General features: G+C 41.9%; 2 protein-coding genes and 1 long non-coding RNA gene across 3 annotated transcripts; 1 reads left to right on the top strand and 2 right to left on the bottom strand.

Annotated features, from left to right (window-relative positions):
- Positions 1–38,673: 38,673 nt before the first annotated feature.
- GALNT8 (polypeptide N-acetylgalactosaminyltransferase 8) lies at positions 38,674–60,033 on the bottom strand. The gene is made up of 11 exons (XM_061357859.1): positions 59,376–60,033; positions 56,053–56,341; positions 53,397–53,563; positions 52,581–52,764; positions 49,411–49,608; positions 46,320–46,434; positions 44,259–44,444; positions 42,700–42,837; positions 41,849–41,944; positions 41,091–41,258; positions 38,674–38,949 (listed from the first exon to the last, which is right to left on the bottom strand). Exons 1-11 carry the CDS (start codon positions 59,569–59,571, stop codon positions 38,797–38,799), a joined length of 1,890 nt encoding a protein of 629 aa, XP_061213843.1. The 5' UTR covers positions 59,572–60,033; the 3' UTR covers positions 38,674–38,796.
- Positions 60,034–71,176: 11,143 nt separating this feature from the next.
- NDUFA9 (NADH:ubiquinone oxidoreductase subunit A9) lies at positions 71,177–89,193 on the bottom strand. Its single transcript, XM_061357921.1, has 11 exons — positions 89,039–89,193; positions 84,693–84,863; positions 83,850–83,947; positions 83,567–83,658; positions 80,501–80,642; positions 79,318–79,420; positions 78,577–78,644; positions 78,345–78,421; positions 75,512–75,607; positions 73,456–73,522; positions 71,177–71,455 (listed from the first exon to the last, which is right to left on the bottom strand). Exons 1-11 carry the CDS (start codon positions 89,094–89,096, stop codon positions 71,285–71,287), a joined length of 1,143 nt encoding a protein of 380 aa, XP_061213905.1. The 5' UTR covers positions 89,097–89,193; the 3' UTR covers positions 71,177–71,284.
- Positions 89,096–98,678, top strand: LOC133214736 (uncharacterized). The gene is made up of 3 exons (XR_009726214.1): positions 89,096–89,233; positions 93,882–93,995; positions 97,640–98,678. It is a non-coding gene; the product is annotated as an uncharacterized LOC133214736 (long non-coding RNA).
- Positions 98,679–144,179: the final 45,501 nt, after the last annotated feature.

The raw sequence follows: 144,179 nt of genomic DNA, 5'->3' as shown, positions 1-144,179 counted from the left end.
CTTCTGGGGGGACTGGGGCAAAAGAGGAGGGAAGAGATGAGTGATGAGTGATGAGTGGGAGGCTTAGTATCTGGAGCAGGACCAGGGGTCACAGCCTATGTGCCAGGTGGTGGTGGGAGAGCACTTGGGTCTTCCCCAGCATGGGCTGTGCAGGCTGAGCGTGTGCAGCTCCAAGCTGCAGTAGACAGGGAGTATGAGGCCCTGGGGCTGGGCAGGGGATTAGGTGCACACAGGGGACCTGCTCGTATTTGGATGGAGATCCATAACTGTGGGGTTCCTGTGAGATGAATGTCTGATTGCTGGCAAGCACTGAGCTGGACCCCTTGGAGCTGCTGGAGATGGTGGCCACTTACAGTGACTGTAGTGACAGGACAAGAGGTAATGGGTTTAAACTTAAACAGGGGAAGTTCAGGTTAGATATAAGGAAGAAGTTATTTACTGTGAGGATGGTGAGGCACTGGAATGGGTTGCCCAAAGAAATGGTAAATGCTCCCTTGGCAAATGGTCCCTGGCAAAAAATCCCTGGCAGTGCTCGAGACCAGGTTGGACAGAGCTTTGTGCAACATGGTCTAGTGTGTGGTGTCCCCGCCCATGGCAGGGGCATTGGAACTACATGATCTTAAGGTCCTTTCCAACCCAAACCATTCTACAATTCTATGATTCTATAGGTTCCCTTAACACCTATCCCTGAAAGCCTGGAGTCAGCAAATGGAACTTCCTCTGAGGTCATCTCTACAGACACATGTACATACTGACAGTTTAAACATTATTTAAAAAAAACAGTCAACTAAAAAAAAAAACCCCCAGAAACAGCCCCCCAAAAACCTGTGGCAACTTGTTATGTTGGAATTTGTTACTTCTTGTAAGTTGCAACAGGTCAACAGATGTTGCCTGTATTGTAATGTCACCTCCTTTATTTTATGCCACCACTGCATGTCACTAAGGAGTGAGAATGATAAAGAAAGGTTTCAGTGAGATTTGTATAGTTCTGATGTGAACTCACTATCCCTAAGGTATGCCTCCATACCATATCCCACACACACAGATACACATACATAGGGCTGTAAGGAAAATCCTCTCTGCACAAAGATCTTCTCCCCGAATATGGTTCCATGCAACTCATTTGTCCCCCAAGTAGCATGTCTGTCTGTCCTCATCCTTCTGTACATGTAAATGCCATGTCTCTGAGCCCCACATCTGCCCTGACTTGTAAGGCATCTTCACTATCCTGTCTTTGATTGAAAGTCTGCATAAAGGTTGTCTTCCCATTTTTCTCACTAGGCAATGTTAGGGTGAGTGGAGGCAGTAGACTATTGCACACCTGATGAAAACCTGACAGTTGCACACAAGAGGGAAAGCAGAAGGGAATAATGCTCCCTGGAGCTACACAGCTCTTTTTGCTTGCTCACCCTGTCCACCGAAATCCCACCTGCAAAGAGGAGGGAAAGAATGTGGCCTTTCTGTAACTTCTAACTGCCTTTTCACAGGGATTTCTGTTCACCCCTGTAATGGAAATGATGAGACTTCCAGAGCTCATCTGGCCAGAAAGGGGTCATGGTTACTACCCATGAAGCTGGCAGCCTTTCATTCCTCCTCTCAGCTCAGGCTGCCTCTCCTTTCATCCCACTCCACCCACATCTATACCTCACGCACACACACTTTCCCACTTCCCTGTTGTCTTGCCTGCTGGCATGGAAAGCACTGGAGTAGCATCTCTCAAGTCTGCTCCCTGTTATCCCATCCATCCCACACAGAGAGGAGCAGCAAGGTCTTGATTACCGAGTACAATCCCTCCCACTGCCTTGGAAACATCTGGTCTTCTTGATGTGAAGAAATCCTCTAGGATTTTGGTAGTAAATCTCTGACAAGCCTCTAAGGAAATATATGTTAAAGAAATGAATTAAGCAAATTTCTTCAAGCATGGCAAAAAGCACATCATGACATCAGAACAGCCTCCCTGCCAAATTTTCTGTCTCTGCTCAAAAAGTAGTAGAGCTTTGCAGCAAAGTGAGTGTAATAATTTTTGACAGGCAAAGCAAAACATTTTCCACCAACTTCATTTCAGAGGAAGCCAAGTATCTTTTTTCCTTTTTCTGTTTTAGCAGCAGCTTTCAAAATCTAAACAAACAAGAAAATTAGCCCCGAGGTAGACAACCAACATAAAAAAAATGTTATTTGAACAGTCTTAAAATCAACAAGAAACCTAGCTGGAGTGGAGAGGGTTTTACCAGATGCTTCTAAAATAACAGTAGTATGATCATTGTGCTTAGTGACAGTATTTTGGGATTGCTTTCACTAAGTATACACCAAGTAGACACAAAACTCAATTAAAACCCAGCAGAAGAACCTGATGTGCAAAAACCAGTAACCAATACACAGACTAATTCCATTCACACACTCCTTCCATCTTAATTGCTATAAAGAACAGAAATAAATTCTTCTCTTCTTGACCACTGGAACAATAAGATGATCTTCGAATATGAAACAATAAGAAACAGATGTAGGCATCAGCCTTGTAAGATGAGCTGTCTCTTCCCCTGGATGAAAACTGCTGAAACTCAGTGGGGCATTGCAGAGAAGTTGATTAAAAACTGCAAGGACCACTGATAATGAGAGGATGAGACGTCTGGTAGGAATTACCCATGTAAAATCATCTGTTCACTTCTGGGCTTTCTGGACATCACTAGGGTACCACAAGCTTTCAGTCTGAATCAGATTTCAGGGCAATGGGAATGGGCTTCACAAGTGAAGAGGCAGAAAGAGAAGGCTAATAGATAAATGATCCCATCGCTCAGTGAGGCAGGGGAGGTGGGAGCAAAGGACAAAAAAAAGACTGAGGTATTCATTGCTTCAGGTTTTTTGCATCAGTTGTTACCAGAGAAGGTGGACTTCAGGCCTCTGAGGACACTGACCCTAATAGCAGAGTATGTAGGAGTGAAGCATTATCCACAGCAGAGGAAGATGAAGTTAGGGAGCACTTAAGCCAACTGGATATACACAATTCTATGGGATCAGTCAGGATGCTTTTTATGGTGCTGATGGAGCCTGCCAATGTCATTCAAAGGCCAGTTTCTATTATGTTCAAAAGTCATGGTGACCTGGGAGTGGTTCCTGTTTTCTGAAAGGCAAATCCAAACTCCATTTCCAAGGAGGGGGATTCAGGTAGCTTCAGGCCAGTCAGCTTCACTTGCAAAGGTTCCAGGGCAAATCCTGTTTGAAGCCATTTCCAGCCACATGAAGGGTGAGAAGGTGACTGGGAGAAGCCAGCATGAATTTATCAAAGGCAAATCATGTCTGACCAACTTTATTTCTTTTTATGATGAAAAAACTGGTTCACTGTAGGAGGAGAAAGCAGTGGATGGTGCCTACCTTGTTTTATCAGCAATACTGTATTCCTTTGTGTCTAAGATGCACATGGTATAGGAAACAACAGCCATTACCCTTTCCTTACTATATATACCACCACTCTGCTACAATTTAGTGAATCCTGAAAAATGTGTTAAACAGCAATGAAATAGAGACCTATACTGCAGATCTGTCTATATGAGTCCTCCTACTTCAGGATTTTTCAATACTTGGAGCTTGGCAGAATCACAACTTTAAGATAAAGATCAGATAATTCTTTTATAAAACTTCCTGGAGAGTAGGGAGTTCCAACGAAAGGGTATATTCTCCAAGCTTCAGCTGCTCCTTGCAGAACATGTCTACAACACTGTTTATCTAACTGGAATGTGATTTAACTGGAGACATTCAGGAAAGGCCTCTCAAAAGGGGAGGAAGAGTTTCAGGATCAGCAAGAGCAAAGGAAAAAAGCAATCTCTCCTAGTCCTGGTGTCAAACTATAGATATGTAGTTTGGCACCTCACACCAAATTAAACCAAGTATTTTGAGTTCTGTGCACAGCTCAAAGCAATGAATCACACTCTTTCCATGACATCTCTGCTATTAGAGCTGTCTCATCCACTTATATCCAACAGTTTCCTAATGACTGCCAAACCAAGCCTCAGCTCTTGTGAGGAGAAATAATAGCAGCACCACTCTTCTTTTAAAAACCACTGAACACAGCACAAGCTGCCTGCAAAATAAAAGAGGGACCTTCCTGAATCACCCATCAGAGTTTAATGAGATGGAGATACAGTTAACCTTGTATATCCTTGCTGGGTCAAGGCTTGCTGTGAAGATGTCAACACCTAATGCATTATGATTGTCACAAATATTGCAATCTTCTACTCGTGAGAAGCCTTATATAGTAACTTAGGTACAACTGTAGGCACACACATAAGAGCAACTTTCCTTAGCTAGTGGTACCCTGCTAACCTCTTTGGGATCACGCACAGGAAGCCCAGCATGTCAGTGTTCATGGAGATAGGATTTAACTTTGCTGAGGGTTTTTCTGATGAGCAGTGTTGTAAAATGCTGTCCCATCACAGGGGATGTGTGCTTATGAAGGTGTCATAATTATAATGTTGATGCTTGCTTCTTTAGAAGACAGGGGACAGAAAGGACGTAGAACATGTTCTTAGAGCCTCTGTTCTCTCTCCCAAAACTGAGTAGATTATAATTTTTTACTCTAATAACCAGAACTATGAAAGTCTTTTTCCTCTCAAAATATCGAACATCTTTTTAATAACTTGTAATGAAGAGGATGTGGTTAAATAACGCAGTTCTTTTTCCCCAGTTCTGATACTTCTTTTTTTTTTAGTGCTCATCTAAATCACTAAAAGGAATTAATATTTTATTGCTTTCTATGAAAAATGCATAATGCCTCTCCCATCGCTTTTCAGCAAAGTTTCAAACTCTGGTCGCTGCAGTTCAGAAAGGAATTTCTGATTTTGCTCCCACTGGAGTCAATTACCCTCTGTGGGAAAATCACTGAATTATTTGTTAAGAAATTAAGAGGGGCCTTAAATTCATCGTCTAAACTGTTTTTGAACTTGCACAGTTAGGCTACTGTCATGTTTCAGTTTCACAGCCCTGAAAAAAACAGAAGTTTCAGTTTCTGATCATACACATCACAGCATACTGACCCTTTCTAGAACTCTGCATTGAGTACCCTCTGATTTTTAGGAAGAAGGCTTTCTTTACAAAAATATGAACTTCTAACTCTTTTCCATTGTATCCTGTCAGTGCAATAAGCCAGCCAAACCCTGAGAAGAATTTGCAAATGAGACTTCATTAGGCTATCACTGTCAATTATGAAAACATAACCAAACTGACAGGTCCACGTAATTGAAACTACCATTGACATCTTGACGTTGGATGAAAAATAAGCAACACCACTTGATTGTAATAATTTAAGCATCCCTAAAGCAGCCCGATTCATTGCCAGACATCTAAAAATAAATGAAGTATTCTAGGCTTTTAAAAACAAACAACCCCCCTTTTGTATCCGGTAGGTTCTCAGGAGCAGATTCTCTAAGATTTTTCCCAAGGGAAACATTTCACAGAATGGTAGTGATTCCAGTCCTACAGGTTTTTACCCAGTTGAGAAATGTTCCTTTAGCATATATAGCATTAACATGAAGAATGGTTTGATTATTATTAAATACTCAGTAAATGTGGAATTCTGGACATTAGACCGTTTATAGAGATGTTGCTATTAATATTTAAGAATAATAAAAAACCCTCCCCTAGATTAGCTCAGGACAGAAATAGCACTAACTGTATTTCATTTTGAGCTGTCATCAGAGCCAGCTATTGGAATGAAGCCTTAAGGATCCAATCTATTTTTGTGAGCCCAAAGTGACCAATAATTCTTCAACTGCTGTGTAGTTCTGCAAATGCTGAGGTATCTGCAACACCTGATGCCCAGGCTGCAGGGACCATTGTAGCCCAGTAAAATGCTCAGTGTGTGCTACCCAAACAATGTGCAAGGAAGGTTAAAGAAGAAAAATATTTCCTAAGACTTCTGAGGAGGGCTCTTGCACAGATTTGTGCTCTTTACCAGTGCTCTCTCCCAAGCAGGAGTACCCACAACACATGTGGCTATTGTAAGGATCATATTGCTTTCCACTCCAGTGGGCCTCCTTGGCAGATGTGTCTGCAAGGTAATGCAAGTATATGCTCTGAAGCAGAACTGATCTTCCTCCAGTCTCCTTGACATATTTTATGGGCAACAGTTACCTGAGATTCATTCCTCTGCCTGTTTTATTAGGAAGACATCAGTGCTACTGAAAACGCTTCCAGTGTTCCTTCAATTACATGTAAGCTTATCCAGCTTACACTGTTAGATTCAGAGATATCAGTGGCCATGCTATATACTGCTATGAAGAGATGTCTCATCTGCTGTTCATATCTGAGTTATGTGGAAAATTGCAGATGCATCTGAGACAGAACTTTGTAGCAACAAAGCAGTATCAAGCTGCACAGACTGATTTTGCCTCACGTCAGATGAATTCACCTGACCTCTTACACCCAAATAGATGATAACCTGAAGGAACACTCTGTGCCTGTCTTCTGCTTTTTCTTAGTTCTCTGCATTAGAAATACACTAGTGGAAATTGTAACTTACTAGATGCATGAAATGAAGGCATTCAGTGCCTTATCTATACACTTAGGTTTTCCCCTATTTTCGTCGGATGCTTCTATGGAGAATGACAGTTTCAGAGTAGTTCTTTATAGGAACTATAAGGCTGAGCAACCAAGCCCTGTGCCTTTCTGTTTCTTCCCTTTCCTGGTGCCTGACTGACAGGGGTGCCACTGAGTGGGGCAGGCAGGGAGGGGGTTGCTGTGCATCCCCACATGAGAACTGCTCCAGAGTTTCCCTGTTCCTCTGAAGCCGGAACCTTACCAACAGACAACCAAGGATCCCTGCCTCCAATCATCCCAGGGGAGAGAGGGGAAAATAAAAAGTTTTCTCACTCTAAAATCTTGGTGTCAGATAACACGCATTTTCCATTTGAAAATAGTTCTCACAGAAGATTCCCTGTCGACTGTTGGTAAAATGTAACCTACAAATCCTTGTGTAAGGACTACCATCTTCATTGTTTGAAAGAAAGAATGCCTGATCCCCATTTTTTGGTTCACAGGAACACAAGTGAAGGAGTAAAAAATTGCTCATTTTCTGAGCCCAGAGTGTTATCGATTATCCCTGGGTAAATATGCAGAAATCTGACTGCAGCCATCAGGATTACTGCAAGTCAACATTAGTGTCACTGAGGTCCAAGAGACCCACAGAGCACTGGAGAAGACTGCACAGTCCCTGGATGATAACCATGTGCAGTATTTGACCCTAGATCAGAAGTGAAAATGAATGGAGTAGGACCTTCTGTCAGACTCAGATTTAAATTAGAAATATAAACTAGGTATTTATTTAGAGCCTTGCAGAGGGCTTTCTCTAGAGCCCAGCCATCATAGATCTTCTTTTCAAAGGTACTGTAGAATTTGAGGTAAGGTTACTGAAAACATTAAGGCTTCTAAGAGTCAGCATTTGTGTGCACCAAAATCATAGCGGCAGGTGTACTGCACATAAAATCAGAGGCACAGACCAATATCACAGTTCAGATAAATGGATGAGGAACAAAAAGTAGGGATCATCATGAAATGGATTTCTTTCTCTGCTGTTCTCAAGCAATCACCATTAACTGCGAAAGCAGAAACACACCAGGGAATTCCATAAGGATTTCTGAGCACCACAGATTGCCAAAACATCTTATTGATTTTTCAGGAAGCATACTGATGTCTCCACAGGGGAAAGGGGGAAGGAAAAAAAACCAGCAAACAAAAGCAGAGACTTACTTTTTTCCTTCTATGCTTATTACAGAGGCACTACACTTGGTCTCAAGTCCAAATTCCTACCCCAGGCACAAAGAATATTGCTTCCAGAGAAGATTGAACTTATGCATGAGCCCATCAGTACATTTCCACAAGCAGCTCTTGCATTTGTGTGTTCTTGGTACATGCGAAAGAAAGGAAGTCTGATTTTCAAGACAGGTTCTTACCACTTGTCAGGATCACACTCTTCAAGTTACTTGAATTTAGGCATTCAAAATAAATGCATTTCTGAATCATTAGTCCTTTCTTAAAAAAAAAACAACAAATGAGATGCACAAATCATCCCAACCTGACTGGCATTAAAGGGAACATTCTGCCAAGCAAACAAAGATCTTCTGATCAAGTTATAAAGGGGATAAAACACTGTATCTGTAAAGTGACAGGAGGTTAATACCTCAGGCTTTATGTAAAACAAAAGATGCATTGAGTCTGAATGCATCAGATGAAAGAATTCTTTCATTCTGGGGTAACTCAGGTACAAATTAAGTGAGTAGGCTCTTTCTGAGAACATAACTGTCTTTTCTCTCTCTGTTATATTCAGTCAGGTCAGAGTCTCTATTGAAAGTTTGCTGGAACTGTCAGCAAGTCCCTATTTTTAAAGGGACTTTTCAGAAATAATTATTCCATGTTTCAGTAATGCCTTCCACAGAAACTCTTTCACTCACCTTTAGAATTGCTGTTGGATTCACCTTTGCTCTGTCCAGACACATAGGTAGTTACTAAAGTCAAATAACTGTAGGGTTTGTACAATCTTTAGGTGTATGTGGGCATGTTTATATGCATATGTTTGCTTGCAGGGCTGTGCTCATTTACAGAGCTCATCACCGGTTGTAGAAATATGTATCCTTGTAAATGTATGCATGAAAATGTTTTTTCATAGTTTAGGGAGTTTTTGCACAATGCACCTAAGAATGTATGTTGCATTCTTAGTGTTGCATTCACTATACACTCTTCATTCTTTCTTGAGGAAAGTGATCACTTTCTTGCTTTAGTTTCAAACACTGGAAGAGTAAAGGACCAATACACAGCAAGAACAGTGATGGGTAGAAAATTACCTTAAAGTAAGCAGTTCAGAATAACTGCAGAATACATGACTTCACATCTGCTTTTCACTGCAATGTTTCAAATATTTGTTTCAAGAGAAATAAGGAGAGAATGGCTCCAGAACCTGAGGTATATTTGTTCCATAATATAACTGTTTTCCACAGAAAACAGTTCACAAAGGTTTAATTCTAGGCTTTAGAAGATGAGCAGCCATATTTTTGGTGCAGGGAAACTCATCACTCTCTGTAAGTTAACCCCATTGGAACCTTCTCCAACTAAACTACCAAACCCCAGAAGTTTCCTTAAAAATCATACGGCTTTGGAACAGGCCAGCCTTAGTGATGGGCCCCTTTTTGTAGACTGGGGAAAGACCTAGCAAGCTGAGGGAAGACCCAAGGACACAAAGCACATCAGTGGGAGAGTGAGCCCTAGAGCCGAGGTTATCTTTGCCTCAGTCCAATGCTCTAATAAACCCATATCCATGTGTGGCAATGTGCCATCACTGTGTTGTCACATAAAGCACATCTCAGCTGGCCATTCTTGGATTCATCCAGCTCAGGGACCTCTAGCTAGAGGGTTGGAGGCAGATAGAGATCTGTATCTTCAAATTGGTTTTGTTTCGGAGAAGAGCTTATCCCAAAAAGGCTATCCCAAATCATCTCACCACCATCCCAGATGGCCCAACCTCCTTCTGGAGATCTCAAATTTGCATGTGTCTTTCAGGCAGGGAGAAAGATAAAATACTATAAAACTAAGAGATCTTTCCCATCCATTAATACAAGCTGAGGGAAAGGCAAGAAATCAGGTATTAGAAGCAAGGTCCTGCCTTCGAGCCAGAGAAAGATGTTTTTCTTGTCTGAGAGATGACACCTACTCACATTTATACCAGCATCAGTCAGAAGTAATTCACCTGCAATGATAAGAGCAGGATAAGTGCTGAACACACTGAAAACAGGATCAGGCCCACAGGCTCTTTAGAGGACAAAAGGCAATAATATATTTTGAGATTCGGCTCCCATTTCACCATAGCCGGATGGAAAGAAAGCGAAGCCTCCAAGTCTGCCACACTTCTCGGAGCTTCAGAGACACTAAAGAGAGTGTGAGAGCACCAAGTATAGGTTTGTAATTTAATTTATGTTTATTTTGGTCCAAGGTTGAGGTCAATGCACAATGAGGAGGTTATCAGATGACTCATATTAGCCCAAGCGCTGTGCTGGGATAAAGTTAGTACTGTGCCTGCTGGGAAGATGTAAGATTGTCAGATGGCCAGGGTGCAGCCTTATATAATTCATTTCTATTCCTGAAGTCATTTTCTTGACCAAGCCTGAAAAGGGAAGGAACATTCTTTTGTAGTGGTGTGTGTGGGAGAAGTTTGGATTTTATACATATGTGCTCTGTTGGATTGACAGGAAAGCTAATTCCGTTGCATTATTAATATAAATGACTTGTTTAACACTTACCATGATGATAAGACATATTCGGAGATATCCAGGTTGTTTTCATACCTGACAAAACACAAATGTGCATTTCTAAGCAGCCCTTCCTTACTGTTTTGCTTAGTTAATAACACAAGCATCAGGAGTAGGACAAAATGTTAAAAAATGTATCCTGGGGGAGCTTCGTTTAATTCCAAGGCAAAACCTCTGTGTTTTCGCCATGGAAACAGAATACAACTCCTTGGTGTCATGGGGGAAGACACAAAAACTGAAAAGATGACCCAGACAGGATGTCAACGAATTGTGAAATAGGTGCTGTGCTCAGATATTTGAATATAGGCCTATAGGAAATCCAGTCAAAATGTTTTAGCCATCATTATCCATCCTTTTAGATGAAACATAAAGAACTCCTAAAGCATAAACAGTTATTTCAGGGAATCATTTAAAAATAGATTAATGTTCATCAGGAAACAGTACCTGTGGAAGTATTTTTATCAATTGCCCAGAAGATGTGTTGTTCTGCTGCAGCGCAGATAGGATCATCCTGCTACGCAGACTGTATTTTTGCTAACAGGTATTATGCCAGGCTCACAGTAGCAAGAGACTGAAGTCCACAACATGGATTTGTCCTGCATAATCAATCTGAAACTCCCCAGGTGGAGCTGCTCCTCAGAACCAGAAAAGGGACAGATACGAGATCTCTGTGAGGAGCTGCCCTCTCCAAAATTCTCTGACTAGACCATCCTGGTTTCAACTGGGATAGAGTCATTTTCTTCCTAGTAGCTGGTTCAGTGCTGTGTTTTAGCTTTAGTCTGAGAAGAATGCTGATAACACGCTAATGTTTTAGTTGTTGCTAAGTAGCACCTCCATCAAGGACCTTTCAGTCTCATGCTCTGCCAGTGAGGAGGGGCACAGGAATCTCGGAGGGATAAGACAATACACCTGACCCAAACTAGTCAAAGGGGTATTCCACACCATAGTGCATCATGCCCAGTATAGAAACTGGGGGGAGTTCCCCAGAAGTGACCCATCACTGCTCGGGTCAGGCTGGGTATCAGTCAGCAGGTGGTGAGCAGTTGTATTGCGCATCTCTTGTATTTATTGGGATTTATTCCTCTCTCCCTCTTTTTCCTTTCATTGCAATTACCATTATTATTACTATTAGTATTTACTTCAATGATTAAACTCTTCTTATCTCAGCCCATGAGATTTACCTGTTTCTGATTCTCCTTCTCATCCCAGGGACCTTTGCTGGATGTCACTGGGACCTTTGCTGGATGTCCTAGTGAACAACAGACTAAGCAGGAATCAGCAGTGCACCATAACCATGGGGAAGGTTAATGATATACTGCCTATGCTGTATTAATAGAAGCATAGTCAGTAGATAGAGGAAAATCATTATTTCCTTTAACAGATACTCATGAGACCTCTTTTTTTTCCACGTTTGAATCCTTCAGTACAAGAAAGATAGATATTGACAAACTGGAATGAGTTCAGTGGTGGGGCAGCAAGACTGTCTAGGGGCCAGAGAATTTGTCATGTGAGGAGAAACTGAGGGAATAGAGTTTGATTATACTGAAGGAGATAGATAAAGCTTTGGAGATACCTTAAAACCACCTTTGAATTCCTGACAGGCTGTTACTGAGAATAAGGAGACAAGGTCTTAGGTCCCCTTAACAGAAGAATAACAGATAATGGTCATAAACTGAAGCAAGCAAGGTTCTTACTAGATGTAAGGGTGGAGAAAAAATGCACAGCAATATAACAAAATATACCAACAGGTTGCCCAGAGAAACTGTGCCTCTATGCCCTTAAAGATTTTCAAGACCCAGCTTAGAGTTCTGCTCAACCTGGTCTGAGTCCATAGTCCTGCTTTGAGCAGCAAGTTGTTCTACTGACATCTAGAAATCCTTCTGAACTCAAATCATTCTATGATGGCTAAGCTATAACCCTGAATCATGACATAAAATGGAAGCTGCTTAGAGGCCTGTGCTGTAATTAACAGGTTTGTGTTTTGTACAAATATATGGAAACTAATAAAGAACAGTATATGGCTCCCTGGTTTCCAAGGCTTCCCAAAATAATCACCTGGAAACACAAAGGACACAATGAGAGACAAAGAACATGAGGCTTTTCCTTAAAGCAATGCATCCATAGTGGGATATTCACATTTTCAGGCAAACCAATTAGGTTTTAGGGCTTTCAAAAGACAGGAAAATGATCTGTGCCACTCAGTTTCTGAAACAATTAACTCCCATAACCCATCTGCATGTCCTGATCTCTATTTTGAGGCCTGATTATCGTAAGGATCAGTGGAATAAAAGCCTTTTAATCTTGTCTAGAAGTATAGGTGCCAAATATAGATCTGGCTTAAACTATTAAACTATAATATGCTAATTTATTCTAAAAGCCACAAACCAATTAATCTTTATTTCTGCAGCTCTAGGCACATTCTCTTCTTTAGTTGTGGATTCCTGCAAAGCGACTTCATGCTGCCTATTGTGGGATGACGAGTTAACACAGATGACAGAGTATGAGTTTCAAGGGCTCCTGTGTCACAGAAACTCCATCTTCAAAGGTCTTGAAGATTCAGACAGGAAAATACATGATTGTCCCTAGTGTTGGCTAGTAAGATGGGGAATTGAATCCGCATGGACAAGAAAAAATTCTGGAGTCAAGGACTGATATTTCCTCATTCAGTCTCTGTTAAGGAGTCAGAAAAATTGCTGTGCGTGTCAGCTTGCAAAAGGTCCTCTTTTTCCTGTTTCCTTGCCTTCAATAAAAAAAGGAAAAAAAAGAAAAAAAAGAAAAAAAAAGTGAAAAAAAAAGTGCTATTTGAAAAGTCTCCTGGGTGCATCTGTGTAAAACAGATATGCCTCTCTTTCATTAATTTCAGATCAAAGCTCTTCATTTTTTAAGTAGGGAGCCAAAGGAATCAGGTAGAGTAAATATCCTCTTCTCTCCAATTTCGTGTGCAAACAACTGAGTGTTCAGGCTGGGAAGACGTGATTTAGCAGTTTCACTGCAAAAGAAAAATCTGCATTTATATCCTGTTCTTCACATGGATGAATTTGTTCTTTCTCAGTGTTCTTTAGTGTGATGATTATATCTAAGTGGAGATAGCCTGGCTGACATTGTCACAGTCCTGGAGATCACTGCCAGGAACAGACTGAATAGGAGAGAAGGGAATAGGCTTGTACTGTTCAAGCAGGACTCACGTGATGCATTGTACTGGTCACTGCTAATGGAGGCATAAAGTCCCATCCTCGTATGTAGGACATACATACATCTTTTCCCCTTCCATGTAGTCATGTGAATAATGCCCCATTAATTACAAAGGCATTCTTGGTTCTTTTCTATCCATAGTTTGATATTTTTTCTTCAATTTTCTGTTCCATCTGCTCCATCAGTCCATCTTGTAGAAGGCAACCTGCTTTGTACATAGGACTTCATGGAGTTGATCAAATCAAGTAATGTTAGAGAGGTTAGGAAATGCACAGCCATTTTGTACTGGTAAGCTTTTATGGCCACCTCAAAGGAGGATATATTGTGCTGTATGGCAGTGTCCTAAAAACTGTTTCCTCATGCCTTGGGAGTCACAGCCTCTACCAGAGTTCTGCTGGGATACTGTGATTCCACAAGCGTTAGTACTCTAAGCTGTTTCTGTAATGACACTGTCGTCTTCCAAGTTCTTAGTACCTTCCTAAAGACTCAGATGTCCTAGAAAGATTTAGGTTAGAAAGGACTTCTAAAAGTCTTTATTGCAACACACTACTAATAGCAGGATCAATTTCAAAGCTAGGTCAGAGGATCCCACAGCATCTCTGGGCTACACTTGTACCTGTGTACCTGTTCCAGTGCTGCACAACTTCTGGGAAAGACAGACAGGTAGAAGGAGGGTCCTTCTGTCTGGTAAGAACTTCCTTTACTGCAGCTTGTGCCCAATGCTTCTTTTCCTTTCACTGTGCATGTCTGCAGAACCTGGATCTGTCTTCTCTGTAAGTCCCTTCCTTTCCATTTGGTAGAGAACTGCAACTAGATCTTCCACAAACCTTCCCTACTTGAGGCTGAACAAGCCCAGCACCCTCAGCATCTCATCATGTTCTCCAGCCCCCAACCCTCTTCATTGGCCTCACTACAGTTAGTCGATACTTCTCTTGCATGCGGAGGCTCCAAACCTGGCAATGCTAACTCACATTCAACTTGGTGTCCAGTAGGAATCACAGACTTTTCCCTGCAGAGCTGCCTGGCAGTCAGGGCACAGCTTGTACAGGCACATGGGGACATTCCATCCTAAGCTTCACATTTGTCTTTGTTGAAATTAACAAGGTTGTGGTTTAACCAATCTATCAGCTCATGAAAGTCTAAATTATATTAATGGTTCAGTAAATTCCTAGGCTTAATACAGGAATAACTAGAAGTGTCATATCCACCATCATTAAACATGTTAGACTAGATGTGCTGTTCTATGACATCTGTGAAAAGAGTAGGTACATCAAGCCCATGTAAAAACATTGCCCAATTGTCCTAAGCAGCGTACAGTCTATATTATTCTCCACTGCTGTACAAACACTGACAGATATTGTTTCTGTACAAACCAGTCATTCAGATTTAAATCCTATGCAGCTGAGGTATGTTATACTCCGATGTGGAAAGTTGTCTGCTGATGAGAAGTGCACAACCAGTCAAGTTTTGATCCTAACAGTTGTATCAAAAATAAAAAGTTTGATCATGAGATCAAATCAACCTTTTTTGTGCCTGCTGCCAACCCTGAAGGATCTAACCAAGGCAGAAAACCTGAAGGACAAAGGTTTATAATAAGAATTCTATTATGAAGTTTTACTCCACAAAAGCCTGGAGCTCTTCCCACCTACAAGAAGGGAACTAGACAAGTGCATGTTTGCAGACTCATAGCACTATCATTATGGAGCTCGATTTCTTACTTGGCATGGAAGAAAAATCCATTTCAGATATATTATCTGTTATCTGAGTATCTATTCCTCAACTTTTGGCTATTTTGATAATAATCTGCTAATGCAACGTGAAGGTTTTTTATGTTGGCTTCCGAAGTTGTTCAAAAACTATAATTTAATGCACAGATGTGTTCATGGCCTTCTACACAAAGTAACATACTCCACTGAGAGGCCTTCTGACTTATTTGGTAACTGAAACGTGGTAATCCTGGAAATTGTGCATCAAGACTGAAGTGAAGATGATCCAAGAAGCCACAGATACTTAAAGTTTATTCTAAATAGCATAGCTTTAGGAGAAGATAGGTTCAGCTTTCAATCTGCCATAACTTATGTCAGCATGAACTGTATTTTACAATAATTGACCTGTCTACGTTGACACTTTTAGACCAGACTCTCAAACTTAATAGGAGGATACATTACGTTGTTGAGTATCTAGGGACACCACTTATAGCCAAGCTCCAACAACTTTTTGTATCTGTGAGATGAGAGTGACTCCCCATAAGCACTGATACGCCTACACAGGATGCAAGAGGCTTTCAAAAGATGCTGAAAAGCATCTGAACAAAATCAGCCTTAGAAACTCATTCACTCACTTCCTGATGGCTCTCATGGCAGCATGTCTACAAACAGGTCATAAACCACGGCCTCAGAGCAGGAGCTGTGATAAAAATGTCCAGGAACTATGTTTTATTCAAGTGCCACCTGATTTCTGTCTGACCACATGGCTGGCCTTGTCTCTCTAGCAGCCATCACTGACACCACTATAAATCTCTGATATAGCAAGTTTCCACATTTTCCACAGAGGAGAGAAAACCTAAAAATTTCCCTTCTGAGGGAAAAATCTCAACAGTTATTAACATAGAAGAAACCTTACAGAATTCATCCTTGAATGCAGGCATAGGAAATAAGATTTGGTCAATCCCAGTGCTCATATTGCTCCTGATGTGTGTAGTGGGGTGTTTGCATATGTGTTCCTTAATAAAATGTAGAGTTTATAGTGGCCAGCAAGCATGAAAAGCACCACACAGAGCCTGCATTTTGATCTGTATTTAAGAAATTCAGCAACGTGTTTTCCTGCTGGATGGCCACATTTTAAGCTTGCTGTGAGTTTGTGTAAGTGCTTACTCTGATTATGTTTTTGAAAGCCAGGGAGACGCATATGGAGCTAAATCCCTGCCTGCCTATTCCACTGCATGTCCCTGGCTTTACTCAGTGGGTGAATATAGACAGAACTAGGGGTGAAGGAGATAGAACTCAACTATTTGGAAACCAGGACTTTTTTTTCTGATGAATTATATAATTTCCTGCATCATTTCCAAGAAGTACTTACAAGGAATGAGCAGGAATTGCATTTATCAACCTGAAAAGACCTAAGGCTTTGGGAAGACTGGATAAAAACCCTACACACAGAGACAGACGGCACTGATTTCAAAGCTGTAGGAATGATTCCTGAAGCACACGGATAACACTTGGGCAATTTAATTTTTATGTGGTACCCAGCTTATTTTTTCACCTAAAGGATTCTTTAAGGGGGGAGGGGGCGGGGAATAAATAAATAAATAAATAAATGCTTTATTTTTAAATTGTCCAAGTGAGATTTGAAAAGCTTAAACCAAAACAAAAAAACAAGCAAACACACAAATTCATGGAAAATAGAAAAGAAAAAAAAAAGGCACTTCTGCATGGAAAAAGAAAACAATGAAAGCAACCCTACTGTCAATAAATTGTGAAGTTCAGCTAAAATTTCTGGAGTACGTGTATCTCTTTGGTATCTACAGTAAGCCACAGTGGTGGAGCTAAGATTTGCCTGCATGCTCAGCCACATGCTCTGAACCACAGGGATAAAAAAGCACTTCAACACGGAACACTTCTAATACACAGCTGATCCCTCAGAAACCTGAAGATAAGCAGCAGCCGAGGTAGACCGGTCCCAAGGAGGGGTTTGAAGTGGTTAAACAGGAGCACGGGTAGCTAGGGAGAAAAGAGAACGAAAAGGACGGCTGGTGAGCCCCGCCGCAGAGCGCAGATCGCAGAGCGCAGAGAGCAGTGCCTGGCCTGGCCTCGGGGTGGCACAGCCGGTACGGGAAGCTTTGATTTTTTTCCCCCATTTCAGCTCTTTATAGACAGTTCAGTTTTAACTCCGCTGTGCTGCCCCTCTTAAAGAAGAGCACTGCACATGGCAGAGGTGCTTTGTCATCTGGTAGCAGCCTCCACTGGAAAGTCTATGACAAAAAATGGGTTCACAGATCCAGTTTTCTCTCCTCTTCCAGCATCACTGAAGAACTGTATTAGATCATACTCCAGTTTAAAGCCTGTACCACTTCTGCCCTCACTTGTTCAACCATCAGGCTGCCTCACAACTGCACACTGAAAACATGCAAAAGCTGTCTAAATTGTGGTCTAGAAGTATCTTTAGGCTCTGTTTAAACTGTTATCAGCTCTGGGTGACTACCATCTACTGCAGACACAGAGGTAGATGCCATTGTCTGGTACCTATCTCCTTGGTAGTCACAGTAACCACACAATCACTCAATGCATCACAGTGGTTTGATTCAAATTAAGCTTTTTCAAAGGAAGCAAGTAATCAGGGCTGTACCCTTCCTTCCTGTAAGAGCACACATTACAGGGCAGGTCACAACACAGTCAAGAGGGAGGCCTATGCAAGAGGAAAAGATTATACAATAAAATTGCTTAGTACTACTGTGGGAATTAAGATGGGGAAGGACTTCTGGAGGTCACCTAGGCCAGTTTCTTAGGCTGTAACTTCAAACTTGGATCAGCCCTCTCAAAACTTACCTAGTTTTGAAACCCCCCAATGACGGAGATTTTGCTGCCTCTCGGAGCTTTGCCAGCATTGAACCACACTCATGGTGAAAATGTTTTTCCTTACATCAGATTAGAGAAGATACAGGGGTCATCATTACAAATGGGAAATTGCAGGCTTAGAACTTACTTCTCAGACAGAAGATTTAGACTAGAGCTATGCACAGCAGCATACCTGAACAGAAATCTAAAATCAGTAATATCTTCTCTAGTTTCAAATCTACATTAAGACCCTCTGCTACTGCAAATGTCTAAAATACACAGACTTCTGCCTGAAGACAGCATATTAGGGTTTGTAAATAAAAATTAAACCCCCAAATAAACAAAATTTCCTGATCACTGTCCATAAAAGAGAAAGCGAATATCCACATGTAGTTTGCTGTCTACCTCTTAACATCCCATTCAGACCAAATAAAATCCTATCAGCTGTCCTTGGCCCTTTAGATAAACATGCTGCTTTACTTGTACTGTAATTTTATAGTCCTTGCTGGGAAATATTATCAGAATTGATACTTTTTTTTAAACTCCATATCATGCTGGCAATACTCTCAGGAGAAAAGGCTTTGCACATTTATGAGCAGGGAGCGTAAGTATTTACACAGTAAAGTTAGACTGCACAAAACTAGCCGTTTCCTTGTTGAGCCTTCACAACCAGACGGATAGATGTTCCTCTGACAAGACCAGAAAGGAAGATGCATCTGTAGTTTCAGCTGAATGTGAAGACAGCAACAAAGCCACCCACAGTCAGGTTTGCCTGACAGTATGTTAAATAACACTGGGGAGTGTGGTCAGTTGCCAAGGTGAATTGGGGGATAGGGTGGAATGGCGACAAGCTCCAGAGCACCAGGTGTGTCTCCTCTGTGAATCCCCCACCTTCCCAGGTGCCCTTGCACAGTAAGTATAAAGCTCTGCAAGTGGAACCAAACAGACCAGAAGATGGTTCACCTAGCTAGGAGGTTATGTTGACCCTGCATAGAAACTGGCTCCGTAAAGATAACAAGATGGGCCATTGTCATAGAAGACTTCTGAGTGGAACAGAAGGCCTGATACGCATTTCTTAAGGAACTCTGCCTCCTAGCTGGGATTTTACATCTTTAACAACCTCCCATTGTTAAAGATGTGAAGAAAAATCTTCCTATCCTGATACAGCCCTCAGATTATTACCCATTATTGGTTCTTCAGGTAGGCAGTGATAAAGTTCTCACAAGAAGTCTTAGGACAATCAATAGAGACTTCAGGTCCTTGAGATCAGGAATACAAGCAGCGTTCTCCTCTACCCTTTCAGTTGAAGGGAATGATGAGGAAAGAAACAGGAAGACTCAGGAGATCAATACCTGGCTCTGACACTGGTATCACTTGCAGAATTTGGGGGGGGGGTTGACGATGGATCAGTTTATACAACAGCAGGCCTGCTGATAACAGGGAGTCTTAAACGGGGGAAAGGATCTTTGCACTGGAGTTAGCAAAGCTCATTGAAAGAGCTTTGAATTAGACTTGAAGGGAGAAAGGGATAAAACCAGCTCACTAGAAATAAGCCTAGGGGAGGCATTCCAATATTTGAGGGATGATGCACTAGCAAAGCTCCTTGATCTGCCATTTCAGGAGAGGGAGGGGATAGGTACCCATGCAGCAGCAAAGATGCATGCAAGGGTGATTGATGTGCTAGATTGATGTGCTAGAAACTGGAAGCACAATGGTCATGTAGTCTTCATGGTAGACTTGGCAGTGCTAGGTTAACAGCTGGACTCGACTATCTTATATTTTTCCAACCTAAACAGTTCTATGATTCTATGACACTTCTAGTCTAAGCATAGTCACCAGCCATTTCTGTGTGTTGTTAGCACCAAAACATATATCAATATCATTTGTCTTAGTCCCATAAACCTGCAGAGTAGCTGCCTTACTCATTTTAAACTTGATTTTTAAAGATGCTTTTCATCTCTGCTAAGGCATGACTTACTTCCATACTGAAAAGTATCTGCACACTGCATCCTAATTGCTGACCTGTAAAAGCACTGAAGACTCCTGATGCACACAGATCCCTATCCCATCTTGTCTATTCCCTATCTGCCTGCACAGGCACTTCAGAGGGGCACCCTAGCATGTCATTTCCCCCAGAACGGTCTGTTTCCCTTACCCCCTGCTTCAATAGTGCCTGTGGAAACTTCTTTGTTTACATGCAAATGTTGGAGGTGACCTCACTTAAACCTTGATCTGTGTATTTTGCGTTCCATTTTGCACACATCACCCCAGCCCCTTTGCTCATCATCCCTCATGAACACTCTCTCACAGGACTGCTGTTAACCATCCCTCCCACATAATTCCTAATTTAAGACTTTCTTTCCAACTCAGCCCTTGTCCCACTTAGTGGGATGGATCCTGTCTTTCCCGAGTAGATGTTGATCCTCAAACAGGGTCTCATGGGCCAACATGGGCCAAACCAAAACCCTGTCGCTGACTCCAGCCCTGTAACTTGTTGACACACCGTACCCCCATGCTCCTTGTTATCTCTCTTTGTCATCCTTTCTGATGCCTCACAACCTGCTGATTTCCTCCTATCCCTCCTCCACTCGGTGACGCAGCTCTTCAACAACAGCAACACCTCCTGCAGTACAGAAGACTATCTCTTCCGGTCTCAGAGAAGCTGCAGGCACTCCCTGCGGCCTGGGGCTTGCAGAGCTGCATTCACCATCCAGACCTCCATCTCGGTAGAAGCCTCTGCCTTGGTAGGAGCAGCTGCTCCATCACCTGCGCCCTGTGGCACATCATCACCATACCTGAAAGTGTTAAAGCTGATCTGAACTCAGATGATGACTGCTTGCCATCTTTCAAAGCAGCTTGTCTGTTGGCTGTGCTCTAAACTGACTTTCATATAGGTCTCTCTCTCCCACCAGCTGAAAGGGTGCTCAACCCTCCCTGGTAAGGGCACAGCTACAAAACTTCAGGCAACCTTTGAAACTTCAGGCAAACTGTGAACCTTGTGTCAACCTTGTGAGCTAACTATATTCATTAGAAGCTGCTAGAACTTCTAACCAAACAGGTTGTGATTATGGGCCTGCAGAATATTTTTGATGAAATGAAATACATATTTTCTGTTGTTCTGTTAACACACGTCATCAGCCAAAGATGTTGTGGATCATAGACAGAATGTGCAACCTGAGAACTGCCTTTTGAACGGTTTTTATTTGCACTGTTTCATATGGCTGATAATATCAACTTTAAAGCTGCCAAGAACACAAGGGAACCATTCAAGGAAGAAAAAGACAAATCTCCAGGTTACCCAAGAGTTTAGGCAATGCAAAACTGCCATAGATGCAAAGCATCAAGGCCTCCGTTATCTGAATATTTCCTTAAGTCTTGCAAATATTTAAGTGTTTTGCTTTTGTTAACTCCACCTGCACTTGGCCAACCTGTCTGAACAGGTGCCTGACATTCACTTTAACTTACAGTGACCTCCTAACATTTATGTCCCTTTTGGCAACTTGACACGTCACTCTATCCCTACTTGTGGTACCTGTTAGTGCTAAGGAATAGATTTACCTTCTTTTTCCATGGGATCTTTCACCACTGAGAGCTGGCTCGAGGATGGTCACTCAGCTGTGCAGCATCCATCTGAGAGAACACAGGTCTTTACCGTTTCCCTCCAATGGCAATGTTAGCTGACCCTGTAGCAAGGAGGAGTGGATGGCAGCGGCACCAATTATGGAAGTTGTGTCAATAACGGAAGAAATAAGGGAGAGCTTTTTAAAAGACATGCTAAGTGAAGTCTCTAGGGAGCAGATTTCTTCACTGCAGTTTTTCACAACCCAAAATCCTCCATCTGGGAAATGTTGATGTTTTGTGTGGAATTTTTAATTTTAAAATTAAATATTTCAGTGAATCCTGAGCTTTAGCCACCTCTGAAGTGCCTCATATGCTGGAACACAGCACAGATTTTTGGTACCATGAAGAACTGATCCAAAACCTTCTAGGGGTCAAGCTGTGGAGAGTTGCCAGTAAGTAATGAGGAAACCCTCCACCTTTTCCTTTAAGATAGGCCATAAAATTTGCCATAGAGCCATGGGCTGTAGCACTCAGAGAACCCCAAGCCTTGGGACTGAGTAGAATTGAGGCCAACTTCTGCTCATGTTTTTGCAGAAGTTTTCTGAAGCTCTATGCCATCAGGTGCTGTATTTTCAAAGCCAATATTTTCCTGTGAAAACATGGTTCCTTGGAAAATAATAAAGCAGCTTTCTTGCTGTTTCTTCTATAAAGGTCAACCTTCCATCCCTCAAGAAACTCTAGCTACACTGGCACAGGACTGACTGACAGGAATGCTGCAGGCTCAAGTGTTTACATAGGTAAAATCTAATATTGCAAAAATCAATAATTCCTTCTACAGTTTCTCAGCCCTATCAACAATCAATTGTGATGTCCTTGCCTGTTGACTCAATAGGCATTTCATTCAACCTCGTGGAAACAAAGTCTCCTTATATTCCAAAACTGGCACAGGTAGATTTGTACATTCTCTCACTTTCCTGCCCCATAACCTTATTTTCAAAGTTGATGACCACCCAATATTCCCATTTCAAACAAAGCCAAGCTTTTTCCTGCCCTTTTTCTTCTTTAAGCACTGAACGTACCTTTTCAGCTTTTTTACAGACAATGTCTTGGGTAAAACTTTGTTTCTTTAGGTGAAGAGGACAAACGGATCTGGTTGCTTTATGCTGCATGTTTTTTTTCTCATTGCCAAAAAAAAATCTGGAGTTGAAAGCAGAAACTGTCACTTATAGAAGGACTGCTTGTTTGGCTGTGATAATGAAGAGCCACATTAGTTCATTAAACAGGCTTCTTCAGAAAGATTTGGAAATCGATAGAAAAATTGTGTGAACTGGAGGACTAGAATTATAGAAATGAAATTAAATAAATTTTTAGATATAACAGCATATATTTAGAGATCAGTGAGAATTTGCCCTCTCTACTATGTCTATGGACAGGAAAAGAATTAAGATAAAGACTCCACATACTGCTTAATTACAGGATGATTATGAGGTATCAATAAGACAAGACTATGAAAGCAGTTAAGAAAGTCTGAAAATATGTCAAGAAAGGTATTTCCAGCAACTAGTAAAATGCAAGTTACTTTGCACTAGGTATTGACGAGTCTTCCTTTGCAACAGTGTGTATATCAATCTAATCCCAGGGTTTGAGGAGGATATGTTATAACTGCAACAGATGCAAACACAAGTAGGATGATCCAGGAAGGAGATCATATGAAAAGAAACTTTAAATAAATTCTTCCTTTATTTATTTAGCCTAAAAAAAAATGAAGTTGAAAATCGAATATGATTGCTTCTTTATTTTCCCATGAGAGAAAATACAAAGGAGGAGGAACTTCTAAGCTAAAAGACAATGTTAGCAGAAGAGCATATGGTCTGTTTATTTATACTCCCCAAAGAAGGATGTAGGCTGAAAACCTGGGAGAAGTTTGTAACAATCAGAACTATGAAGTTCTGGAACAGCCTTCCAGGAGTGCAGGTCAAAGGACCTATTTTTGATACAGAGCTTGTCTGGTTCTTCAATTGCAGTATTTAAGAGACCTCTTGCAATACTGGGGATACAGATATGATGATTAAAGGAGCTAAACAAAGGTAAGCCAGGCCCTTTACCAGAACTGCTGCATTTTTACTGAAAACATACTAGGAAGCAAGTGAAGTCATTATTCAATCTAAATGTAGATTAACATAGTTCTCCTTAATAAGCAAATATTTAGCATGCGTGTGACATTTAGTTAGCATTCTACATAGTATGGTACTTTGAACATGAAAAGCAAGAAATTTTGTACACTACCACTGTCTCAATTGACCAAGAATGTGTACACATAATGTAAACACATAGAAGCACCTGCAGCTAGACACATCCCAGGTCAGCATAATATTGATGTTATATTACCTGTGCAAGTGTGTTGAGTGTGGAATATCAGAAAGGCAGCATAAATATAACAGGATATTACTTCCAGAAGCAGGTTTTCTGTGGACTTGAACAATTATTCCTTTGACTAGAGAACCCAAAGGCTACTCTTCACATCAAGTTAAAGGACTGAGAAACAGCAACATTCAAGAAGCAAGAGGAGTTCCTGAGAAGGAGCTAAAACCCTGCTTATTGTAGAGAGGCTGCCAAGGCTTGTCCAATCTTCAGGCTATTAACCCCCTTGCCATCCATGTGAGCACCAATGATGCTGAGGGAGACCTGAAACTTATCAAGTCTGACTACATGGCTCGAAGGAAAGGATCAAGGTCATCGGGGCCCAAGTCTTGTCTCCCTTGATCCTGCCAGTGAGATGGAAGGGCTTGAGGGGGAGTAAATGGATCCTGCAGGTCAACAACTATTTGCACAGCTGGTGTTGGCAACAAGGTGCTGACTTCTATAATCATGGGATGCTCTCTTGAAGACTGATGATATTTGGAAAGGACAAGATCTGCGTGACCAAGTAGGGGAAAATATCTTTGCCAACAGACTGTCCAACCTGATGAGATTTAAAATAAGAATGATGAAGGAGGGAGAGAATGACCAGCAATCAAGTGAAGTGGTGGATAGGGTTAGCAAGCAGAGTCTGGGATGTGAACAGAAGGGATCTGGTAACCAATAAAACAGGGCTGAAGTAGGGGCACTTCAGGCATACACAGATAAATAAGGAAATGTCTATGGAACAGCATTATGTGGAAAGCTCCCATACCTTTTCTGGGAAACCAGCATGCCAGGGTACCTCTCTGATGTGCCAGTACACCAATGAACACACCACAGGACACAGAAGGAGAAATTAGAACTCTGTGTACAGTTACTGGGCTACAGTCTTATCACAGAGGCATGGGATAGCTCACACAACTAAAGTGCTGCAAAAGGAGAACCCAGACTCTTTTGGAAGGACAGGCCAGGGACATGAGGAGGTGGTGCCTTTTATGTGAGAACACCATGGGGGTGCATGGAGCTCATCCTTCCTCTCTACTCATCACTGGTGTAGGGATCCTGACCAGGAAAGCTCTGAACAGGGAGGAGTGAGTGATCCACATATCTGTTTGCCTGAGAAGACAGGTCTATGCTCCACTGTGCTCCACATGCAGCCCTTCTGGTCATGTCATGCTCCACAAACCCCTTGGCCTCAGGATGAGGTCAGCCGGCTCAGGCAAACAGAGAAGCCTGCAGGCAGCTTCCAGTTGGCACAGGTGATTACACCACCATCCTGGCCTTTCCTTTATCTAAAAGTGCAACAATAAATTCTTGTGCAAACATCCGTTTTGTTTGACCATGGAAATGCTGAATAGAGTTCTCTTCTTTTAAGAAAATCCTATAGTAACTCTAATGACCAAAATGGGGCAACCATTTCTATGGATGGAAACCCATTTGATGCTATGTAACTTGTGGTTCCCAGCATCTGAAGGGACTTAAGATTACCTATAATTTCTCTATAGCAATAGCTCTAATAAATAGTGTTTTAAATTATACTTTATGAAGTCTAAGTGCCTTTCTTACTAGGATCACAAAAAAAACAAAAGCACCTCCTGTTACAGAACTGTTGAAAACATATCTGCTGTCTCTGGCTCGCCCATACAAGAGAGGAATAGACTTAATGGAGAAATTAGAACCCAACACCATGAAGATGGTTAAAGGGCAGCCCAGCCTGGGGTGTCTGATCACTGTGCATAAATAGTGGAAGGACGGGAAGAAGATGGAGCCAGACTGTCCTTGGTGATGGCACATGAGAACAAGAGACAAAGGGATCAAATTCTATCTGAAGGTAAGAAAAAAATTCCTTACTATGAGGGTGGGCAAACACTGAAATAGATTGCCCAAAGAGTTTGTGGAGTCCCCATCCCTAGAAATACTCAAAACTCAACTGAACACTGTCCTGGACAACCTGATGTACATGAAGCTGCTTGAGGAGGATTGAGCTGGACAATCTCCAAAGCCACTTTCAGCTGTTCTGTGATTCTTTGAATTCCCTGCTGGTGATGTGGCAACACAAAGCACGGCAAGATAGAAAAGAATGGTATCCTATCAGGGGCACAGAACTTCTGGGGAGGAGTAGAACTGGTCTCAGACACACTGTACCACGAAATGTCTGCCAGTGAAATCAGGTGGCCCTGGGGGATACAACCTGAAAAAGGATGGAAAGGCTAAGCAGTCTCAATGTTTCCTTTCATAATAGGCTGCGTTTTAGGTGCCCCTTAATGTATCACAAGACCACAGTGGCTTGAACAGTCAGGGTACCCAGGCTTTTAGAAAGCTGCTGAGGATACTGTCACAGAACAGTGCAGGAGCAAGGCATGGTCCATTGCATGATAAGAGCAGCATCAAATCTCTTACAGAGATCAAGAACAAAATAAACAAGGTGCTTTCTGAATCAGCAGGCACCCTAGAGCAGCATGAAGGACAACTTCGAAAAGTCTGGATAGACAAGTCAGAGGCTGAGCGATGAAAGGAGCAGTTGCTAAAACAAACTGATAAAATAAATAGCTACAAGAAGATACTTAGTGCTCTGAAAGGGTTCAAGGATTAAATGGCTGCACTTTTAATGAAAGTGGGTAAATCTCATTAAACCCAGCAGCACTGCTGTAGACCAGGGAACATCAAACGCTGTACTTTACTTAACCTCCTGGCAAGGTGAAATGTACCCTGGACTCCAGTGATTAAGAGTTGTATTATAACTAGCAATTACAGTTTGAAAGTTTTACCATTGTTTCCTGGAACAATTGCAACAGGCCTCGCAGAATAGACCTTATTTCTTCAGCTGTTTGAACTGAATGGTTTAATTGCATTAGGGATAGTTGTATGAATCATGAGAGCAACTGTTCAAAGGTCCAACAAATGTCTGGCAAGTTCTACAAGCCAAAGGTGTGTAAAGTCAAAGAAATACCTCCACTTCTTCATCTCCAGAGCTACACCCATACTTGATACACAGTGAAGAAATGTCACTGCCTCTTTTCCACCCCATGAAAGGCACGAGTCAGCAGCTTTGTGGTCTGCAAACTAGCCATGGTTGCCATCCTGCCCAAAGGTGAACGGTTATGATATTACACACTGCCAGCTGCAGCTTGAGATTCCTGCATTGATCAAAGTCCCAGCTTAATCTGTCTTCACATCTACAATGCAATAAAGCAGCCCCTTTCTCCATCACAGGTGTCAGCTTCCATGTTGGGATCTTATCAGTCAAACCAGAAGAAAATCAGAAGACCCACCAAAGAGACCCCCAAAAGAGGATTTTATTACAGTACTCTAGTGCTTACAGTAACTATGGACAGGGAACAAAAAGTTGAGCAGCTGAGGGTTAAACCTGGAGTTTCATAAACCACAAGTCAAACCCCACAGAGAGGTAAACCTGAAATTAGTTTAGGCAATTGAATCATAGAATCATAGAATAGTTAAGGTCGGAAAGGACCTTAAGATCATCAAGTTCCAACCCCCCTGCCATGGGCAGGGACACCTCACACTAAACCATATCACCCAAGGCCTCGTCCAACCTGGCCTTGAACACTGCCAGGGATGGAGCATTCACAACCTCCCTGGGCAACCTATTCAAGTGCCTCACCACCCTCACAGTAAAGAATTTCCTCCTTATATCCAATCTAAACTTCCCCTGTTTAAGTTTGAACCCATTACCCCTTGTCCTACCACTACAGTCCCTAATGAAGTCCATCCCCAGCATCCCTATAGGCCCCCTTCAGATGCTGGAAGGCTGCTATGAGGTCTCCACACAGCCTTCTCTTCTCCAGGCTGAACAGCCCCAACTTTCTCAGCCTATCTTCATATGGGAGGTGTTCCAGTCCCCTGATCAAATTCTAGAGTCCTTCAAGCTTTTATTTATCTGGACTCATTTTTCTTCTGGTTTGAAGGTGTATCTGGACTCATTTTCCTTGAGGAATTAAAGCTGTCAACCTTTAATTCACACTAGCATCATCCTCTCTAGCATTTTCAGCTCATTTCTTTACTTGAACAAAAGTTTGTAATCTTATTGCAAGATCTGCTATTAGCCAAAGAGCTAGGAACAACTGTTACATGATTCCTAGTAAAATCAAGAGACCTGCTCCCTAATGTCTCTGGGTAGACAGAACTGAAAAGTCTGTTTAGAAATATTTTAATTTTTGTTCAATTAAAGCCAAATTGCTGAAATATAAATGTAGGTTTGAAAAAAAGCTGTCTGAAAGTGAAACTGCTCAACACAAATTTGCATGGGAAATTAAAGAAATACTCTGCACTAAAAGAAAGAAGAAAAGTCAAAGGTATAGAAATTTTTGTGGACTAGCTTCTTCAGGAACAAGACTGACAGATGCACATTCCACCTGAACATTAATGCAGGCATGTACATGCTCCATCATTCTTTCCAATTGCATATGGACACATGGATATCTCCAGCTTAGTCTGATACATGTTTAAAGGTTTCCATTGTAATTAAGTTCATGCATCCTTCCTGTAAATCTTCAGGAAATGCTTTGTCAGGACACTCACTGAGAAAACAGACTTTATTATCTGTAAACACTAAAAAACCCCAGACTGCTTCTATTTCTTTCCTTAAGTTTACGCCTTTAAACATTGTGGTTACTGTTGGGAAATGTGTCTAAATTGTCTTGAGCCAGAGTCATAACTATAATTAACATTAGAAGTCGATGTTAAAATGCATTAAACAGCTCACAAATACGTTATTTTACACACAAAGCCCTAACTTGAAAGAAACAAGCAACAGTTCATCAAATCGTCAGTTTGTGGAGTCAACTTTCATATTTAACACCCTCATTATTAATGTGATATTTGATTGTCCTATTCCTTAACTAACTAGGTAGAGTACATGTAGAGTATCCCCATCTTGGGATATATTCTTGTAATATATTCTGTTAGGTCTATTGAACTTTCTTTGTACTTACATTACAATATCATCTATACTCATGCTCACTCTATTGCTCTAGCAAGTCAAAAGAATATTCGTTCACAGAATATGAACAGTGAAAGATGACAAAAAATGTTGTTGTCTTATATCATCCTAGGTAGAGTGAATGAGCATGGCAGAATTTTCATTACCTTCTTACCTGAGTAGCCAGAAAAACACTTGCTTTGTGTGTCAGTGGAATTTCATACCGTCACATCCTAGACGAATAAAGATTGTCAGTTTTCAAGCTAAATAAAACTCATCACAGCCCTCCAAGCCCTAGTTTCCCATTTTCAGACAGCTACATTTTTATATATATTTTTCATATATTTATATAATTTCCCACTTTAATATAGTAGCAATGGAAAATTAAAGCTCACGTCATCTTCAGCAACTCCAGCAGCTTTTTACAGTTCTCACAGAATGACTTTTTTTCTTTTTTAATGTAGGGAGAGTTATGGGAATAATTACATGGAATTATGTGGAAAAGAGAATGGGGTAAAGAACTAAAGGACTTAGAGATGGATAAACAGTCCACTTGATGAAATTAATCTTAAAGGTATTTCTCTCGACATTTGTTGATGAAGCCAGTAGCTAAAATATTTAACAATTAGCTCAGTGATGCCATGGAAATTGATGTGATTAATGATTAAAAAGCTTCCGCAGGAATGTTTCTTTGCTAAAAACTCTAATGTTGTACTTTTGTCTGTATAGCAGCACAAGATATGCAGTCATACATATGGATGAATGCTACCCTAGCAGCAGAACTGGAATTCTAGCAAGAATTCAGAAGGGATGAATGATAATAAACACCTAAAAAATAGAGGTGTCATAAGAATTATACTCTGGCATTTACTGTACAACACTTAAGCAAGTTTTGATTGTTTTCCCCAAGGTAATATTCTATTTTGCACTTGAGCTGGCTGGAAAATCTTTATCAAAGGTGTTGGCTTTGGATTTGGGATTTTATTAAAACAAAAACTTCTGATCTGAAAGTATATTGAAATGAGAGGACTTCTTGCATCCACCCATTTTTGTCTTCTTTTTGTAGGAGAAAAAGAGAAGAGAATTCCAGCGAATTGAAAATGCCTGATTTGATATATTGGAACAAAATGTTTCATCTTATTTTGAACTTTTGAATAGTTTTATTTGTCTTACATTAAGAGTGAAATATTTTGAATGAATGACACAATATTTTTCAAATTTTTCTTTTTCAGAAAATCTTTAAAAGCCAAGCTTGCAATAATTCTTTTTGTCATTTTTATCTTCTAATTCCCCTTTTTGGTTGGAAAAAACCCTAAAGCATCTTAGGACAAGGGATAACAAGTTAAAACTTAAACAGGAGAAGTTTAGATTGGATATAAGGAGGAAATTCTTTACTGTGAGGGTGGTGAGGCACTGGAATAGGTTGCCCAGGGAGGTTGTGAATGCTCCATCCCTGGCAGTGTTCAAGGCCAGGTTGGACGAGGCCTTGGGTAATATGGTTTAGTGTGAGGTGTCCCTGCCCATGGCAGGGGGGTTGGAACTTGATGATTTTAAGGTCCTTTCCAACCCTAACTATTCTATGATTCTATGAGTCTATGAAGTGAATAATAACTATTTTCTGCCCACCACCTATTGTATCAAAGACAGCGTCTAGGCTAATTAAGAGCAGCTTAGATATGCCACAGAGGACACCCGGTCTTTTGTACTTTGTCCACTACATCTCTCTGACAATACTTTTTGTTTTCACTGATGATTAATATTATTTTCTATTTTTCTTACCTTTTTCCTCCCTCAGTATTTTTCCTAATGGTTTCTAAAACAAATGGCGTTAACCAGAATTTAATCAAAAGCATACAAACAGAAAGGACCCTCAACTGAAAGCAGACCATGACCAAATAATAACGTCCCACAATTAAAGATTGAAAATCCTGAATATGGATTTCAATCTATTTGAGCATACTGACATAAATAAATAAAAAGTGGTCTAAGTTAAAAGTACAGAAATGTGTAAATATAAAAATAAGCAAAGTTATTTCCATTAATATTAGCATGCAGAAACAGTGTTCAAATGTAACAGTAGGCTGACTCATTAACACTTAAGAGGTATAAGCAAGACTGAAGTTTTCTTTGTGGCAAGCGTCCTCTCCTTTGTGTGCTTCTGGTAGGTGAAACCTTCATTTGAGGCACAGCTCCCTCTTATTCTCTACCTGACTGTCTGCTTTCACAGAACTTGAAGGCTTTTCACTGCAACACCTCTGCTCCTCTAGGTTAGATCAGCTGTAAGGTCACATACAGCCTGACTTCAGGAAACAAGGAAAATTGCAGGGACTGAGTGAAAATTTGTTTTTCTCCTGCAGGTGTATTTACTTTTTAAATAAGCAATCATTTTACTTCTTTCAAAATAACTTGTGTATTCCCAAAGAGGGGAAGGGACATTAAATAATCGCTATTACATAAGTGGTACCAGCAGCACCAGGCCCACATGTACTTAGCCTTTCAAAATGAAGTTACCAGAAAATCAAGGGTCAGCAGGGGTTAAACAGGTTTCTACTAAAAATTCTGCCTTTTCTATGGCAACCCTTTTGTAGTTCTGCTTGCAGCTCCATCTTGCCTCATTCACTTTTATGCTTAACCCAAGAGTCTCAACAGATAGGGCCAATCCCCATACCTAATGGCAGCCACTGCTCAGTTTCATTTAAGAGATGCTTTGGCACAGATTCCTGTCTGTCAGCTAAATTCCCTCCCCCCTTCCAATTCTCTCCAGTTTTGCTCATTCCTTCAGCGAGATCATCCTCATTTTCTTCGGTTTTGCTCATTCCTTCAGTTGTAAATCATCCTTTCCTGACACACTCACCTTCAGCATCCACACAGTTAACAGCATACACTCTGAAGTACTGATGTTTCTTGGTGAAACATGCAATACTTATCTTCGCAGTACCATAGCAGGGTCTGTACAGACCACAGCAAGATGCTGTGAAGGATTCTTCCCTTACAGTGAGAAACATTGGCTAATGTTTCTGATATGTTTAAAACTCTTAACAATTTGACACTGTCCTTGAAATACTGCTCATTACAGCATCCTGCTTTTGGAAACACTCAATTTTGAAAGCTTCAAGCAGTTGGCCATTTTAACAGTTTCTTTATAGAAATAAGCAGAAAAAAATTCTGAGAAAAAATTATTATGTCCATTTGTTCATCTTGTTTCAAAGACAAGGGTGAAAGTATTTCTCTATAAAGGATCAAGAATACAAAAAGAAGGAAATAAAGGAAAAGAATAGAAGGTGGAGGTTGGTTTGTGCCCTGCACCTTAGAGCACTATCAACTGTCCTCATTGGACTATGAAGTAAAAGAACTGGTAGGACAAGGTCTGCTGAGGCCTTGAGGGTGGGATGGCTGGGGACAGTGGAAGGCAAAGGCAAGCTATGAATATGGACTGGCTTCTTTTTCTTCATGAACATACACATGCCAGTGGGTAGCCAAAGAAGCCACCTCCACATGATGTTTCACCCCTACACAATACCTTCTTTCTTCAAGAAATTTGAGCTTGACTTCCTTCAGTTCACCTTCACACCCTTCTGGTAATGTACTGAGCTCTTGGGCCTTGCAGATGAATTGGATAAAAGTGTGACAATCACATTGCAGGATCTCAGTATTTCAGGGCTGTGATAATGAATGGGAAGCTGCTGAGTATCACATCTGATTCTACCACTCTCCACATTCAAGAATGCATGCTATGAGCCTGCAAGGTGTAAACCACAGCAAACTAAGCATGTTCTTCTCTTCTAGTTCATCAATAGGTCAAAGTGCCCAACTTTCAGAATAATTTTCAGTTCAGTATCTTCCCGATCACTGGGGGGGAGTGGGGGGGTGGAGGGTTACCTCTCACTTTGGTAACTCACAATTTGGGAATTACCTCCCAGATTCCCTTGGATTTTTGCAGTCCTCCCCAAGGGCAAATGAGATTCATATTGATGAATTCTATAATCTCACTGCAACCCACTTGTCTGATGCATACAGCAGGGCTAGGCCAAGTCAGGCATCTCTCAGGAAGTCTGCCAATATGCAGTCTCTGAATCATGGCTCCTAACAACTGTATATTGCTTATCTGAAACTGCTACTCTGATTTTTTTATGTGGACAGATCTATATTCAAAGCAAATAGCTTGATTTGGTGATTCATTTTCTTTATATAATTAAGTATTTTCATATTTATCAGACAATCGCCAACTTGCTACATGAACATAGACTTATTTGAATTTCAAGCACTGGGGGACTGCCAAATTATGAAAGTAATAGTTTATCTTTTGTCTAATATTACCAGGCAAATAATGACAATGAACATTCATATTGCCTTCACTTCCTTGAACCTCTACCAGTAGAAGCAGCTGCCAGCACAAGGTAAATGAACCAGGGCAAATCTTGTTTCCTTGTTCTAGAGAGCCTTGCCTTCTTTTGCACTCCTTCCATAAGGCTTTAAAGGCCATCCAACAAGTAGCAGTGAAAAGAACTATAAAGTTTCAGGATTCAATACTTCCATTCCAAAACATACTGTAGTTTTAGAAGAACAATGTTAAATTAAGACTATTAAATGTTCACTTACACACACGAGCAGTTCTCATTGCACACGCAGTTTTAAGGCAGATTTAAGGTATATAAGGAAGTATTTTGAAGTGAGGTATACTGTAAAATAGCAAGTCACAGCATATTTATCCCATGTGAAGTAGAAGGCAACTGAGCCCTCAGGATACATGCTGTCTCACAGTGTAGTGCAAGATCGCACAACCAGGCAGCTACCCCAGAACTCACACACTAAAATTTCCTCCCTTTGCCTAATCCCACATCGGTAAGTGTGCATGCCACCATCGTCATCTTGTACTCAGGGCTTTTTCTTTGCAAGCCCAAGGGCATACTTTTAACTGGGGGGTGTTAACCACAGACATTTAATAAACAGTGACTACTTAAGCTTTAATCTGTAAGTTCTTCTGAAAGGAGCTCACACCTTCAGGGAGAAAAATCAACCCTCATGATGCTTTTCTAAGTTCTAACCAGATTTTTTTTCCCCTAAAGAGCAACAAGCCCTGTCACAGTGTGACACAGGTAACAAACTGTGAATCTAATTAAGTGTGTAATTATATAGCAGATTGCAGCACAGTATGCTATTAGTTAAACCAACTGATTTGCATGCCAGAAGCATGGCAGTCCAAGAACCATGAACCATGGCACTCAAGGCAGGCTGAGCTGAACACATGAGTGACCATTTCCAGTGGGGGTGAAGAATAAGCCAGGCTCAGTTCATCCAGGCTAATGGCACCTGCGTGCATCCCACACAAAAAAAATGATGGCAGGCACACAGAAATTCAAAGTCTAAAGGAGACACAGAAGCAAACCCTGTAGTGTGGCAGCTATCACAGTTCCCTTGAATTGTAAGTTCATACATATCTGTCTTAGTCTTTTTTAGATGTGGCTGTCAGTGTAGGGCTCTAACACTTTCTTTGAAATATGGTGAATTGACAATACCTTTTCAAAGCTGTCTGTGTAAGACAAGTATTTTCCCTTTAACAAACTCCTCTTCCCAAAAAAATTAATAGTTTTGGGATATGTGCCACCTAACCACACAGTTCTAGATTTGAGTTCTCACACTTGCATACGTAACGTTTGCGGTGAGAATTTCTCATCATTCACACAAAACTGACTTACATTTGTGAATCTCCTTTGAACTACTACAACAGATACACACATGGCATTAGAAGCAAACAGCAATCATGATACTGAACCCAGAGCTCTGGGCATCCACCACAGTAGGGCACAAGTAAGCATGGTTTTGCATCAAAGCTGCTGCCATTATCGTTGTTGCTTCAGGCACTTAGCAACAGATGGCACATGTTGGGGAATTTTGCAGGCAAACACACACTATAAGGTACCATTTTGCCTTTTCTGGGAGGAGATTTTAGGAAGACTAAGGACTGCAAGTAAATTTACAGTGAACAGATGGAAAAACATGCTCTGAAGTAACAGCAACTCTCCCAAAAATTTGAGAAAAAAAACCCAGTTTGAAATCTAATCTAACATTACAAACATGACTATAACTACCATATCTGAGTAGACAGAATTTACCAGGGTTGAGGAAATACAAAACCATTGCTGAACTCACATTTGCTACAGGGACTTGAGCTGAATACTGAAGTGCTGTTAGTGTATGGTTTCAAGCACAAAGCTTTAAGCAAAGCCCCAGGGCCATACTTCCCAGACATGAGAGACAGGGTATGACCCTGTTCTAAACTGGGTGATTGATGGACCCCCTATCTCACTGGTAGTCTTCAGGCTTGCATGGTGTACTGAGGGCTTCCGGATGCCTGACTGTGAGCAGCTCTACCATTTAGTTCCCACTGATTCAGTTGCCCACTGATCCTGACTGGATTGCTCTCAATGCAAGCAGAGTGCTATACCGCACTGATAACACTTAAGCTTAATAATAGAATCATGGAATGGTTTGGATTGGAAGGGACCTTAAAGCTCATCCAGTTCCAATCGCCTGCCATGGGCAGAGACACCTTCCACTAGACCAGGTCGCTCAAAGCCCCATCCAACCTGGCCTTGAACACTGCCAGGGATGGAGCAGCCACAGCTTCTCTGGACAACCTGTGCCAGTGCCTTACCACCCTCATAGTAAAGAACTTCTTCCTAATGGTTAATGTTTCAAAAAAGGTAGTTTCACAAAGAGGGAGGAAAATGAGGATGTAAATCTAAATTTGCCACTTGAGTTTAGAGAAGTCAGTCAAATAAAAAATGTGAATGAAAGCAGTAGTGGCTTTAATTATCTTCTTATTGATTATCACAGTTCCACCACACATTTAATCTGTCACCAGGGGATTTAGTTTGGCCAGAAATAAATCCCCTGGTGACAGATTAAATGATTCTGTCTGTTCTCTGATTTAGTTTCTCCTTATAGAGATTGACAATTTATAGTCCCTTAAATAGTTACTGTCTCCAGACTGGCTCTTCTCCCCATTCCACCAGACATTAAAGAAGAAATCCTTTTTTCCTCTTCTAATTCTTCCTCCCAAGGTGGATTTCTGTTGCACATGCAGTAAAACCAAACTTCCTTGGGAACAAAACCAAGGAGGAAACCACTACTGTTCTACCCATTCCACTAAGGCTTACCTGCACGGTAGTACGTAACTCAGTGCTTTTGTTTATATTTGCTCTGAGTTAAGCTGTCCCGCTCCTTTGCAGCCACATACCCATTAAAACTCCTGCCTATTATGTTCTTTTTACTACCCCTCTTCAGCACTCTCGTGTCATTTTGCAGGAGCTGAGGTGATTTTCTGCAGTTCTGGAAGTTGGGCAAATGACCGGTTTTCAGGGCAAGAATAGATCCCATTCTATGCTATGCCACAGCCATAGCTGTCTTCTTGTAATACAGCATGGCAGTAGAGTCCTACATCCATTGCTTCCTTGCTGAGGAATCACACATCAATTGCTTCATCACACAGTGAACTTTCAAGTTCAAAAGTGTTACTAGTGAGAGCAATATATTACTACTGTAGCACCAAAAACATGGAGTTATCATTTATGTCCCATTATGCATCACCAGAAAATTGAAGTCCTTCTCTTATGGCTACTGTCTCTTCTCATTACAAAAACTGGCCAAAAAAGTCACATTTGTAAGGGCGGGTCAGGAAATTAAAAAGACTTATACTTGAGATAAATCAAAATATTTGAAGCATTTTGTTTCAGTGTTGAACCCTGTATATGATTAGAAGCCACACATTAAGAACCAGGAAACCTAGACATTCTGGAACATTCTGATGTTTTTTCAAACTCTAAGTTCAAACCAAAATTGTCCAAAACATATGTCTATTACATTCTATTGAAGTGGCATATTAAGATGGAAAAATCATATGCAAACACTTTATTAATCATCACCACTAGGCCAGGTTATCATTTCAGTTGTACCGGCAAAATTCTGACTGTCTTCATTGCGCTTGTCAAAACAGTAGTCCTTCGACTTCAGTAAGACACAGTATTGAAGATGCAGAAAACAACCAGAAATTCCTCTTTCTTCAGTGTCTTTGGCTTTGATTCAGGACAGGGAATAAAAGTAGATGTCCTGGGTTTAGCAGTAGCAGTCATTTTTCTCTTTCTTGGTAGCTGCTGCAGTGCTGTGTTTTGACTTTCGGGCTGGGAACAGAGCTGATGACAATGATATTTTGGTTTGGCCAAGGACTTTGTGAGCCTCATGCTCTGCCAGGGAGGAGGGGAAGCCAGGAGGAAGCAGAGAGAGGACACCTGACCCAAACTAGCCAAAGAGGTATTCCATACAACAGCACGTCATGCCCAGGGGGGAGCTGGGAGTTACCCGGAAGGACAGGGGGTCTGCCGGGTCGGACTCGTTGTTCGGCCGGTGTTATTGTACTCTTTTCCCTTGTTATTATCTCTTATCATTGGTGGTGGTAGCGGTGGTGATTTGTGTTGTACATCAGTTACTGGACTGTTCTTGTCTCAACCCGTGGGAGTTGCATCCTTTCGATTCTCCTCCCCATCCCTCTGGCAGCACGGAAGGGGGGGAGCCCGGGGGGGGGGGAACGACGACACGTGGGCCTTGACTGCTTCCAGCCCGGCACCACTCACTGGGAGTGAGTGCACAAGCTGTCTGGCTGGGTTTAAACCACGGCAGTGGATTTTAGAAATTTAAATCCAATCTGGTTAAAATGTGGCATTTTTAAGAATGAGTTTCTGGAACAGAAAAATACAGATCCTGAGGACCTTCCTTTAAGAGCTTGTCCATTTCCGATCCTGAATATCAGGGCCAGATTGTTCACATTTAGTTTACAGAGAAATTAGAAAGATAAAAACCAAATAATATTGGGTTAGACTCAAACAAATAGTCAAACAAACCCTGAATACACTTTCTATTTGGATAAAATGTTTGTCACCTTTTTGATAACAAAACTGCTTCAGACTGAAACTCTATATAGCTTCAATGAGTTTACTTTACAGGAGTTCCCTTTAACAAATAAGTGTAAGTCCTAGGAGTGGTTACTCTAAGAATTAAGACAACCAGTTCCACCTAACTCTATTTCTACAAAAGCTCATATCCTGTCTACTTGGAAGTTGCCTTCCATTAGCAACTCATGCTGTATTTTACTGTTTGATAGACGTGTTACTGTATCGGACTCCTACTGGTTTGTGGCAACTACTGAGTCCTACCTCCTGCTTTCCAAGCACTTGACTGAACTTTATCCATGTCAGCATGTGGTTGGTGCAAACTAATTTCCCATAAGTAAACATAATGCAGCCTTAGTGTGTCACACTGTAATAAACTTTACTGAGAAACTGAATCATGTCCAGGAAAATTATATGGACAGGAGCACAAGGATGTATTTCATTTCAGCCATTCACATGAGTACATCTTGACAAGAAGTTTTGCATTATCTATATGACCCAAAAATGGTCTAATTCATCCTGAGATAAACTGTGTACAAAAAGAAGTCAGACCCACTTTAATTTCTTCTAAATTTTCATATCTAAACAAAATGCCAAAGGTAGAAAGTTAGAGACCTTACACCAGTCTTTCATTAATAAGTAGCCAGGCACTTCCAAAGGACAACATAAGGCACTCAGGTGGGTTGAAAGACTCTTAGACGTAACTACTGCTCTCCAGTGACAAGAAAAGAGCACAGTCCCCTTCCTGACTGAGGAAACTGGGGGGTGATGCCCCAAGAGTGCAAGTAGCTCCTGCAGTGACTACTGCCTTGGAAAATCATGTGTAAATAACTCTTGAAAGCAGCACTGCTTTCAGTGCTGCATTATGAGCATAGCAGTTTTCAAGGAAGAACATTCTCCAGTCAGTGCGGTGCCTTCTGTTACAGGTCTTTTGTCTTTCCCCAGTCCTTAACCGTGTGTTGTATATTCCACCTTTGTCCTGTGCAGGTCTGCATTACGAGTCTATATGAATATGGATTGTCTGCTGCGATTTCGAGGCATCTTTTAGTGCTCCTGTTGATTACAGCCGATCCCTACAAAAGGAAAGGAAAGATGAGAGAAGCTGAGGGCTTATAAATTGAGTGCTCAGTCAGGAAGCAATTCTCCTGACCTTTGCAAATGTGTCTGAGAAACACTAGTAGGTCAGAGACCTGAGAAAAAAAAGTTGTGTTTTCCTCAGGCTGATAATGCATGACAGCTTATGGAACTCTATGAGGCACATTAAAATATATGCAGAGGATTATTTCGTGCCAACTTTTTGGAGTTGGAGGGAGGGGTGGGTATTTTCTGTGGGTTTGTTTTTTACAGCTTAAATAATTTTAGTAGATTTTAATACTCTATCCCACTTCGAAGCAAGAGAGCTAATAACAGGTAAGAATATTAATATCTTATCCCTATGTCAGTATTTCAATACCAGTTACTGTGAATGAGGTGGGGTGTGATTAAGTCAACTCATCAGGCCAGATATGAGGCTTTTCCTAAGGTGCTGGGCTCCAGAGCAAACAGGATGTTAGCTGGCTCCTTCAGGCAGCCAGTTGTTTCACTATGATAATTCTTGATGCGCACAAGGAACTGGAGGTTTACTTTTAAGGTGGGTCTAAACCCTCCAGAAAATATATATGCACCTTTTTCTAAGTTTCATGGTTACAGACCGGACTAAAGATAAAGCCCATGTTAGCAGAATTTCTGGAGACCGTGTAGGTCTATACTATATGGGTCACTGAATCCTTTATCTTTCACATATTCAACTCCAATATTCTCTACCACTTGCTCACAAGATTTGTCTCCTGCTTAGGTTTTCACTGAGAAATGCAATAAACAGGCCCATAATGTGTAAAATTAACTAATTATTAATTACATAAAGCTAATAAGGCTTGAACTGCCTAAGAGGGGAGAAGCTGCATGGCTTCCTTTCCCACCTCTCCTTCCATTGTTATCACTGCTGCCTGTTTATCCTGCCCCAGCAGCATGATAGTACCTGTCTTAGACTAGCTGACTAAGCTAGTATTATACTAAACTGGGAGCAGTGGCTGACACACCAGAAGGCTGTGCTGCCATTCTGCGAGACCTGGACAGGCTGGAAAGTTGGGTGGGGAGAAACTTGATGAAATTCAACAAGGGCAAGTGTAGAGTCTTGCATCTGGGGAAGAACAACCCCATGTACCAGTACAGGTTGGGGGCTGACCTGCTGGAAAGTAGTGAAGGGGAAAGGGACCTGGGGGTCCTGGTGGATAGGAGGATGAACATGAGCCAGCAATGTGCCCTTGTGGCCAAGAAGGCCAATGGCATCCTAGGGTATACTAGAAAGGGTGTGTTTAGTAGGTCAAGAGAGGTTCTCCTCCCCCTCTACTCTGCCTTGGTGAGGCTGCATCTGGAATATTGTGTCCAGTTCTGGGCCCCTCATTTCAAGAAGGACAGGGACCTGGTGGAGAGAGTCCAGCGCAGAGCCACAAAGATGATTAAGGGAGTGGAACATCTCCCCTATGAGGAGAGGCTGAGGGAGCTGAGTCTCTAGCTTGGAGAAGAGGAGACCGAGGGGTGACCTCATCAATGTTTACAAATACGTAAAGGGTGGGTATCAGGATGATGGAGCTAGGTTTTTTTCAGTGATGTCCAGTGATAGGACAAGGGGCAATGGGTGTAAACTGCAGCATAGGGGGTTCCATATGAACATCAGGAAAAACTTCTTTACTGTGAGAGTGACAAGAGCACTGGAACAGGTTGCCCAGGGGGGTTGTGGAGTCTCCTATGTTGGAGATATTCAAGGCCCGCCTGGACAAGTTCCTGTGTGATGTACTCTAGGTTACCCTGCTCTTGCAGGGGGGTTGGACTAGATGATCTTTTGAGGTCCCTTCCAACCCTTGGGATTCTGTGATTCTGTATTCAGAGGCATTGAAAGCATCACTTGGGATCTTAAGCATGTCAGCATCAGTTGGCATAAACCCTGCACAAATGGAACCTGGTTAAATTCTGGTAACTCAGTTTCAGCTGTGTGACCATCCCCTTGTTTTTAAAATCACACATCCCTGAAGACTCAACCACCTTCACCACAGCTCTTGCAGTGGCACCTGCAAGCCCTGAAAATTAAGGCAAAGTTAGTCAGAAACAAACCTGCTTTGCAAGGAAGTGTCCAAGGAGAGCTTATTGAAATGTGGGGACATAGAAATCCACCTACCTGCTTAAAATCCCAGTGCAAGTTCAGACCTTTATTCACAGCTATGTCACATTTCTCTAAAACAGGCAGGTCCCCATTCCCAGGGTCTGTTAGGCATCTATCACCTGTATTCCGTCGGGCATGTAAACCTCCTACATACATTTCTCCAGTGCTGTGATAAAAGATGTGCTGAAAGGGAAGGTGACACTGCTGTCAGTAAATTAAGATACAAGGGAAATCTCATAAGCAGGTGACAGCAGAGAGTTCCAAAACTGATATTGAGAAGTACCAGCTGTACAGCACCAGCATTCATTGAGCTCTCAGTAATTAAAACAGGATGAATTTGACCCTATACAAAAACTTTCTGCTTTCCAATGAAAAACAAAATCAAGATGCTTACAATTGAACAGTAACCCTTAGCTTCCCTCCTTCTGAGGGGACAGACAGGGTGGTGTGAGGAAGAGATCCGCCTCTCTCCCATTTTATCCAAGTCATCTTCTATTAATCAACAAGATCAATCAGTATCGACATGAGGTCTCACATTTTTTTGGCAAGGCTAAACCAAAAGCCTTAGTTTAATGCACATAGATTTCCATGGGAACCTGCTCTGCTTCCAGTTACATTGGTCAGCACAATTTAATGAAATAAAGGTTAATATTTTCCTTTAGATACCACAGAGATAATAGTTTTGAAGTGCTGATCGCATGGCCCTGTGGAGGCTTGAAAGGAACAGTTAGCAGCTGCTTTTACATGAAGATCTGGTCAGTTGCTTGTATTACCTGTGGTGAGTATGCATGACAGGGATACATAATTGGTGTGTTTCCAGGGACAGGGCCTTGATCAATACAGATGTCTTCTTTCAATGTGTTTTTCATCTGCAGAATAAACCAGGAAATTTACTGTGAGGAACAGCAATCCTGTTTGCAACTCCTCACAACTAATTTTAGAAACTGTTCTGAGAGCAAGGCTACTTTATTTAGAGCTCTGCACTGGATCCTGAAGTGGAAGATACAATATGGGTTTAGAAAATAAATCTCAGATTGCCTCCATAGAAATAACACACTGTAACAAAAAAAAAAAAAAAAAAAGCAAATGTAAGGCCTGTCAAAGACTCATTGACATCATGCCATGGAGCATCATGTCAGAAGTCACCAAGCAGCTCCAGACAGGTAAGTACCAGTGCTCAGCTCCAGCAAGACATGCAAGCTTGGGTATAGAAAATGCTATCTTGATTCATACGTGCATGCTTTCCAAATTATCCTGGTAATCTCTGCAGAAGAGAATCCATACTACTCCATTAAAAAATTCAGGTTCTTGCAAAAAGATATTGATCCATTCTTGTTGGTCAGTAGATGAGTGCTGTACACAGTAGAAAGCCACACATCAAGCACTTTCCCAAACTACTGTTGTTTTCCCATCAGCACACACACAATAAACACAGTTTAGAAATTCTACACTAGCAACTAATATGAAAAAGAATTTAGAAAGCTTTAGTGCCTAGGAAAAAAAAAATCAAAGTATTTTTAAAGTTTCTAGGAAAATATAATCAGCAAAACAGTGCTCACAACTCTTTCTAACAGTAGAGCTAATGATTTGTTCCATATTTCAAATAAATAGACTCCATACTTACTGTTCCATAACCAACAATGTTGGGAAGAAATATTAAATTAGGGTAAATGTTCTTTATGTACCAGTCAAAGCCTTTACAGTTCAGTTTTTTCCTTAGGTCTTTTCTGGAAGAAACATCTCCAAAGTCTATTCCAGGATTCTGCAAGAACACCATGTTTAATTTCAGGACATGAAGATGGCCTGGGAAACTAGGGAAAATACAAATTTATTTCTCCATATTGTCTATTTATAACATTAAAACTATAGCTAAAATTTCATTTGTAAAAAAAAAATGTACATTTTTTTAAACTTCAGGATTTCAGAACTTGTTTTGCCTATAAATGCCAATAAATTAGTGAAAAATTAACATATCATTTCATAAAGACTATCAGAGCTAGATATGCCTAGGAAGTAGTTTCCTTATTTCATACCAAAAAACACCAAATCCTAGCTCAAAGTGAAAAATAAGACAGAGCTTGTTAACAACTTTAATACGATCAATAGTCTCTTGACTGCAATACTCATCTCATGTGGGAGCAGTCAAGTTTCAAACTATTGTTTACAAGACTGTGTAAATTCTTATACAAAATGGAATGCTCCAGCAGGGAAGTTTGGTATTGATCAGTCCAACAGGAACTTACACCCTGTCTTTAAGCATTTGTGTAAAATGCAGCCTGTGGCCTAGATAAGTTAGGTTAGGAATTTCAAACAGACTTGAACCACTTTTTGATGACTGACATTTTCAGATTAAAAATTCCAAATATTTATGGTAGAAATTAATTAAAGAAGTTTTAATTTATGCTATATCACTATATATTTTAATTTGTTTCCTTAGTATCTATTCAAGAAAACATAAGGAGGTGGGAGTCTATTCCTTTTTTAAAGATTCATAAATCCACTGAAGTGCAGGCTGGGAAAATTCATAAGGTTTTTTTTATTAACTGAAGTTATCAATACTCAAAAGACCTGGTCTTGACATTTCCAGTATCTTCAACAGTTTGTGCAGGAGGAAAATTAAAACTGTATTGAGAAGTACCAGAGTCAATCAAAAGGACAAAAAACCCCAAATCACTGTAATTTAAGGGATTATTGTTATTATATTAATTCCCTGGTATTACCATTTTTCAGCTTTCCAAGAGTGCTATAAAACTTTCCCCTTTTTCTTCCAAGAAAACAAAAGCAGAACTTTGGGCTGCAAAAAGGAGAACTCACTTAATAAAAGTAATAGATTATGTGACGAAGAATAATTGAATTCTCTATTTAAAGTTCAAATTTGCTCATTGAAAAGATATCCAGGGACACCCATTGCTAGAGACATGCTTTTTCATGCAAAATTATTAATATTTCAGGTAAAATATTCCCTACATTCCCTAAAGAAGTTAAAATACATGTTAGACAATTTCATTGTAAGCTAGGCATCAGCTCTTGGTTTGAGCCTAAGTGGAACATGTCTATAATCATGCCTCTTGGATGCCATCTATTTCAACAATTATATCAATATTGATTTTTTTTTTCACATGCTCTTATTTGACGACTTTTAGACTCTGGATTCCAATTTGAAAAACAGAGAAATGCTCTTACCTCGATTGGAAGATTCCATGCAAAGTAGACCATGTACTTGTAATCATCCATCCACACTTCTGCTACCCTCAAGGCATTGCGTTTTACTGCAATGCTCAAGTCTGGCAAGTAAGGCTTGTGAGCTCTTTCCAAATGAGCAATTCTTGAACAGGGCAGCACTTCTACTTTACCTCCACACTGCCAGGCCTAGATCAAGAAGAGAGAATTTGAAGTAAAGTTGCCTATGTATTCTTTGCACTTTTTAGAATCAATCATAGAATAGTTTGGGTTGGAAGGGACCTTCAAAGTCCAATCCCCCTGCAATGAGCAAGCACATCTTCATTTAGATCAGGTTGCTCAGAACCACATCCAGCCTGGCCTTGAATGTCTCCAGGGATGACGCATTCATCACCTCTCTGGGCAACCTGTGCCAGGATTTTACCACATTCACTGTAAAAACTGTTTTCCTCACATCCAGCCTGAATCTTTCTTTAAAAAAGCCATCACCCTTTCTCTAAAACCTACAGCAACAGGCCCTGCTAAAAGCTGACATGCCCTCAACATTCAAAATTCTATTTCCTGGCTAGAGTGAGTGAAATGAATTTTCCAGTACCTTTCATTTCTACTATGTGTAGCCCTATCAGAGGTCCAGGAGAGTAAAGTATGTTCTTCTTTTTCTTTGCCATCACCATTTACAAAACTACTCACCAATTTCCTGTGACAAGGTATTCTGGCCAGTTGGCACAGATGCAGTAAGACAAACTGTTTCATACCTCCAAGTGATCTCACTAGAAGCTAGACTGCTAAATAGCGTAGTGGTTATGGGCCTGAATCCTTCAGAAATAGTGACATTTCCCAGAACATGCCAAGAGCAAAACTGGTCCTGCAAAATCTGACACACTAGGGACAATTCAAGAGAAAGAAAAAAATCCAGTGGACTCCTGGAAAATGTCTTAATGGAATTTGAAGAGATACCCAAGCAGGACAAAACCAACGCTTCAAAAGTACAGAAGCTCCAAAAGCACAAAGGTTCATCTAGCCTAGTATTTTGTGTCCACAGTGACTGCAAATTTATTTCTAGGGAAGGCTGAGAACAATACAAGTATGTATGTTACCTCTCATAGCCCCCAGTTATTTTCAGGTGAGGGGATTTTGTGCCTATTCCCGTCATTCTTTATTAGTTTACTACCTCTGAGTAGGTTTTTCATCCATAACTGTTCAGCCTCCCCACAAATGACTTCAAGTTTTTAAGACCCACAATATCCTTTGGAAGGAGCTCTGTGCCTGGTCTGTTGGACTGGTCTGCTACTGAAAGAATTAAGTACCTCATTCTCATGTTTATTTTGAAACTGGTTACTGACTTCTTTCAAAGACCCCCTTGTTTTCATACTTAACAGAGAAAGAGAATAATCAAACCCTTTTTTCCTAGACATGTAAGTCTTGCTAAAAGGTTTATAAATCTCATGTCTTATAATCTTTTCTCTTCTTTATATGGATAAGCATTATGTTCATTTTTTTCTTCTCAGGTCTTCCAGAATATCTCCAACCACCAATACTTTTAAAAAATACTCATCAATAGAATTTTTAGTGCTCTTGTTTGTTCCCTAATAACTAAAGACACTCCAGATGAAATTATTCAGGGGGAAGCCTCCATTCTTGATTTGAAGACACCAAAATTTGAAGAACACACTACTTTCAAAGGCAGATAGACCTATTTCTGGTCTGGATTTTTTTTTTGGGGGGGGGATGTTTTTTTTCCCCTAAAACTTAACTTGATCTTATCTTTTTCTTCTACTGAGCAAGGAGACATTAAATTTCTGAAATAACCACATCTTGAAAGATTCTGTATTCCCTCACTGAATTAGGATTTCATGTTAGGAGTCAAAATCCTTGAGAAATATCAACAAATGCCTGCTGATGCTTTTGGAAAGCTGTCACTTCCATTTAGTACCCAAAATAAAACAGAATTGTTCTGAAATAATAACCCATGCTCTGGACAATAGCCAGTGACCTGCACGCTTTCAAAAAAATCACATACTAATTTTCACTGTCTTTCTAAAAAAGATGAAAAAATAAGCTTACCCTCAGGCCAAGTTCCACATTTTCACCTCCATATATGTGCATTCCACTGTCCAGTACACCAATCTCACCCAAAAATTTCCTATCTGCAGCAATAATCCCCATTATAGATGGGCTTCTGGAGAACCAAACAAGTAAAATAAGAAAGAAGCAATAATTATGGGAATAAAGTCAATTAGCCATCAATCACATCTTGAACTTCCAGAAAGATTCTAGCTGTATCCAAGAAGGAGCAAGAGATTTATTTCAGAGCAACATGCGGATCAACATTAAAGAGTCCTGAAGACAGCAAATAAACTTGATCAATGGTCTAAAAAGCATGATATAGTATCTTTTAAAGATTTAGATCTATGTTGAGTGATGTCACAACAGTTTTAACATATTTAAAACAAGAAGAAAGAAATCAGAATGAACAGTTGCACAGAAGAATTGGGTTGGACATTATAGAATTTTACCTAACATTAAGGAAACTTAAACACTAAAGCCCATTGCAAAGGGGACTGTGAAATCACTGTCAATTGAGGTTTTGAAAGACAGATGAGATGATTGGCAGGACCAATTCCCCTGTGGATGAATCCATCCTACATGGGGGGGAAAGAGGACTGAAATGGGATTTGGTACTCTCTTGATACCCCATTCTCTATGACCAAACCCACTTCTATTTTCTCTTATCCAAGATCTGTTGACATTCCCCCATGAAACATTCCTTAACCTACATTTGGCTTGCTTTTATTCCATTCTCCTGCCTGAATGATTAATGCTCGCTGTGTTTATAACAGAGAGAGAAGTGTGCCAATTTCACCCATAGTTCTTTCTATAGGTATCTGAGCAGCCTTGTCTCCAATGCTTTGCTCCCAAGTGTAGTAGTACATGAATGAAGAAATCTGCCACCTTATCTGACAAATGCAGGACATGATTTTCAAATGTTTTCTCACTGCCTTTCCTCCTCAGATCTATACAGTAAATTTTAAAGCCCTTCATATAAATAAATGTGGTGGATTAACCTTGGCTGGCTTCTACCAGGTGCCCAAGAAGCCACTCGCACATTCCTCCTCTGCATGACAGCGGAAGATAATAAGATAAAATAGCTCATGGGTTACGAGAAGGATAACGAGGTTGTTCACCAGTTACCATTACCAGCAAAATAGACCCAGCCTGGGGAATGCTAATTTAATTTATTGACAATTAAAAAAAAGACTATAGTAAGAAAGACAAAACCAAAACTAAACCACCTTCCCATCATCCTTCCTTCTTTCCATGTTCAACTTCACTCCTGGCTCTTTTACCTCCTTTCCCTACCTCAAGCAGTGCATGGGGATGAAAAATGGGGGTTATAGTCAATTCATAAGACTTAATCGCTGCCACTCTTCTCCTCACACTTTTCCTTTGCCCCAGTGTGGGGTCCTCCCCTGGGATACAATCCTCCATGAGCTGCTCCAACATGGGTCCTTTCATGGACTGTAGTTCTTCAAGAGCTGCTCCAGATTGGGTCCTTTTCTGCAGGGTACAGTTACTCAGGAGAAGACTGTTCCAGCGCAGGTCCCACACAGGCTGCAGTTCTTGACAGAAAACCTATACCTGCCTGAGCACTTCCTCACAGGTGGCAGTACCTGCCAGGATCCTACTCCAGCATGGGCTTTCCATATGGAAGGAAAAGAGCATCTTCCTTCAGGGCATATCCAGCTGCTCCAGTGTGGGGTCCTCCACATGCTGCCGTGTGTTTATCTACTTCAGCATATTCCTCCATGGGCTGCTGTGTGAATATCTGCTCCTGTAGGGTCCTCCATGGGCTAGCATATGAATATCTGCTCTGGCGGGGTCCTCCACGGGCTGCTATGTGGATATCTGCTCCACTGGGGTCCTCCACAACTACCCTATGGATACCTGCTCCAGCATGATGCTTCCTAGGATGAACCCTCCACATGTTGCAGGGATGCAAGCTGTTTCACTGCAGTCTTCCCCACAGGCTGCAGGGAAACTGCTCCAGCACCTGGAGCGTCACTTCCTGCTTCGCTGACCTTGGTGTTTGCAGGACAACTTGTTTATCTCATATTTCTTCCTCACTCCTCTCTCTCACAGCTCCTGTGCAGCATTTTTTACCCCATTTTACATACATTACTACCACCAGCATTGCTGATTGGCTAAGCTCTGGCCAACACAATGTATATTTTGGAGTAAGCTGGAACAGATTGTGTTCAACATGGGGGCAGCCCCTCACCTATTCTCACAGAAACCAATCCTTTAGCCTTTCCCACTACTAAAACCTTGCCACATAAATGCAATAAAATACACAAATCTATCTCATAGGGGTTTTTAGTATTGTTTGCTAAGTGTCTGTTAAGAGATGAGGGACAGTCAACACCTGATATCCTTGTATAATGAGGAAGCAAATGGGTTTATATATTCAGGATGAGATGGCTGCTGGTATCATAGTACCAGCAACCATTCGGTGTTGAATACATAAACTAATCTGAGCAGTTACGGAAGGTATCAGTAACAGAAGCAAATATATTGGCTCTTAAGCCTAACAATAAGGGGTCACTTCAGGTGTAACAGCTGGTGTATGTGCTCATGTTTTTTTCTTGCTTTTATGTGACACACAAGTGGTAAGGGTTGAAAAAAGCTGCCCAAGATCACTGCAATCATATATCACTCCAACATCTCCAAAGAAATAACTGCACAACTTGAACCCATCCGAGTCCTCACAGATCAGACATGCAATTGGCCAGCAGAGTTGTAAGATTCACTCCATATTGTTGGGCAAGTGTGTAGAAGGGCCACACTTCATCTTGCACAGTCAATAAATATTGCTACCACACTCCTAGCTAAGGAACATAATACAGAAGAATGAATGACTTGGGGATTGCCTGAAAATCTGACAGCAGAATTAGCACAGGGCTGGTTCAACAACCCTGCAACTGGTGTACTGAGATTTTCAGGGCTGCTAAAGAACCCACATTTCCAAACCAAATATTGAGATATAATGTGCTTCACAGGTGTCTATACCACCACCTATGAAAAACCTTCTTCCCTCTGCTTGCTCTACATTGGTATCATGTATCTTGGCTCACCCTCAAATGCTATTCATACTTACTGGACTGGAGCTGTTTCATCTTTCAGAGCATACCATTCAGCTGGTAAAGGTTCATAAAGGCACCAGAGTGCCCAGTCAAATCCATCTGCAGCCACTGAATACTCAAGAAGCTCAAAGTCATCAAAACGAATATTGTCAAATACTGGTGATATTATAATAGTGCGATCTTCTTTTAGTCGAGACAGAATAGGTTCAGCCCTACCAAAATTAACAAGTAGAGTATATTCAGCTTGAAAAAAATGGAAATCTAATGAACAGTACTAACTTTACAGCCTGTTTCTAAAACTGGGTTAGCTACCTTATGTAAGCTATTTACTTTAGCCTCTACAAAAAGTTATATGCCAGTCTTGGAGTACTAATAGCCCAAATTGTTAATGCCATGGCTCAATTATCTCTTCTATTAGACTGCTTCTGCATTTTAACTGTCACTAATAAAAATAACAGTAAATTTCACTTTTAAATCTCTGAGCTTATTGTTACCTGAGTGTCCTGGGTTCAGCAGCAGCAGTCATTTTTCTCCTTCTTAGTAGCTGGTGCAGCCCTGGGGTTTTGACTTTCAGCCTGGGAACAGCGCTGAAAACACCAACATTTTTAATTCTTGCTAAGTAATGTTTAGTCTGACCAAGGACTTCATGAATCTCATGCTCTGCCAGGGAGGAGGGGAAGCCAGGAGGAAGCAGAGACAGGACACCTGACTCAAACTAGCCAAAGAGGTACTCCATACCACAGAGCATCATGCCCAGGATGTAGAACTGGAGGCAGTTACCCAGAAGGGCTAGTTCACTGCTCAGTCGGGCTGGGTATCAGTCGATGGGTGGTACTGTATTCTCTTCCCTTGTTATTTCCCTTCTCATTATTATCATTGGTGGCAGCAGCAGTGGTTTGTGTTATACCTGGACTGCTCTTATCTCAACCCGTGGGAGTTACATTCTTTTGATTCTCCTCCCCGTCCCTCCAGGAGGGGAGGGGGAGGAAGGGGGGGAGTGAGAGAGAGGCTGCGTGGCTGGGCTTAAACCATGACACTGGGTCTGCTTCCTTCAGGCTCCAGACAGTCCTCAATATCTCCATGAAGAGACAAAAAGGGGAAAGGAAAGAGACCCCAGGGGGTGCTGTAAGTCCTGAGGTTGATCATTCACCATCTTTCCCCTGTGCCTTGATGGCACATCTGGTGTATGAGGGAAAGGGTGTGACCGATAAATGGACCCCTATGATCAATGATGGAAGTAGGCTCAGAGGAGAGAGGCAAGGATGATGTGCTCATAAAGCTCAGAAGAGAATGTAGGGAATGATCTCAGCTATCATAAAGGAAGCTAAACTTATCCCAACACCAAGCAAACCAGAGGATTTGTGCAGAGCAAACCTTTCCTGCAGGAAAAAGGCCATATCAGTTGAGTGGGTCTACTGGTTATGTATGTGACCTTCCTAAAATAATCAATAGAAAGTATTATCTTCCTAAATTAGACAGATCAACATTGGAGAAGTGTATATGTGGCTCAGCCAACACAGAGTATAAAAACTGAACATCCAGGAAAATTAACATTAAAGAGAGCAACGTGTTGGGAGTTGGCTTCAACCCATGTATTCTTTCCAAGCAACTGGGGATGCCCAACATCTTGACAGTGAGCATATAAAGAGTAGTAACATAAATCTCGTTTGTATAGCATTGTATTGAATATTACAATTGCTATATTGTGCTTCTGCTGAGATTTCAGTATATTGCTGTATCACTTTTTTAAAGCAAAATCTCATGTATCTTCAAATAAGTAAATTTAGTATTAAAACATTAAACTCTCCTCATACAGAATACATAAAAGAACCTGGTCAGAGAGTATTGGACTCTGACAGAGGGAGTCTTTTTGCTGGACCCCAGTTGTTGATAACCATAATAGAACTGACTTCAATACTCCTTACATACTCTTTGACATCCCAGCCTATCCCGATGTCATGGTTTAAGCCCATGGGTTGAGATAAGAAGAGTCCAGTAACTAAGGTATAATAGAAAACTACTACTACTACCACCACCAGTAATAATAACGATAAGGGAAATAACAAGGGAAGAGAATACAACCACTCACCACTTGCCGACCAATACTCAGCCCAACCCAAGCAGTGATCTGGCCTTCTGGGTAATTTCCCCCAGTTTCCATACTGGGCATGATATGCTGTGGTATGGAATACCTCTTTGGCTAGTTTGGGGCAGGTGACCTGTCTCTGCTCCCTCCTGGCTTCTTGTGCCCCTCCTCACTGGCAGAGCAGAGGACTCAAAGTCCTTGGCTGACGTAAACATTACTGAGTAACAATTGAAAACATCGGTGTTATCAGCATTGTTCCCAGACTAAAGTAAAAAACACAGCACTGCACCAGCTACTAAGAAGGAGAAAAATGACTGCTACTGCTGAACCCAGGGCACCCAATGAGTCCTGAAGCCATGACTTAAGCATTACCTTTAAGGTTGTAACACCTAGGGAGTGCCAGTGTGTTATCAAAAGAGAGATACAGAGCACATAGAGCCATTTTGGCCAGCAAAAGGGCTGGAATAAGAATTTTGATCCCAGAAAGTGAAACATGGACAACAGGCAGCCAGTGAATTCAACAACCCAGGAGGAAAGAATGTAAAGAGATTTCACATAAAAAAGTACCATAGACATCACTACCTAACCAAATTTAAACATCCATCATCAGTTGCTTGTTTTGCCTCCCTTTGCAAATAGAGCTATAGAACTATGATGCACTATTCAACCAACAGGGAAGTGCAAACAAGCTTTAGTGAAAGCTGGAATAAAAATCAAGCCACTTTAACGTCATTGGGCATCATGGCTGTTTAATTTACTTAGAAAGGGTCAAAGCTGCTCACAGTGGAACTAAATGACCTTCATCATTCTTAATTTCACTGTATAAAGTCTTTTTTTGTAGAAATGTAATAAATATATGAAGGTAGGCATTTCTCCTTTCCTCTTTACTAAACAGCTTACTCTGTTACCTGTCTTTGCTACATATTTCCAACAATTGTATCCTTTTTCCTCTCAGAAATAAATGACTGGTGGATTTTAATTAACATGTGCAAGCCAGAAAAGGAGAACCGTATGCGGGATGCCTGTCTCAGCTAATACAGTTATACTCCTTGTCCCCCTCTCCCCACTACAGAAACTCCCCAGTCTTCATAGACTTACCATGCCATGTTCACCTCAATATGGGCATCCAGAATTGCAACAACATCTGCAGTTGATGCCTCCCAGCCAGAAATCCGGGCTTGTGTTAGGCCTTGTCTTTTCTGATGTCTAATGATCTTCAGCAGTTCTGAATGCTTTGCATTGTAATTTTTGACTTCTGTTTCCAAAGGTCCTTTCAGATCATCTAGAACCAGACCCCAAATTTTAGTCATTAAAAAAAAAACCCAAAAAGTAAGAGTTCATCAATATTAAGAAATGGAAAAGATCATGTAGGCAATGGCTTTCTAACATTTTTCATATCCAGACAGAAACCTGATTTGTCGTTTGCAATAAAACAGAATTATTCAGGTACTTATGAATTCAAGAGGCTTAACAATCAGTTTCCTTCCTTTCAGCAGTTTCTATATTTCATTTACATACAGCACTATCACATGGTTTGTAAACTGTACACACATACATCAGTGTGTAGAAACTTCAGATGTGTGCCATAGCAGCAACCAATTATTTGTCTTAGTACAGTAATTTCTTTATGTATCTTCCACCATGTGGAACGGAAAGAGAAAATATACAAGCCCTGAAAATGTGAAATGCTCCTGTAAGAGATGCAGGCATACCATCTCCCTCACCAAAGAAGAATATAATGTCAGAGAAAAGGAACAGAAAGTCAGGATCTCTTAGCATCATTTTGGAAATTCACTTAATTTACTTCTTCATTTTGAGAGGTCTACCCTGTGTGCACCCAGAAGGCCACCAACATTCATTTAACACAACAGTGGCATAAATTAGCAAGACTCCTGCTTTCCCTGGGTCACTTACCATTTGAACTGTAATCATCTACCAGGATGATTTCTTTCAGTAAATGAGCAGGTGTTCTGTTAATTATACTAGTGATTGCACGTAAGATGATTGACAGTCCTTCATTCATAAATATAAGTACAACGCTAAGTGTTGGAAGGTCTTTCGGGTATGTTTTCATTTTACAGCTGTAACAGAAGACAAACAACTTTAGCACAGTTTCTAAAGAAAGACAGAGAGCAAGGCAGTTGCCGGAAAGGAGAATTGGGATTTTCACACAGTGAAAATCAGCATAAGCATGAATGAAAAAAAGGAATTCCCAAATCCAAGTTTCATTATGCATTTGGGTTGTGTTATGTATGCATATAAATCACCAGGGTAAAGTTAAAACTTCTGTTAAAAAGAACAATTACTGCTTCTCAATCCAAAATAATTATAAAATATGGAACCTGAAGAATACAGTTAACTTAGCCAGCAATTATTACCTTACAAGGCAGTGGACATGTGAATAAAATTTGGCTTTTTGCATTTACAAAAGGAAATCATAATGACCAAACCTGACAGCAGACAAAAGCAAATTAGGTAATTATCCCTCCGTATGTGCAATAAAGAACAAGGTAGGACTAGCTATACTTATAAACATGCATGTGAGAAAGATTCCCTTGTATAAGGAATCTCTTTAGAAATGCTTGAAAGAGCTTCAAAAGCCCTTCTTACAGAACAAACCACTCCTTGTGGAACTTCATGCTACCCCAGCATAAATTGTTCCCAGTACTGATACAAACTTGTTTTGTGCTATTTGAAGACTTCTGGTCTTCTTGCTTACTGTCAAAAGATATATTTTTTTATTTTAAGTATATATATGGGATGTTTGTCAGCGCTGCTAATTATCATCCTGGCCACCGGGCAGATGGTGAGGACTGGGTTTTTCTCATGGTGCTAAGCACTAACTTAAGAATAAACAACAGCGTATAGTTGGATTTGCTGGGTGATCACTCCCTCTCCTTAGAAACATGTTCATGAAAATACTAGTCTGCTTAAGTTGTGTTAGCTACATACTGCAGCTTTCTGAGACAGCCTCATGCTCCAGGTAGACCTCTACAGTGTCAACATTTGCACATGTGGAATGTATTTTGGTAGGATTTTCTCCTTTAGCTTTCCTACTCATTAGCACAAAAGCCTGAGGGAATATCTGCAAAACATGGTCTCTACAAACACCTCCTTATGATGTATTCATATTTCTTTACAATGCCAAGCAAAAGAGCACCAGGCAGAGCATCCATTCTTTGGGACCATGTAGACTTATCACGTGCTTCTTCCAGACACCTCCACGGTGGCTGCTCCAGAGAGGCCTCCAAAACTATCCCCCAGCAGAGTGGAGATTGTTGAGCTCCAGGCTACCTCAGGACAATCAGTGGTTGGCTCACTACTTCACAAGGCCCTGACTTTCTCCTCTGCAACGCTACTCCACAGACACACAGAGTCAAGGGCAACTTATTACTGCCTGCCCTAGATGGAACCAGGGCCACCTGGAGCAGGACAACGAGGACCCAGTTGCATAAACCTCCTCTTTACATCTTCTGGAGGGCTGCCAGTAAGACAACTCCCCTTTTCCAAGTGTGATACTGTTAATCCATGCCCAGTTTGCAACCCTCTCTGGCCCCCAAGTCCTTTTCTGAAATACTCTATCAGAAGTAGTACCAGTGACTATAGGTACAAAGGTTTAGGCTTATAGTGTAAGTGTGATATTCCTCCATGTTTACAGTAGTTGATTTCTGGAAAGCTTACTATTATCTGTTGCAATAAAACATGTACCTTATCATACTATATGGGAAAAAAAGTGCTTGCTTTTTTTTTAACAGATACTTGCTCTTAATGAGGTTTTTAATGGCTACTTATGCCACCTTCCACAATACCACTGGTCTGCTTAAAAAAATGCATTATCTATTGGCTTCAAGAACCAACTAGCTAGAATCACAGAATGGTTAGGATTGGAAAGGACTGCTTACCTACATTTTAATCCTTTAGATGTTTACTCCACTACATTTTCTGTGTAATTAAACCTCAGACTCTTTGATAACTTAAGAAGGAAACAGAATGAGAAAATGAGGCTACAAAGAAAACTCACAAGGTCACCAGTCCATTATGCCTGTGCCTACAGTACTAAAGATAAGAGTGCCAGATATCCAGCTCACGTGCTGAATCTTCTGTCACCCTTTATGGAACTCACTGGCTAATAATAAGTTCCAGCCAACTCTCCTGATTTATTTCCAATCATCTTTAAATAAGCAGTATAGGTATTCCCCACTTACTTTCTGTAACGTAGCTAAGAAAAACAAGCATTTTGTTAAAAAGGACAGAATTTTACAATGAAAGGGTTTCCTTTTTCATTGATTATATTTTGGGGAATTTCCAAATAAGGGCAAGGGGGTTAAAAAACACCACTTAGGATATCTCAGCATCTAACAGGCTTATGTAAAAGACAACATAAGAAAAAAGAGAAAGCATGCTTCAGACATCCTGCCTTCAGGTTTGAATAGAATATAAACGGACCAGAAGGTCTCATACCTTCTGAACTCTGATTTTAAGATGATTTTAAGTTAATCTAAAGCAATCTAGATCCCTTTCCCTTTAATTTCATGTCTCTTTGTGAAGGTAAAGAGAGCTTATACTGCACCTGGGAGATCTGGTGTCTCTGATAGGTCGATCCAGAGGTAGTCGATCACTGAGATAAACATTATACCCATAATTTAAGAAGAGATTCTGTGCAACAGTTTGCTCCTCTTCACTTAAATCTGCACCCCACCTTTGGAACAAAACTGAGTCTGGGTACAGCAAACGGTGTGCAACTTTCTTTTGCTCCTTTTCATTACCAGCTTTGCGGACTTCAGCCTTGGAGTTATCTTGCAGCTTCAAATCATGTTCTATTTGTTTTATATTTTCATGTAATGCTTCCATTGATTTTGCTGATTGAAAAATAAAAGAGGATTGATTATAACAGCAGTTGAGAACACTCTCAATCATCATAGTTGAACCAAATTCTACTTATAACACTGCAAGTCAAGGGACACGCGAAGTTACAGCTAAGCTAGTTATTCACATGAGAGTAGGATCAGACCCTCCCACCTACACATGAATAGTTTTTAAACATCACATTTCACAGCACCCTGCATCAGATTCTGCCCTCAATTGCAAGAGCACAGAGCAAGGGACACTGCACTGGCATCAGTGGAGAAATCTGGCAGGCAACACACAAATTGTTAAATCAGGCCCAAATCATTCCCATGATGTTATGCTTGAGTTACATTAATGTATTAATGACGCATAGCAGGATTGCCACCAAAGTCAGGTTCAAGATAACACATATATCTTGAAAGTAAATGCAGTAAATGAGCCCCTTTGCCCTTTCCTTTAATAAACTTACTGGAATCTTTTGACTTATGCTCAGAAATATATGAACAGGATGAACCCTAATCTCTCAAGGCTCTTTTAGGTTCACAATATTGTACCACAAAGAAAAGTCACAGCTCATGTGATACTGTTCTTGAAGGTAAATACAATAAAAGAGCCCTTTGTAGCATCTTTTGAATTTCTGCTTTGAACATGGTAAACCCTAATCTCTTTAGGTCCTGTTAAGTTCACAGTATTTGTGCCATAAAAAAAGGCACAGAAAACATGTGGGAGCTAAAGCTTTCTACAGTGAAATTACTGTCCTGGTGAATGAGGGCAGAGGAGCGGACAGTATTTAAACTCAAGTGAGGATTCCAACACTGCTTCTCACAACATCCTCATTCACAAGATAAGGAAGTAAGTGCTAGATAAGTGGATAGCAAGGGGGATTGAACTGCCATGATCAGAAGGTTGCAACTGCACAAAATCTAGATGGAAGCCAGTCACTAGTGCTGCACCCCAGGGGCCCAGTTCAAATACTGTTTTAATATGGTCATTAATGGCCTTGAAAATGGGGCACAGTGCACCCTCACTGATTCTGTGCACAATACCAAACTGCAAGGAGTGGCTGAGACACCACAGAGTCCTGCTGCCATTCAGAGGAACCTGAAGAGACTGCAGGAATAGGCCAACAGGAGCCTCATGAAGTTCAACATGTGCAGATGCAAAGTCCCCTGCATCTGGGGAAGAACAACTCCATGGACCAGCACCAGTTTTGCAGAAAAAGACCTACTGGACACTAAGTTGAACATGAGCCATCAGTACCCTGGGCTGAATTAGAAAGAGCACTGCCAGCAGGTCAAGAGTACTTCCCCTTTACTCAGCACTGGTGAGGCCACACATTGCAGTACAGTACCCATGTCTGGGCTCCTCAGTATGGGAGAGACATGGACATACTAGAGCAAATCCTACAAAAAGCCCCTCAGATTATTCTGAGACTGGGCCACCTGTTATACAAGGGGAAGCTGAGAAGCCTGAGAAGGTTTGGGGGTGCAGGGGACTTATTGATGAATATAAATACCTTACAAGAGCCACTAACAAAGAGTCTCTTCTTGGTGTCCTGTGAAAGGACAAGAGGCAGTGAGCTCAAACTGAAATACAGGGAATTCCATTTAAACATAAGATGGGGGTGGTGGTTGTTAGCTGTGTTGGGTTCATGTTGTGGTTTTCCGTAAGTGCTGGTGTGACAAAAAAACTGAAACAGGTTGCTCCAGATAGGTTATTAAGTCCCCATCCTGGAGATATCCAAACCCAAACTGGATGATACCCTGGACAGCCTACTCTAGCTGTTCATGCTTTAACCAGGAGAATTAGTACAGTAGACCATCTCCAGAGGTGCCTTCCAATCTCTACTACTAGGTGGTTCCATGACTAAGTATTGAAGGCTTCTGCTTTCTTTCAAATGGCTCTAAAATAACCTTCGGAAATACACCCCACTATCAATGCCCATGAGAACAGGTGCCAGTGAAGACACTGTCAGCAATAACAATGACATTATGGGATACTAGTGCTTAGGATAGGGAATATTAAACCTGATGAAGATGTACAGGGAAAATTTCTCACCAAATTCAAGGGTGCAAGTGGCATTTTAAACAGCTAGTTTCAGGCTTGGATGATCAAGACATTCTAAGTTTCTTTTTCTGTTCTACATAGCATGCATGTAGCTCTAATGCTAGGAGATCTGGACAATGTGGCAGTTAAAGCAATTATCAGCCAGCAGGGTTCTGGCTGCTTTAGGCCTCCTACAGCCACCATGAGGTGATGAGATTCAAGCAACAGAAAAAAAAAAAATGGAACTCAAGGGGTCCAAAGGAAAAAGAGAGGTGGATTCTTCAGCCCTTATGCAGACAGCTCTAGTGCGCCCACTTCCCAAAAGTCCAACCTACAACAGATACCTGAAAACGAAGTCAAAATTCACAAACGCCATTGTGAGACTGAAAAGGCCCTTTCCAAATTAACATTGCTCATACACAAGCACATCTGCTGGGACGCAGCTGGACGTTCACTGTGGTGGGATGAGACAGAAACAGTCCTGCCAGGAGATTTCAGATAATGCTGCCTGGAAACACAGTCTGGTCAAGCAGAGTTCATCGAGGTCTTTTCCCCACAGCGACCCCATTGTGTCTGTGCTGAAGGTACATGAAGATTCACAGTTCCTCATTCTGCTCACCCACACAGCAGAAGCCAAGGAAATGGGGCATTTCCAGTTTCTCTCAAAGAGAGATGGCAAACAAAGTAATGACAGGAATAATAACCACCTGAGATTGGTATGCTGGTACAATTGCTGAACACTTCTAAAAGAGTTCAGGGGCAGGAGCTGCCTAATATGCAAAAAACCACGATGCTGACTGTGCAAGATTTCATTGTTTTGGGTATAAGCCGAGAAGCTATCAGATCTTTTTCAAGCTTACAAGAAGAAAAAACAAACAAACAAATGATCTAAAGTGTCCAGGGAAACCCAGTGGTCATTGCTGCTATCTATTATTCAGCCCTTCAGGAAATCTAGATACTTAGTCCTCAGAACGTTAAGCAACATGGCATTTTACTTACAGAGGTTATGAATGTCCCAGTCCAAATGGTCCAGTCTCTGAAGGACGATGTTTTCTTGCTTCAGAGATTGACGATTTACTTCCAAGAAATCAGGTCTTCTCTTTCTTTGATCTTGCAGTAAGTGCACAAGATAACACACAAACCCTGTGTTCACGATTAACAGTGCAAGCTTACGTGATCTCTTCCAGGGTGCCATTATGAATTTAAAGAAACTCAGTGTAGTACTGCTGGTTGGAGTTTGTCTGTGGTTCTGGGTCTGCACTCAATCTTCTTTCCAACCGTACTGCTTCAAATAGCCTCTACTTGGTTGACAGCTAAGACTGCTCAGATGAAGTAATTAACAGTCTAATGAGTCATAGTAGTGATGATGATAAGGTACAGCTTACAGGTGATTTCTCTTGCATGCTTACATGTGTCTGTACAAGTTACTGGTGCCAGAGAACACATGCAGCTCCCACTGGCTTGTGTAATGAGTCACGTGAACTGAGTGAGAACCTGGGGTGATGCTGTAGGAAGTGTGGAGTAGATGTCAAAAAACCTGTCATGCAACAAAGCACCTGTAAGCATGAACACAGTTGGAATAAAAAGCAAGCCAGTTCCGTTTCCTGGTCATTAGCAGCTGGGGAATTGTGAATTTAACCAAACAAAAACATTAAAATGGATTTTCCATCAGGTTTTGAGCTGGCTGTAAGTAATTGTGACTGGTATAGGGCACTTAGGGCACTTCAATGGCCCTCTCCCACACAGGCCACTCCTGCAGCCCACCTACCCCTGCCAGCTCTATCTGGCAAATTCACATAGCACACGTATGTGAATTTGAGGTAGCCCTCACAACAATTATCAACATACAGAGCTTTCCTCTCCATAAAAATACCAGGCTTCCTCACACTTCCCAGCATTACTGTTCTAGTATGGATCCTCTGCTGGCCACATTCCCTCAGGGCCATCCCTGCCCTGTCATGTGCCCCCCATGGAGCACAGTCCCTTCAGAAGCAGCTCCTTCCAAACTTGTATTGGCAGGCCTACACCACCTTCTCAGCAGTTCCCTCTGAGTGTCTCCCACTGCTCCACCATGGAACTCCATAGGCTGCGGGGCGACATCTGTTCCACCATGGTCTTCACCACAGGCTGCAGAGGAATCTCTGCTCTGGCACCTGGGGCACCTCCTTCCTCTCTTCCTGCACTGACCTTGGCATCTGCAGAGCTACTTATCCCATGTATTCTCACTCATCTCTCTGGCTGCAAGTGCTTGTGCGCAGTGACTTTTGCCTCTTCTTATATATGTCATGTCAGAGGTGCCACCACCATTACTTATGGGCTCAGATGGGGAAAGTTTCTAGTAGCTTCTCACAGAAGCCACCCCTGGAGCCAAAACCTTGCCACACAAACCCAGTACATCCCTCTACTGTGTTAACTGTTGATGGAACGAGAAGGGGAAAGGGTTGGAAGAGTGTTAAACCAAGGAACAAGACCGAGATCCTTCCTCAAGCAAGAAAGGGCAGGACATGTGGAACTATGTCTCTCCTTGCCGTTTTCTTGCATTTCTTTGTCCTCACAGACCTTCCCAAGACCTGAATGCTGCAAATGCTCCTAAGCAGTGTGACTATTCACCTGGCAAGCCCCCCTGCTCAGAATCACAAAAAGGCTGAGGTTGGAAGGCACCTGTGAAAGCCATCTGGTCCAGCCCCCTGCTCAAGTAGGAACACCTAGAGCTGGCTGCCCAGGACCATGCCCAGATGGCTTTTGAATATCACCATGAATGGAGACTAGTCCATGTCTCTGGGCAACTTGGGCCAGTGAACAGTCACCCTCACAGGAAGTGTTTCCTGAAGTCCAGATGCTGTCTGAGTCACAGGTCAGTTACTTCCTAGGGGTATGGGCATATTATGTGATACTAAGAAGAGCATTTGAAGATTGTACAAGGGAACAAGGTGACTTTGGGAGGAGCAAACATAGAAGAGTGGCTGGTCTGTATGCTTGACTGGCTCTGCCCTGCACCTCATCTGTCCTGTCTTCTTACTAAACTGTATTTCTAAGCATATTTCTGGTTGAGGGACTCTCTATTCTGTGCACATTTGTGTGCTTGGAGGCCTAAGTGCCACTAACTGGAGATCACGTTAGAGGAACAAGTAACAAGCGGTGTCCCTCAGGAATCGGTGTTGGGACCGGTCTTGTTTAACATCTTCGTCGCTGACATGGACAGTGGGATTGGGTGCGCCCTCGGCAAGTTTGCCGATGACACCAAGCTGTGTGGTTCGGTTGATACGCTGGAGGGAAGGAATGCCATCCAGAGGGACCTTGACACGCCTGTGAGGTGGGCTGATGCCAACCTCATGAAGTTTAACCATGACAAGTGCAAGGTCCTACACCTGGGCTGGGGAAATCCCAGGCAGAGCTACAGGTTGGGCAGAGAAGAGATTCAGAGCAGCCCTGCAGAGAAGGACTTGGGAGCGTTGGTCAGTGAGAAACTTAACATGAGCCAGCTTCAGTGTGCACTCACAGTCCAGAAAGCCAACCGTATCCTGGGCTGCATCAAAAGCAGCATGACCAGCAGGTTGAAGGAGGTGATCCTGCCCCTTTATTCTGCTCTCGTGAGACCTCACTTGGAGTACTGTGCGCAGTTCTGGTGTCCTCAACATAAAAAGGACATGGAACTGTTGGAACAAGTCCAGAGGAAGGCCATGAGGATGATCAGGGAACTGGAGCACCTCCCATAGGAAGACAGGCTGAGAAAGTTTGAGATATTCAGCCTGGAGAAGAGAAGGCTACATGGAGACCTCATAGCAGCCTTCCAGTATCTGAAGGGGGACTATAAGGATGCTGGAGAGGGTCTCTTCATTAGGGACTGTAGTGATAGGACAAGGGGAAGTTTAGATTGGATATAAGGAAGAAGTTCTTTACTGTAAAGGTGGTGAGGCAGTGGAATGGGTTGCCCAAAGAAGTGAATGCTCCATCCCTGGCAGTGTTCAAGGCCAGGTTGGACAGAGCCTTGGGTGACATGGTCTAGTGCGAGATGTCCCTGCCCATGGTAGGGGGGTTGGAACTTGATGATCTTAAGGTCTTTCCAACCCTAACTACTCTATGATTCTATGAACTTGTGTGCCTGTGGTGCCAGCAACTGGAGTGACCAGAGTGAGTGGAGCCAAGTCTTGGCAAAGGAACTGGTGACCCTGAGTTTATCACAAACTGATAGCTTAATCTCTCTTTCATATCCAAAACCAACTTAAGGCTATAAAGCATAGGAATGTACATGAGAAACAGGTAAGGATCATAAAGGCACAAGGAAACAGGCAAACACCGTTTGTTTTCTTTTTCACTCAGTGTTATCACTATGCTAAGTTACTGCTCTGCTTTAACACTTTCCTGGAACACAACCCTGTACTTTGCCCAGGACAGCCTCACCACATGCAGGACCATCCTCAGCTTTAAGTGACAGCAGTGTCTGCTTGAGGTGGAGTTCCAAAGAAAATGCTATTTATAGAACATGTATCTGTTCCTGATAATCCACCCCTCCCCTAATAATTCTTCATCCTGTTGGCTCAAGACAGTAGGCAACTTCACAGAGTAGAGACCCTGGTATTTACCTACTTGCAGAAACACTACAGCATAAGTTTAAGCCTTACACACCAGTTAATTCAATGGCAGACAGACATCACAAATGCTGTAACAGGGACAAAATGAAGTGTTGATGCCCTTTTAGACATGAGAAACCAGATACAAATCCAGAAGAAACTAGATTTTTTTAAGTGAGAATCCTTCCAACTGTTCACTGAAGCTCCTGTTTACAAACCACTCCATGCCAAGGAAGCTTGGAGAACCTTCCTTCTTCTGTAACACCCCTGGCAGATTTTCATACAGCAAAGAGTCAAAAGGCAGAGTCAGCTTGCAATAGCCAGGTTCAGGGATGATCCTGAGATGAGTGAACTCAACAGTTTTAAAGCAAGGAACACTCACCCCCTATTGCCAAAATCATACAATCACAAGCTGGTTTGGGTTGGAAGGGATCTTAAAGATCATATAGTTTCAACCCTCTGCCATGGATAGGGACACCTTCCACTAGACCAGGTTGCTCAAAGGTCCATCCAACCTGGCCTTGAACACTGCCAGGGATGGGGCATTTACCACTTCTCTGGGCAACCTGTTCCAGTGCTTCATCGTTCTCACAGTAAAGAACTTCTTCCCAATATCCAATCTTAATCTCTCTTCTGTCCTGTTACTACACGCCCTTATAAAAAGCCCCACTCCAGCTTTCTGCTCTAAGGTCTCCCCAGAGGCTTCTCTTCTCCAGGCTGAACTCAGCTCTCTCAGCCTGTCTTCATAGGAGAGATGCTCCAGCTCCCAGATCATCTTATGGTCCTTCTCTGGACTCGCTCCAACAGGTCCACGTCCTGATCCAGTGTGGGCTCCTCCATGGGCTGCCAGTGGGTATTTGCCCCACCACGGACCTCCATGGGTTGCATAGGAATCTCTGCTCTGGCTCCTGCACCACCTCCTCCCCTCCTTCTGCATTGGCCTTTAGCTTTATAGGGCTGCTTATCTCACATGTTCTCACTCGTCTCTTCCAGCTGCTGTTGCAGTGGTTTTTCCCCCTTCTTAACTATGTTATCCCAGGGGCACTACCACCATCACTGATGGGCTTAGCCTTGAGCCATGAGTCTGTCTTGGAACCAGCTGGCATTGGCTGTACTGGACATGGGGAAGCTTCTAGCAGCCCCCATGCTACCAAAACCTTGCCAAAAAACCCAATACAGTATTCCAGAAACAGCTTAGTCCTTTCACTTACTTCCAAGGATAAAAAACAATCTTCAACTCATCTTTCATGACAGCACGGAGGTAACTCCATACACAAAACACCGTACCTCCTTCTCCTCAATGACACTACCCAAGACAGAAAATTAGATGCCTTGCATTTCATAAATGATAAAGGAGTAAGGAAAAAATATATGCAAAGGAAAAATTTGGTTTAGTTAGGCTTTTGACAGCTCCAAGAAGACACACCATAGATATGCCAATAGATTGTTTGATTCATAAATTCCAAAACACTGACCTTCAAATGGAAATACATAATGAAAGCTGGCCTAATTGTTTCCCTGATGCATAGAAGTGTGCTTACCTGTGCTAAGATACTCCCGCTTCTTTTAGACTTTCAGAACCCTTTTTTATTTTCTTTCAAGGGGTGGGGAAAAGAGGGAGGAACAGGGAAGTAGAAATGTTAAGATGAATCACAGCAATATACTGGGTTGGTTGTTTTGAGTGAAGGCTGTGCTGCCATTCAGTGGGGCCTTGATAGGCTGGAGAATTGGGTGGGGAGAAACCTGATGAGGTTCAACAAAGGCAAGTGTAGGGTCCTGCACCTGGGGAAGAAGAACCCCAAGTATCAGTACAGGTTGGAGGCTGACTACTAGAGAGTCATTCAGCTGAGAAGGACGTGGGAGTCTTGGTAGATGGTAAGTTGACTATGAGCCAGCAATGTGCCCTTGCAGCCAGGAGGGCCAGTAGTTTCCTGGGGTGCACTGGGAGGAGTGTGACCAGCAGGTCAAGGGAGGTGATCCTCCCCCTCTACTGACCCTGGTGAGGCCACATCTGAAGTACTGTGTCCAGTTCTGGGCTCCTCAGTACAAGAAAGACGAGTTGCTGGAGAGGGTCCAGTAGCCACAAGGATGATCAGGGGTCTGGAGCATCTCTCTTATGAGGAGAGACTGCAGGAGCTGAGCCTGTTTAGCTTAGAGGAGAGCAGATTGAGCAAGGATCTCATTAGTGCAGATCAGTACCTCAAAGGCAGGTGCCAGGAGGATGGAGCCAGACTCTTTTCAGTGGTGTCCAGTGACAGGACGAGGAGCAATGGCCATAAACTGAAACACAAGGAGTTTCACCTCAACATGAGGAAGAGCTTCTTTACACTGAGGGTGCAGAGCACTGGAACAGGCTGCCCAGGGAGGTTGTGGTCTCCCTCTCTGGAGTCATTCAAAACCCATCTGGACATGTTCCTGTGTAAGCTGCTGTAAGCGACCCTGCTTTGCAAGGGGTCTGACTAGATGATCTCCAGAGGTCCCTTCCAACCCTAATGATTCTGTGAAAAGAAATAATTTCAGTTTCTTCATGAACACTTACAAAGAGAAGACAAAAGTCTTTTCATGAAACAAACAGATTACACTTCTGTTGAAATTTTATTGAAATCCAGGAAAAAATAAAAGACCTCTGGACAGAAACAAGGCTACGAAAAAAAAAAAAAGAATGAGATCTTGAGAAAGAAAAATATAAGCTAGCAAGAACATAGCATTATGAAATCCAGTAAACAGTGTAATGGGAAATGAATTAACTACACTAGAGTGAAATGTTTAGAAGAAAAGGGCAGTTCAGGATTTGTGTGCCATCGCACGCAGCAAGGAAAGTTCATCGACTGTAAACTCTTCAGATCACAGCTGAAATACTACACTGGTACAATTGCACAGACCATTTCAGAGCCACTAAGAAGAAAGAAAAAAGAATCAGAGGGAGCAAAGAGCACCTTATACTGTACATATCAGGGTTAAACCACAAGTACTGTACTACGCACTCTAAATAGGAGTACCTTAATAGTACAAGTGTAGTACAATAGTATTTAAATACTGTGCATTTTAAATACCTATTTTAGAAATATTTAGTTTGGTTAAAAGTACCAACAAAGTACTTCTTCTGTAATATGAATGCTTTATGCATGATTTGGGTATACTGGCATGAACAGGAAGGAGAGAGGAGCTAAGCACACCTGCAAGAGCTGTATCACTCCACTCACTTTCAGGATCAGAGCATGATCCTTCACTGATCGTGTGTCACAGCTAAGATACCACTTTGAAATACTGAAGAAAGGAAGGGAGGGGAAACACTTTCTAAGGTGCAGAATATGTGGTGCACTGCCCAGAGCAGGCTTCTAGGGGCACCAGTTGCCTTCTAGTACATGAAAAGACAGTGCATTGGAACTGGAGTAGATGGTTCACACCAAAGAAAAATCCTGCATCACCCAGGAGGGGATGCTGTGAATCACTTTATATTCCTATTGGTTCTGAAACCATTTGAACCCATAGGATTCCCATATGTTAACTCTGGAGAAAAGATCATGAACTGGCGTTAAGTGGTCATTGCCATAAACAGAATTCTGCCCTTCACGACTATCCCATGACATGCTTCCAGCATCTATTGTGAAGCAGCCCTGTGTGTACCATGCACTACAACACTGAGAGCTGTTCAGCATCTTTCTTTCCAAGAAGCTCCCCCTCACTTGGTATCTGGTGATTTTTCTCCCAAAAATGCACTGGGCTGGTTTTTTTTCCTGACATATTTTTATTCTTTCCTGTCCACATTTATAACATCTTCAATGTTAATTCACTTGCCTTTATCCTCACAGGTCTTTGCCAAACTTTCTGATTTAGAAACAGCTACGAGTGTCATTAATGCACAACCTGACTCCTCCTGCATATTACAGGGAAAACCAGCCTTCAGACAAAACTGTCAGGGGTTCCTTCTCTGTCAATCGCCACACTGTGGATGTGCTCGCTGTTACCATCTCCGTATTTGGGTTGTAGTCCTTAAGGTTCTGCAGCTGAATTTAAATCCACATTAGCATTTAAAACCCTTCAATCCAAACCCTTTTTTCCTGTTGGAAGAAATATATATGGATAGTCTGCACACAAAGAAATGGAACATTGCCAGGATTCACTAATTTTGTAATTAAATTTGAGGATATTGTCATATGTATCCCCCAAGTATTGTTTCACTGAGGTTCTTTCACCTTGCTTTTCATAATTATCTGTATTTTTACAGCCAGGTTTTAAAGTAACACAAACTGAAAACTGCTCAAACTTAGTTGATCTCTATAGCTAAAGACTGAACAATGTGGTTTCAGCTTATTCCCAGCCCTACAGGTTTCACCACAGCCGATTAAAAAATTTAACTGTTTTTATGAAAGGTTTTCACCTTTCAACTAGAACAGAATATCTGGGTGCCCACGATTCTGTTCACATTCCTGGGCTGCATGAAAAGCCCCATAGTATAAAAGCCCTACTGTATCCTGGGTTGCATAAAAAGTGTGACCCTTTCCTATCCTGAGACCCATCTTCTAGTTTCTATCACGTCACACCCTCCAAAAAATCCCCCAAACAATCCATAGTCAAACAAGCTTTGTACATTAACATTAAACCTCTTTCCAAAGCCTTGGAAGTAGATCAGCTGTGACTTACTGTTGATGATTTGCATACAAGCAAAATGGAAATGTGTGTAAAAACAGGCCTAAGAAAGCACAGAGGAAAGCAGGAGATTCACAGGAATACAGAATGAGCTTCATTCAGAATTTTCTCCAAAAGGCTTCGTTTGTTTATTACAAAAATTTTGATGCTAAAACTCTTGTAAGCTTTTCCAAGAAAGAATAGGGATTAGGATGAGCGAGTCCCAGGCTATGCCTAGTCATTAGCACAGAAGGAAGCCATAGCACCACCCTGTCACTCTATTCTTGGCTCTGCACCAACTTTCCTTTGCTATCTCATCAGTGTCCTTCAACTTCTGCCTCCATACCTCAAAGAGGCTACATTAACACCATCATTAATAACTTTTGAGTTCTTACAACACTTTGAATTACTTTAGCATTACACAGCATTACACAGCATTCCTATGATATCATTTCATGTAATGCATATTCCAGCATATCACTTACAGCAGGGGGAAAGGACGAAGACAAAATAGCGGGGAGAGGTAACAAACGATAATTGTTGTCAGTCATCAACCATCTGAAGAAAGCTTTAAGGCCTTCCAAGTAAGAAGTAGACAGACAGGAAGACTTAATTGTATGCAAGTCACCTGTCCGCTCTTGAAGCGATATATTATGCTCCATCCCTTGCGGTGTTCAAGGCCACGCTGGACAAGGCCTTGGGTGATACGGTTTAGTGCACGGTGTCCCTGACCATGGCAGGGGGGTTGGAACTTGATGATCTTAAGGTCCTTTCCAACCCTAACTATTCTATGATTCTATGATTCTATGATTATGAAAAGCATAATTTTAGTGTTAACATATTTTCATCATAAATATGCATGTATTTAGCACTAGGTCCAAACCAGAGTCCTAACTGCTTAGGATACATACAGTCTTTGAAGAAACATTAAGGTCCAAATCCTTCTCTCCACCTTAGGTGCAGATACTATTCCCATCCAAACAAGCTGTTCCCAAAATGCAAGTATCCTCCAGTCCTATGTGCAGAGGAAGCTAAAAAAGCAAAGTGGATTAAGTTTCCTGCTTTTGCTAACTCCTTCCTCCAGACCTATCTCCCTTTGTGCTGAAAAATCACATTTGCAGTTACGTTCCCAACAAAGGATAAAGGCTAGTGGTATTTCCCACAGGAACTCAAAATATAGAGGCACTCTATCATTCCTATGAAGACAACCATTACCATCAGAACAATCTCATGATATTCTACTACTCCTTACCACTTCTCTTCACACCAGCTACAATACACTGGCATCTCAAGACAGTGTATGAGTGAAGTTAACTACACTGAGCAGAAGTGTTACTTTTTCCTGTCAGGATAGCTGAGTGCTAGAAGTGAGAAGTGATGTTTTAGTGATACCTATGCAGTTTCCTTTTTGCTTTCCATCAGACTGTCCAAGGTTGGGTGGGGTGTGTACATACTACGACACAGATGCACATACAGAATCACAGAATGGTTTGGGTTGGATCTCAAAATCACCAGTTCCAAGCCCCCTGACATGGGCAGGGACACCTCACCCTAGACCATGTTCCTAAGGTTCTGTTCAACCTGGCCTTGAACACTGCCAGGGATGGGGCATTTACAACTTCTTTGGGCAACTCATTGTGTCTCACCACCCTCACAGTAAAGAACTTCTTCCTTATATCCAATCTAAACTTCCCCTGTTTAAGTTTGAACCCATTACCTCTTGCCCTATCACTACAGGCCCTGATGAAGAGTCCCTCTCCATTACCCTTGTAGGCCCCCTTCAGATACTGGAAAGCTGCTATACAGATACACACACACACAAACACAGATCTCTAACATGACCTTCACCAATTCTTCAGCCCTTACTGGTCCTAAACCATCTGTCTCCTAAGTGTACACACACTCACAAAGCCATGCAAAAATTCCATCTGCTCCATAAACAAATGCTGCCAAGGATCTTCTTTCTCACAAGACCCTCTAAAGCAGGCTGAAGGTGGGCAATAGATTATTATACTATGTGCTGGGAAAGGACCAAAGCAGGTTTTATTTCAGCCAGAGACGGTACCAGAGCCATGGATTATTATGCCACTGTATCTGAGCTTGTCAATGTACAATTTTGGGCCTGCCCTGAAAAAAACCCTTCTGGACAGTCTTCTGGCTTGGAGCAGGCAAGAAAGAGAGATGAGAAACCGCAAAATCTGAGCAGGAGACACGGCGCAAAAAGCAGCAGCACCCATTGCACTTTAAAGGCCATTGCCACTTTCTGCTCTACCAGTGACCTCTTGTGGGGAAGGTGGAAAACAACAGCCCCCTTTTCCCCTCTTCCATACGCTTTGCTTGACACTGAAGGGTCTTCAGCACAAACCTCCAGTCCACACATTTAAGGACGTTCAGTACTTCACAAATTATAGATTGTCTGAAGAATTACTGCAATCTGAGAAACTAGGAATAGAATAAGAAGGAAGATCTCATTGATAAACAAGTAGAATAAGAATCACTGGTGAAGCTGCATTATAGTAGTTTTACTGGACTGTTTTACAACAGGTTTTATTTAATTATTACACTCAAGATCCCTAAAGAAATTGCAGTGGAAGGATAAATAATGAGAAACCACACTGTAGTTTCTACAAGGTAGGAAGCAGAAATGCTGTGTAAAACCAAGTACTGTGGAAAACCAAACTTGAGGCAGCTGAGCACTAACGTAACATTCCGGTTTACCTGTATTCCTATCTGATATGGAGCAGGCTGCATAAAGCAAACTTTTCATGGGTGTTCATCACCTGCATGTTCTCCATCTAATGGCTACTTGAATTAAGATCTTGTAGGAGTAGTCTGTGGTGCAAATGAAGCCACTAGAAAAGCTGTGCTTTGAATGTGAAAAACAACTCCAGCAACTTTTTGGATATAGAAACAGAAAGATTTGATCAAATTCAGGCAGAGATCTTCCTTTGATCTTAAAGCGATTGAAAATAGAGAGCAATGCTTCATTCTCTTACTGAAAGAAAGATGATGTCCAAGCACATTAAAGACTTAGGCATATAAAAAACAGACTTCCTCGTGAAAAAATGGAAGAGATTACATTTTCTCATGTCTATGACAGGCCGTACATATAACTATCACAAGAGATCAAATGACACGTAATAACTTGTTTACATGTCTGATTGACACTTCTTGACCTTAAAAACAGTTTTTGCCGTTTTGGTTGGTATATTCTACCCGGGTAGTGCTCAGTTCAGAAAACAAAGCTCAGAAGAGTCAAGAACTTAAAACTGGTCTTTATCTGAGAGCTCATAACTGAATAGGTGGCAGTACCAACAATCCCTGTTGAAAAGACCATATTCTAGGTGACAGACATAGTCCTGAACTACAACGTTCTTCAAATCAGTTGAGCACCTACTGAAGAAGAGTGACATGTTTACTTTGAGAGTCAAAGGAGAAACTGGATAGTGTTAAGACACATTTCCTCTAGTCCCAGTCTTCAAAATGTTTTAATGTTCAGCAGCTAAGCTACAATATGCAATTTATTTTCATGACCTTTTAAAGAGGAAAATTGCATTTCAATGACAGATTTCCATAACTGAAAAGACAACACTAGTGAAATACAGTTTACATGATTAATGTGTTTTACTCAGTATGTACACAGTTCTCCAAACAAATTGGGTCATAAAAGGCAGTTTAACAAGTGTCAAGAAACCACCTTATCAGCTGTTACACTGGACAGGTCTTAGCTGGTTTTGCTTCCTCTAGCTCAGCGTCCAACCAGCGGAATCTGCGGTGACGGCGCAGAACTTCAATAGCTTTTTGTTCTAGAGGTGTTGGTTCAATACCCAGGTCTTCCAAACCAGGCAGGTCAGGAAATTTCATGTCTGTTGTGTGAAACTTTAAGAAGAAAGGGGGAGGGAGGAGAGAAGACAAAAAAGTAACTGACTTGATGGAATGAACAGCATTACACCCAATGCAATCAAGAGCACACTAAAAAAAGTATTGTGTACTTACGCCTATCACCTCTTTTCTTTTATGGAAACAAAGTACTATAAATCCATAGTACTAGAAACATTTTAGTATGCCTCAAAACAATTGTCTACAAATGGCAGCTCTTGGGAGATGCTACTACAGTTTTAAGGCTGCTGGTTTAAGAATGTTTCCCCCAAGAAAGAACGCTGCAATACAATACACTGCTGCATCCTGTAGTAGATCTAATGACCTATTAAAACACAAATGTGGACTCAGCCAACTGTGTGTCAGTCCCAGTTCCTTGACTGATTTTGGCTCAGTGTCTTCCTCTGGAAATACGAAAAGGTTCAGTGTAGCCCTACAGAACTATGGCATAATTACACAAGGTATTGAGTACCAAATGTAATTCGACCGGAGACACAGATGTTCTGCATCTGGCAAAAAGTCTTTCAGGCTTCAGATTTAGATTCAGGAATAAATAGCAGTGAGATATCCAGAAAGTATCTTCATTTTTTTTCCATTAGGTGCACACTATCAGGAAGATTAGTGCATTGCAACCACAGAATCAGGCCAAACTTGTAAGTGCATATTTAAACTGCAATTATATACATTCTGCTTTGTCAAGAAAATGTACTTTGAATTATCACCTTTGGTAGGCTGTTTTTCTCTGTTCATGGTTTAGAACAAGGTCCTGTACAGAACAAATATTTAAGTCCATTACCATATTCACAACACATACAACCTATGTCTTGGAAAATGGGGATTTCTCTTATGCTGTTATTCCTTGAAAAGTCTTCAAAAGTCACCCACATCTAATTTTGTGTAGATTACTTAAGGATGAAAAGCTGTGAAAGAGGAACAATCAATGCACAGAAGTGACATGGAGAAACTCCACCTCTTACACTACCCATGCTATAGCTAACTGCAGTAGTTTTAATGATTTGGATGAAACATATCTCTAGAAACTACAGGCAGGTAGAAGGAAGGAGATGTTAGCTCTACATCCTGGGTAAATACAGACAATAGAACTACAATGCCAACTCTCTCAAGGATGGGGGATGAGTCAGTGGTTTGGGGGGGGCCCCCCAGGGAATTACACCAGACTGTAAGTTTACCTCCTTTATTATACATACTAGCCACAGCTTTTCACAATTATTTCCAAACAGAATAGGAAACCAGTTTATTTCACAGATGGAGAAATGTAACATAGGAATTAATTGCTTATAGCTATTCAGTAAGCAGTGGTAAGTATAAGACCCAGTTCCCTGAGATTCATGGTAGTACTCTATCTCAAATGAATTTGGGGAAAATCAGGTCAAAATAAGTTATTAATACTGCAGCATAACAAAGACATTAGAGTTCCAACTCTGCAAAATATCTGGGAGAGTACCTGCAACCTTCAGAGACCAGCAAGCTTAGAGGCTGTCAGAGTACATGAATATCTTTGCTAACTTACATATATGCCAACAGTTTTGACATTAATACTTGCTAAATCCTACTTTTTCCTCACTTGCAGTTGGTTTTTGCAAGTTATTCCTCCAACCCCACTTAGACACTCCGAGAAGTTAGGAATAAACATAAAGCTGCAACATGTTCACAAGAAATGTACTCTAGAATTTGAGCTGTATCCAGCACTGTCAATTCAGCTTGTTAAAAACATCATTATCTGGATGGTGTAAATGATTTTAATGCATGCAGAGGTACATAAACTCACTAGTTACACAAAAGTGGGGAGTACATTCATACATACATTTCATAGTATCCAAACAGTCTGAAAGTCTTTATAATCAAATTCTAGCCACTGAACTGAAAATCAACACCATATGACGTACACACATTTCAGCACTCTTTGAATGCAAATCTACAACTGCAAGTTACAAACAAAACATTTTCCAAGAAGAATTTGTGGATTCTCCTACACTTACCCGGTCCACTTTGTCTCGTGTTAACCATGGTTCAAACGGATTCATCTCAAAGAATCTTGCAATTAAACTGTCATTAGAAAGAGTATTACACAAGCATAGTCATTATCCAGATGCACAAAAGAAAACAAGAAATGGTAAAAATATTTCGCACTTAACAGACTGTGAGCAAGAGCATGTTCTGTAGCTGTTCTCACAAGCTATTAATTCATTAGAGTAGTGAACGTGCCAGCCAGCAAGTTCTTAGTTGTGCTTCTGGTAACTTCAACTGTTTGCTACTGAATTATTAGGTCTACTTTTCCTTTGGAAGGGACTGGAGGAGCAGATATTTAAGTAAAAATGAGTCTTACTAGGTAGGGAAAGTAAACCTCCATATCCAATTCCCCACACACCAGAGGGTTCAGTCTTGCCCCTGCCTTTCATCCAAATTCTGTTGCCTAGTAGTGTAGGCACTAATCCAACTAGTCACAAAGTTTGAGTCAATGCCTCCATGAGAAAACATCCTTGCTGACAACTAAGTAAGTTAACAGCCGCACAAACAAGATGATGGAATCAGGAGCAATCTGCATCTATTAAAAATTATGAGGATTAGTATATTTGCAGTTTAGAGAAATTAAGTTTCTCTTGAAAGAAAGACAATACGGCAGAGAAAGTAAAATAATGCTACAGCTCCTCCCCAGTGTCTTGGGACCAACAGCATTTATTCGAGATAGAATCTCTTTCTGAAGTGGTCACCTGGCAGATTAGGGTTACTAAGATACTGCACAAAACTAGGCTTTCAGATGCACTCTTTTCTCAAAAATATGAAATACTACCTCACTTAGCCTATTAACATGAACTTCAGCAAATGTGAGTAAAATTAATAAGCACCTACACAGTAACTTTTTAATAAGCTGCTTTCTGTCAGCTTAGCCACACTGAGCTGATGCCTCTACAGCCAATCCAGATCAGACACAACAGTTTCAGATGTTCTAGCATTATTCATCATCAGTTACATGAATTATATTAGAGGAATGAGTTCTATTAGCTAACTGGTAGGAGGGTTCTTTCTTAGCTGGTGACTTTTTTAGCTTATTAGTTCTCATTGTACTGAAACTGAGGAGGAACAGCACCCCAAACATTAACACATCTCAACCATGCTGAGGTCAACTTCTGAAATGGCATTTACTGTTTGAGGTAGTTCTTCAAAAGTATATGATTATGCCTTAAGGACTATACCCATGCTGATTTATACTGTACATCTTCATGTGCTATTACTCAGTAGCTGCAATTGAGCATGTAAGCTTCTATGTGGCCTCTGAGGCCAAAACGCACAGCTGCAGAAGAATCTCAGTGCACGTGAACAGAGCCTTCGCAATCCATCCACTGCAGTCAACTGAAGTGATGCTACACCTTTCCCTTCTTATCTTCCAATTCACTACCATCTTCTAAAGATGTTACTGCCCTTATATGGCAAACAGACAAAGAAATGCTTGCTCACAACTGCACTGCTCAAATTTCCAGGCCAAGATCTCCGTACAAACTTATCTCTAACCTGGGCTCAAATCACCAGAAAGGACTGAACTAGATGGTCAATCAATACCGATACCCACCCTTACCGCAACTCTGCTTCCAGGGCGGCAATGCTAACTAGACTGGAAGAACAGCTGACAGCAGCAATACCTTAAGCTGCTGCTGAAAAATCTGTCAGGGCCTATGGTCAGTAACATACACAAAGATTTGCCCTGTGGTGTTACTATAAATTTGTTTAGTTTGATACTGATTGTCCCAACTTAGGACTTTTTGCTACTTGTTGACTCAGCAAAGCCATTCAGTAACTCTGGACTAAATAACTAAGCTTATTACAAGTACACCTTTCACACACTAGCCCATCAAACACAGGCCTGTGCCTGAGCTGAAGACTCAAAGCTAGCTAACAAGTATCTAGAGAAAGCCAGTTTCTACAATCCCATCATGTTAAATAACAACTGGCAATATTAATTAAGCAATGAAACAGTCATTTATGCTTCTGTGGTGCCTGGTGGATCCAAGTTCTTAGAGAAAGAAGGGTCCCACTTACTGGTAGAGAGGACGTGGAAGCGGATACGGAATAAAGGTCCGAAAGGAAACTGCGTAGATGTATTCTACCATGTCATACAGGAAATACCGGTTAGGTCTTAAAGAAAAAGCAACAAAAATTATAGGTAATTTAGGTGTACTTGAATACTTGCACCAACAGACAAAAATTCTAAAGCCCTCCACCCCCAAGCCTACCAAAGGCCTGCTTCCTTCAATCTAAACGATTTGACAGATTTGTCATTTTCCTCACAAGAGAAGGACAGATTCTGGCTCTCCAGATTCTGTACCATTTAAAATAAAGAACTATTAACTTAGAAAAACATATAATCTGACATCAGCAATGGTAACAGTGTAAGTCACAAACTCCAAAATTGTTTTATCACTGGGCTTGAAAGCAAAGTGCACAGAGGTCAAAGGAGGTGATCCTGCCCCTCTACACTGCTCTCATGAGATCCCACTTGGAGCACTGTGTGCAATTCTGGTGTCCCCAGTATAGGAGATGGAGCTGTTGGAGCAAGTCCAGAGGAGGGCCATGAGGATGATCAGGGGACTGGAGCACCCCCCATATGAAGACAGGCTCAGAAAGTTGGGGCTGCTCAGCCTGGAGAAAAGGCTTCACACAGTCCAAAAATCCAAGACTATGATACAAAGAACATGAATTACAATTCGATAAACCCAAGATCTCAGAGATACCAAGGTCTGAGGTTGCATGCATGAAAATTGACATGTACTTCAAAAAGAATAGCAATACTAATGACCACAAACAAAATTTGTTGATAAATGCTGGAAAAAAACAGAAACCCAAATTACCGCTACTTTAGTTTGTAAAAGCAAATTAGGAAAAAACTTTCTAATGGATACACTTAAAGACAGGTAAGCATATTTGGCAGAATTCAAAAGAATTCAACACTTGAAACTTTGTATGAGCTTCATACAGGAGGCTGGATTACTGCCTGACATATAAGAATATACATTATAGCCAAACTTAACAAATGTGAAAATAAACATAAATACTGTTTGTTCCTTTACAAATTAGCAAACATCAACAATACAACTTCCCCGAGAATAGAACTTCACACGGAAGTTTCATTACATTAACCACAATACTAGCAGACAGCAAGCTCTAGAGAGCATTAACATTCAAGGCAGAAGATTTAATGAGTGGAGGAAGCAAAACCAATGCCACAAAGGAAAGAGGGGAACAGGTAAAAAACCCACTAGCTGCCACAGTTAAAACTCTATCCCACCACATAGCAGGGAGGAAAAAAAAAAAAAACACTCAGAACATACAGATTTAGTCAAAGGTTATGCTGCAGAGCTCCTTCGGTTTTCCAACACTGATCTGGATCTTTGGTTTAGAACAAAGTCTTTTCAGTCACTGTTATGTGCCTGCAACTGTATTCCCTGCAGTAATAGCCTGACATCCTCGTTTGAATTCCTGCCTCTGAAACCTGGTAACTGAACTCCTGGCCTTCAGTAAATTGCCAAAAACTGAGACTTGCAAACTGCAAGAATACATACAAAGTTTAGCCAACCGCCCTCCCACTTGGCTGCAAATAGTGTTTTGTTTTGTGTGCAGTTCTCAATTTCTCCTGCAGTTGGTGCAGTTGTTTAGCAGGCGCCTCTCCTTCCTTTTGTGGCAGGCAGCTTTGGATACATATTGACCCATCTTCAAGTTGCCCCCAAGAGGTATCAGTCACTCAAATAAGTATTTTCATTACAGTTTGCGGTTTTGCCTTAGTTGTACCTGACACCTACATATGTATTCTCTTTGATAAAAGATTAGGTTTGAATGGCTGTAGCATTCCACTTGTTTCCACTTGTCCTTTAATCTGACACTTCGTATCATCCTTGTGATTTGAGAACAACCTCCTTAACCTTGTTGTTATCGTTAATAGTCCCTTTCAGACCATTGGCAGCTTCTTTCTCTTATTTTGCTAGTTTATAAGCAGAAGCTCCTCAGCGTGATCCAAAAGAATTTGAAGACCTGCTTGGTGCCTCTTCCAGAGCATACAGCACACCTAGCATAGCTACCAGGATAACATCTTCCTCAAGAGCTCAGTGACAGCACTGAAGAAAGTGAAATCACACGGTAAAAACACAGACCAGCAATGATCTCTGCTTTACAGGAATAAAGAGCTGTCACTGCAACAGTGTCACAAAACAAACAGAAAAAAACAATGCAATCTCAGATAAGCCTTTTGCAAAATCAGACACTAGGCACATTTTCAGCGTATAAGAGGGGGAAGACAGAGATACACATGCAATAGGAAAAAAAAAAAAAAAAAGAGTTCAGCATCGTTTATACCTTGACTAATTAGCAACTGTTTATCAATAAAGCTAATGTTTCTTTTACGACATATGTTAATGAAGACTAGTTCCACTGCTTATGTTAGAGCATCAAAACATGGACCCCATTACCTTGGCATCTGCCATGTTGTTTATTCTTAATGCTAATGACCTATTCTGACTTGGAGCTTGTGCACACAAAAACATTCCAAGAGATCCACTGTCTCTATCTGTTCTAATTCCAGGTGGCTTCCACACAACTTTAGCAAAATTTTCTCCAAATCCACGTTGTCTAGCGTGTTTCCCAAGACTGCCTATTTCTTTGTGTGTATGTACATAACATTAAATGCAGTGGGGCCCACACTAGGATTTTCAGAGTACTCACAATAACAGCTTGAGTCATTTTTCCTCCCAAAAAGGAGGTGGAATTTATTGCAGCTCAAACTGTGAGCATGGATGGAGAAATTAAATGTACTGTGCAGCATGCCAAAAAATGACACCAAAAAGAAGTACTTCAGTTAATTAGAATCAGAAAAGTAACCTACCCAGCCAAGGCATATGTTTTTCCTTTAGCATCAGGATCCTTAATTGTGTTAATAATTGCCTTTGCTACATCAACCACCTGTAAGAAACAAATTCAGACAATTACCAATAGAAAACAGGAATGCAAGCACACACTCCTCTTTCAGAAGTGATTTACAGGGGGAAAAGTTAAAAAACCTAACACACATGCACACAAAAAAGATTTGGGATTGTTTTGGTTTATTCAAAACTTACATATACTGGTTGCTTCACTGTTTTTTTTCCCAGAGAAATAAGAGGCACACCACCAAACCAGCGCATGTCTGACAGAAAGACACATACGTAACTTGAGAACAAAACCAGAACCCTTTCAGGTAAATAACCAATACATTTTGCACTACACTAAGTGTGCATCTACTGTGAAGACCGAGTGAGCTGTTTCAAAAAAAAATAAAGTTAGGAAGAATTACCATCCAATTCCAGTAGCACTGTTTTCAACACAGTTTTCTCAACAAGAATGGGAAGGCTGTATTTACTGTTTACTTACAGTGATTCAGACATATCTCAACTTTGCAAGATAGAAGCAGATTACACTCTATCCTGTCTAGCAATTTTGTTGGTGACACATCAGAATCATTACTCGTGCTTCTGAACCAAGAACAGCTCAGGTTGATTTTTACATTTGAGCATTATACCGTCTTGAAAAACTACTTTTACGGATAACTATTTTGAGGGTTAAGATGACCAGATCTTAGCTCAGACCAAAAATAGAAAACAAAACTAAGAAAAACCACCCAACAAACAAATAGCAAAGACTAACTAGATTCAGAAAGAATTCAGTCGTGAGGTAAAATTTTATTGTTTCCTATTACACACCTTCAACTAATAAATACAGTATATTTCTGATAAAAACATACCTCCCTGCTTCTCAAAAGCAAATCACATTTTCCTTTCTGTACAAATTGTACATGGTTTTACGATTTCAAGAGTACATACTTGCATAATGATTGAGAAATCGGTCCTCTCTCCCAAACATCTCAGAGGGTTTCAAAATTATAGCATCTGGAAATTCTTCCCTCACTGCTTTCTCTCCAACAGCCTATCATTTAATTAAAATGAACACATTTATTAGATCCATTCTGAACAGACAAGAATGCCTTTTCAGAACATAATGCACCCTGACTATAGCACTGAAAGAAATGATACCATCAGTAGCACAAAATTATTTTTATCTGGCCATTTGATCTTTGAGATGCTATGCTAAAGGTCTCACAGAACATCCCAGAAGTCCCATCAACATGTAGACCATTTCTTGTACTTGAAATATAATATAGCGTCACTAGTGATGTGACACAAATTTAAATTCAAAAAGAAAGAAGCCTAATCTAAATACTTCTCTTGCTTATATTAGACCAGAGCTTGGAAGAAAACAGAAGGTTTACATAAGCCCTATTACATTATAAGAACACTCCAAGAACTGCTCAAGTACAGTACAAAATTTCAGTGGCAGCTGTCTACTTTACAATAGGTCTGGCAAATACACTAAGGCTTACCTATACTACAGAGTTCTTACACATTGAGAGCTACCAAATTTTAACTGTGGTTTTAAAAACGCTTATAATGAAGACAAGGCAGAATACAATAAGCTCAAGCAAAACAAAAAATGTGGGACAACAGTTCTATTAAAAAGAGAAAAATCAGTAATAAAAAATTACACTTCCTAATAGGAAAAACAAAAGCAAACAAAAAACACCAAAACTATAATCATGATGTTCATCTGTCTTTGCAGCATTTTTTTTGGCATCAACTACTTACTTTGCTAGGGCATTCCAGCCTTAGATGTTTAGGCCTGATATCTGATACCAAACCATCAAACTAGTTCCTCTTTCTTAATGACAGCAACTTTAGATGCAAAGATATTCAAGGACAGAAGAATGGGTTTTCAGTAATACATGAATCTATTTCCCTTCAAAGTATATGAAGTACTAAGGGGGATTTCTATCTCCGATAAGCACAGTAATTCAGAAATTCCTCAGCTCCAGAAAACATTCCATAGTAAATTCATTCCCCAATTTCCTTTGAACAGACCCAGCAGGAGTGGATGGGGAGGGGGGGGACCAACAGGAAAAAAAAAAAAAAAAGGCATCTCTTGATATATTCAAAGGGATTCCAGACTTACTTTATTCCTGAGGTATTTGGAAGGACTCTTCATGCTAGCATTCAGGTGAGAGATATGAATAAACGTCTTCACACCAGCTTCCCTACTTATCTGCGCAATAGTTCTAGGAATATTTACAAATTCATCTTCAAAACTGAAGTTTCTAAATCAAGACAAAAACCAAATTTTACCTTAATCACAATTATGGTATTACTTGAATATATTTCAAAAAACCTATCTTGATGCTCATTGTTTCTAAGAAAGTTTCCTTTCATGAGGGACTCTTCAGGTAACAAAAACTAGAAACAAGTAAATTGCAACAGTAAGCTTCAGTAACAGCTTTAGTACTGTCTGCGTTTTCACCAGTATGAAAAATCCTCTTGCCTACTTGTCTGCGACAAACAGAAAGCTCTTTCCAAGTGAAAGCAGATTTGGTTTTGTTTGTTTTTTTAAAGAGAACTGCTGCATCTTGAAATCTGAGCAAAGCTGTCTTTTTACACCTGCTCTGTTCAAAATCTGACTTGATTTGATGCACTCAATTACACTACAAAGGAGCTCAAAAACTCTTAGCAGCCTTAGTTTGGTCAGATGCACTGCAGAAGTAGACAAAACCAGACCACAGAATACACAGGTGCTTATGTAAATTGAAAATTTTACACTGACAGAACAATTAGAACCATTTCATAGCAGCTGTAAGGGACTTCAAGGAGAAACAACTTCACTAACTTTATGGCATTCAAGGGGCCTAAAGTGGGGGGTTCAACTATAATCTAGTTTGGCATCTGATCAAGAACAATACAGAAGCTCTGTCTCTAAGCAGAACTAACACTATAGGCTGGCAACAACCCCAAAATTGTTTCCAACTATCCCAAGACTGCAAGAAAGAGAATTAACTTCTCGCGTCTTTATATTGTCCTTGTAAGTACCCTGCTCCATCCTTTCCATTTGCTTTGGGTAACAAACATCTTGTCCAAATGCCTCTCTCTCTGTCCTTATCTATTCCCACAGCTCTTCAGATCCCACTGGAGTCTAAAGAAAGCCTTAAAAAGTTATTTTTGACCCTTCAATAACGAATCTGATCCTGGGAACCATCACTCCTGTTCCACACACAAAAATAGATTTTAGAAACATACAAGAACAAACAACATCCCTCCTGTAACTATGGAGTTTTCAAACAACATAGTATACACAGATGAGACTGTAAACTAATACTAGGCAAGGAGGAAAGTATTTAATGGCAGACTTTACTTTTTTTGACTGATCTCTACTTCTAATCTTACCTTTTTCATAGACTTTGGGATAATTATGTTTAGTCTGACCTTGTGTTTAACACAGCACAGAATTTATATGAGGGTTCCAGCACTACCACTGATACCAAGATGCATAAAATAACTTAAGAACATATGCGCATTACAGTGGGGTAAGGTCTGGAACATCCAAAAGCCTTTAACACATACAAAGATTCCTCTGCATTTGGATCTATTGAAACTGACCAGAGTGACAAATTTGGTGGATTTTTAACTACAATGAAACTTTTTGCTGTTGTCACCACACTTCCTTTCAATAAGAAAGCAAGCCTCCCTTACATAAACCATACTTTTTACGCAAGTCCAGACATTTTAAAGGGGCCAGTACACAAGAAATATTTAGCTAAAAGATAAACAGATACCACAGTGTCCTTGGGCCAACTGTACAGGCTTTCTTTTCTTTCCTCACTTCCACATTACAAAGAAATGTCTCCTGTTTTGACAGCAATTAGCATTTGAACCCTTACATTAGTAATTCAGTAACAGTGCAAATGATCTTGGCAAGCTGTTTTGTACATTTTTACCTTTATTCAAAGAAGAAGATACCAAAAGTTCCAAAAAACTTGTCAGATGCACAAGACTTAATTTAGGTTTGGTGGGCTTTTCCCCAAATAAGCTTTGTAATAGACTCCAACAGTGGGACAAGGAGCTAAGTGACTATCAGAAAAACAAAACAGTTCTACAAACTTGAATGCAAAATCAAAGCACCTCCCAGAATTATGTATGATATTTGACTAGAGGAGAAACAGCTGAAACAGCGAGTCTGTCCGCAAGCACATATTTTAGGAAAAATAACTGTATACTATGAGACTACTAATTCTAATTTATTAACACAATTTGACTATTAATTCTACAATTTGAACATCAAATGACTTCACAAAAAAAAGGGTAACACAGGCATTAGACTTGTAAATGTAGATGAAACTGATATCTGCATTTGTTTCTGTCTACTACAACAGCAAAATTATGTACCCTATAAAGGCAAATGAGACAACTAATGATGTTTTGTCTGGCAGTTCTGCACAAGGCTTTACACAAAGTAGATACAATTGCATGCACACAAGAAAAAAACCCAAATGTACATGAGGCTATTACAGGTATTTTCAAGCTTAAAAAAATCAGGATTTTTTTATGGATCTCAAAAAGGAGCTATTTTAAAAAATTATTTCCAAAAAACTGCTTATGCAGTTAATACTGTTAACTATTAGTTAATAGTGTTCGTGCCAAAATTCTAGCAAGGAATTACGTTATTAATCTTAGGGACTCTAAATTAGCTATTCCTGTTTATTAACATTTGCCAGAGAATTGGAAAAAACTTGATCACACCTATTCTAGTAGGCTACAATTCTTCACTTACTCTAGTAGGCTACAATTCTTCACTATGCCAAAGTGACAGGATGAAAGTCCACTTCTGTAATAATATAAATATGAGCTGACAGAAACTAGTGAGCCTCTGTCAGCTATAGGAAGGCACCCATTACATCTGTAAGGTGTATGAAGACAGCACATAGAACTCTCTGGCAGAACAAAAGCTGTAGGCTAGAAAATGATAGAAAGAATGCACTTTTCAAAAGCAGATCATAACCAGGACTTTAGTTAATAATTTAAAGAAATAGAAGAACGTTTATATAAAAATTTTCAGTTTTGCCTTTCCATAGAAGCCAAGAATAATGTCAGAGTCACTGCATACTGTATACATGCTGGAAAATGTGGCTACAATGTCCAATACCTGGTATAAATCTATCTATATAGGGCGGGGAAAAAAAAAATGGAAAATTACTTTGTTTCCCATTCCTTTCCAACAAGATTAATGACCACATTGCTGTGTTCCACGGCTCTTCGGATAGAGTCTTTGTCCTTACAGTCCCACTCCTGTAACCAGAGCATCAAATGGGAAAAAGATGAGATAATGTGTAAATAGGCATAATCAAAGAAAGCTCGCTCACACCATTTCCATTTAGAGGCTAAACAATAGCTGGAGTTCTGACTTTGAGAATGATTAACAGACTTCCTTGTATAGCAATGGTATTGTATTTGATCTAAAGCCAAAGCAAAAGACTTACCAAGAAGAGAAGTTGCCCCAGGTCACCCATGGGCCGCAGATACATGAGGTCATACTGATCACAGCGATAGGGGATGATTACTTGAGATCCAATGCGACCTAAACATTCACAAAACAAAGTTTGACTTATCCTGAACTACTACATAACTTTAAGTAGATGAACTTCTGAATACACAAAACTTCCTTTTTTCCCTGGCAGTAAAGCACAACATAGATATCTTGAATAGCTATCTGCACAGCTAAAAGTGTAATAGAAGTAAACGCTTGAACCTACATCAGTGGAATTCTTAAGCAAGGACATACTTGAGTATTTGGGCTTGTAAGACAAAATAGAGAAGCATGCATTAAGCTTGTTAACAACAACAAAAATCACAGCTTGTGCTATAAATATATTACAATACTTAAAAATGTGTCACATCTAAGGGTATTTGCATTTTTTAAGTTGTACAGAAAGGGGAAAGAAAAAAAGCAAGAATTGTTATCTAAAACGAATTCAAAAGGGTTATTCCAAAGAATCCCAAATTCCTAGAATGTCCTAATAAGGACAAAACAGAAAAAGTCAAATATGTGTTGTACCTCTCCTCAGAAACAGTTGACTCAGAAACAATACTTGAAGGAGAATAACTTATTTTAACAGGTCTTCTAAAGCTTCTAGATTTCCTAGAATAAAACAGTTTTCACTAACTGCCATATCTTGACAATTTAACAGACCAAACACTACAGAAGCATCATACTCTTAACATCCAAAGCGCCAGAGATTTCTAGATTACCCTGCAACCTGAAGAAAAATTAGAGTTTTGGTTTTTGTTGTTTTTTTTTAATTAGTACTCCTGGGGAACATTACCTAAACGATTGACAACATATCGTCCTAGGAAACCTGTAGCCCCAAAGACAGTGGCCACAATGCCACTAACAGATGATCGTCCACTTCTTCCACGAGGGATCAACGCATGATGAACTTGGCGGTTCTGCTGTAACACAGATGGTGCTGCAGCTAGCACAGAAATGCCAGGGCCTACAACATAAAACAGAAGAGAGCATGTGACATAAGCTAAAAGGTAGCAGCGTCAAACTACAGTTAATGTTATTTTTCTTGTTACAGATCCATTTTCTCTAATCTCCCTCAGCAAAATTTCCCACGTCAAGACTCCTGAGAGGCTATTTCAGAGGCATCTGGATAGGTCAGAGGACAGCAGCCTTGAGGGAGCTGTTGATAAAGACCAAACTAAGATATGAAAGGAGCAGACTAAGGCTACTGGTTCCTAAACACCAAATAAAGCTTTACTAGCTAGCATTAGCACTTGATGTACAAGGGGAAGCACAGAGGTTAAGCAAATGAAGAATATTTGCTACAGGCAGGTCCCACCCAAGTACATCCACACCCTACTCCCAGATCTCAGAACTGAAAGAAAAAAAACTCAGAATCACTCCAGATGCAGTTAACCAGACTTTTCACCTCAGTCTAAATATATCAGACCCAAATGCTGAAAGAAGCAGTAACCCTCCTATATCATAGCTCTAAGTGAAGGGAAATGAAGAGAAATTAAGAGATTCGAAGAGACAGATTCATGATGCAAAGAGTACTGCCTTAAAGCTCTTCCTTTTCTCAAGCTATGAAAACTTGAAAGCCATGAAAATATGACATCACTAGAATATTCACAAAAATTGACAAGGTTGCTCCAATAGGGATTTTGAAACGGAGAAACATATGTCCTCTCCAACCATGTTAGCTAAAAGCAAGAAACAAACTGCTTGTAAAAGATTTCAGAAATTAGAAGTGTTTTAGTGTAATTACATGTGCATGCTCACAGGAAGAAAGGAATAGATGAAATACAGAGTGCATGAACACACTATAGACATCTGACTGTTGACAAGAGCAGGTTGTAACAGTTGTCATTGGAAAACGAGTCTGAGAATATAATAGAAAATTAAGTAACTGACCTTCCAACTCCTAGTAAGTCATGGTCATAAGCATATTTGGAGAAAGATAAGCAAGTTTAATCTCACAGAAATCCAAGTGGCAAGAATCGTAATGAAAACAAGACTAGTGTTTGATATCAGAATGACAGATGCATTAAGGAACAAACCAAAATCCCACCTGTATGCTGAAGGGGTATGTTTTATTCCAATATGGTTAGGTGTTACCAGTTGCACTGTGGCACTGGTGTAGCCATGATGAAAAGGACCAGTGATGTTTGAACATAAATTACAGTTCATTAGATCAGCTGATATAATTCAAACCAGAAAATTCAGCAAGATTCAACACCTGCAGGAAATGCAGGAAATGCAGGAAATTCAACACCTCCTTCAGTGCCTGAAGGAGGTGTTTCTCCATCTAAAAGTCTATCCCTCTTCTCTCTATAACTCACAAATTAGAATAATAAAAGAAACCACATCCCAATTTTGACACTCGCTTAACTAGAGCAATCATAAATATTGTACTTACCAAATTAATATACTATGCCTAGAAAATATACTCCAATATTACCAATACAAACTTCAAGTACGTATATGACTCCCTAAAAACACTTCCTACAAAACAGAGCTAAGCTCAGGAACAGTTAAACTGGGCAAGGTATACGTCTTAAAAGTGGCAGATATGCAGGTCCTATCCATTACTGAAGCAGAGACCTTGAGATTAACTATGAGAAGAAAAAAAAAAAAAAAAGCAAAATATACACCATGATAAGCACCCACTAAGAAAAAAAAAAATTAAATCACACCATTTGTCAAAGATGTGCTGGAGTCTAAAAGAAGTACACACTCTGTGGCATCCAATTAACATCTGAAAACCTAACATGCAGTTTTAAAAGTGACACAATATGTTCATATTAAACTTTACAATACCTCAAAGTGAAATTTTAAGGAGCGTGCCAACTCATCACTGCCACACTGACCACGCATCTTCATGTTCTGCTTTATCTATATCATCATCTATCATTAATTTAACACTGCCCTCAAAAATCCTTGTGTATAATTCTGAGGACTTGCAGTGAAGGTGAAGCAGTCATTTCACTGGATTTCCAATATGTTAAAACATGTTAAAACACATTATCACACTGTGCTATGTAATCTGACACAGGCTACAAAAACATACAGCCCATAACCTAGGTTTTCACTAGTTCAAAACTCCTGGAGAGTTGCTTTTTTATTTTTTTAAATGACAACAACAGAAACGCATGCAAGTGAAATCACTAGTGTATACTGAATACTCTGTACAGAATAAAGCTTGTAGCTATGTAAGAGGTACATGGATAGTGAAGATTAACCAAGCTCAGTACAAGCGCAAGCATAAAGGATAATACTGAGGGAGACAGTCGAATGGTCTTGTTACCTTCATTCTTGCAGTGTTCTAACAACTAGGATTTTGCTATCTTTTTAGGAAAAGCAGACTCCTGGAAAAATGACTCTGTTCTTTATAGCCACCATCAGCATTCCTTCAAGTATGCAAAAAGCTACATGGTATGCTGAGATACTGAAGAAACGAGTTTGATGACCCATACTCCTCAGTACTTTGTTTACATATACTTCTCTTTCTAAAGGTTTGTAAAAAAAATAAAAAATAAATTGCACAATATTGATATCAACATTTATATTTACAGAATTAACACTATCCCTGTTGCTTCTAAATACGAACACATTTCAGTCCTTACAATATAAAACCTAAAAGCAACAAGATTTCAGTCCACTGTGAATACCTGTTGAAAAACGCATTATTAAACAAATCAGCCCACATGAGAATGATTAGAAAGTTAATCTGAAAAAACTTTTAACGTCTTTCAACTATTTTTCAGTTTCTTTGCTGTTATTTCTGCAAAATAATATTGATGATTGGCTCTTCATGATGCTATCACTGCCACACTAACAAATAACACCCAATTAGTTTTGTATTCTCCCACTTCTTTGCATATACCTGTTGTTGTCTGCTTTATACTGTAAGACCTTTAATGGTATACACCTCTTCTTGTTCCAAAACTGTACAAGATCTGTCACAAATTGACACAATATATGGCAACGTGCCAAATGACTACTATTTTATATAAAAAAATAGGTTTAAGGGTATCTATGAGACTCATCGAGATCTTCACACTGATTCGTGAGTAAAGGACGTTCCACATGGTGTGGAGGCCTATCAAAATGCACATTGAGTAACTCAAGGCTTAACACAGCGATACAGGTTTCACAGCCCATACTGACACCTCCAGACTGAGCAGCACCACTTAAAGCTCTGTGCTCCTGTACAACACAGACTTGTACCAGGATTCTCTCCCAAAATAGTAGAGTAGAATTTCTTCACAAAACAGAATCTGTTTGTCACTGAAAGTTTACTTTTACAATCCATATTTGAAGCTTATGAACACTCGCTTGAATTAAATCTCAAATATCCACAGTAAACCAGAAAAAACCTTTTTCTTGAAAAGACACATCTCTCCAATCTAAAGTATGTTAAAGTCCTTCCTCACCTTTATCAACATACAAAACCTGTTTGCCATCTCCCACTTCATTCAACAGAGGAGGACGTGCTGAATCAATTTAACTAAAAATCATAGAATCACAGACTGGTTTGGGTTGGAAAGGACCTTAAGACCATCAAGTTCCAACCCCCTGCCATGGGCAGGGACACCTCACCCTAAACCATGTCACACAAGGCTCTGTCCAACCTTGCCTTGAACACTGCCAGGGATAGCGCATTCACTACTTTGGGCAACCTGTTCCAGTGCCTCAGCACGCCCACAGGGAAGTTCTGTTTTGGCATCAAAGGCCAAAATACAAGATTTAATATAAGTCTGGTTACTTGAGCATGCTTACAGACCATGGCTAAAACGTCAAGGTCACCTAAAAAATCGTAAAAGGAACTTACACTTTTAACCAATGGGGCATTTGCTGAAATTTAACAGTTCCGATGACACAACTTACTGTACAGCTTACACTGTACAGCTTGAGCCAATCCTACCTTTGGGCTGTAAACCCCAGCTCCCTAAAGAGAAGGAAGGCAGAAACCTGACCTCTCTGCCGCAAACAGTTGTATCAGCCAGCTGCCTTTCAGACGCTGCCCTGTGAGCTCCTCGCCCCGCTCTACACCGAGAGCAGAGGTGTAGAGCGAGCAGGCGCCTGGCGTCGTGACACCCAGGCACGGAGGGCAAGAGCAGCCTACCCCCGGCACAAGCCCACGGCAGCGGTGACACTCACCTGCCCTTGGCAACAAGAGGCCGCGGGGAGACCAAGCGCAACGCGACACGGCCGCCATCTTGGTTTACCCACCTCCCCTCACGCCGGACGGCACACGGATAGGGACAAACCTCACCAGCGCGCCTGCAGGTCTCTGGGAGGCGGGAGTGCGCCTGCGCGGGCACGCCCGCCACAGCGCCCGTGTGTGTGGCAGGGGTGCGCTCGGGTTTCCTTCTGAGGCGGGCACGCTAGGTCGTCTGCAGGCCCCGCTCAGCAGGGTTCCGGTCAGCCGAGTGCTGGGCCCGGCCCGTCAGGGACTGGGTGGGTTGCTCGGGGGCGGGATGTGGTGTGGTGAGTGTAGTGTGGGCCTGGCTGGGGAGGGATGCTTGACTTAGAGTGCTCTGGAGGGTGGGATGGAAGCACTCGAGAGAGGGATTTCGGGGGAGGATGACCCCCAACGCATGCAGGTGCATTTGAAGCCACCAGAGTGAAATACTGATTAATGTCTAGGGGAACTGCTGTTTCACAGCTCCTTTTGCCTCCTGATTGCCCGTCTGAGTGGGAAACGAGCCAAGCCCTACAATTAAATGACAGTAACTTTGGCTACTACTGAGCTGCGCTGATTGAAAACGTTTCCAGTAACTTGTGCCTTGATTTACCTGACCTCATTAAATTTGCCCTAAGGAGGGATTAAACAATTTTACGATTACAGCCACACAACCACTCTAGACCAACTCCCCCTGTCATCCTGGGTCTCCAACGTTTCACTGGGACTTCCTCCCTGAAGCGAGTGTTGCTGTTAGTGTTGCATCGTGCTCACACACAGGGCACTCTAAATCTGCCACTTGCACTATTATAGACTTGTTTTTGTCATGGGTTCCCATTACTTTTTGGTCTGCATGGAATACAAGTGGCCATTCCTTTGTAACCTGGCTTGCTCCATTGTGGCTGGTACTCATATTCACCAAAAAGTTTTTAAAACGTCAGCATGGTAAAAGGCAGAACAGTCAGGGAAGATTTCTGGCAATTTGAACAGATGCCAAAATATGCTATTCTAACTCCTGACACAAATACAAGTGGCAGTTCTGCCAGAGCTGTGGCTCAGCAGGCGATCTGGGGTTTGGGGCAAAAGTCCAGGTGCTTTGTAAACTCTGACCATCCCCAGTTCTCAGCCCCAACACACTTTTAGCGTGCAAGCCAGATGCACACCAAAGCAAACATCTCTTTTTGCTGGTGGCTGCGAACCACAGCAGCAGGCCCCCTCTCTCCCACCCCCAAACTACCTACCCACACTTTCTACCTTCGTCATGTCATGCCTGATGGTCTCACCACAGCTTTTCTGAGCAGCCCAGGCTGCCTCAGCACCTTCAGGGAGTCCAGTTTGTATGGCTGTACTTAGATACAGTACTAAAAAGCTGATAGCACGCAGCTATGTGAATTTGGCTACCAATTCCTGCATCTCACTCACGCATCTTGATCCAAGTCAGAGCCTATTGCTGTGGGGTCTTGACCCTTAATTGTTCTCTACAGTGGCATAAATGTCCATGGAAAGTGCTTTTATAGCAAATTCTAAGCTTGGACTAGAAGGAGAAGGATGAATAAGGCAAAGGACCATAAATTAGGAGATGTGTCTTCTATGCTTGTCACCCACTGATGAACCAGAGCTCTGTGGCTTCCACTCTCCATTTCTAAAATAATATTTTCCTATTTCAGCAGTGCTATTGTAGGGATAAGATGTGCTAGTTGACCAGAGATGCTTATGTCTTATGGTGATGTAATCATAAAAAACCCCAGTAAGATAATGGACGCATCCAACTTGTTACAGCTCCAATTACAAGTTAACTGGGTTAAATGTGCAATATACAGGGAGCTGAATTTGATTTGGAACAATTTGGAACATCATATTGCTGATTAAGGACTATCTCACTGTATTTGAATCCCAGGGAAGTTAGAGCCAAACGTCTAAAAGCAGCCTCAGGGCTAATGATCACCTAAAATGTGTGAGGATTTATTAAGAGTCCTGTGCTGAGTGTTTCTGGCATCTCTCACATCTCCCACATCCAGGAAGGGCAAGCTTAGTTACAAATGCTGACTTTAAGGACTGGCAGGTATGAATGGCGTGCCGCAGTTTCCACACAATCCTGCCTGTACCCTTGGTCTCCTTGCGGCCTTACTGTTGTGGAAATATTGATGTCACTCTGCTTTCTGGCTGAAGCAAGATAAGTAGGAGACCAAAGAGCCTGTCTGGTGGGAACAACTCAAATAACCCATCCATTGAGAACTCTCTGGGCCCAACAAACACACTGGTGCTGCTGAGATAGCAGAGTCCAGTCGATTCTTCAGATGATTCAGTGCGTGTACAGGATAGTGAGTTCATGCCTGGAAGACCCCATTTGCTGTCTGGTTTCACCATCCTTTGAATTCATCTGGCTGTTTCAGAGGTTTAAGAAACGTCTCTAGACTGTTTGGTTCTGAAACTTTGCTCGCCATAGTCTCCTTTGTAATGTGGCTTCTTCAAGAGGTGTGTGAGGGTACAGCAGATACTCTTCTTCCTCTGAAAATGTCTTCCGCTGCGTTTCTCTGCCGAAGTGTTTGGGTGGCTTAGGCCAGCAGCCAGGAGGGGTGCAGGGTGGAAGGCAGGAAGTAGCTTTGCTCTGTACATGCAGTATTGCATCTACTTCATCATACCTTGCATCTGTTTCATTTGCTAACTCCTGAGCAGTGTTTGGTTTGTAAAATATTAGGTAATTTCCCCAAGGTGTTAGCTTCTCATGCTGCAATTGAGGCACCCCATAAATCAGAATGAAAGCCATTTCTAAGCAGAGGAAAACAGACATATGCTGCTGAGATCTCTGCATAATAGGCTGTTTCCTGTGATGCTGCTTATGAATTTGACTTAGATGAAGCTAGACTATATACTGTAGATGGCAGAAGGGGATCACAGAATTGCTGGTGGATCAAGCACAGAGTTAGCCCTCAGGAGACAAAGGGCATGTTCCCAGTTTTGCTGCTCTTCTACTCCATGACATTGGGAAGGCACATCACACTGTCACACCTCAGCTTCCCCACCCATAAAGTGGAATAAATATGCCTGCTTTGTGAAACACTTACTTAGAAATATACTAATGGAAAGCACTATGTTAGAATAAAGTACTGATAATACTGGTTAACTTTGTTTCTTAGAGGTAGCATATTTTTATATATAGCCCAAGCTTCCTCTGAATTTATAGAATGATGTATATAACATAGATTATATATATTATATATAATAGAGTTTATATAGAATCATAACTTTTATAAAACCCATTGTGTTTGGGTTTTTTTGTTTCTGAGTTATTGTTTTCTTTATCTGATATTGTTTTCTTTATGCTTCTAATAATGGTATCCTAAGTTATTCCAGCCTCCCTACAAATTGTCTTTCTCATAGTGTACAGCAATAGCTAACTTTGGGAAGAACAGATGTGACCATGTCGTGTTAAGACCTACATAAACAAAATATTTTAATGTTGACAATAGGTAAACTAAAAGCTACAGTGGGTTAAATTCAGCCTCAGTTGAAATTGATGTTAAACCTACATGTGGAGCCTGTGGGACAGACATGTCATAAGAAGAAGAAGGTGAGGGCACACAGCAACCACATCTTCAGGAACTCATACCATGGTGCAGAGGGAACAGGGGGTGCTTACAGCATAGTTATGTCACCAGTGTGAATTTGTGGCTACTTTTTACTCCAGTGGTAACCCCAGGGAAAGCAGTGAGAACCTACTTCATTTGTCCTTCCAGTAAATCTTGGATGTAAGCTAATCCTTGCACTGTCCTGGATCCTACTCGGCACATCTGACCCAGTGTCAGAATCCAGTACTCCCTAGTTAGGTGCTTTTAGATATTCCACACTTGGTGGTGGGCGTAGTGAGGGTTGTTAATGTTTAATACCAGATATACTTACCTGAAATTATTTGACATTACATAGGGTTTTGATTAAGCAGAATGATATAGCAGAGTATGTAAATCAGAATGCAAATTACACTTTGCAGGCTATAGTAAGTGCAGTCGATAGTTGACTCACAATACAAACATATTTCTGGTCATGTGTCTCTGTAATATGCTCACTATCATGATCATAGAATCATAGAATAGTTAGGGTTGGAAAGGACCTTAAGATCATCTACTGCCAACCCCCCTGCCATGGGCAGGGACACCTCACACTAAAGCATGCCACTGAAGGCTTCGTCCAACCTGGCCTTGAACACTGGCAGGGATGGAGCATTCCAACCTCCTCTGGTGTGAGCGGGCATCCTCTGCTGCTGGGAAGTAATATGTGATTTGAGGCCATCTTAGGCACAGGACAAGAAAGACTGGTGAGAAGTCTCAGAAGTGACTAGCCCAGAACTGTTTCAAAGAGTTTCCTTATGTGTACACTCCTCATCCTGGTCTGGCTAAGGCAGGAAAGAAGACATTTGCACTCTTGTTTAATTCAGGGATGAGCAGTCCTACAGGGGTTGATTCACGCAGCTGATGTGTTATTCAACAGCCACCCTTGGGTCCCCTTTGTGTCAAGGGAAATTCAGGTTCCTGTGCAACAGGTCAGTTACCCCATGCATTCTTCCCTGAGCTTCATGAGCACACTGCCCTGGAGAGCAGGCCTCCCTTCAGAGGCTTTTTTCATTGTAGGGGCTCAGTGATCAGTCACACCCAGGATCTGTGACTGATTGCCTCAGTCATCAAAACGCATCTCTTTATGTTGTCTGTAATCCATAAATCTTAATTTACAGCAGCTCTTCCTCAGCCAGCACCAATTGCCTTATCTGGTGAGAGATTCACTTTCTAGATAGATTGGGGTAAATGAATCTTCCTTTACAGTTAGGTTCAATGACAGGAAGATATCCCTGAGGCTTCCAATTTATCCTCTTGCTGAACTGCACTGACAGAACTGTTATTCTTGGTCCCCTTTGCTTTTCAGCAAGGTAGGATGCTGAAGGTAAGCTGGGTGGAATTAATTTTTTTCTAATTTAAAATTACACAACTTGAAAATTAGTCATTTCCAAAGTAAAATTAATAAAAAGAATGACTGCTACTATATCTGGTCTTGAGGTTTCCATATCAGGATTTTGTAATCCAAGCTGTAAGCATTTTGTCCCACCTCTAGCAATATGGAGCACTCAAAGTAGGAAATAGTATGAGAAGATGATACAATGAAAAGGCAATCCAACTGTATGTCAAATTCACAAAATGCTTGATAGAAAACTCAAATACCCTTCATGGCTCCTTTTTGGTAATAATGGGTGTTTTTTTCTAACATTATATAAATGAAAAACATCCATGGGAAAGAGAAGAACTCTGCAGTTATCAACCTTTCTCTACTTCACTATATTGATAGCCAAGCCATTGCAATAGAATTAATTCAAATTCAAAAGCAATAGTGCTGCACACTAGAATTTCTGGGGCATTTTGCGGTATTTTTAAAAACTGAGATTTCATTAATTGCAATAGGACAGGACAGCTTGTGTTATGTGAATGCGTTCTCTTTCAAACATGGACATTTGCCAAAGTCCCCTTGGTAGACAGGCTCTCTGAAATCAACAGAAAACCTTCAAAACTGTAAAATTAACCATCTGCATAAAAGCTTGGAAGGATCTGGAGCATTTAAGGATCTGGAGCATTTAAAACTTCGGAGCCTGACTCTTTGGATAACGCTTGTCATATAATATATGTTCAGTGAATTATATTTTGTTTAATACTTTGCCATAAATGCAGTTGTTACAAGCTAGTTTATATAGGAAAAAAAAAAATCCTTTAAGATGAACATAGGATATTGGGACAAAGATATTTTACATAGCATGAAAGGACTGGCATTTGAATTAGGCATGCTACAAGAGGAAGAGTCTATCATAGAATCATAGAATAGTTAGGGTTGGAAAGGACCTTAAGATCATCAAGTTCCAGCCCCCCTGCCATGGGTAGGGACACCTCGCACTAAACCATATCGCCCAAGGCCTCGTCCAACCTGGCCTTGAACATTGCCAGGGATGGAGCATTCACAACCTCCCTGGGCAACCTATTCCAGTGCCTCACCACCCTAACAGGAAAGAATTTCCTCCTTATATCCAATCTAAACTTCCCCTGTTTAAGTTTTAACCCATTACCCCTTGTCCTACCACTACGGTCCCTAATGAAGAGTCCCTCCCCAGCATCCCTATAGCCCCCCTTCAGATACTGAAAGGCTGCTATGAGGTCTCCACGCAGCCTTCTCTTCTCCAGGCTGAACAGTCCCAACTTTCTCAGCCTGTCTTCATATGGGAGGTGCTCCAGTCCCTTCATCATTCTCGTGGCCCTTCTCTGGACTTGTTCCAACAGTTTCATGTCCTTTTTATGTTGAGGACACCAGAACTGCACACAATACTCCACGTGAGGTCTCATGAGAGCAGAATAAAGGGGCAGGATCACCTCCTTTGACCTGCTGGTCACACTCCTTTTGATGTAGCCCAGAATACGGTTGGCTTTCTGGGCTGCAAGCGCACACTTCCAGCTCATCATAAAATTTTACAACGTGGATGCTCTCACTGCAAATACTGATTTTCAGGCAGTACACATCAGAGCTACTGCTTATGCACCTGGGAAGGTAGGTAGATACCTCAGCATGCACAAGGCTAGACTTACGGACTACATTGCTTTAGCAAATTCATACCCACTGACTAAATGAGAGCCCAGTTAAACCCAGCAGATTATCTAAAATGTGACTTTTTAAGAAATGAAAACAAGAAGGAATTTAATAGGTTCTTGTTTTGCTCCATTTCTCTTTTTCACACTATTCAATTACTATTTCAGCAGCTAACAAGATTTTCCAAATACTAATAATATTGCTGCATTTGATATATGTGGTTCTCAAATGCATTGTGACAACCCCAGTAAAGATAAAAATTAGCAAAAGCAGAGTGCTAGTGTTGCCATCCACAAAGATATCTTGAAAACAATGTTTGTCCATTTAATAGTCTAATAATATATGCCTGCTTACAGAAGCTTTTTGTGGAAAAGCTGAGGAACATCACAATCTTCCAGCCTGTTACAGGCACAAAAATATAAGTTATTTCAAAAACTTCATTTAAATACAGCTCGTCTCCAGAAGAGTCAAGAGGCGTTTTCTGGAGCAAAGGCATTAAATTACAACTTTTTTCTCCATTAGAAATCTGTGTGTAATATACTTGCTTGCATGAATTTAAAAAAGTCAAGCTCAGGCTACAAAAGTTTCTTTTATTTTTGATACTTGTGTTTTCATTCAGATGAAGATTTTTGGAGCACCTTCCTTTACTCTGAAAAATCCCATTTTCAGTGTTTGAGTCTGTCCATAAATGCAAATAAAATATAAAGCCACCACATTACATTCTGGCTTTTCTCTAGTGAAAGATTGAAAACTTTGTATTTCCACAGTTCATGCCACAAACTCTTCTCTTTTTTTTCCATATACATGCCTTGCTTGGGTTTTTATTAACTCATTGATATCTAATAATATTGATTGGCTGCAGAGCCAGAGAGCTCTGTGACGTGGATCATTATATTCTTGGTGATAAGACAGGACAGAATTGGACAGTAAGAAACATGTTTCTTCTAATTATTTTGTAAATGCATCTGCAGGTAGAAAAAGCACCCAGGGAAGGAAGAAAGGGGTTTGTGTCTGGTTAAGTATTTTTAAGGAAGTTACACCTCTTCCTTCTTAAATTTGCTAATAGGAAGAGCACTCTGTGCTACAAAATACCAAATGTTTGTACAAGTGCAACACAACTTCAGATTCTTCTCACTGCTTAAATCTAGGACTGCTATCCCTTGAACGTAGGACTGTCGCTGATGCTTACATAACAGTAGTTACTGCTGCTTTGCAGTAAGTGATTTGTTGTCTAAATAAGGGAAAGCACAATTCTTCAGTGTCTTTTACTGTAAATTGGGTAAGCACATGCAGAGAACTGAGGCATAGAATTCCTCATCTTACATATATGTTTTCTTATCAGCCAAAGTAAATTGTTGCATACTTTTTCAGACCGTGTTCCTCGGTGCTAAATAACATTATCCTTGGCGTGCGTAAGCAAGGAGTATTTGAATTGAGGTTCAGTGTGTAAATTCAAACCAAGTAATTTTGAGTTAAAGCTAAGCCTGGGTAGGTTTAGACTAGCTCTTTCAAACCTGCTCAGCAAAGATGCTCTGGTTTCTTAGGGTAACTATAAAGGTTCATTTCCTGTATATGAGGACTTGGATGTCAACAGGAACTAGTTCTAGAAGCATATATAGTTCAGTCTGCATTCTCTGCATAATGATCTCTTCATAAATTCAGAATTTTGACTTAATATTCTTTGATACTAATATTAATCTCTTCAAATTCATGTAGCTGCATACCCTGAGTTTAACAGAATGTTTGGATTTTGTTTAATTTACAAATGCTAATTGATAGGGAAAACAAAAAGCAAAACTACATGTTGTGGGTTGTTTCCAATAGCTTTGAAGAGAAACCAGATATGGGATAACTGGAAAATCCCATTTCTAAGAATTCTAGAAATTAAAAAATAAAGAACAGGTGAGAGGAAAAATGGGTAGAAAGAAGAGGCCATGGACAAATAATGTTTTATCTACTGAAAGTTTTTCACTTGAACATGAAAACCAGTCCAAATCCAATGGAGCCAGAGGGCATAGAGGATGAAGCCACTGCTTGAAGGCAAGTGAGAGCTAGGAGAGGTTTCCTTTTATGCTGACAGACTCTCTAACCTTGCCACTGCAATGGCACATAAAGAGATTAATGAAAATCAAGATGACCCTGACCCATGTTTTGCTGTTCTTGGAAAGCCTAGTCATAAATCTGTTGGAGTGGGTACAAATAAAGATAAAAATAATCCATCAGCAAATGTTACCCATGTCAATACAAAAAAAACCCAAAACTAAATATGAAGAGAGTCCACCTTCCAAGATGACATATTTTTATAAAACAATAAACCAGTCTTCCAATAAAATTAACTTACCCAAAAGAGAAGGGTAGGACACCAGGAGAAGGAAAAAGCCATAACAGAAACATTTTGGCCAAGATGAATTTGCAAGTATTTTAAGCAAAGAGAACCTAATTTATGCAAACAATATGGTTTAAGTCATGGTGGTCTTAGTTATCAAAACCATGGAATGTCAGGCAAATGACTCAAATATCATTTGTATTATGCTGAAAACTTGTTACTGAAGGCCTCAGTTTCAGGCTTAATACACTCCTGTATGAAAAATGTATGTGACATAGCAGGAAAGCTTTTGACTAATTCCAGTTTTGTTTCATCAAAACAAAGCTAAATCGTTCATCTGAGGCAGTCATAAGGCTGCAATAACTGTAGAAGCCACATTGAATGATTTTCATTCTACCTTGATAGTGTAAAAACCTGGAGGAGATAACGTCTAGCATAGCTCTGTGAAGACAAGTTCAAGAACAGATACAAAGGCTCAGAATTGAGGTCTGCAGCAGCAAAGACTGAAATATTGCCAAAAGAAAAGGAAATTACCTGTATGGATGCAGTGGGTAACCACATTATTAAGCAAGGGTTGCCAAAATGTTGCCAAATTTATGGGCTTGATTGTGATTGTATTATTGTCCGTAGACTGTCATCTAATCTATCAGGAGAATGCCAACAAGAAAGCAACAGAAAGTGGCAATGCTAGCAACACAGGCCCCACTGCCTTTGGGTTGTTATTACAGTGGTGTCATGACCCCACCTTCCAAACATTTTTGGGAGTGAAGATCAATTGAGATGTGTTTTCAGTACACTATTATAGAGAGTCAGAGAGACTATAACAAAATAATGTTAAGGTCTGACTTAACGTAATACAAGTATGCCATAGTCCTCAGTTGTACACCTCCGAAAGATTGCTCTTTCAACAATAAATCTAGTCCAAGACACTACTGTAATAAAAATATACTGAAATAATGGAGCAAACTTAGAAGACAGAAAATTGATAATGGGCTACAAAATGTGATTTTTTTAATAATTAAATATATATATGTGGCTTACAAGATTTCATGTCAATAGACATATGATGTCTGCTTGTGCAAGAGATCTTGAAAAATTAAAGCAAGAAGGGAACTTCCTTACCAGTGTACTAGAAGGCATAACTAAAATAACAGGTAAAGGAAATGCCAGTAAGTAATCACAGCCCTTCATCAAGATTTATAACTGCATAATTCATAGCTGATTCTGGCCAATTATTTCTGCTACTTTTTAAGTACTTACATACCCAGCAGATATACATTAAGGTTACAAAGAAGGTCAGTGAACTGAGAACTCACTCATTTCTGTTTCTTGCAGCCTATTTGCGTTTTTGCCGAAGTTTGATCACGTTTGCACTAGCATTAAATCTGAAATGACTCTGTTGAGCTCAGTAAAAAAACTGACACTCTGTAACCTAAAGGGCTCTTGCCACAGAACGAGAACTATAGGGGAGACAGCATGCGTCTTGGTTGACCTGGGCTGTATCTTCCCAAATGGCTCAGCTCCCTGCATGGCAGATTTTTACAATCTAGTGTTTCTCAGCAAGAAACTGGCACAGCTTGTGCCAGTAGTCATGCTGTATTTGCCACCACTGAAGGGCCTTAGGCAGGATCATGCACAATGAACTCAGTAAATTATTTTGTCCAACACAGCTTCTCTGTGTTTAATCTAGTAAAACCCAACATCAGACCCCTTCCATGTGTTCATAAGACACAGTGATAGAAAGAAAAAATATCAGATAACAAAATTCCTTTCACAGTGAACAGGAAAAGTTTCTTGGAGAATGCACAGCTGGAGGACCACACAGATCAACCTCATTTGCCAGAGTATAGCAATGATCTCATTTCAGTGCATGATGTAGTTAAAACAGGGAGGTCTAATTAAAGCTTGCTTTGGATGGTGAAATAGTATCAAGAGCAGGGAGAAGTGGAAGGACTGGCTTACTCTGTGGCTATCATCTTAACAGAGCTAGGAGACAGACTTCTCAGATTGTAAGTTAGTTCCTTTGGAAACATTACTTTCTATTTCCTTACAAATGGATAAGTAAGAGCTGTCAAGAGCCTGTGGGAACATCCAACTGGAGCATTTAGAAAAGGACACAACAATCACAAAGTGAGTAGTCAGGGCAAAGGGAACCAAATTAATTTCTATATTTGGTAACAGGACATCTAACTCCTGCATGTAAGTACGAATAGGTTCACTATGGGAGTCTGTAAATCTCACACGGAGCAAACACAGAATTTCCTATTGCTGCCATCAGCTGATGTGAGGTCTTTCACGAAGTCGTACTGTGCTTGGGCTTGTGCTTATGACAGAAGCTGCTGAGTGTGCCACTGACAGAATATAAAACTTTGTATTAAAACATCTAAAACATTGCTTTTGAGTGCTGAGGAAATAAAAGCCTCTGAAATGAGTATGTTGTTTTTCCCCATAACTAGGTAAAAAGGTGCTGCTAATAGTACACTGGGTGGGGTGTAGTATTTCTGTCATTTCCACCTACCCCCATTTTAAAGTTCCTTGTGTAAGCAAGGGTCTAGAGTTCATATTGATTGCTCTTATCAGATGGAGAAGGAATTTTCCTCAATGGCTTTAGATCTCCTTGTGAACAGACATGTGGAAAACACAGCTGGTAGCCAGCGCAGGTCTAATAATTTGAAATAATTGTAAAACTACCAGATGGTGAATATCTGCATTTGTAGGCGTTTTAGCAGTTCTTCATGCTGGTTTCTATGATTTATCTCATCACCTGAATTCTTCCTCACCTTCTTGCCTAGTTTTTTCTTATAGCTAATCTCAGAAATTTTGAATATCCAGTATTGGTGCAATTCTGTGTCCACAGAAACCAGCAAAAGGAATCTTGATGTTTACTAATGTTAGTGAACCAGGACCTTGCCAAGACTGCCTTACTACACATAAACAGGGGAGGGACTGAAGGGTGCCCGCTACCTCACTCACTGTGTTGGAAAACAGTGTTCAGCCAGACTGCCATCAGGCCGTATCTCCAGGTCTGACTCCTAGTCTCCAGGTGAAGCTTCAGGGACTCAACATCAAAGCTATATCCCAGGGCAGGTAGTCAGTTTAATTTTGCGTGGTAAAATAGCATGAATTTCTAAACACTTCCAGCCAAATTTTCAATGGAGGTATAAATCAGCTGGTAGACTGTTACTGTGAGTGCTGGGGGATTTATTTGTGTGCCTCAGTTGCAGCAGCAGCAAACCTGAATTTGAAAGTCCCAGCTGAGCTCCATCCTTTACAGTGGTGCTTTAAACACATCTGTCTAATTCTGCAGTCCTCAATCACCCAGAAGACTCCTTTGTAACATAAATGATTTCCAGGTTTCAGTTTCCCACTGAGGATATTATTTCAGATTATATTTCCCCAAGTATGTTAGTATGCATTTTCCAAGCTGAATCCTGTTTTATTTTCGGCCCACGTTTCAAATGCCTGTGTGTTATTTCTCTGTCATCTTTCATTTGCAGTTCTTCATCTTATGTGTATATTTTCTTAAACTTTAGTTTATATATAAATGGATTTAAAACATTACTGCACACCTTTCCAAGTTTAGCATGTTCTTGGCTAACACTCCTTTCTGTTTGTAGGCACAGAATCAAAGAAGATAAATTTACAAGAGACCTGAAGAGGTCTCCTGGTCTATTCTCTTGCTCTGCCATAACATCAGCACTATCTAAATTTTTCCCAGCAAACATTTGCCTGGTCTCTGCTTAAAAGTCTCCCAGATTAAAAATTCCATTGTATCTCTAGGCAATGTATTCTGTCCTGTTCTATTAAACCGACCTTACCAGTAGTTTAACTCTTCCCCGAAAGATCTGTAGTCACTGAATAATCACCACTTTGATCCTTCATCTCAACCAATTTTTGTGTCTTCTTTCAGGTTGACCTAAAATCCATGTCCCCTTAAAGATATGCTTCTGAGTAATTTTCAGTGAAGGTGAAAAAAGGAATATTAAGACTGTTAATATTCCTTAGACTGTTAAGGAACTGAAAGACTTAGACTGAAAGACTGTTAAGGAACAGTTTTGTTATGATATTTTTTTGTTTGTTTTCCAGGTTTGACTTGGGAGTAGTCTGTAACAAAAGAGGATTTCAGAAGAGTTCTCAAGGCAGCCCTTTGACTCACCATTTAAAGAAAGTTTAACATACAAAGGCATCTTAAGAAGCATTTTACACAAAATACACAGTGAAAGCAGATTCTAAGAAATCTCAGTTGTATTTGGCAATGTAGTGGTTGTAGGTCAGTCCTGGGAATTTTATGTTGAATCAGCAGTACACTGCTGATAAAGGGAGTCAGCCTGACAGGCACAGTGACTTCAGCCTGTAGCCCTCTGGACCAAATACCTTGTGGAAGACATAGTGGGATTTACGTTCATCAGGCTGTTCCTCCAGACCCCTCGTAGGGGGGGATGTGTTGGCTGATAAATTCATTATTATTGCCCTCATGCCCTTTCCATCCTGGTTGTTTGACTCCAGACCACTATGAAGAATGAGAAATATTTTGCAGCTATTGGTCACTGAGCACATTACTGTAACCATCTTTTTGCTTAATGTGACTCACTGAATAGCCATTGGTTGGTAGCAACTTCTGGTAACTATGGGCCCCAATTGGATCTCCTCCAGTCTCTCACAGACCAATTCAACACTGAGAGAGACAGAGAAATCTTTCCATCAACTTTAAAAAGCATTAGCTTGGGTTGTCTCCATAGACTTCACCTCTATCACAATATTCCGAGCCACATAGCTGTTACTTGAAATCTTTCAGAGTCTGTCACTTAGCCACTAGTAAAATTAAAGACTTCCTCTAAAAGTGCCTGAAAATTGTGTTTTAATTTAATCTTAATCCATAAATATTTCACACAGCAGTACTGCTAAAGACAGTCAGGCCACAGGCACATTAGCACAGATTAAAGATGACCCCTGGAGGACTAATAAATGCTGACATAATAGTTTGCTGGGGGTATGGTTGTACTGGGTCTTTAAAGAGAGATTCTACTGCCTGTAACCGAGTACCTTACAGGTTTAGATGGCTAAATGCTTTTTAGGAGTTCACAAACAGGGAGCTAGGGCTGGCAGAGAGCTGGTGAAGGACAGAATGGTATTAGCATTACTTCTCTTACTGGGATCAAGGGAAAGCCTTGCTTAGCCTGATCATCACTCTGTGTTTAAGGGCACTTGCAAATCTCTCTCTGGACAGTGTGAAAATGCATGCATCAGCTGATCTCAGAATGACCAGTGTCTGTGTTCAATTTCTCTTCTACCATTTGTTCACTCACTTTTCTCACTTTCTTCCTTTCAGTCTTTTCTGCTCCTCCACTTATTTCACCCATACCTTTTTTCACTCCCATCTGCACTCTTCGAGCAATCAATTTGGTTGTTTGTTAATAGCCTATTTATTTTTATGTTATTATTTCAGCTACAGCAGCACCAACAGGCCTGAACCAAGACTGAGCTCCCACTTTACAGTTTAAATGTATAGCAGGAGACAGTCCCCACCCTGAAAAGTTTATACTGTCAGTGGGCAAGGAAAAAGAAGCAAAATGAGTTTCCCAAGGTCCTACAGCAGGTCAGTGGCAGAGCAGAAATTAGTACTGAAGGTCAGCTTGGTCTCCTGAGTCTCAACCTAGTCCCTGTTATGTATTACTTTTCTTACTCTTTTTTTGTGTGTGAAAGTGCGTATTTTGGTACATATCTTGACTGTCTTCATCATCTGTCCATGCAGAAACAACCTAGGGAATGGTAGGCAGAGTTTTTGCATTATAATTGTATGGTCTTGTCTTCCCAGACTTTCACGCGGAACTTTGTCCCCAGAGTTGAGGGATCTACTGAGATTTGCATATAGAAGTGCAATCCTGTGTCTGTTTTTGCTCCAAAGCCTTGATACACTTGTGAGCAAACCTGAGCCTGTTCTCAAAGCCAAATTTGTCCACTGCTTTTCAAGCATGCTTGTAAGCTTTAAGCACTCTGTGGAGAACAGTCTGAATGCTTCCTGCTCCTTAAAGTGTATCATAGCTCCTTTACGTAATGCATATAGCAAAGGGGTAGGGAGAAACAACACAACCTATGCTATTTATATACCTCGGGTTCAGCTTGCTTAACTACAGAGTAGACATTCTGAGCCTTTGTTACAGCCAGTGTTGTGGATAGAAACTCACTGAGCCTGGCTTGCTTAACCCTGCTTCTCACCTCACAGTACAGTTATAACACTTGCCATTCCTGCACTTGCTACAGCAACTGGCAAAGATTAGGAATTAACACAGTTCTAGAATAAATGGCTTCAGAGCTGCATTGCTCTTGGAGAACAAGGGATGAAATGATCTTAACTTCTTCCACCTTGTCTTTGTCACCTTTGCCACCTCAGCTTTTGCTAGAAACTCTGCAGGGGTACTTCTGGGAGGTCATATGTGAAATAACCAGGAATGTCTGTGCAAAAAATGCACCAAAACTAATCCTGAGAGATTTTCCATGCTCCCCCCTCCTTTTTCCTAAATATTCTCCTCATTGGTTCTAAATGTAGGGTATTAGCACTTCAACAGTCACTAGGTAAAACACAAAGCCTGTATTTTCAGTCACTTGACCAAGTGCTTGTTTAAATGGTCCTTTTCCAGCCCTGTGGAAAGCAAGCTGAATTTATAATCAGTAACTTTGTCAAAGTCAGTCTGAGCTGTATTAGCATCTAAGAAAGCAAAACAAAGTAAAACCCCAAACCCAGCACAAGCTTATTTCAGTGGCAAACAGAAGGCATAAAATTAAGAAAGAATCTCCATGGGCAGTTTCCTCTCCACAGAAAACCCTGAGCTTGGAGACATTTTGACAAGCCAAATACTGGGGTTGTATAATTATAGGTGCTGCTGTCAGTAGATTTATTTTGTGGATCTCTTCAGAGATTATCTCCAGTTCCGTGGTTTTGTATTCTGGTGCAGCGCGCGTTTTGTATTTCGATTGCGTATGTGTTGGAGATATTCATTAGGCTTTCAGAAGGATATTCCATAGCTGTAAGCCTTTTAAATCACATACAATGTGTTTCTTATTTCCCTATGGCATTCTGCTTGCATCTGCTTGGTATGTGGAATGTCCAGGCCAGCCGCATTTCAGTGGACCGTTTGTCTCCTGGTGATGGAGCACGTGGCTGATAATACAGGGACATGTAAGCATTCATGGTGCTTTTCTTTTGAAAGCACGTGCCTAGTGTTTAACACAGTCAATACTTTTAGCGACAAAAACAAGACAGAATTGTTCTCTGTACCCAAGAAGAAGGGAAAATATTGGAGCATTTGTGCTTGCGGAAACTTCACATTTAAGGTTCGTAGAAAATAGACTTGAAATTTCTCCTCCTAAGGCAATGATGAGGATTCACAAATAATGTTGATTTTGTTTGCTAGTTTATTTGCTAGCAGAAACCCCTGGACCTGTCTCAGTGGTTACAGAATTGGTGCATTCCTGCTTCACAATGACATAGTTTATTGAGGGCTGCAGCAGGCAAGCAGGGTGAAATTTGAGGAGAGAAAGGCTGCAAGAAGATCTGAGAGAGAAATCCTCCTGTTGTTTCTTTTTATTATTATGATTATTTTCTGCACTCATCACAAAGGAGCAAAGAGAAAAGCCTAAGACATGGGCTGGGATTCCTTAAATTCTTAAACCACCATGCAGCTGCCTAGATGCCCTTGTCTCTACCAAGTGTATTCCCACAGGTCACTAAGCATCTGAACATCTGCTGCTGGATAGATGTACTTCACTCCTTCCCCTGACCAGAGTGAGTGCATTGAACCCTAGTTAAGATCTATTAGTCCCCACAGGAGCTCTCAATGTAGCTCATATGCAGAGTTGAGTCTAATCAATGTTTTCAGAGCACGCTTCCTGGGTGAGTCTCCACACAGAGAAGCGAGGAGTTTCTTTCCTTGCCTCATGCTGGGCACTTGGATGAAATAGTTAACATCCAGGGTCAAATCTCTCTTCAGCCCCAGCACGTGTGTACTCATGTCTCCAAAGCAGACGGTGATTACTCAGATCAGCTTCAGGAAAATGAGACTAAGCCTCCCTTCCACAGATAGCTCTGTTGCTGGATTTTTTAGCTCAAAGGTGGTAATCATAGCACACAGAGCACTGATTATGTGCTATGGTTACTGGCATAGGCTGTTTCTCTTGTAGAAGGTTGTACCTTGCAAGCAGGAGCTTTCTTACACCAAGCACAAACATCCAGAAGAGAGCTTATTGGTGGGAGGCCCAAACAGGGGTGGATGCTCTCCTATAGAAGACTAACTATACCATCTTCTATTTATTGGTGTCTACATAGGTGTCTCTTCTAGGTTTTTGGGATGCCATGTTTTGGTGTGCCTGACTCTCCACATGTATTATTTTCCGGGTGCCATCTTGCTCAGTCAAGGACTCTAAATTCCATTGAACATCTTGTGTGCCTTAAAGCTATGTATCTTTTTATGGATAGCACAAAGCTTCCTTATGGGCTGGGTAGACCTGCTAGAAGAACTCCACAAAGTTATCAGGACAGCTGTTCTCCCTGCCTTCCTTTTTCAGCAGTTTACAGTTTTACGTAAAAGGGACATTGGGTGTATATTCTGCTGCTTCCAAATGAAGACATTTAGTGAGACAGAGACTCAGCTGCATTAAGCCATAATGCTTCATAAAAAGTGTGAATGTCAGTTCATAGTCACTAAGGAAATGCCATGGTTTGAGTCTTTTTACTGCTTATTAATGTTATTCAAAGATTATAAAAAATCCCAATGTTGTGCTTTTTAATAGGGAAAATGGCGGAGTTTTAGTAACTCAGAATCTTAAGAAGACATAACTGCATCCATTTTGTTCCCCCACTTAAAATTTTGCACAGCATGACGGAGCAGGAGGCGCCATCAAATGGGCTCAGTATCCCCTTTCACAAATAAAGCGTGTACAAAGTGTGTCAGCATTTCAACTGGGGCCCTTCTCCTGAAGGCCTTTAATTAGTGCAGAACGCAGACTTCAGTTCTTTTGCCAGGGTAGATGAAAATGATTCTGGAAGACAGCCCAGACAGAGGAATTTGTCATAGGTTAGAACTGTTCCAACTCTAAGAACCAAGTGTACAGCTTATGCAAATCACTTTGCTAAACACAGATTCTGTGTTAATTTTTTTTTGAAGCTTTTTCTTTGACTAGCAACAAGAGCTCACTTGCCAGCTCTTGTCTGAAATCAAAAAGAAGTGATTCCTTCTCTGCACCTGAAAAAAGAAAAATGTTTCTAGTCTAAAACATGTCGAGAAAGAGCTGGGATGTAAGAATAAGGCAAATGTTCGTAGGAAGTAGAAATGGAAAAGCTCGATGACATCACCGCTCCATCTGCCCAGGGCCGTCGTATTCCTAAGTACAATGTGCTCCACAGTACATTGAAGATGAGGCTGGAAGAAGCACTGAGCTGTGTCTCAGACTGCACTGAAGAAATGGCTCTGCAAATTGAATGTCCGACCATTTTCCTGGTAACTGGCAGGTGCCGTCACCATTCCCTCCAATAGCACATAAATCTGAATGTAGATAGGTCTGGCATCTGTTTCAAATTATTAATACTGAGTTTTGCTAACTGTTATCAAGTGTTACGGTTCTTTAAAGTTTCCCAAGGCAGCATTCAAAATGTTGACAAAATTGGCAAGAAGGCAAAGCTTGAACGTGAATTGTCTAGTTTCATGTCTTAAGTATTCCAAATGTGGGTACATACTTAGATCAGAGATGAAATTCGGCTCAAAAGCAAGACGTCATATACCTAGTTCAGCCACACAACTATTAGGCCTCCTTTTAGAAGTTCCTGGAAATGCCTCAGCATGGCATTTGCCAACTCAGGGATTGGTAATCACTAGCATTCAAGTCAGTACAGAGCATCAGAGAGACTTGCAGCATGATCATTTGCAGTAAAAAGTTTGTGCTCCTTTTCTTTAGATGACACGTTAAATCAGAATTGAGTGACTTTGCCACCCCAGAGTACAAAACCTCATCAGATTAAGTTTGTTTTGACATTTCCACATTAAAAACTGCTTTTGAACCCCAAGGGGGAATAATTTCATTTTGGATCCACACAAAAACTTAATAACTCCATCTTTAAGGAATCTGGAGATGCAAGTGGGAGAATGTCCTCAAAATGTAACAGGTGTTTATATTTAGGCTTTGATGTAAAATAAGGATTTAATTATCTCTTAATTTATTACAAGCCATAAAACACAGAGTAAATATATCTAGTAAAACACTTGAAATTATTAAAATATCTATATTGTGATCTTTCAGAGCCAAAGCTTTGACAATTTCATATGAATATGCATACTCTTGTATGCATTCTTTTTAAATAAATGTTTGTTATTTTTTTTTAAGTATGAGGGGTATGACAGAAATAGGGATGGTAACACACTCTTCTGCTTTCAGCTTCCCTACAAGCTTGTGAATCTAGTTTCTGTAGTAATTTCCAGAACTAATGACTGCAATAATTTCAGTTACAAGGGTATATCTTAGACTGAAAATGAAAAAAAAAACAAACAAACAACATTCTTTGCCACTGTGACTCCCTGTCTCCACAGTTCTTTACTTATTCAAATCTTTCTGTGAGGTCTACAGGAAAAGGGTTTGGTTATATTGTCCCAGACTGATACCTGTTTCCTACTCCAAATGTTGGTTTTGCTGCTATTTTCCATCCCGGTCTTTTTCCGTCTTCTTCCTTTGAACTCAGTGACCTCCTGGGCAGACAAAATCTCTTTATACAGGACCTGGACATCAGAACTCAAGTTATATTGGCTCTTTATGTGACTACTCTAAAGCTGGTCAACAGATCATAGAATCATAGAACCATTGACTCATAAAACAGTTTGGGTTGGAAGGGACCTTTAAAGGTCACCTAGTCCACCCCCCTTGCAATGGACAGGGACATCTTCAAGTAGACCAGGTTGCTCAGAGCCCCATCCAGCCTGACCTTGAATGTTTCCAAGGATGGGGCATCTGCCATCTCTCAGGGCAACTTGTTCGAGTGTGTCACCACCCTCATAAAAAAATTCTTCCTTATACCTAATCTGAATCTACCTTTTATTTTTTATTTTATTTAAAGCCATTATCCCTTGCTCTATCAGAAGATATCTCCATTAATATTTTTAGCCTCAGCACCAAACTGTACTGAAGTTTTTTTAATTGCCTGGAATGTCTTCTTCATCACAGTGGTGCTTGAGAAACACTGCCCTGTCCTTAAAGGCTAGGCACTCATTAAACTCGTTAAACTTGCATTTGATGCCCCTGCACTATAGGTGCTGGGTTGTTTGCACAGAATTCAGCAAACCTAGTCACATAGAATCATAGAATGGTTTGGATTGGAAAGGACCTTAAGATCACCTAGTTCTAAACCCCTGCCATGGGCAGGGACACCTCACACTAGACCATGCCATCCAGGGCTCTGTCCAACCTGTCCAACCAGGGATGGAGCATTTGCCACTTGTTTGGGCAACCCATCCAGTGCCTCACCACCCTCACAGTAAAGAACTTCTTCCTTCTACCTAACCTGAACTTCCCCTGTTATAGTTTTAACCTGTTATCCCTTGTCCTGTCACTACAGTCCCTGATGAAGAGTCCCTTTCTGGTATCCTTGTAGGCCCCCTTCAGATACTGGAAGGCTGCTATGAGGTCTCCACGCAGCCTTCTCTTGTCCAAGGCTGAACATCCCCAACTCTCTCAGCCTGTCTTCATATGGGAGGTGCTCCAGCCCCCTGATCATCCTCATAGCCATCCTCTGGACTTGTTCCAACAGCTCCGTGTCCTCCTTATGTTGAGGACACCAGAACCGCACACAGTGCTCCAAGTGGGGTCTGAAAGCCAGCTGTGTGCCTGCCTTACCTGTGTGCCCGGTTCACCAAAGCCTGTTAGCTGAGGAAGGAAGTGGGAAAAAAAATAGCTGGAGCGTTTCTGAAACCTGCTGGACGGAGCAGGAGTGATGCGAAGTGACAGCAGGAGGCACCAGAGAGCCGGGCCACAAACAGAGCATCTCCCCGGGGACCCTGGTGCCGGCACTTCTTCTCAGTGACAACATGAAACAAAATTCAAAAAACAGGCACTGCGCGTTCATTAGAGAGAAGATGGATAAAGGCGTTAGGCTTCGCAGCCTGTCTGGCTCAGTCGACGCCGTGAAGCGATTACACTGATGTGTAAAATGCTGAGATAAAGACAAAAAATGTGTATTTTCCTTTTACTAATATTAAAAAAATAAAAATAAAAAAAAATCAGAAATATGTTTATTTCTTGGATGCTTTGTAAAACAACTTATTTTTGCTTTTTTTCCACTTTTTTATTTTTTAATCCACAGATTGTTTTTCAGGAGAGTGTTGAGTTCAGTGACAGGAGAACACAGACCCAGCTTTGAACTCTGAAGCAGAGATACTGCTGTCGAAAGTAGGATTGTCACCACAAGCACTATGCCATAAACACATCAAGGCTTAAGCAAAAAAAAATCACTGGTTGAAGTTAAACCTTTGACTTAAACATGGTCAGGAAAGACTTTTCAAAAGTTAATACTTTTACACTGATTTAGATTCTGGTTAGCACTTAAAGCTCTATTGAGTGACAGTGCTTAACTATGGTAGGGATTTTGTTTGTTTGTTCGTTCTTTCTCAAGTCCAACACCAGCAAAACTTCAGAAATGCCATTTTTGTGCTCTTGTAAAGTCAGTGGGTGGAGAAAGAACTTTATTCAGATTTAGCCACAACTCTGTGATGGGGCTTTAGAGGAATGCTGTCTTAGTTTCTCTGCTTCCCGTGCTGTTTTCTACAAGATGGGTTAAGTATTTCCTTCTTTCCTGCCTCATCCTTAGCAGATCAGCAGAGATCTGAAGCAAAGCCTTCAGTTACATCAGTTAGGTCAAAGTTTTGTCTCAAGGTCCTATTAGAGCGATATGTGAACTTGTCCCATCCCTTACTGCTATTAAGCCATTTCAGCTAATTTCAGATGAAGAAAACATAGGTACTGACTGCTGCTGGGGACTGAAAAAAAAACAAAAAAGACATCATTTGCTGCCTTTTGCAAAGGATATATGTTGGCCAGAGAATAAGCTGCACTGCCAGTAGGATCTTTGAAGTTGACACAAAGCATTGCTAGGAATTATGCATGTTTCTTCGATGGCAATTCAGTGCTTTTCTCTCTCTCCTCCCCCCCCCTGCACCTGCCCAAATCTTTAGCTTCAGTTCAACAGAGTGGCTGAGAACAGCCACTGCCATCCTTCCCCAGACATATAAATGTAAAAAAAACCCTGAGGCCCGATTGTATCTGTCATTTGTACCAACACTTCTGGGTTGCAAAGGCTGAAAACAATCCTCCCCCCTCCTGCGCCAGGGCCGCGCAGTTATTGTTGTTCTGGCTGTTTTGTCCCGCGGCGGTGCCCCTGGGATCCCCTGCAAAGAGCACAGAGAGGCAGGGAGCAAAACCCAGCCCAAGCCGTGAGCCGCTCACAAACTGCTTGAGCAGATAAACAAGAGGGAAGTTATATTTGTAGTTTCCATTTTGTAGTCAGAGAAGCAAGACCCTCAGGTAGTGTCACCAAAGGTACCCACAAAGCAGGCCCAGGAGCTGAGCCTGGAGCTTGTAGGTCCCAGCCAGCTCTGCTGGCCAAAGGAATCATTGGTCTCTCATGAAACAGCTCCTGCATCTCCAGTGTGTGGCTGCTACTCCCTGTTAGCACTTCGCAGGGCCCCAGGCCTGGCTGGTAGACAAGTCTGCGGGAGGCTGGCTGCCGCACAAGGCTTTTCACAGCGGGTGCCAGCCACCTCTGGCAGCTCCCTGAAATCCCCTCAGCCCGGTGCAGGCAGGTATCTGCCCAAGGGCTGCAAGCAGGGCCAGTCCTCTGGGGAGCAGTTCTGTGTGTCCAGAGCAGCCACCAGGTCCCCCTCAAGGAAAGCATGGGTACATCTTCAGTTCCTAGCTGGGTCAAGTCAGCTGCCATTTGCCACTAGTTTGCACAGTGCAATCACTCTCCAACTCAACCTGAGTAGGTAGCTACCCTCCTCTCCTGCGCCTGCTTAGCAGTGTTGATTGCACTAAGTGCTTCTCCTTTCCCACTTCCTAACTCCTGCAGCTTCCCTGGCAGTATCTCACCTTTCTGCATCACCAGTCCTCCTTTTCCCTTGCCCTGTAACTCCCTCCATGTAGCACGCACTGGTATTTTGGGCACTGTGGTGGTTACTTTGTGAGTACACTGGTGTAACTGTGGGTGAGTGCAAACTGACTGCATGCCTTGTCCATGACTGCAAGCTCTCCATTGCTGGGGTGAGAGCATTCCCCTCTCCACCATGGCAACTTGCTTACATCTGTGCTTCCATCTCTACTCTAGTCTCATTTTATAACATATAAACTACACCTTTGCCCTTTATTTCATTTTCTTCTCTGCTGTTCTTCAACTTTCTACCTAGTGAATATCTGATACTTATATTCATCTCTTGTATTTTCTATTTATGATCTATGTACAGTTTAATTCCTATTACATCTATTTGTTTCCTATATAAAGCAAAGTTTATTGTTGGGGCTGATCCAAAATTGGAAGGAAAATGTCATCACTCGAATCAAAAATTGAGGTTTCACATTCAGCTCTCTGAGTGGGTGAGACTCTTGCTATTTTCAGACACATTTTAGTCAAAACCTCCAACTCTGCTGTCCAACAAAATCTGGAATCATGCTGAAAGTTTTCACTGAAGCTTTGAGTTCCAGCCAGCTCTGCTCCACTGCTGCAGTTCTAAAATCATGTCACTTTGTGGCCATTTCCTAATAAATAGGTGCCACTTTGGGGGGAAAACTGTCCATTCTCTTTAAAAGGATTGCCTGTCCTGCAGAACCCATCTCACACATTAATAAGATGCCTAAAAGAAACCAGAACAATGCTCCAGGTTCAACAGACCCAAATTTTGAAGGGAATTTCAAGAGTGGTAAACTCTGTCAACAGGCAAAGCAAGGCTCTTTGCAAGCAGTATGTATTCTGTTTCCTGTGCTACCCATGCACATTTGGCACAGGAAAAACACTTTGAAATGTAGTTAACAACACTCAAAAGATGAAGCAGAACTCCTCAGAAGGTAACAACAGCAAAAGCAGCACAAGTTTGAGGAGGGTTTACAAATCATACCATGGTTAAAACCTGTTTTTCAGCTGTTTTCATAACCTTGCTTCATTCTTTAATGAAGGTTACATAAGGTACCCAGAAATTGGGTTGGGAAGACATCTCCTAGCACACGGCAGGATCACTCAGGGGTATACCACAATGGGCTCAGAAGGGTTTTGCTACCTCATGGCTTTTGAGCTTCATCCCTGCACTTCCCTCATCTGTGTTGCAGCTCCCAATTCCATGGTTCAGAGCTGGGCATCCCACATGGCAGGCATACAAAATTATATTGCCTTTATAGATACAAACATGCAGGCACTGAGCAGTGGATTATTTGAAGAAGTGTGTGTTGCTATGCACCCTGTTACCAAGAGGACCAGAAGAAGTGAGGACCTTAAATCAGATCATAGCAGTTCCAGGTATTAAGGCAATGAGCAGCAAGCATGTGAGGTATGTCTTCACTGATTTTCCTGGTTGTACTAAAAAAATACATGTGATAATGTTCATGTGTATTATGCGGAGGCGATATGAGCATGAAAGACCTGACTTAGCACCTAAGCACACACTGAATTTCACAAAGGTGCTTAATCTGCATCCCTTCTGTAGGATGGATTATTAAACCTTCTAGTCCTTCTTACCCAGGCAGGAAAACAGAAGCATGGTGAAAACATAAGCTGTTCAGACAAGACTCAATGCGAGCCATGTAGTGATCGAACTCCACAAGAATCATTTATGTTTCCGTTCTCAGGTATGTGCCCTGATGACTTGAGTAGATGCCATTCTGGGACTACTGAAGGTCACCTCCACCTGTATGCCCAATTGTGTGTTCCCCATCGCCTTCCAGATATGGAAATATGCTGGAGTCCTACCTGAGCTCAGATAGGAGAGATGTCTCGGTAAACTTGTGATCAGATTTGCAGCTGAATGCAAAGCAGCATTTCCACCACTACTGTCATAAAAGAAGTCACTGGGACAGACCACAGTGCTGATCACAGAGCTCTGCTGCTTCATACCAGCTCTTGATGTGACTGACTGCTTTCCTCCAAGTCAGAAAACAGTCATTTTCACAAATAAGCAGGAGGGTCAGGAGCCAAAAATTTCCATTAAGGCAGATATTTTCAGGCTATCTAAGGTTCCAGCTTTTATGCAGAAGCAATTAACAAATACGTGTTATATGTTTGATCTTGGCAAATTCTATCCCAAATCAGCACAGCGCTGTGATAAACTACATGGTTGCAATGCTCAGTCTGTCCTGTAACAGTTGGAAGAATATTCTTTTCCCTTGATAATGCCTGAGTGTCAGGTTCAGAGAGCCCATGTATATTTGGTGGCCATGCCTTCTCCCCTGACTGAGATTAGCTACCATCTGGTAATGCTTCAAAGAAGAACCTTTCCCCATTGTCACTTCCTATGTCTGATGGTCTGTAACATCTGACCTCTGCTTCACAGGTCGTGGCCTTCACCTCATTTCTTTCCAAAAGGAATAATGACAGCAGGGTTAAGTTTATATGATACCTCTGGTAAGTGCTACTTCAGAGCACTGGGCTTTCGCAGCACTTCTACTTTCTTTGATCCTAAAGTTTCTGTTTTGACCTCCTTGCAACATTAAATCAGTCTGCCCTATCTGCCACCAATCTGGCCGCTTGGTTTGCCAGGATCTGCACTTCTATTTCTGTCCTCTGACTTTGAAAACCCTGAGCTGAAGGTGTGTACCAGCTGTCTTTGCAAAGGTAATTTTTTATTCTTTTCCCATAATCATAAATTCTCTTTCTCATTCAATTATATAGCTCTAATTCTTTGTTCCATGTGTAACTGATGGACTAAATGGCCACCAATCATCAAAGCAAGAGATAGTCTTGTCCTCAAAGCGCTTCCTCTCTGATGTCAAACAGGGGGCATTTTTCATTTTTGTTTATTAAAGGACTGAATTCCACAGCAAGACTCCCATCAGGTACTGTGAGAACAGGATTTTGTGTTAAGTAACTGCCCTAAATTCATGTCAGAATGCTCTGGTAAGGCAAGTATGAGCCCTAAATTCCTAAATGTCTGTCCTGCCTTGTAACACCACAAGTGGGTCCCTCCTTATACAGACCTTGAGCCAGCATCACTGACATGAAGAGCATTTCCACTTAAGGGCTTCAGTGGTAGCAGGACACTCCGTGGTCTTCCGGTGTCACTCTTACTACTGCTGTGCAGTGTTTTCCCATTCTCCTTACACAGGCTGAGAAGCTCAAGCTGACAGAAAAGTTTTCTGTGGTGAATTTAGGGTCTATATACATGATAAACTTGACAGCCTTGGGAGCAGACATGTAGCCACATGTAAGAGGTGTAGACGTGAGGACAGAAATATGAATGCCCCTCACATGAACATCCCACTGATTCCTGGGCTTGGGGTGGAAGCTCTCCCTGGATAATGGTACAGTTTTACTTTCCCTGGCCATTCAGGCATGTGTTTTTGAAGAATTCAGACAGATGCTGGTGCTCTGCTCCCCTGGAAGTCAGTTCAGGTGAGACACCTAATTACTTTCAGGTCCCTTAACTGCCATGAGAATGTCAAGAAGATATGCTGAATGCATTGACAGTTCAATGAGATACCTGCTAGTATCCTGGGAGTCCCACAGCCATCTCTTGCCAGTCCCTGCCACTCTCTGGGAGTCTTTGGCTCACAAGCTCTGCAGCAGCAAGGCTGTGACTATGCAGGGACAGCTGAGCCATCTGAATCCCTAGCTGTGGGAGGAAAGAAGGTGAGAGAGGTGAGAGCAACCATCCCTAGATCACCTTTGGAGGGAGCCACAGGCTCAGGCCTGCCTCAGCCTGGGACCCCTGGGCATCCCTTGCATCCCTCTGTGCCTGATTTCACCCCAGGGCACCTCTTCCCTGGCCCTCTGAGATGTGGTTAGCTGTCATACTGCTTTCAGTCATGTGCAGATTTTGGTATGCAGTTCCTGGCTGGGTAAGGCTGGAAACTCTTGAGGCACAATTCACCGCAAAGATGTAGTTAAAACTACAGCCAGATAGTGCTGTCACTGTGAGCGGGGTCCATGTCAGGTGCAATTTCCTTTCTAGACACTTTTCAGCCTTGCTTCTCTGACACAGCTATGCAAGTACCACACAGCCTATTGGAAAAATGTGTCTCACTGCTGTTACTGACTCTTGGTGGGCATTTTGTGTTTTGTTACCTGCTCTTTCATTGATAGGAGTTGGGCTGGAATGCTGCTTCTGCCCCTTTGGCTGGTGGCTGTGACGTCTCTTTCAGGCATCCTTTCTTACTTTTAGAAAATATTTTCCAATTGATTATTGAAGAGGCTTTTAAAACTATAAAGGTTTCAAAACAAAGATATTTCCAGTCATTTCAACACACATGAAAATAGCTCGAATTAAATTCTTGAGGAAAAGGAGAAAAAGAAAGAAAAAATACCATTCTGTTCATGACTAATAAGAAATAGCACCGTTATGTTATAAACTCGACCAGCAGCATCTGATGTTAGGGCCACTGTTGTTTAATATCTTCACTGAAGATCTGGGTGAGGGGATCAATTGCACCCTCAGTAAATTTGCAGACAACACCAAGTTGGGTGGTGTGTTGATCTGCTGGAGGATAGGAAATCTCTGCAGAGTGATCTGGACAGGCTGGATTGATAGGCTATGGCCAGTGGTATGGAGTTCAAACAGGCAAAGTGCTGGGTCCTGCATTTGTGCCCCAACAGCCCCATCCAATGCCACAGGCTTGGGGAAGAGTGGCTGGAAAGCTGCTCAGCAGAAAAGGACCTGGAGGTGCTGGCTTTCGGAGCCGAACATGAGCCAGCTTGTGCCCAGGCAGCCAAGAAGGCCAATGGCATCCTGGCCTGGATCAGCACTGGTGTCACCATCAGGGCCAGGGCAGTGAGCATCCCCCTGTACTCAGCACTGGTGAGGCTACACCTCAAATCCAGTGCTCAGTTCTGAGCCCCTCACTACAAGAGACATTGAGGTGCTGGAGCGGGTCCAGAGAAGGGCAATGAATCTGGTGAAGGGCCTGGAGCACAAGTCTGATGAGGAACAGCTGAGGGAACTGGGATTGTTTAGTCTGGAGAAGAGAAGGCTCAGGAGGGACCTCACCGCTCTCTACAGCTACCTGAAAGGAGGATGTAGTGAGGTGGGGGTTGGTCTCTTCTCCCAAGTGACAAGTGATAGGATGACAGGAAACAGCCTCAAGCTGCACGAGGAAAGATTTAAATCGGATGTTAGGAACAATTTCTTCCCAAAGGGTGCTCAGGCACTGGAACAGGCTGCCCAGGGAAAAGGTGGAATCACTGTCCCTGGAACTGTTCACAAACCGTGTAGATGAGGCCCTTACTTACATGGTTTACTGGTGGCCTTGGCAGTCCTGCGGTAAAGCTTGGACCTGATGATCTTGAAGGTGTTTTCCAACCGAACTAATTGTATGATTCTATGATCCACCTCTCCCCAGCAGCTTCCCCAGGAGCTCGGCTCTCGCTCGCTACCGGTGCCGGTAGAGGGCGGGCGCGTCCCGCCGGTACCGAGGGATGGAGCCGCTGCTGCCGCCGCTGCCGCTGCCCGGCCCCGGCGGGGCAGGATTACCGAGAACTCCTCACCTCTGCTTCCCGCTCCTGCTAAACCTCGGGGGTGTTACAAGGCCAGGTTGGACGGGGCTTGGAGCAGCCTGCTGTAGTGGAAGGTGTCCCTGCCCATGGCACGGGATAGGAACTGGAGGAGCTTTAAGGTCCCTTCCAACCCAAACCATTCTATCATTCTATGATTCTGTGATTCCAGGTGTAAGGACCTGCAGCCAGAGATAGATGCTCACCATTGGCATTGGGATGTAGGGGTTTAAGTTACCTATCTTTGTCCCTGGGCAAAGCCTCTCTGGGGACTTCTCAGCTGAAAAAAGATAATTGTTATCTGAACCTCATTCCCATCATAGCAGAGAACTGGCCTCAGCCCGGGCCTCTGATTCCTTCTCTAGTACCAAAAAATAACAGCTAGGATAGCAGCCTACAGCTGAGACTTCTTAGAGAGCCAGTTTTTCTATGTTCTCTTTTCCACCTGGTTTTGCTCCTTCTCTGCTTTCACTTACCTGCTGAAACCTGAGCTGCCGAGACAGATTCTCTTCTGCAGCCAGCCTCCCTCCAGCAGAAGACCACAGCATAAAATGGCTTACCTTTCCTGAGGGGCTCCTTTCTGCTGCCAGCGGGGCTGAGGGAGCTTTAACAGAGAATGCAGCTCACTGGTTTATGACTGCTTTAGTCTGGTATCTTCAGGTATTGGCTGGCATTACATTCAGGCCAACCTTGGCATGTATATGAGTAACACAAGGAATGCAATGATTTACTTGTCAACTTAGCTAGGGAATGACCACTTAAAGACACTTATGTATGTTGTACACAAGATTCCTTTTTGCCAAAATTTTCCATTTTCTCAGCAGGTCCAAGAACCTAGGAGAAGATATTCCAGGGCATCCCCCTTTGGATTTGGCATTTACTGTAGCATTCAGAAGTTAACCACACAGCTAATAAAAGAATGTGCAGTAATTCATTTTTAATGATCGTTTCCTGGGTGTGGTAAGTGGTTTTGTCGCTTTAAATTCTTATGCAAATAAAGTCAGGCTAATCTTCTTAAATAGGTAGCTGTAGCTGTGTCAGGCTATTGGGAGCTGGCAGGAGAGCTGCATAATACTTGGAATTCTCTAAATTGTTCATGTCAGTGGGATATCAACAATCGGCACAATAATAATGATAATAGGCATGTGTTTGCTTGCAAAGAAATTATTGCATAACTAAGGGCCTCATTAAGGGTTTTCAATACCTCAGAAGAATGCCCTAACTTTCTGATTGTTTTCATCCTATTAATACCAACATCACACATGCCACTCCCCAAGAGACTTCTAACAAGTATGTCGTTTTAATCACTGGTTAGTTAGGAAATTTAGATGCAGCGACATATTTGAAATGAATTAACAGTGCAGTTACGCCTGGAGTGCTTTGATTAACAGAGAAGAGTGCCTGCTCATGAGACTGACATCTCTCATTCTGGTTTTCTGGGATCGGGCAGTGATGCTCCTAATGTGATTCCAGTCACCCTGCATAAGTGGTAGAGGAATAGTAATTGTTAAATATAAACCTTCTAGTAATTTACACGAGATCACTTTAAAAGTGAATAGTACCAACACACCCCCACCCCAGCAACGCAAGAAACCAAATGGCAGCTCTGTGGCACTCAAGGCAAGATCACTCACATCAACAAGCCCAGGGCATCACAGTCACAAGCATCCTGCAGCCTGACAAGTTCAAGGGAACATCTATGCCCTGTTCTCCCACAGCATGTGTCACAAAATGCTCCATCACCAAAAACAGTCTGAAACTTTTGCCACCAGACCTGCTGCGTCATAGGGAAAGAATTCCGGATTTCCAAATCACATGCTAAATGGGATTCTATTAGATGGAGGTGCCCAGATGACAGGGCAATCTGAAGGATGCTGGCAGCACTGAGGACGTCTTGTACGCTTCTGAGACTGGAATCTCTGCACACTGTCACAAAGTGGCTGCACAATCATACGAGGCAGGCCTGAGACCTAAAGGGCTGGATCTACTTTTCCACTTGTGGGCCTAAAACCTGGGTCTTTAGCATTTCTTAAGATGGCAGTAGATAATCTAGGAAGCCAACCACAACCCACACTGCAAAGCAAAGGAAACAAAACCAACACGTGTCCCTGCCAGTGTGACCTAGGGCAAAATTCCTTCCTGACCCTAGATCTGACGGTTGGTTTAACCCAAGTATGTGAACCACACCTGCCCACAGGTACTTGAGAGATTTTCCAATACCACTACAAGCATAAGCATGCTTGTCCAGCCTCCTCTTATTCAGCCAGGGCAACACCAGCTCTTCAAAAGTGAAATTAAACTCTACAGTGCAGGAGATAAATCATTAGCAGTTATGAAGACGATGTCTTCCTAGTCCTCAGGCACCCAGCAGAAGCATGAAGCATGTGACTGACACAAGATAAATACAGAACAGAAAATGGTAACTGAGTCACCTTCAAAATCCTTTTTTCCCCTCCCTGTCACAACCTTAAAAATAACAACAAATCAACCCCCCTATCCCCAGCTGTGTTCTGATGCAATTCCCACTTTTAAATGCAAAGCAAAGGGATGAAACAAAACTACCTGACAGGAAAACAAAACAACAACCTCGAAAGCTGAATGAGCCACTGCTATGTTAGCTAACTGTCAGCCCCTGTACCACCAGCACAACATGCTCTAGCATCTTGTACCAGCCATCCTGTTGCCACTACCAGTGGTCACAGATGCAGCCACCAGGCACCTTCCCCTCTTTCTTATGCTCCACAGCCTGCTAATGAAACTGATTGATGCCCCGCTCCCCTAGTCTGCCCTGCTCAGGCATCCAGCTAGGGCTCTCCAAAATATTCCCCACAAACTCTCCATCCAGACTTTGTGGAGTCCAGCTGTTAGGCCAATTTTTACCTCCAGAGAGGCACAGCTTTACAGCAGGGATGTGATACACAGCCAAAGTAGAGACCAGAGCCCCAGCACTGAAGTGGAAGACCAGGCAGAGCCCTCTGCCTGCATCATTGCTTTCAGCCCAAAGAGCCACGATTCTTCTCAGTACCTCAGCACACCCTGTGAAATACTTCAGCTTTGTAGGCAAAAACTCCAATGGCATAGAAGCCCTCAAAAGAGTCTTTAGCACAAATACTCCTGGGCGGAAGTTCTACCATTGTTTTTCTAAGGTTGCTGCCCTCAGGACTCCATGAGTGCAGTATAGGCTGTGATGAGCTTTACTGTCAGATACATTAGACACAATTTTTCCATCCATTCATATGCGGTGTGAATAACAGCACTGTGTTCACTCCAATTTCACATCCTAGCACAAGTGTGTGAAAAAGCAGCATAACCAGCTTCTAACCATGCAGCCAAAGTCTGGCCCATCCAGTCAGTTCCTTGCTCATGCCAATAGGAGCCAACAGGCAGTTCCCACCACAGAGGAAGCAGAGTTGGAATTTCTCTACTTCTGAGTCCTTCTCAGCCTCTGCTTCACCACCATAGAATCATAGAACAGTTTGGGTTAGAAGGGACCTTAAAGATCACCCAGTTCCAAACCCCTGCTATGGGCAGGGACACCTTCCACTATACCATGTTGCTCAAAGACCTGTCCAGCCTGGCCTTCAACACTGCCAGGGATGAGGCAGTCACAGCTTCTCTGGGCAAACTGTGGCAGGGCCTCACCACCCTCACAGTGTCTTGGAACTGATTGCAGATATGGACAGATTTTCTTTCCATTCAGGTTAAGAGCAAAACTCTTTTGTCCTTGCTTCTGAACAGTCTTGGACCATATGAGGTCTGTGAAATGTAGGCTTCTAATAACCTGAGTCACACGTGAAATTGGTAATTCAGCTCCAGGGTAAGGTGGCCGATTCTGGAAATTTCTATCCTCTGTTCCTCAGTTAAAGATCTATGACTTCAGCAGCTCATGGAACAATATGTAGTTCATTTACACCTTTGTTTCTTTTCCTTCTCCCCACCCTGAGCTTGACAAAAACTCTTGTAAGACCTAGCACAACCATAACCATGTAGTAATTATTACAGTCATTATACCACCACTTGCAATACAGCCATTACAATAAATGATAACAACAACAAGGATGTTAATGATTTATCACTCTCTAACATTTGGGTACCCTATGTCTGAAGGCTATGCATAAATGCCAGCCTATCCGTGCTTTTACCATGCCTGTTCTGCAAATAGAAAAAAGTCACCTTTTTCCTCCTAGATTAAAATGTGTGTATGGACATTAGCATAAACCCATGCAAAGCAGATAGGTAGTCACTGAAGTCTGTGATAACTGGAAGACCTGTGTTCCACATTTTAAGCCTATCAAGCTGTGTTTAAAAACAAATCAAAACAAAACAAAAAAAAAAGGAAACTGGCTGCATATTTGTTTTTAAACTTTTATTCTGACAGCCTGGGATAAGGTCAGGGCTAGGGGTAGGAGCAAGGCTGGGGAAAGAATTATGGTTAAGGATAAACACATCCAGGACTTCAGAAGTGAGGCAAAATGGGAAGTGAAGTTCTCCTTAGGTTATCAGAGATCTCTGCTGGTAATCCTGAACATGCAAAAGAGACCAGATCCAATTTCTGGCAAATAGAAATTGGATCATGCTATTAATGAAGCCCTAATTTTCATATATGTTACAAACTAGGTTGTGTGTTATAGCAACAGGCAGGAAAATCATAAAGCTCCTTGACAGTGTCAGGAAAAGTCCAGAATCTCACACAATACCACTGTACATGGATGGACGCTTGTGCTCCCCCAGGGCAGTACGACACTCCTTGTCTCCTGCTTTCTCTGCAGGACCACAGGTAAGCATTGAAGTGGCAACAGCAGCCACGCTGGAATTAAACCCAAGTACTTAGATTTGGCAACAGAGAAAAATAGCATGTCTCAAAGATAATGCCTGTGATGAAGTCTTCAGCAACTCAGTCTTTCAGGCACTGCATGAGCAGCAAGCTATGAACTTAGTGCCTTATGCACTGAGATGTTTCTAAGATAATGTCTTCTTAGGAAGAGATCAAATATGAACCTGTTTTGCACAGCTGTGTTTTGCAACAGTGCTTCCAGTACTCTGCAGCTTTTTTTCTTTGTTTTGCTCCAGATTGCGCGATGAGTGTCTCACATCAGATGTTTCTTGAAGGCCCTTTTGATAGGAGTAGGATATTTGAGGCATCAAAGTGTATCCTGTGGGAGTTGCAGGATTAGGCTATAGAGCAGTTAATGCTAAATGTCGTAAAGGAACAATAGCATTTTATGTTTTGTCTGTTCAGTTTGCTAAGAAATGGTGACCCACTCCACCAAATTTTGGCTTGAATTAGCAATCATTTACCTTAACCTTATTCTCCTAGACTGTCACACCCCATGTGGTTTATGCAAGGATTGTGTCCTATACTTATCATTTCCTGGTGCAACAAATACATGGGAGCAAGAATAACCTGGCATAGGAGACTAAGTATCAATGATTTAATATCTGGCCTTTTCAGACATCAGGCCTGAATAATCAGTTGGTTTACTCTGAACTTCACTCGTTGTTTTGCATACAGTTCAAAGCAGGAAAACCACTATCCCTCCAGACCACTAAAGGACTGCCCTGGAGAATTTCTCTTTTCCCCTTATGCAGCATGTTAAGCTTCTGACTTTTGCCCTGCCAGACCAGAGGCTGGTGAATAGTTATGGTAATTTTTGTGGCTGATGAATTATTCTGTGGAAGAATTCTTGTGTTGTTACCATTATTTATTATTTGCTGAGAGCTGGCAACATGCTCCTATCTTGAAAGAGGCTTTATAGGGGAAACTTTTTAATCTGCATGTGCACATGAATACATACGAATATGCCCTCACTTCTACCTCAAATTCTAGTGAGTCTTGCTTCTCTGTTTTTTCATGAAGTGCCCCTAGAGGAGAGATGCCTGAACGGAGTGACAGGCCAACATGGTGCGTATGGACTTGATCAAGAACATGTCTATCTCCTGGAATGAGTGCTCTCATGTGGGAGAAACTCATCAGATCCGCCTCCTCCAGCTGCACAGAGCAGCCCAAACAGGAGCCACATTTTGTGCAGTCCTGACTGACTGCATGCCAGATGTGGCCACTCTGCCCATCTCCAGCCTCATGCCAAGAACAATGGCAATCCCATTGTGCACCTCTCTCAGAGGAGATGCAACAGTCCCATGACACTTGGAAACCAACATGGGGAAGGGTGGGAAGTGGAACAGCTCTTACCAGCACAGGCTTCAGATTACGCCTGCTGTAATTTCAGAGTACTGTGCTCAAAACCATGTGTGCCACAGGGACAAGACCAGATGTTATACACAACAGAGCTCCCTTGATTCTTCTGGACTTGGGAGCAGCAGCCTAAAAGCTCTGGGGCAGCTCTCTTTAAACCCGAACTGGAATCCAGTATGAACATGAATAATACAAGCTGCACATTAGCCTCTATTATTTATTTTGATATTGAAGTACATTTATCTTAGCCTTTCCCTAAACATCCTCAGCAGCCTTCCACTGAAGTGGGAAGAGCAGCACAAGGAATGCCGCAAATACCAAGGTAATGTTATCTGTTTTTTCTAAAGCAAACTTGGCAGATTTTGAAAGGACACCCACTGTGGCAAATTCAAGGCTTCAGTAAAACCTTTTGATAATGAAAATATGAAATGTCAGATATCGATAATGAAGGCCAGATTCTGCATTTTGTTGTGGCCTTTCAGACTGGGGCAGAAAAGAAGCCATGCAGCTTTGCAGCAACAGAGTGGTGGGAGAAAAGCTCAGGGATGTTCCCTCCCTTACAGCTCCCAAAACAAGGAGCTCACCACGGAGGTACAGAGATGCGATGGGACCATGTAACTTCAGCTGGTAAAACAGCTCACGGAGGACTGGTAAAGTTGGCCCAGAGACGCATCAGTAATATTTTCTCTTTGCACCTTCACCCCACCCAACCCAATGATTTCCAACTGGACAATACATGGACAGTGGGCTGGGTAGAGAATATGGTCCCTAAACAACTAATTAATATTTCAGAAAACTTCCAACTTTATTAATTCTGCCATTTAAGAATCATGGTAGGGATACCTAGGGATACTTGCTCCATACTTTTAAGGCAAACAGATGCAAATGCAGCAGATTATCAAAATGGAGACAGTTTAGGCAGAAGACTGGGGAAAACCACCTGATGGTAAGGTGTGCGTGCCTTCTGAGTAGCTGTCAGTATATAAAGATGCTGCACATGAATCACTGAGGACTTCAGTATGTAAAACCCTAGAGCCTGTGCTGGGGCAAACCAGTCCTGCCTCGACTGGAAGTGGACAGTCACACAGCGTGTCCTAGCAAATTTTTCTCTCCCAAAACATCCCGTGTAGACAGCTGTGAGCAAGAAACCTCTGTCTCTGTTCCCTTCTGTATGAAGGCTATTGCATGCATGCTGAAAGTAGGCTTTGTTTGAGTTGGCCAGGGATAAACCAGTCCCTTTGCATCCACTGGCATGGTTGGTTTCACCACTGCCTAGCCATGGGTACCATAGTGAATGTTTCTAAACAGCAGATTATCAGAAAGCACGAGGTGAGGCTGCAGCCAGACTGCGGTTTCTTCTCTCTCTCTTTGAGGCAGAGAGCATTTGTAACCACTTTCCTGTCTTCACAGAGCTGCTGATGACTGCATCTTCTTGGAATTTGCTTGCTCGTGCTGGCGCACAGCGGCAGGCAGAACCACCGCAGCCACTGGGGGCTCGCAGATTGTCTCTCTTCTCCCGCAGCTAGCCGGGGTCACTCCAGTTTCTGCTTCCAGGGAAGGGGAGTCCAGGGGCGTGTGTGTGATCTAGCTCCAGCTAAACCCATGGCGGATAGCACAGCCTGAGGAGGGGTGGAAGGAAATGGGAGTGAAGAGGAGATTAACTCAGCTTGAAGCCCGGCGAAGCGCTGAACGGCACTGCAGCAGCTGATGGGCGGTAGGGTGGGTGTGGGACATTTGGCCCTTACCTCTCTACATCAAAGCTGTTGAGAAAAAAAACAGCATCCTGAGAATATGGGAGGGTAATTCAACAGTGCCCCAGTGCCTCTCCTACAGAGAGCAAGCGCTTCTAACAAAAGGCAGCTGACCAGGGCAGGGGCGACTGAACACAGCTGAGGGAAGATGTCTTGGGGTTGAACTTCCTATGAAATCATTGTGTGGCCTCAAAGGTGCATGGCTCCTTGACATCTCCCCTGTAGGGGGTGGCCAGAGACTCAGACGGAAGCAGCAATGTGCAGAAGACACATGGAAAGACTGGTTGTTGCTATCAGCACACCAGGTCAGCTCTCAGCTGGGATGAGTGCTTAGCCCCACTGGCAGGAGGGCTTTCCCATTTCACTCCAGGTGAGGATTTGGCTGACCTCCTATGCTATCCATTCAGTAAAGCCACATAGCCTCTATTTGAAAAAACATGTCCTGAGGAGTTCCCCCTTTTTGGACGAAATCTCTGTCTCGCCTCTAATCCATCTGTCTCGCTAATCTTGCCTGCTGGGATATAGTTCTATCACTGCTTCCATCGAAGCTATGGTCTAACCATAGTCCTTTCTTTTATTTTATCTTTTATTTTAAAATTTTTTCACCAATTTAATTATATCTAGGTAGAAATATGTGTGCCTGTGCTCATGCTGCTCCCTGATGGGAAGCTGCCAGGGGGTGCAGACTGTGGATGCCCAAAGCAGATGTTAGGAGGCTGGGTCCTGTGGACCACCTTTTGCAGCTCCTTCTGACCTGGCTGCCCATGTGGGCTCCTCGAGGGCTCTGCAGTGACTTGCGCAGCCCACAGCCTCTGAAGAGTAGCAGCTTGTGGTAGTTAAATTACTACACAGTTTTGCCCAGGCCTGCTCAGTCTTTAAGGTTCATTTTCATTCTTCACACAGTCTCCTTAAGCGCATGCACCAGGGTGGGCATCAGCCTCCTCCTGCTAATCCTTTAGCTGTTTACTTTGACACTTTCAGGGAGAGAGTGTGTGAAATGTGGGTCCCTCTGTCTCTCTGGCTGACAACAGCCCTGTGCTGCCCTGTGCCAGCATCCTTGCTTGAAGTGCTGTGTGGATCAAATCTGGAACCTGATCCATTGACAGATAAACCTGGGGGTGGTAAATTGTGTTCAGACAGGTTAGTTCTCCCATTCAGCTGGCTCTGTCACAGCTTGAGTTCTCACAGAGCTACAATACAGGCAGTGGGAACAAGCAACCAGCACCAAGCAAAAGAAGGAGAGGACCACCACATTTAATGGCTATAAAAACTGTTCTACCTCTGCTGCAAAAACTGTGTCCTTGCTACTGCTTTCCTTCTGAATACCCTGAGTCCTGAACCCTGCTTCCACTCTCCACACATTCCTGTCTGTCCTCTCCCATCCAGCTGCTCTAGACAGCTCACTCTCCTCTGGGTTTGAATCTTCTGCCTTCTAACCTTAGACCTTGGCTTCTGATGCACACTTCTCAATCTTTTTCTAGTGAAATTACTCCCTGACTCTTGACTATCACCATGGCGACACAATTAATTGAAGCTGCGCTGGCTAAATTTTCTGCTGTTCTTTACCAAACGCATCCCCATGCTTTAAGGACAAAAGAATACTTGGTCCTACTGTACCAAGCTAGAGGACTGTATAAGCAATTAAAGCCAAGAAATGAAAGAGAAGGATAAGACTCAAAAAACCAACCAAAACCCCAGGATATCAGGCTAAACACAGGTCTACTGCAAAAAGATAGTGTCTGGGTCTCCGTCAGTATGTAGTGATGACATATACTGCTGATAAGCACAACAGGGAAACCAAGATGTAGCCCTAAACAGCACATGGGAACTTTCAGCTTTCTCACTCTCCAAACATTTTTACAAGTTTGCTGTCTTTGAGCACTGAGGGCCTGATCCAAAGCCCCACAAAGTCACCAGAAGGAATGCCAGTGATTTCAGGGCCTCTCGGACCTCGAAGGGGAGGCAGAGTTGTTAGGGGAAAAACGATTCTCATGCTTCAAGAATTTTTCTGGATTCCTCGGGGTGTGTCAGGCTCGCAGCATGCCAGCAGCTGGAAAGTGCACACTCTGAGTGCTCTTCCTTGCCATAACCTCCCATCGCTAATAGGGCGAATACAGGACCTTCGCTTCATCTGATTTACTACTGGTGCAAGCCTTGAATGCCCTTCTTGAATCGTAAAGTTACTGCATGGGTTTTGCCCAGAGAGCTCTTAGCCCAGGAAAAAATGATGTTGTTCATTACACCAAAACATCATTAGAGAAAGTGATCTCTTTAGAGAAGTACCTTTAGATCTTGAGAATGGGAACGAGGGAAGAGGGCATCCACTACACATCCTTTTTTTACTCCATTTCAGCCTTCAGCCTCAGTTCACAATGATGGAAATATGTCTGCCTGGTTTAGGGGGAGAGCTCCATCAAAAACAATCTGCAAGTTTGCCTCCTGCTCGCACCAGAAACCTCTTAAGATTTTTGTTAGCATACATGATATCCACCACAAAAAAACCCCCAGACATTTCTAAGAGTTTGAGAATCAGACAGAAAAGAGCAGATTAAATGTAAAAAATGTGCCAGGTCAAATGTCAGACAGATATATGTCCTTTGCACATCAAAGACTGCAATACCCAGAAGGCAACAGCCACCCCAATTCTATACAACCTCCAGTGGTTAAAGAGAGGAATTCAGGTGTGACTCATGCAGGTGAGTTAAACCACAAGCCAAGGGCTGTTCCACACTTGTAGTAAAGTGATTAGTAAAGACACAAGCGCTGGAGGAGGGGCACAACAAAAACTCCCTGCAGTCTCCACTGGGTTCTCAGAGGTGGATGCTGGTTCTTGCTGAAATCCACAATCATTCAGAGCAGATGCAAGAGGCTGGGAGCATTTAGGATCTTCCTGATTGTCCTCTTGTCTCCCTGTGAAAGGACTTGCCTCCTCAGGCCTGCTCTAATCTATAGCCAGAGCACAGGAGGTATAGCTAAAGGATGCTCAGATCAGATAAAATAAAGGGAGGGATTTCAGTTCAGGAATCTGTAAGCAGACAGCTGAGAATGGAGTCAAGTGTAAAGCCTGCTTGTGTCAGGTTGAACCCCTCTGCAACTGGCATGCATGTCTGTGCTCACGTAGGAGGCACACATGGTCAGTGCTCTCTTTAGGGGGTGTTAGGTACCCTCGGTGCTTGCTCTTGCATCAGATCTTCCATGCACATCTTCCAAGTTAAACAAGAGGAGAGAATGAGCATGTCTGAGACCATACGCCTGAGCTAATACAGGCAGGGACTAAATCCCACCAGACCATGCCCCTCAGACCAATACCAGCAACAGCACAGCAAGCAGGATCAGACAGCACTTGGCCACACCACATACAGCTGTACCAGTGGGCCTGCGTAAAGCAAGGGCAAGAGTGTGTCAAAACCCGAATCTACAGTTAACTAACAGAAACAGGGACCATGGTGTGTGAAAGTGTCATTCTGCTAGTGTGTGCACGTGTGTGTAATGAGTTGCACATGTGTAGTCTGCTCTGTGTGTGTATGTGTAAGTGTGTGTGTGTGTGTGTGTGAGCATGAGACATGCCTCAGCCTTCATCATTTTGAATGACTTTTCTCTGCATTTGCCAGCATGGGAAGGCTACCTCCCACTGCTCACCACACCGCTCTCCCCCCTCACTTGCTGGCCGAGAGAAGTTGCAAACATTTTCAGCTGCATCCATCTAACCCATGCGAATATTTAAAGCTGTTAAATTGATGGGCTGAGTAAATAGGATTAGCTCTGTGTGCCCAAGGGGGGAGGCCGCTGCTTGCACAGACTGATAGGAAGACAAGGGGAGAATGCTGACAAGGAGAAGATTGCTTTCAAGCCGACAAGAATATGCTATATGGGAGGTACATAGATAGCTTCCAATCTGCTGGTGATTGGATTAGACATGCTCTTAAATGTGAAGTGCCTATACAAGTCTAAGGCTTAGCTGGTGATGGTCTGCTGAGAACTTGCCGAGGTGCTCCCCAAGGATTGCTGCCACCCCAGCAGGCCCTGGAGACGCCTGACTGTCAAGGGGCAGAAAGCCCCCGCTGCTGGGCCCTGTCTAACCCACCATCCCAGGCATCAGGTCTTTAACCCGCTCCCGGTGAAAGCTGAGATCCTTTGCCTCCATCTGTTCACATGAGATGGCTTTACAATTGCCCCTGTAACCCACCAAAGGAAAGCGTGAAGTGATCTCTCACTGCCTGGTGGAAGGAAATCTCTCCCTCCCTGCATCTCCTCCCCCTCTGTTTTTTCTTCCAGATGAAGAATTTGAACGTTCTTCATGGTCTATTTAAAATATAAAGTGGGTTCTTGACACATTTTTTGAACCCATGCTTGTCTGGGGATCGATTGTTGTCACTAACGGGGACATGAGCCAAATGTTTTCCTTTTTACCCAAGCTTTGATTATATCTCCAAGACTTTTGGCTGCTTTTTTATAAAGTCAGTTTCAGAACCAAAACACTAATAAAAAGGGTGACACCTGGCCTGTTATGTAGGATAACAGGGAACAGCACTGGGTGAGACCTTTCTTAGATTTATAGAAAAATATTTTTTAATTGGAGCAGAAAAAAAAAATTGAGCCAAAATATTGTAGGTGCTGAACGCAGGAAAAATGAAATTAATTTTCCAGCTGCAAATCTCATGCACAGTGTGCAGTTGTGATAACTGGGGTTCATTACATGGATATTATCCTTTACTTGTTTTCTACTCAGAGGGAAAATATTGGTGAGGAAAACCTTTGTTTAACCTCTGTTTTGACAGTGGTTAGGCAGTGCTCTGATGTCCATGTTCTCACTCTAAATTAAACACTGTCCTTGTTTTGGAAGCAGATGATTGTCCTGATATTCTATGCAGGTAAATGTTACACATCTTTCTTTTCTTTTTTCCTTATTTTTGTTTATTCTGGCTGGAAATAATAATATCTTGCCTGTGAGGTCTAAGCTGCAACAATAATTTGGATGAATAGAAATAGTTAAGAAAAATACAGGAAGGACCATGACCTCTGTAGCCTGTTGCAAAAATTATTCCTGTTTTAGCCAGGGAGAAAAAGGAGCAAAGAAGTTTTTTGACCTCAAGAAGTGAGTTACAGAGCCAGCAGCCAAGTCCAGGTATCAGTACTGACTCCTAACCTGCTGCTCTAACTACTTATCTTCGGTTACAGGCAGGTAAAAGTGTGAGTAGAGTGATGACTTATGGTCACAACCAAAACTGAAGTGCAGCATTTCTGTCTGCAGGAAAGGGATGGGCTTCCTTATCATCACTCAAAAGCTGACTGAGAATTGCATCTAGACTTTAGGAAGACATTCATGTCAGAATAATATCTAGCTATGTATACAGGTATGGTACATATATATATATAGATGTGTGTGTGTGTGTGTGTGTGTGTGTGTGTGTGTGTGTGTGTGTGTGTTATATAACATAGATTCCACCAGTAAATTGTATAATAAATAGGTTGCAAGAACTTTCAAATATGATCTTCCTTCACCATACTATGGTGAAGCCCCTCAAATAAGGTACAAATAAGGAGGGAAAGAACCTGGCCAGGTTTCCCCTTGCCCATGGCAGCTGGGGAGGAGATACCAGAACCTCTGAGCTGCAGAAACCAAGCTTGACCTTGCTGCCCTAAGGATGCTCACTTCTGACAGTGGAAAGAGAGGAGCAGAGGGGAGGCAGAAAGGAAGATACAACGGACAAATTCCAACAGCAGCAGCTGCTCCCTTGTCCTTTCCCTCAGTAACAGCAGCAGCAGAGGCCGTCATGTCCCTTTCATATCAGCAAAACAGGTAGCAAAGGCACGGGTATTTTGTGCACACACCTTGCACATCCCAGCCTGGTGCCGTGTAACAGCCTGCTTTGCCAGTGCCTCATGGGGCACCCCTCTTTGAAGGTCTGCACACTAATGTGTTTGGAAAACAAGGCCTGAGCCAAGAAAGTATCTCATTTTGGTGATACAAGGGAAACTCATTTCATTCTTTGACACCAGACCAAACAAAGCTTGCCCCAGAAATTACTCTGCACTGAGAAGTGCACGTTTTTAAATGAGTCAGTGATTCACAACAATGAATGGGGAAGGATGTTTTTCTGAGCACTGTTCCCACACCCTGTGTGCAGATCCTCTCACTGGCATTCATTGGTATTAGATGCCCAGTTTCCCCCCAGCCCATCCCACACAGCGCCTCAACCTCCCTGGGTTTCTGTGCTGGAGCAGAAGGGCAGGGAACACCAACCCATGAGGACTTGATTCTCACTGCAGACCAGCTTCAGAGCAACAGAACTGGGCCCAGCCTGTCACTTGCTCCTCCTTCATGTTATATAACTAAATTCTGAATCTGACCTGCCATTTTTTTAATTTCCAATATATTTTCCTGATGTAATACATGAGGTCTGTTGCTCAGTGTAACAGCAGGTTGAATCTATGTGCCCACAGAATCACAGAGTCAGAACATTTTGGATTGGAAAAGACCTGAAGGATCATCCAGTTCCAACCCCTTGCTAGGGGCAGAGACACCTTCCACTAGACCAGGTTGCTCGAAGTCCCATACAGTCTGGCCTTGAAACCACGGTCACTGGTAAACTGCTGGTAGCATTGTTGAGAAAAGAAGGTTCCAAGTGGCTTTCCACTGATCTTGTCTCTGTTTCTGAGACCATGAATCACCTCCTCATTAATTTAGGAGCTGTGGTGACAGCATGTGTGGATGTGCTGTTTTCCCATTAGGAATGGGGATATCTCGAGTGGGCCTGATTGTATTATCTTATGCTGGAAATGGAATGCAGCCATGTAACCATTCCTCCTCCTGTCCTGGGGTCTTTTGTATATCTGATACCCGCTGCTGTTTCTCTTTATTTCTTCTTTATGTTTCTGCTCAGGTAATTCCTCATTCACCACCTTCTTTCCATTCCTGTGGCAGTCTCCACTACTTAAAACATCACCTGCATCTATTCCTCATTCAGCACTTCAAGCCATACAATTGTGGCCAAATTCCCAAACTGCTTACACGGTGTGTCCTTTGAAGCACATTTGGGCATTGGAAGGGGCCCCTAGTCAGTACCTAATCACTGGGAGAAGCTTTAGACTATCTTCCATCCAGGGAGGAAGCAAACTGGAGCAGCACCCCAGCTTACTCAGCTGAGGAGTAGCTCTCCCCCTCAGTCCCTAGCGCTCTTCTAGTGACCTTGAACCACTATGTACATCAGGCTTTTTCAAAATCTCTGTCTAGCAGGCAATGACAACCCTTCACCATCCTCTGAGGAACAGCTGGATATTATCACACCCCCTTTACTTAAGATGCAGTTCCCTTCTTTCCTACCTTTCTATGAAGTTTAATTTTAACCGATAAGCTAACAGAAAGAAAATGGATACTATCTGTACAAAAATGTGTTTCTAAGCACTTCCTTGTCATCATCAGTCTTTCCCAGACCTGTATGTGGATGCCTGTATTCAGCCATTCCTCTGTGGCCATCCATCCTTCCTCCTGATCAGCCTCTCCAGTCAGTCCCTCCCCACTGCAAGAGATACATCAGTCTACAGCAGGCAGGAATGCATGTCTGCACAGCAGGACTAGTTCTCTGAATGACTGTAGCCTTAATTATAAATATCATAGTGGATATGTTTCCTGACACTATCTAATCTGAAGACTACCTACTTCTTTCTGGAGACTGAAATTACTGAATGCTCTCCTAGTTCAAAATCAACCTTCTGACTCAAACCAGCTTCCTCTGTCTTAGCAATGTTTCAATTTCTTTGCTTGAATAGCACCAAAAGGACCTCTGAGGTCTCCTGAGCTGACTCCATTTTTCTTCCTTTTTTGGCCTCATTAAAGCTGTTCTTGATTTTATCACTTCTTCCTGCACTTGTGCACTTGAATGTTACATAATTAGATCAGATAACGTATTCAAACAAACTAAGAAGAAATTAGAGATGGAAAGGCTTCTTTAGATCAGTGAGACAAGCCCCACTCCCTTGGGAAGAGGGCAGGAAAGGAACATGCACTCCTAACTCACTAAGTGGTGTAGAGTTCATTTCTCCCTTGAGAAGCAGCTCCAGTTTCAGACCTCACTACAAGGAAGCATTCCCTGATACTTTACCTTACGCTTCCACTGCTTCATTTGCTGCCCACACCTAGTCTTGCTCTTCAATGCTCAATATAGTTTCTAAAGGGTCATTTACTCTCTAAAAATACTTTCTCACATCTACCTACATCATTATTCAGCTGAGCTTTACATTTCCTATAGTCAATAATGAAATCCTTCTGCTGGCTTCAGTGGCCTTTTTCTCAGTTTCTTATCCTTCCATGCCAAGAAGAGTGCTGTTATCATATCTTCCTAATACATGTCTCTCTCTCTCAAAGGTACCTATGCAATTTGCTGCTAGGAGAACAAGATTCCTGGATCCACTGCCATGAGTTATCTCTATCGCTATAAGACTATCCATAAAGGGAAATGTCCTTTATTCTTCCTATGGAAAGCTTTCCTGCCATGGGGGAACAGCTGGGAGAGCCCAAGAACTCATTTCAGTGCTGCACAACCTACATCATCACGAATGCCTGTGAAACTACCTACTTCAATCGCAAAAGATAATTTTGGAAAGCAAACCAAGACTTCGGGGAGAAGGGTAGTCAACAGAGTTTTTTCCTTAATTTTCCCTCTGTCCATGGCAGCTCAGGGAGTGGCTCATACTAAACCACATCCCACGTGTCCAGTTGGCAACAGTCCTGTGGATTTGCAGGATTCCCTCTAGATTTCTGATTGCTGTTCAGACACCCTCCACAGAATGGCACCGTGGGCCTCCTTGGCTCTTTGAGACTACTCAGAGTAATAGGGGCATCTCTACACAGAAACAAAACTGCATTCAACCACACGGAAATCAGTGGCAGAACTACTCTGTCTTTGGAAATGAAGGCAGCTTATGGGTCTACTGAAGTCACTGAAGAGCAGAGACAGACATCCAGGACAGACCTGACTTAATGGACATTAGCCTGGATGCTCTGGTAAGAACCCATTTTGGCCATTGGCCTTGAAGAACAGTGGTGTGTTAGCATGACATGAAGCTAACCTATCAGAGTTGAGAATAAAGGATTTTGGGATTAATATAAACTCTTACACTGACTCATGTCATCCCTGGTACATTTTTTACTATATTTACCCATCTGTGTAATAAACATGATATTTATCTACCTTATCCCATCACTGTGATGTTTCCTCGGACAGTGTCTGCACGATATTATGCAGCTGCTAAGTATTGTAGAACAGAGGTGGGAGATGGTAAAATGCCATTGAGATCAAAGAGAAGAACAAGTGACCAGACTCAGCAGAAGTAAACTGGCATAAGGTAACTGCTGATTCAAGCCTGTTGAATATCTGACTTCAGTGAAGAAAAAGTGAAGAGTAGCAGAGGAGGAATAAGGGAAAGCAGGACTCCTTCAAGAGGAAGAGATGGACACATTCAGGTGGGTTGAATGTGAAAGAATAAGAATAAAAGATGCTAACTTACCAGGAAAACAAATACAGAGGAAGTAATAAAACCTCAAGCTTCAGAAAGAGACCAGAAGATAGCATGGATAGCTTGGAAACAGAAAATGTGAGAGGAACAAAGAAGTGGTGGAAAGCAATAAGCTACAAAAGACAGTTGAGATTGCTGGTCTTTGAGAGCAGGAATTATTTTGTACTGCCTTTATACATTGCCTCACACAGCAGGGTCATGTTCTGAGATGGCTTTCCGATACTTTACAATGCAAATGAAATAATAATCAGCCTCAAACATTCAGTAGCTGCATCGCCTGATTTTAATCACTGTCAGAATAACTTAATGTAATTATCTTATTTATACATGTTATTTTTAGCCTTTAACAGCTGACCACTAGTCATATATGATGAAAAAGGTCTTAAATAACTGTTTCAATCTGTTGAATACTTATTAATTAAGCATACTAAATCAGTGAAAAAGAACTGAAATGCATTCAGAATGTGCATATGACCTAGATAACAGAAACCAAATTGTTTCCTAGATTCAAAACATATTTGCTGCAACTATCCCTTTACACTTTTGGTATCTTTGCAATGACAGTGGTAACACTATATAAATACTGAAGCAAGTTTTTACAATATTTACTGAGAAAAAAAAGTAATGCATTTTGGAGAGCTGTATCACTGACTAAGTGTTTGCTTTGAACGAATATCCTAGAGACCGTGTTTCAGTTTCTCCAGTATTAACCAACTTGAAAGTTGCACTTAGGCAAGAATCTGGAGTTCTAGAAAGACACACACAGTAAGAACCCACAAGTTTTTACCCAATTTTAAAAAGTCACTTAGGAGTCTAAATTCTGCTGATACCACTAGTGCAATGTTAATGCAGGTCCTACTGGGCTTGCATTAACACTAGCAGAAAAAAGAGCGGATTTAATACAATATTAAGCATATTTTGAGATCTTATTCTGCAGGATTCAGGATAATGGAAGACTGTGACTTACTGAGAAACCTGCACCTATCTGCCCACAAGTATTTCAGGTATTAACAAAAGCTGTGGGGCCAAATGTGCAAAGGTACTTAATTCAGTTTCAATAGAAGTCAAGCATCCCTGTTGCTAAAACTCTGGACTCAAGTTATTTAGAGTTCGGAATTTACTCAGGCGCTTGTTCTTTAACAGTAATTGAAATCCATCAGCAGAAGAAGTTGGTTTCTCTTTTCCTGAGGCTTTGAGCCACAGAGCAGTTATGCCTGATTCACCATTAAGAAGAGTATTTACCTGTTACTTATAATAATAATAGTCACAGGATATGTTTTCATGGAATCTTCCACTTATAGAGCTGTTTCATTATCCAGCACCTGGAGAATGAACATTTTTCACATTTTGTAGTTAAGATTACTAGCCACTTGGAGGGTTAAATGAGTGTGGTAGGACATGCAGAGCACTTAGGACAGGTAGGGATCTCATGGATGCATAAATTTGTTTCTTGCAATCCCAGGCAAATTCCTTCCTAGAACTCATCAAACACCATCTTAATTAAACATCTTTGTTAGACTTTTCTACCCCCATGCCTTTAGCATGGCTGAACCCAAAACTGTATTTTATATGTATTTATACAGGACTTGGCTTAAGCACAAAATTTAATGGTTTGATGGGTGAGCTGGGTTTCAGGTTTCCTGCCACATATTTGGGGAGGTTTAGCATTCAAGCAACAGTGCCTCCACTTTGCTCAGAAACTCAGCTTGCCGGAGGTGACCTCAGAAGGCAACATTGCTCTCCACCAGCCACACCAGCTGGTTGAAAGGCAGGAGGCACAGCACAGCTTTGCCAAGTGCCCCCTGATGCTGTTGAGTCACCCATGGCTTGCTGTGTGGATCCCTGCCAGCCTGCCACCTGAAATGCTCCTGCACTTTCCTAGCCAGGCACTGCTGCCTCCTGCATTTCAGCCTTTGCATTCCACACTGCTTTCAAGCACGTGAATAATGCATGGTATTCCTCTGGTTGTACCTCCCAGGCCTCCCCGCTTTACTGGAACTGAAACCTTTTGCCGTAGGAGGAAATCCTTGGAGATCCTAGGAGAGGTTCCCTTGGCTGAATGCTGCTAAGAATAAAGGGGCTGAGTGGTATTTCCATTCCAAGCACAGCCCTAGACTTGCGCAACATAAAGCAAGTCACTTAACCTTTCCATACCTTACTTTCCCTTTGGGTGAACAGAAAGACATAGCGTGTCTCATTAGTACTTGGGAATGCTGTGGTGTAATATCAAGGCAGATATTCAGACCCCTCCGAAGGCTGTCACTGATAGACAAGCTGCTTCCCATGCCCACATTTGTCATGAGTAGAGCACCGCCTCCCTGGGATTTCTGGGAAATCATTCTGGTGCAAAAACCAAAATCAGAACTTGGCCCATCGAGTTTCCTCCTCCGTCTCCTGGGCTGATATTCAACAGCAGCACACTCCAGATTATTCTGTCTTCTTGTCACTGCTGGAGTCCTGGTGGTATTTATCTTAAATAACAGATATATGGCCATTCTCCATCCACAATGTAACTCCCAGGGCAAAGGTATTCCAGTTACCCACGTGTGCCTAAATGCCTTCAAAATCCTCTGCTTTTCATATATGCCCCAAGTCCCCTGAATTCTTAAGCGTTCAAGTTTGTGATACACTTGAATCTCTGGCTAAATAAGGAATTCATGGCTGCTCACAAGTCCTACTACAGTGCAGTGTTCTGGTGCCTTTCACAGATCTGCTCAGCTCCTCCACCTCATCTCCTTGCTTGACTCTTCATGTAAAGCCCCATGATGCATTTATTTCTTCTGCCAGTAGAAGCTCCCATCTATTTTGCCTTTATCACCCTGGAGTCCCTCAGCAGTGACTGCTTTCCAAATTCCACCCTCCTGCTGAGTAGTTAAACATTTTCTCCCAGATGTGTGAGAGCTTTTTTTCAACTAACCATATTTCCAGTTCCTGCTGTACTGTCTGTCCACTCCCTCCACTGTGCAGGTGTATAATCTGCCAAAGTTTTGATCTTCTTACTCATATCAGCTAGCAATTGCTTGCAGAAGTTTCAGTAGCTCAATCTGTCCTTCCATATCCCTTCTGCACTGCAGAGAGGCACCAGCACAGCCTTGCAGTACTGCTCATCCAAACACACACCTCTGTACAGGTTACAGTAGTCTGTCTCTGACCCCTATCAGACTCCAGTACACTCTAATTACTACCCTTTGAACAACAACCTTCATTTCCCTGTATGTATCTGACTACCCATCTAGGCTGAATTTACTTTTCATGTTGGAAGAGACTGGAAGAGGCAGCAAGACAGAGTGTGCTAGAGCTCCACAGCATCCTGTCCTCTTTACAATGGAAGGTCAAAACTCAAGGAGTCTTCAGAAAAGAGCAGCCTGCACCATTTCCTTCAGGCAACACAGAGGTCAGTTTTCCCTTTCCATATGCGAATGCATGTCAGGCACCATGGCTCATTTTATGACCTGCAAAGTGATTGCATGCCTGAGTACTGGAGGGCAGGGGGTCAAACCCTTGGTCCAGTGTTGGACAGCTGGCTGGCTGCCCTTGTGCTTCAGGTAGCCTGTGGGAAAGTTTGAATGGCCCATGGGGCCCAAGGTCTCTGGCCCCTTTTCCTGGAGCAGAGTGTCTCCCATCTCCCCACAGGTCTCTGGCACGTCCCAGCTGCGCCCTTGTACAGTTTGCATGCTCCAAGCTCAGCATAGTGAGTGACTCACACAGAGCATCTCGCATTTGACTACAAAAGGGAGCTAACAACAGTTTACACAGAAGAAATTGTGACCTAACCACAGGAGACTGAATGAGCCTGCTCGAAGACCAGCAGGAATGAACTTTTGCATGTCATACTTTTGTATGACAGATGCTCCTTTCTTCATCAGGCTGCTCCATATCTATCTGGATACAGGTGTAATTTCATCTTTTTAAAAAGACCATCTACTTTACACTGCTATCAAGGCTGGCTGAATCTCTACAGAGATGCCTAATATCTCAATAGATACCCTTCTCCACAGGGAGATTTCTACCGACAATACAAAGAACTTTCACATCAACACAATTTCCCTTGTCTGGGGTGAAGAGAATTACCTTGACTCTTCCTGTGCAGCTCCTAACTACATCATTTTTCTTCTGCAGGCAACATCCTGGTAATACAGGGATTTACATATATTTTCTTCTTCAAACAACAAGAAAGATGGTTTATGGAAACTTGTCTTCAGATCTCTCTCAAGGTGTTTGCCACACCATTTTATTTCTCTTCTTACTTCAGTATTTCACCTATGGGATGGGTACTGTCAAAAGAGATGTGATTCCAGCCTGCATGTATCTCAAATGCAGGATGCACCAGCTCTTACCAAGCATATATTCCAACTGCTGTGAGAGCATCAGTAGGAATGTTGGTGTTAAGTATTTATCACAAATAAATGGAAGTGTTCATCCTGGAGAAGAGAAGGCTCTGGGGACACCTTATTGCAGCCTTCCAGCACCTAAAGAGGCCTACAAGAAATCTGGAAAGGAACTTTTTACAAGAGCATGTAGTGACACGACAAGGGGGAATGGGGTTAAGCTGACAGAGGGAAGATTTAGATTAGCTATAATCAATAATAAGATAATTTAACCTGCCACAGCTTTCATTCACATTTGGGGTCTTTTACTGACTTCTCTGAAGTGGTAAATTTAGACTTGTCCCCTCATTTCCCTCCCTCTTCATGAAACTACCTCTTTTGAAGCATTAACTATGAGGAAGTTCTTCACTGTGAGTCTGCTGAGGCACTGGCACAGGCTGCCCACAGAAGTTGTGGCTGCCCCATCCTTGGCAGTGTTCAATGCCAAGCTGGACAGAACCTTTGGTGACATGGTGTAGTGGAAGGTGTCTCTGTCCATGGCAGGGGCGTTGGAACTGGATGAGCTTTAAGGTCCTTTCCAACCCAAACCATGCTGTGATTCTGTGAACGACTGAAATCAGAGCTCCTCCAAGACAAATTTCTGTGATACAAATCATAGAAGTTACCATGGGATGGATAAATTTGCAGTACAACTGTTCCTCTTCAGCAAAACCACACACACACACACTTTCATTCCTCAATGAGGAAGAAGCAAAGCTGCATTGCCATCCTGGAGGGCATGCTGGGACATCCTCCAAGACATGGGTGCTTGCTAAGCTAGTGCAATGGAAGCTCGCACTCTCTGTAAGCTCCTTCGCTTCTGCAGAAGCCGTGCGCTGCTCTGCCCCTGGACTGGAGGCACCCAAAGGCAGTGTGAGGCTTGCAGAGACCCCGCTGGAGGTCAGCCGTCAACGAAGGTGCCTGTTCCGGGATGGATGGAGGCGGGTGCCCGGGAGGGACGTGTCCCCCCCAGCAGAGGGCAGCGGTGCCCGCGCTAACGCACCCGGACCGCCCCCCAAAACCACCCCGTGCTGCCTCCGCACGGGGAGAGCCCGGCTCCCCTCCCGCCCCTCTCAGGGCGGCAGATGACCACCTAGAAGGGTCCACTGCTTCCACCCCGGTCTTCCGGCCTCTTGGACGTCCCTTGCATAAGGAAGTGCCGGCATGGAGAAAAATATGGTGGGAGTACTTTTAAATGCCATTCCCGTTCTGAGAAAATTGGTTTTCTCAGGGAAGAAAAGAAGACCGTGACCTAGTGGTTAATGTACACGCAGAGGAGTCAGAAGTCAATTTTTATGTGGTTTGAACTGGTTCATTCGTATCTAATTAAAACAGCAAGGGGAGGGTGGCTCATTTTATGCTCAGTTAATCAAGAGGCTGCAGAAGCTACTTCTTTTCCTCTAGGGATATTGTTAACTGCTGGATTCAGTCCTATGGAACTAGATTGCTTAAACTGTTCCTCTCCATTTAAAGTAATTTTAAGAGACCCTTAAAGAAAAAGGCCAAGGCAACAGTACAAAATTTAAGTACATTTCAAATCTGATTCCAACCCTGAACCACATCTCATTGCATCTCTCAAGCCTATTTCTATTTTGTTCCATTACAGATAAGTGGTCCTGCACCTACTGGTGTATTACATATGAATACTGGGATATTCAGAACTTGGCTAGAGAAGATACTGAAAAACCTTTATTAGAAGTGAAATTCGCTTTGCTTTAAGTGAAGCATTGGACTTCAGAGATGTCTGTCAATCTAAATTATTCTGTGACTTTCTGACTGTATGACCCACATTCTGCCATTCATATGCGTGCTAGGCATACCATTCAGGAAGGAGCTAGCGAGAAGGAGCTTTAGTCCTTCCTACCCCTTTAGCCCCATCTCCCCATGCTCACAGTGCAGCTAAGAAACCACTGAAGGCCACTTCTCAGCCTAACAATTCTGCTAACACAATGTTTAAGAAGTTCCCTTGACGATAAGGCTGAAGCAAAAGGGAAGAGCCAGGCAGTAGATCCTCTTGACACTTCCTGGGACTCTGCAATAGAGGAAGAGGATGCACTACCAGACCACAGTGCCTCAGACCATGCAAACATGCTCATTGTCTCAGTGATACTATTCATGATGCTTAAAGCTAAGCACAGGCTTATGTATTTAAGTCAGATGAGAAACATATGTCTTATTGTACGTGAGGACCTTATGGTGTTTCTACAAAACTTCAGCACTAGTTTCCTGTTGACAGAAGCAGAAGTAATCAAGCTCCAGCTTAGGATCTTTTAACTGCAACCCATCTTTTCTTAAAAACTATAACATAGAACAATAAAAGCTTCATTACAGGTAAAACTTTGTCTTTAAAAATATTAGAAAAAACCTCCATAGAGGCCCAACTTGCCTGTTTTCTCCTAATGATGCCAGATGGATTTATAAAGGATATTTTCTTTCCCTGTAAAGCTGGTCTCACTTATAAGGCCAATCCCATGCAAAGCGGCAGAAGTGATCAGTAGACCAGAGTAAACTGATTAACCGAACTGATTAAAAATGGCCTCTAAATTCCACTGTATTCTCTTAAAAGCTGCTTCTCGCAGAGGCATATGTGCAGTATAAATAGTTATAGAATCACAGGACCTTGTTCTGCTTTCACATCAGAGTAATTCTGAACTAATTCCATTAAAGTGAGCAGAGTTACACTGACGTGAGATCACAATCAGTTAGAAATGGAAAATTCCTAATAGCTTATGCAGTTCATAACCGTAGGGCTAGAGTACAGTTATTCCTTGCACTAAAACCGCGATTAATTCTTTAAAATATGAATAGTGGAAAATAGTGCTTGGGAGGTGTTTTGGTCATTTTATGGGGTTTCGTTAATTCCTCATCCAATTTCTCCTCTTGGGAAAATCCTCTTTTTTGACTGAAAGCCAAAACCTCAGCTACATTGCCCAGTAAATGAAATATGAAATGAGGTAGATATGCCAGATTATGACAGTGTAATTCTGGGTGCTTCATTTGCCCCTTCTACCCTACTGGCTGTGGGTCATCATTAGGCTGCTTTCTGGAGCATGGAGGTTTTAGGGAAGTTATTGTAAAGACAAAGCAACATGGCAATGCTAGACAGCTTGGGTTATCACCTCCAGGGCTCCATGGCAGAAGCTCTTGTGTTGTGTTAGAATAACATGTTGCACAGTGTGCGTCCTTTTGTCAGTGACATTTCTGTTTTCCAATGAAATGTCTAAATATTCTGAGGCATTAAGACATTTTCTCACCAAATTCACTCTGCTGTTAGATCTGCTCTCTCTGAAATGCTTCTTCCTGCTGAAGAACACTTTCAATAGCAATATTTTACCCGGACCTTATGGTAAAGAGCTTTCAAGCCTCTTTTATCTCTAGGAATACCTACATATAGCTATCTGATTGTTTTTGTGCATAAGGGCTGGTATATTAACACTGAAGCATTGCAGGAGGGGAGCACTACTTTACTCTTTCCCTGCTTTCTTAACACTAGAGATAAGAATCGTGAGGCATCCCATGGTTGGTGTCCATTGCTTCCTGCAGGGGTCTGTGCTCCCTTTGGATGCAGGAAGCTGCTGCACAAGAAGCTTCCAATCTCATGCCTTGACAATGAATGACAGTCCGACTGCAGAAATTACTTCCTGACTGCTTGGGGCTAATAGACATAGAAGTACTGCATCGCCAGCTTTGACTTCCAGAACTGCTGGTTACCTCTGACTCCATTCCCCAGCATTATGTTGCAAGTCTCATGCTGCTTGTGGTTCAGGGGAAGGTGCTGGAGTGAAGAAGAATGGGGTTTCTGGCCAGTGCAAGCAGCTAGGTGTCCTCTTGGAACATGAACACATTGATTGCTCTCTGACCCCCGAGAAGGGTCTCTGAGCAGCTGGGGCTTCTGTACATCACCAGACCATACATTCATCCATGCTAGCAAGCGCTTCTTGATGCTGTTGGAAATATACTTTACCTGAACGTCTGATCCATCCTGTTACTGTAAGAGACTTCTAGCCCTTTGGTGTGTGGAGAGTCCGAACACCCCCAAACGTCAATTAAAGCATATGAGGAGAAATGCAAAATCATCAAACCCATGAAGTTCTGGCACGGACTTCTGAGCAGAGTCACATGGATAAAAAACCTACTTACTTTTAAGATGAGCTTGATGTTGTTATAAAGATCTATGCTGTTATATAGAGCTTGTTATTGCTACAAATGATGCAGTTGCCTGTGACACAAAGGGCATGAAATCATTCATCCATTCATCCCCTATCCTCTACGCCTGTGGATTTCAAAATTATGAAGCCATGTGATTTCTAAGCAAAAATTTCATAATGGGGGAGATTGACCTGGACTGAACAATAAAAATGTTCCCACAGAGCAAACTGTCTTAGCAGTTTTTACAAATCAGGACACCTGCTTAGATGCTAAACAAGGTTTCACAAACAAATTTATTATGAATGAACCATTTATCTTACACCTTATAAGCTGTGGTCTAAAATCAATCTGCTTGTGAAAGTCCTTGCTAAAGTGCGTGAGATAAATGCGACAGTAAATCACACAAGCCGCTAAGCAGACTCTGATGCATTTCCCTGTGAACAAAAAGCAGTCAGAAATCTCACAGCTGCTGTTCCTGCCCTTCA

This window comes from Neopsephotus bourkii, unplaced genomic scaffold (genome assembly GCF_033783945.1).
Source record: "Neopsephotus bourkii isolate Nb327-2 ecotype Australia unplaced genomic scaffold, CSIRO-AGI_Nbou_v1 NB_107, whole genome shotgun sequence".
In the NCBI taxonomy this organism is placed as follows: domain Eukaryota; kingdom Metazoa; phylum Chordata; class Aves; order Psittaciformes; family Psittacidae; genus Neopsephotus; species Neopsephotus bourkii.
This window is presented reverse-complemented; position numbering and strand designations above follow the sequence as displayed.

Coding starts and splice junctions, on each gene's coding strand:
- GALNT8 (XM_061357859.1), bottom strand. CDS start 59,571: ATGGCACCCTGGAAGAGATCACGTAAGCTTGCACTGTTAATCGTGAAC. Junction 49,609..52,580: donor ATTGAGGTGAACATGGCATG/GTAAGTCTATGA, acceptor TAATTTTGGTAG/GGCTGAACCTATTCTGTCTC. Junction 42,838..44,258: donor CATGGAATCTTCCAATCGAG/GTAAGAGCATTT, acceptor GTGTTCTTGCAG/AATCCTGGAATAGACTTTGG.
- NDUFA9 (XM_061357921.1), bottom strand. CDS start 89,096: ATGGCGGCCGTGTCGCGTTGCGCTTGGTCTCCCCGCGGCCTCTTGTTG. Junction 80,643..83,566: donor GGAAAGGAATGGGAAACAAA/GTAATTTTCCAT, acceptor GTCTTGATTTAG/AAACTTCAGTTTTGAAGATG. Junction 78,645..79,317: donor ATTTCTCAATCATTATGCAA/GTATGTACTCTT, acceptor TCTTTCTGTCAG/ACATGCGCTGGTTTGGTGGT.